The 122,567-nt window shown below is 39.8% G+C and overlaps 4 protein-coding genes across 6 annotated transcripts; 2 read left to right on the top strand and 2 right to left on the bottom strand.

Moving 5' to 3' along the window:
* The first annotated feature begins 31,121 nt into the window (after positions 1 to 31,121).
* WDR26 (WD repeat domain 26) lies at positions 31,122 to 69,161 on the top strand. Of its 2 annotated transcripts, none has more exons than XM_077781911.1 (14): positions 31,122 to 31,490; positions 33,010 to 33,109; positions 33,226 to 33,282; positions 39,822 to 39,958; positions 40,517 to 40,614; positions 41,396 to 41,552; positions 46,127 to 46,265; positions 49,700 to 49,840; positions 51,121 to 51,240; positions 51,978 to 52,123; positions 52,646 to 52,724; positions 53,296 to 53,425; positions 55,848 to 56,033; positions 68,909 to 69,161. In XM_077781911.1, exons 1-14 carry the CDS (start codon positions 31,132 to 31,134, stop codon positions 68,920 to 68,922), a joined length of 1,863 nt encoding a protein of 620 aa, XP_077638037.1. In that variant the 5' UTR covers positions 31,122 to 31,131; the 3' UTR covers positions 68,923 to 69,161. The 2 variants fall into 2 exon arrangements, with proteins under 2 accessions (XP_077638037.1, XP_021398970.1); XM_021543295.3 differs by lacking the exon at positions 68,909 to 69,161 and adding an exon at positions 57,423 to 62,358.
* On the bottom strand, positions 66,215 to 73,675 carry CNIH4 (cornichon family member 4). Its single transcript, XM_021543296.3, has 5 exons — positions 73,557 to 73,675; positions 72,035 to 72,103; positions 71,139 to 71,251; positions 67,003 to 67,143; positions 66,215 to 66,416 (listed from the first exon to the last, which is right to left on the bottom strand). Exons 1-5 carry the CDS (start codon positions 73,623 to 73,625, stop codon positions 66,389 to 66,391), a joined length of 420 nt encoding a protein of 139 aa, XP_021398971.1. The 5' UTR covers positions 73,626 to 73,675; the 3' UTR covers positions 66,215 to 66,388.
* Positions 73,676 to 73,717: 42 nt separating this feature from the next.
* On the top strand, positions 73,718 to 112,062 carry NVL (nuclear VCP like). Its single transcript, XM_031504195.2, has 23 exons — positions 73,718 to 73,804; positions 75,737 to 75,810; positions 76,360 to 76,412; positions 76,503 to 76,599; positions 77,474 to 77,528; positions 78,048 to 78,314; positions 79,485 to 79,608; positions 79,897 to 79,973; positions 80,266 to 80,400; positions 81,840 to 81,941; positions 83,776 to 83,893; positions 84,376 to 84,520; positions 86,831 to 87,089; positions 89,295 to 89,513; positions 90,076 to 90,180; positions 90,936 to 90,998; positions 92,144 to 92,263; positions 92,946 to 93,045; positions 100,804 to 100,910; positions 104,562 to 104,638; positions 106,114 to 106,202; positions 109,952 to 110,022; positions 111,791 to 112,062. The coding sequence occupies exons 1-23, from the start codon at positions 73,748 to 73,750 to the stop codon at positions 111,833 to 111,835; spliced, it is 2,559 nt and encodes an 852-aa protein (XP_031360055.2). The 5' UTR covers positions 73,718 to 73,747; the 3' UTR covers positions 111,836 to 112,062.
* A 4,631-nt stretch (positions 112,063 to 116,693) lies between these two features.
* On the bottom strand, positions 116,694 to 121,897 carry DEGS1 (delta 4-desaturase, sphingolipid 1). Of its 2 annotated transcripts, none has more exons than XM_021552917.3 (3): positions 121,736 to 121,897; positions 120,255 to 120,997; positions 116,694 to 118,512 (listed from the first exon to the last, which is right to left on the bottom strand). In XM_021552917.3, the coding sequence occupies exons 1-3, from the start codon at positions 121,815 to 121,817 to the stop codon at positions 118,366 to 118,368; spliced, it is 972 nt and encodes a 323-aa protein (XP_021408592.1). In that variant the 5' UTR covers positions 121,818 to 121,897; the 3' UTR covers positions 116,694 to 118,365. The 2 variants fall into 2 exon arrangements, with proteins under 2 accessions (XP_021408592.1, XP_021408593.1); XM_021552918.3 differs by lacking the exon at positions 121,736 to 121,897 and adding an exon at positions 121,208 to 121,310.
* Positions 121,898 to 122,567: the final 670 nt, after the last annotated feature.

The following is a 122,567-nucleotide window of genomic DNA, read 5'->3' as shown; positions in this document are numbered from 1 at the left end:
ACTCTCAGGAAATGCAGTAATTCCTGCTCTCTGATGTTCAGCAGCTCATTTTAGCAGCCACAGTCTCAGATTTAGCACCTCATGTTTCACTCTTCCATCTTCAAAATCTCACCAATGCTCCTGCTTCCTCCATGGTATTCCCAAGCCACTTCCAGAAGGGATTGCTGCTCTCTCTCTGTGGCCGACACCTGTAACTCAGGAATGCAAAAGAAAAAATAGTCAGAAAGCTGAACCATGAGATGAATGGCTGAAAGTAGAGAGTCGGTAAGAAATGGAAAGTAAATTTTGTTCAGACTGATTTAAAAAGAGTTTGTATTCTCTCCCCTCATTAACCAGAGACTCTTTCTTTCAAATGATGGGTACACAAGAACTTTCAAGCTTGACAACAGCTCCTAGCACAAGTTTTCACACGAGCTGGCTTTGTCCTACAGTACCCACAAACAGATCATGATGGTACATATGTAAACCCTGTGGAGAAAAAGGTTTTACAAAAAATAGTGAGGGCTCTTGCCTTCCTTGAGCAGATTAAATTTTGGAATGCTAGTTATCCTTCTTTGGATTTGGTGCTTGTAAACAGAAAGAATTTCTCTTTATTTTGCATATTTGTTGAAAAACATGATTGCAGTACAGTCTGATCCCAGTTTCACACATAGTCATCACAAGCAGATAGATGGTAGTGCTGCATTTCTACAAGTAGTACTGAAATGCTGATTTTCAAAACTATCACTCTGCAAATATGACCACAGCTCAAAGCACAAACAGGATCAGGGACTTTTTTACTTGAGGATGGTTTTTTACTTTGTGAGGACCTCTATGAAGGGACCATAAAAATTCAGTCACCAGGTAAATAATAACAGAGAGCATCTGGTGAGCAGCAGACAGCCCTCAAAAACAAACAACGTCCAAATGTGAAAACAGATTGTGAAAACAGATTTAATAGCTTCACGAGTTCAGGATGCCTTACATTAGCAGGTCTCAGAGCGCTTGATTTTGTGTGAAATGACCTTTTGTGCTAGATAATGAAAGAATTCAAAGGTACTTAAAGAAATTTCCAGTGGCTAATTTACAGAATAGCATCGGAGATGAGAAGGGACTGCTAATGAGTCCTTTCAACTCCCAAATAATTACCACAACTGGATAAACCTAAAGGACAAATCTTTATAAGGCTTATAGTCTCTGAAGTGGGAGGCTAAAATCACTGTAAATCCACCCACAAGGTGATACACCACAAGGTGATCAGCCAAAGTAGTTAATAGTTTTAAGATTTATATATTATTACTATATTATTGTTGTTTAACTGTAACATGCTACGGAATGCCTGTTAGAGTAAAAGCCATTATATTAATTATAGTAGAGAACTCTCATTCACAGATTATTTTTTAATAATACATGTGACTCTCTCTTTTGTGAACCTTAAGTAATACTAAATTATTTACAATGCTTATATACAAATTGCCAACATTGGGCTTTACCGCTTATACCCCACAGAGATTAATAGAAGCATTTCATACCCTTGTGCATTATTATTTCAGATTATCTGCAGATTCTAGATGAAATTACTCTGTTATTTCATGGTCAGTTCATTTTCAAAAGGTTACCTTTGCAATAATAAAGGCAAGTGACATTTTGTTAATGAAGTCTCATTTTCAGAAACCAAGAATAAGATAGTTCACAAACCCACTGACAATACTCTCATTTTACTGCCAGCTGTTCCTACCTTTTTTTTTTTTTTTGTAGGACCTGGATGAATAAATTTTAAGTATATTATCAAAGATCACAGGAAAGTTTATGTCAGAAGGGACTTCAGGCCATCTCTAGTCCAACCTCCTGTGCAAAGCAGTGACAAAGGCAAAGTCAGGCTTATTCAAGGCTTCATCTGGACAAGTCTTGAAAGCCTCCATGGACAAGGTCAGTCCAGCTTCTCTGGACAACATGTTCCACTGCCTGCTTCAGCTCATCTTCAGCAGAATTGTCAGGTCCCAGCCTGCTTCATTGCCAAGCCTTATTCCCTGCTTAGTACACAAGTTTACATTTGTCCCTGATGAAGTTTGTAAGGTTCCTCTTAGGCTATAAACTCCATATTATAGAAATCCACTTTTAAAAGCATGGATTAATATGGGGTACAGAAATGTTCCTAAAGAGCAAAGTAAGACTGTTCAGAGCATGACACTAGTTGCTTTGCTTCTACTGCTCCCTTGACAGCCTGTATCAGAATTACACAGAATCCCACTCATGTGGCCATCCCATAATGGCCACTGGCAAAACTGGAGCTTTGGGTTTGCAGCTGAGATCACCCAGCTGAAAACAAAGTGATCTCAGTACTGTTCTGTGCCATGCTCTGATAACCAGCACCACAGAGGCAGGACACACATGCTGATTCTGCACGACACCAGTGATCTACTAGCAAATAGAAGAGTGTCTGTCATCAGGGAATCTGACTTTTCCATTACCTGCAGGGTTAGTGGAGCAACTTTGTGAGCATAGATACCATTCCACCCCTTAATTATTAAGATGCTTTTCTCCTCTATTACTCCAGCCTCCTCTGTCCCTCTACTGCACAGTTCTTTCCCATTAGCCTGTTTTTCCCTTTTCTTGTTAGCTCATAGTCTCAGCCTGGTCCATCTACTGCCTCTCACTTCCATACCTCCTCCAAATCCAGCTTTTATCTCCTGGGAGCTCATCAAGACTGCTTCCTCACCTGTGATGAAATATCTGACAGGATATTAATCCCCTCAAGAAAGACAGAATCTCTGCCCTTGGTTCCAGGACAGAGTAGAAAAAGCAAGTGGAAAAAGCAATTGCAGCGGAGGTCCTGCTTTAAAGTGAAACTGACTGGGGAAAGGATTTGATTAATTACAATACATCTCTAATGTCTGTGTGTGGAATTTTCAGGATTAGAATCGGACAAAAAAACCCATAATTATTCATGGCAACAGTAGAAGTAATCTTCATCATACAAAAATTACCTCCTTCCAGATGTGAAATCCTTCCAACACATGGAAGGTAGGAACCTTCCATAAATTAGTAATGAGATTTTCATTGGCAAAATATCATCGGTGTGTTTTTCCCAAGAAGATTTTTCTGAACTGGTCAAGACCTTTAGTCTGGAGAGGAAGCCAAACATAAAAATGGGAGCCCATGAAGGGAATAGAAAGTAAGATCTTAACATGGAATATCTGAAGCAGTCTTAATTGCCTTTGACATTACCTATTTTGCTTCAAATCAATACATGGGAAGCATACAGAAGTAATTCTTGCTAACATTGCTTAATCCTGCCAAGAAGGAATTTAATTTGTGTCTGTGCTGGGGAGAGAGTGGGTTACAACTTCATCAAGTCTGAATAACTGAATTCCATCAAAGAAATGAAAATGGAATGACAAATTTTCTGAATCAGCTTTCTCATACGAAATCTTTCATTAGTCACTGAAGACCCTGCAGACCTCTAATAAGACAATTTGCATAAGATATGCATTTGTCCAAACACTGAAATAACATTCTGGGCCAGATTCCTCTGATTTTGACAATGTTTCATTTTTTCCCACCCTGTAATACTCTAGTAATCTCCAAGACCTGCTTGTGCTCCCACCCACTGCAGGATGTATCAGATTACACCCCATAGCTCCATCACTCTGGACAGAGATGCCAGAACAAAGTCAAATATGCAATGCCCTTCAAAAATTCTCCTTCTCAGAGGATGATTAAATTATCTCCAATTAAACCAAATGCTCTCTTTGTCTTTCTGTACTGAGACTGATACTGAATGCTCATCCCTGCTGTCCCAAAAATATCAATCTGTTGCAGAAAACCTAGACCTGGTGTCTTTGCTATAATTTAGGAAAAAAATCAGTATTCCACCAAACTGACATATGTGTTCTCAGTGAATTAATGGTCTTAGTCATTTTTAACTTGCACGCATAAATGAATAGCTACAATATGGTCTGCAAAACTAACAGTGTTGACTAATGAATATATAAACATTAAATTATGGCTTTATTAATTCAGAAGAGTTGTTTTTGATGCAGCTTTATGAGAAGTGGGCTCATCTATAGTACAAAAGGAAGGAGAAGCCACACAGGTGTACAGCAGCATGTGCTGCAGTAACAGTAGGAATTATCTGGTTGCCATCAGCTCAGTACCCCTATAGCCCTCTTTCCTTGTCCTCTAACTCATTAAATTAGTATCAGGTTTGTCTGTTCTCTATTTAAAGGGAATAAATAAATCAGTTGCCAAAAAAATATTACTTGTATTATTAGCACATCAGCAATGCAACTCTTTATCAAACACTGAATTTAAACCTTCTCCAAACTGATCCCCTAAGCTTTTGTAACTTTGAAACATATTCCTCATGTTAAACCAGAGAAAATAGAAAACACGTAAATAGGAATATTTTTAACTGTAGGAGTAAAACTAATGATTATAGCACTCTGCATCACTTAGAATTTCTAGTCACTTCAGCTAAAATCCCTTATAAAAACTATTTTAGCATTTGACAACAAGTACCGAAGAATTCATATTGTAAATTGGAAAAATACCAGAAGAAAAGGTTGGAGGTGGCAATGGAGGAGTTGGGAATGTGTTTAGCAAGAAATCTCATGAGAACGCTGTGCTGAAAGATCATTTTTATTCTAAATATAAATCTTTAATACATTAGCAATCCTGGCTTTAACATCCTAATATATTTTTATTGCCAGTCTGAAGAAGAACAAGCAAGACAAGGTGATTCTCTGCAATTTACTTATCTCTTACAAAGAAGAGAAGGTTTGAAATCTCCTGTTTAAAGGTTCCAGTGCATTTTGCATTGCAAGTATTTCAGCTTCTGTTCTGCCTTCTATGGTGCCAAGCAATAGGACAAGAGGCAAGAGGCAGAAGCTGGAACACAGGAAGGCTCCCCTGCAAATGAGGAAGAACTTCCTTACTGTGCAAGTGACAGAGCACTGGAACAGGTCACCCTGGGAAGTTGTGAAGTCTACTTCTCTGAAAATATTCAAAAGCCATCTGGACAGAATCCACCTGCTCTAGGATGACCCTAGGGAGGTTGACCCACTGCGGTCCTTTCCACAGTGATTCTTTCCTGTAATGCTTTTATTTTAAGTTACCTTGAAATGTCTAGATAAACTTCCCTAAACCACAAGATAAGTTTGTGTCTAGATCTTTAATTTATTCCATATGCCCTCTGAAATACTTATTTTAACTGTAGCAATAGTTAGGAGAAAAAGAGTTTATGATGTCATAAGTAAAAAACCTGCCCTTGTGCCTATTTTTATTCTGTGTCATTCAAAGTCACCTTTTCCCCAATCCTGTATGCTTTGTACCTACATTAAACACATAGTACAAGCTTTCTTTTGTTATACTAATTATCATTTTACTGTGACAGAAGTGGCTGAGCAGTGACAAGTTCCAGCTCTAGTCATCTATGCTCCCCAAATGGAAGGATCTATGTTGTTTCCTAAAGCTTTCACATGTCACTCAGAGCTCTGAAGCAGCTGTTCACTGGAAAATGAATGAAACACAGGTCTCAGAGATTACTAGAGAAATGGAAGAGCTAAATGGGATCTTAACTAGTCATTACCTGGGAAGAGAACTATGACTCACATCAACTTCAGAAAGTTAAACAGCCTTTTAGAAACTATCATGACTCACAAGCACTGCACACACACGCACTCATACACACAGTCTTCTTCTCTGTTCAAGGCATTTAGTTCTTCTACAGAGAAATTCAGCTCTCATCTCCTTGAACTTACAACAGCCTTATATCAATGTAATTACCTTGACATCAGCCAGCTCTCTGATTCAGAGAAGTAGATGCTATATGTGTGTTTCTTGCTGACTTGCTACATAAATTGTTGACCTATAAACTTTTCTGAACAACACATAACAGAAATTGACTTTCTTTTTTTCCTTCCCAAAGAGATTTTTTAAGAGTTTGCTTTGGATTGCAAGTAAAGCAACTCTCAAAACCTAATGAACTCCAGCTAGGTTTTCTTTGAGGACATAGTGTTCTAAAAGAAAAAAAATATTTTTCAGCAATTATTCCATTGAGTGGTTATTTTGGCTTCTGAAGCATTCATTTTAGTGACAATAATTCTGTGCCCATGGAAGCAATTAACATAACCAAAGCTATTGAGTTAAGCCAAGCTAGCCAAGTGGGGGGACTCAGGCTTGAAATGGGAGCAAATATGACATTTTAGCTGTAAAGGTGTTTCCAATCCATCAGTTACTGCTGTAATTTACAAGCATGCTGCCTTCTGAGAGGTACTTTGAACTTTCAGGGAACTGAAAATCAGAAAGCACTTTTGCTAATTTGAACTGCAAAAGGGTTTTCCACTGTGATGCTCTCAGTATGACCCATGTGCACTCAGTGGAGATCATCCTGTAGAAAAAGGTAACACACTAGACAACCTTCTGAATTTCTACACATATTTGTTCTGGCCTGGATGGAGAAGCTAATTTGTGATAATTAGGGTGTAGATTTCCAAGCACTGCAGCTTAGCTGCCCTAGTTCCCACTAAGGCCACTTTGTCTTGCTGGGAGAAAGCAATCTGGCTTTGAAAGTACTATAAGCTATTTTTCCTTTAACACTGAGTGTCCCCAGCAAGAATAGTGTGAATTAGTGAAAGGGAAATTCACACCCAATGTGAGTTTCTATTAACTTCCTTCTATTAAAATGCCCATAAATAGAGCAGGTGGCTGGAGCAGACTGACAGGGTAATAGATGCCCAGAAAGGAAAAAAAAAATATATCACAAAAGTAGCATAAGTCACTAGGAAAATGAATTAAGGTGAGCTATGCCCACAAGTGGTGTTACTGAACTCATTTCACCTTGAAGAGGAGGAAGTAGTGCATCCCAAAGAAGGAAGGCAGAATTACTGCAAATGACCTTAAGTAGCTGAGCAAACAGTTTGGTGTGCCTGCTAACTAACTACCCACCCCAGAGCCAAGAGAGCTGAGCATGGCAAGGTGTGCCCTCACTGCTGCCAGCCAACACAGCAGCTGGGAGAAGCTCTCCTCTGATGCTTGCTCACCAGACTGACTGAAACGAGCAAATTCAATTCTTATCAGAAAAGTGTCCGCCTTGCAAAACTCAGAAGCATCAGATTCCCCAGCTAATCATCTTGGTGCAAGAGAAGAGGAACAAAAAACTTAATTATCCTTGTACCTGCACACTAAAATCCAGAGATTACACTAGGGACTGTCTATGCCTTTGCCCATTCCAGAATTATCCTACGTGGGTTATTTCATCCTGCAGGGCTGCCAGGCCTGAATTGAACCCAAACACATTAGACTGTTTGCAGTTCTTTGATTTTATTTATCAGTATTCTTTGTTGTCAGGTGTAGAACTTTATTTTAAATCAATAAGAATATGCTCTTAACTACAAAGGCACATGGAAACTGCATGAAATCTTCCATTGTTCCCCACTATATGGCCAGGGTCTTCTTTAAAAAGATAACTTTGAATTTAGAAATCCCAGTTGTAGGAACACTAATTTAACAGTGCTGCAAGGCAAAGATACATTCAGCTTGTTTGAATTCTTAGGCAAGGTATGAAACCAAACTGGGGGGAGTCTCCAGATAAACCAAGAGCAATTCCCTCTTTCGTTAACTTATTTAGTATCTTCTGTCTCTGAACACCATACATGAATTCCAAACCCTGCAAATCTGAGGTATCTGAATTTACTGTCATATTATGTTGTGAACGTGGATTGCCATACAACTTCATATCTGAATATTTCTCAAATTCACAAGTGCAGCAGATATTCTCCCTTCTCTCCATACAACTTCTTCAATGAAATTCTGCTTCAATCTGCGAGTTTTATGGCATCTCTATACACTGTGGAAATGTGCTTCTCCACAAAAAGTAACATATTACTATCTTTGACAGTAATAAAAATGTTTCTTACATACTATAGAACATTTTGAGGCAGTCTGAGATATGCATGAAATGTCCCTCCAGGAAAGCGAGTTCTGTAAGGAGACTGGCACACATTTCCAGTTTGGTTTATATTGCAGAAGTTGCTGTAATCTCAAAATGACTACATATTTGAGAAATCCTGAAAGACAGATTAGGTTCCAAAAGACTAGTAAAGACAAAAAACTTAAGAAAAAGGAATAGCCTTGGAACAGTCAACATTTTGGCATATTTAATTGTTTATTCCATTCTTTTTCTCTTGATTTAAATTAAGCAAGTATCCAGAAGAGAGCAATAAAAAAATAGCAAGGACCAATGATTAATCAAAGGAAAACTATATGAAACTAAATTAAAATTCTTTCTATAACAAAGTAATAGGTTTTGGGAAGAAGAATGAACAATTAAAGCCATATATGCTAGCTCTACAATCTGTTTCACAGTGCTGTCGGATTGTTCCCACTCTTACTATTGTATATTTAATTATTCCTCCCTAAATGAAGTAGCTCTCATTTTAATTTGTTGAGTTTTGCATACTTTTGACACTGCTTTCTTGAACTCTCATGATGATTCTCAATTTACATCCTACCCTTTCAAGGGCAGTTAAGGGATCCTCTGCAGCTGATGGCTGGATGCTATTTTAATAATCCTCTCTACCTTGTTATCCAAAATATTAGTGGAAGTTTTGAATAGTGCTAGACCTGAGGTACGATCCTGCAAATCCCATGTGCAGCATCCTTTCATTTTGATGATAAATCATGGTTAGCAAAACCAGCTGCATTTTCCCCAGTACTCAGAAAAATAGATGCACGTTTTATCACAAATGGAACAAACTGAATTATATCAATCCAGAATGAAAACAGAAAACATATTTGAAATAATTCAGGAGATAATAGAGCTATTTGCCTTGGACATAAAGCAGAAAGAACTGAGCTCATTCCACGAAAAGAAAACTCTGCAGACACACATGAAAACATAAATGTAAAGTGGTAGTAAGTATGGAAATACAATTCTCTATCCACCACACACAGGGTAAAATATAATGGTCTGAAACTACAAAAAGTGATTTAAATCAGGAGGTAGAAAAACTACAAAGAAATTAAAGTGAGAATACATCACTGAGGTTGCATATTTCCAACATGACATTCATGGTAATGTAAAAATGTCAACCAAACCATGCTTCCATAGCCCATATTCAAAACTGCCATGCACATGGACCCAGGGATATCTTCTGCTTTATCAGGTTGTTCAAAGGCCCATCTAGGCAGACCTTGGACACTTCCAGGGATGCTCATTATTTTAACCTGCTATTGTGAGAAGCCAAAAGTTCAGGGGTGTAGATTTTCTCTAAAGAAATCAATGATAATGTAGAGTCTACCTACACAAGATATTTATGCAATCCCCATTATGGCAGTATTAGTACTCTTCCCAGTATTTCATTTTAATATTCTCTTCACAATAATGCTGTAAGGTCAGCAAATCTGTGAAACCACAATCAAAAATACAAGATTTGGGAACCCAAAGAGAAAATGCTCAGTAAAACAATAATGAAGAGTAATCCAGTAGTATCTCCTTAGAGGAAATCACACTTCTAGCTCCTGCTCTTAACATTTTTGATCTGTCCAAATCACTGAATTCCAACAAATTGGGCAGACTGTACATGCACAGATGAGTTCAGCACAGAGCAGGACAGGGCTGTTAGACACTTACCAAGCTGCTAATATGCACATTATTTGCTCTTACCTGAGTCTTGGTCATATGACAAGGCGTTCTTTTCCTGCTGACTGAAACAATAGCAATTGCCTGTAAGAACATGTTCTGGAAAGCTTAGCAGGTCTGTTGTTTGCCTGTTTTATCCAAGGAGTGATTACATTTAAAGTAGATAAATAAGCCTGGAAATGCTACTTATTTAGGCATGCACCTACCCAGCTGAACTTATAATTCAAATAACCAAATTATTTTATGAATATGACACTAAAATTACTTACCAGAAGCTACAGGATGAGAAGTCATATCTCGGACCTAGGTTCTCTTCTTAGTTGCATGACTTGTTCTCTCTCTTTATGGTCTGATTTTTCAAAGAAGGATTTTAAATTTAGAAGACTAGAAATCCAAGACTGGGCATGCAGGGCAGAAAAAAAAAATAATGTGATGACCATCTCAGGAAGGGTTGAGTGTGTTACATAAGTACACTACTAGTAGCTCACAATTAATAGATTTCTCAAAGTATCTGTCAAACTGCAATGCTATTTTTCTTTGTATGTTATCAAATGAGGATCCAACCCTGAAGCACTTCCAAAATACCAACAATACTTATATGTTATATATATTGGATTTACTTCTTCGAGTGTACCCACAGCTGTCTCATGAGTGTGAACCATTCCGTTCAGGAAGGCTTTTGAATCAGATCCATGCTCACAGATTATGTTTAAATCAATACTCAAAGAAGCATTAGAGAATATATTTTGTGTTTCAGTTTCATTTTGCAGAGGATTTTTTCTTAAAAACCTGGAAGACAGTTGAGTTCCAGTTTCTCCAAAAGTACAAAGGCAGCTACATTGCTTATTCTAGGCTTGAAAATATTTTGCATGGCCATTGAGAACTCCTTTAGATAGTCCAACACTGATTTCAGCACAAAGTCTTTCCACATTGCAAATATCAGGATACTTTGGAGCTTAAAAGCAAAGCCTTCAGTTAATCCATTTCTGCAAATACAAACTGCTTCCTGAATTAAGTATTAGCGAGTGTCTTCCTGGGCATGAACTCTGGAGCCCACAGCACTAAGTAGGGAAGGAACTGGGATGACAACTGGCAGGAGAAAATCTGCTACTGGCCCAAACATATACTTTTGTGGAAATTCAACCCCGACTTCCAGCACTGCAACTCTTGAGAAGCAAGGAGATATCTTAGAAAATATCAGTGTTAAACTGATAATACAGGTGTTAAACTGAAAGTATGCATAATAACTGTTAAACTGAAAGTATGCCTAATAACTTAAATTTTATGAGCATGGACCTAGATGTTGCAATTTTAACAGAATTATGCAGATTTGGTGCCCCCTGCTGTCTTTTACTACCAGAGTGACCCATGAAAAATATGAGTAAGTGATTAAATACACTAAACTGCACAAAACACCCCCAAATGGCAAATTATGGATGCTGTTCAAAAAGGCACATTTAATCTAGAGTGTGAGTTCATAGACTGCTTTGGTGAAGCACTCAGGAGTTGAGGAGAGCTCTATGTTGGGAATGACCACAAAGAGGAAGAACATTGAGTGCACCATGGCCAATAGGAGCCACGCAGGGAGCTGAGCTTCAGCATTGGCACACCTCCATTGCTTCAAACCAGGACCACAGAAAAGACTCAGTTTCTTGTGGGGATAAAACCACATGAAATCCCTGTGGTCTCTCTTTTCTTGCTCAACACTAGCTCTGCTATATTCCTGCCTCTCACCCCCAATGAAGAGAGTTTAAACAGACTCTAAATACTTCCCCATGATGGGAGCATCTCAAAATCTCAAAAAAATTGAGTACCAGTAGTGTACCCAGGTACACACTGGGTGCATCTACACAAGTTTGTGTTATCAACTGAAGTAGAAGACACGCTCCAGGAGCACACCCATTACAGCAAGCTCCTACAGGGACAAGCCCAGAGCTAATCTGGAGTACAACCCCTCCAACACACTCAGCACAGCTGCTGCTGTGGCAGCACAACCTGCTTCTCTCTCCAGAGCAATCCTTCTTGGGCCACACTGCACGCTAAAGGAACTTCAAATGAGACTCACCTGCTGAATCCCACTGCTTCAGAGGTGGTGGTCTCACCTCTCCATCCCCCTAGATCCTTGTTGCCAGTCCACCCATTTCATAAGCCCCGGCAACCTTCTGGCTTCTTGCTTAACTTTCTGACTTAAAAAAGTAATCTCTCCCTCTTTCCTACCCCCCAGGGCTGGTTTTCAGATGGATCAGTTTATTGTAGGGTCATGTGGGTGCTTGGTCTGATGTAAGAGGGGGAGGAATGTCCCTTTGGCAGCAGTACAGTCCCAGATTGGCTTAAGCTAATTGTGAAACTTCTGTCCTAAATCAAATAAGGCCATGAGATGCCAATGGGTGCAATTGCTTGTCCAAACTAACAGAGCACATTTCCAGCACAGCTGGGTTGAATCCTGCTATAATCAATGGCCAAGATATTATATCACTAACTTCTTAAAATTTCTATGTTGGTCTCTTGCCCATTCTTCGCACTCCTACAGGAATACTACACAATGTAAGTGATGATGAAGCAAAGCACAGTGGTCCATCTGAACTTCTGCAAAGCAGCAGACAGGACTTTTCCTTTTAAAAGGGCCTTCATTCAGTAGTCACAAGTAATCAATCAGTCAGTTACTTCCTCCCTTGGCTGTCCGTGCTTGAAGATGGAAAAAGAACCCAAAAAACAACCACAACAACAACAACAAAAACAAACAAACAAAACCACACCAAAACCTAAACAAAAAACTCCACAGAAAAGGGACATTCCAGTCTTGCCACAACAGAAATGTTCAGTGACTTGAGACTGGTGCCTGTGTTCCTGAAATCATGGGTGCTAAAACATCATTATGCTGTACTTCAAGCAGATGTGCAGCAGAGGATGCTTCATCATTTCATATTCTCCTCAGGTTGGAAGGCTTTTAGGACTGATATTGTATCTGTGAGTCACTGACTGCTCTGGAAAGGCTTATTGGTGAATAAGATGAAATTTCTGTCATTTATAGTGTCTGAGAAGGTTTTTCAACTTCAAGAGAAAAGAATTTATTCCGTTTTTCTGACACTTATTTATACACACAAGTTTTAAATGGCCTTTTTCAACTCTTGAACTCCTGTGACTTAGTGAGATGGTATGATCTGTATTACATCTGCTGTAGCACTATTTAAACAAATATCCTTAATAAAATCTTGCTCACTCTCACCATCTAGAAATCCTGTTTTGTTCTTCATACATTTTATTTTCATACCTCACAATTCAAAACACCAGAAGGCAGGAGTTTGGTCTAGTAATTATTAAATTAGTTGCACCCGGATAGAAAATCAACTTGCTTACTACATTCTTTATACTTGTCAGTTTATTCAGTGAACTGGCTGCAGGGACTATCTAAAAATTCACTTCTATCTCCTCTAAATGTTGTTTAAGTCAGTGGTCTGCCCTCTGTTCACCTTTTTTCAGTGTGAAACACAGCCACACAGAGCCATGTCAGGGGTTGTGCAAGAAGAAGATTATGAGGGTGGATCCACTTGTTCTGATCTCCCGACAGAGCACTGTGGCTCACCCTGCTACCACCAGGCTGTGGGGCTGCTCCTGCAGCTCTGGCTCTTTTTCCACTCCTAAGCTCTTTTCTTTGTCCCCTTTTCTTGTTTTTCTCCCTGGAATTATAAATGGATGTGCATGTCTAGCAGCCACCACTCGCAAAGAGTCAGACCTTGATCTTCTTGAGAGTGAGGAGCCAAATTTTAACTGTTGAAATGAACTTGAGTGCTGGAAGAGCTGCGTTGACATAGAGAGGAGGTGTGCAGAGGGACGAGTGTGGAGGTTTAAGTCAGACCTTATTATCACAAGACCTCAGGGCACTGGCTAATCAGCAGGGGTGTAGCTTTATTGGGAAAAGTGTCTTTTATGATATTCATGTCTGTATCTGAAACATTCCATTTCAGTGAGACACCAGAGACACTTCATGAACCACTGGAGTGCTGCATCACAGCAATTAATAATAATTACTGGGAAACTCTCTTCCATGCCAAGACTGGGAAGGGATAAAGCACATCACTACTTGTATCTTTCAAGTATGCTCTTCCCAACGCAGAAACTAAGGTAAATATCAACATACATGTCAGACTTCTTTCTTCTATCAGCATACTCTTTTTCTGTAATCCAAGTTTTGGGACACATTTCCTCCACCTACTACATATCTTTTACCTAAAAATGCAGTTTTGTGCACTGTGAGTTGTAGTTTTCTCCTTATAGGATAAGAATCTACTTTTGGGACAAAGAATCCAGAACAGGGAAGCAAAAAACTCCAAACTCAGTTCACAGTGTAAACAGAAGACTTTGCATTGACTCCACTTTTTGGACATCCTGTCTAGAATAAGATGGCAAATTGCCCTAGGCTTTATTTATGCTGGCTAGCAAAATATGATATAAACAAAGCAGAAGACAAACTGGTTTCTAACATGATTTGCCAAGTCTTTGAGGAATAAAACCAAACTTTTTAACACTAAATCCAACACAATCAACCAGCCAAACTAGTGGAAGGATTGAAATGAGCTATGTATAATTCAACAAACCAAACCAAGAGTAGCATCAATGACCCAGAGCTAGAATTCAAGAATTCAAGTAATTTGAGTATAAAATAAACAGCAGAGGGACACCAAGTAAAACCAAATTTCTGCATATCCATATTTCAGGGTTAGGTTAAAGAGCAAAATATCTCTTCATCACCTCCTTCTGGAGGATTGAGCCGAGTGTATACATGTGTTAGTATATCAGTAAACAACAGCATATATTCTTCTGTTAGAACAGCATTTTATCACATTTGTTCTTATCAGAAGCTGGAAGACAAAAGCACTCTTCATCCTGCAGTTAACAACGGGTGACAGTCTGTTAGCAACAGAGTAAACACTGCACTTTATCAAGCATTACTTCATTTTCACTCTTCTGTTTCCATCTTTTTGTGTCCTTGTAAAGACTGGGCAGCAGGTGTGAAACAAGGACTACTAAACCTTACAGAATTCCAAGTAATAACATCCAAACCCTGTTTTCTCATGATAAACAAGTTTAGTTCCAACATGGGTAGTTGTTTTAAGGTATTTTTATTCTGAATTCAGCATTTAAGATTCTTATGACAATTCCATATTTCATATGATCCTATTAAATATGAAACACTGATGATCATAAAAAAAAAAGTGTGAAATAGATAATATTGATGTTCTTGCAAAGTGATGCTGTAGCACAGCCATTCAGCTTGTGTTTTTGTGTGTGTCTTGATTCTCTTCTCACCATGATATGGCTGGACTTGCCAGTATGTCTCATTTCTCTCCTCTTGGCTGCAGTTTCCCTGCATGAAAACTGGGTAGGGTAGAGATTAATAAAGGGTGGGAATACAGATGTCACCCCAGCTCTGGATGAAGACAAGGCACACACTCAGGGAGCTGAAGCACAGTTCTGAGGCATACAGTACAACCACAGCTAATGCAGCCAAGACAGGGCCTTAGGCAGCAACTGACTTTGCAGCTCTGTCTAATCTCCAGGCTTATAAGGGGATGCCTTCTGACATTGCCCCTTTTGCTGTGTAATTCTTCTTACCTGCAAGAAAAAGCTTCAGCAGTTCCCTGAGACATTCCCAAACAATAGATACAGTAATCTATTCATAATGGGCACCTGCTGCTTGGTCCACTGCACTGATATTCTGAATTTTAACGGCATTCCTTTATTTTAAACATGCCACCCAGAGTAAATATTTAATGGTCAGTGATCCCTAAACAATAGGGTTTAATTTCTCATTTAGCAGGTATATGGGAGTAAATCTGTATTCAGTGCCCTGTAATAAAACACAGCTCATAAAGTAATATTATGCTCTGAAATACAAATATGAGGCATTATACACAGCATGTAACTTAATCATTCTTGACTCTGGCATAAACAGTTGGAGGTGAATGCCACCTAGATTAATACTAATTACACCTTGCACCTTTATGAGCAGACTGAAGCACTTATCAACCATGCACACAAGCAATTTGTTCTATGCCACACACTGAGTCAGTGGCAAACAAAGGAGAAGAAACAAGGTTCCTTTATCTCCCACACTTCTTCTGAGCCAGCTTCTCGCCAACAAGAATTAAAAGCCATTTCATACTTCATAGCTACTTTTTGTCAGTGTTTCACCAAAGTTATAAACTCAGCCTCACCATGTATTAAAAAGCTTTGTACAAGTAAACACATAAATACATTTATGTGGTGTGTGTGTGTGTGTGTATGTTTTAAATATGGCAAAACATAAACCTAATGGATTAAAGCCTCACAACTCCTAAAGTAGCTTAAATTTAGTATCTGAACACCAAAGAAAAGAGTATACTCTAAAAGCACAGATTTACTGTATAAACCTCAGTATTTTGTGCAGCATTTAGGTTCACTCCAATCCTACTGTACTACATTTTATACTTCTTTAAATAACCACTGGGTGTCACAGTTATCAACAGAAAATGCTTGGGGGACTTTTCCAGGTTCATTTCAATTGGGATTCATATCATCAGAGGTAATACCAATTCCTACACCTGTAATGTTAATACCCACTCCCATTCCAAGATGAGAAAATGCCTTCCTCAATTAAAAAAAAAAAAAAATCAGAGTTCACAATACAAACTGTGTTCTTTTAGAAAGTGTAGCAAAATGGGGATTTCTCTTCCAAATTTAGCCTACAGGTAAGATTTTGTCATACTGCACATTTGTGAAGTCCACTACTGGAGTGGAATGAGGCAATGCTAGACTTCATGAACTTGAGGAAAAATTTCCATAGGCTTTTTCTTTCAAGAATTAAGTGACATGAGAAATAATTATTTCCTCTCCACTTCATAAGAATCTCATTTGCTCTAAATATTTTGGCATTATAAATAGCATTATAGCCTTATGCTTCCAGTCCCACCTCTCAGAATCACACAACTAGCAAAAGAATGTGAATTTTCTTAACTTAAAAGTAAGTTTATGGTCTTCATCACAGAAAAGAAAATGTGACCCCAGTGACTATTTGGGTTTGCAAAAAACAGCTTTAAATCATGCAAACTGCTCTGTGTCTTCATTCAGCTGTCAGCACCAAAGGAACAAAGCACTGTTCACCCCACAAAATCCCCATGAGATGAGGATTTCACCCACCCACCTGTGTGCCTCACACCTGGAGAACTGGAGAGCTGCCCCGTAAACCCAAAGCATAGGCAGCACCGAGTAAACCAAGCACCATGTGAACTTGCAGTTTTAGAGACTGTATCACCATATAGGTGACCCAAATGATCCATGAGGAAAGGCTGGCATGGCTGGGACACTTGGGAGGAGACAGAGTGGACAGCCAAAGGATTGGTGCTCCTAAGTGTCTAGGAATGTCTGCCTAGAATATTTGGGAAGCCTCTGTCGTACCCAAGCTAAGGGATACTGGTCTGGAGCAGATGCTGAGAGCAGTCAGGGATTCATGTTTGGGATAATTCTGAACAACAATTTTGGGGATCTTTACCAGGACCTGCAAGATGTGAAGAAAGACGGGGGAAGGTATTTCATGGATATCTCCTGTATCTTGGAGTATGACTTTGAAGGGATGAATTAATGAGTGTGGGTCAGTTACCAGCTGACACATTTCTCATTCCCTACTTTTTGTTACCCATCTCTGAGTTCAAAAATGGAGACAACTAAAAATGGAAGCAGAGAACTAACCTAATCCCTCAAAATCAGGCTCCACATTAGCACCTACAGTTCTTGGCCACAGTTCAGGTGACGGGTGAGAGATGCAGGCTGAGACACGGGCAGGTAAGACAGAAATGCCAAACAGGCACTGTCATGAGAGATGTGCAACACATGGCAGGCACCAGCCTCTCTCTCTTGTGCACATGTTTAGGGCCTCAGACTGCCTTAAGCAAATCACCCTGCCCTGCCCAGCATTTTCTAACTCCTCCATTTCAGCCACTTGCTGCCTGAGCAACTAAAATGACTGTCTCAGCCAGAAATGTGATTTTTTTCCTTTTTTTTTCCCCTTCAATCTATATTCATCCAAGTCCAGCTGCACAGAAAAAGGCACATGCAGGAGAATGCAAGCATTATCTAATACATAAAAGATGGATGCAGAGAGGAAGAGAATTAAGCTGTTCTTCATGCCCAGCATGGCACGATAAGAAGTAATGGGTGTGAACTCCAGGTGGGAGTTTTAGACTAGACATTAGAAATGGCTTCTTTTACCAGTAGGCATAATAAGGACTTGAATAGATTGCTTGAGGAGGCTGCAAAAGACTTCAAAAACAGGTTAGACAAATATTTATCAGGAATCATATTGGTATGATTCATGTTTGCAGACTGGAGCAAGGAATGGATTGTTTAAAGTTCTGTTTTCCTCTGATTTTTCGATCCAAAGATGCCAAATGACCTATTTTTTTTCCTAGGGATTGGTCTTAAACAAATCTCACAATCTTAAAAACCTGCCAGCAAAATAAAAAGGACTTCTTTAAAAATAAACATTATTCCAATTCCTTCTCTTAGTCAAAAAGCCCTCCCACTCTGCAACACATTCAACCACAAAGCTGAATACAGTCAGTAAAATACTGAAAGCATTAGCAGCACTGCTAACACTGTGGCAACAGCACAGCAAGCGATCTGAAATCCCCATTTCTTTTGACCAACTTCTTGCCACTTGTATCTTTCTGTCCTTCTTGGCACCCCAAAACAATACATAATTTTCTAAATTACTTGAGCTTTTCTGCACACTTTCATTAACGTAGCAGGTGCAGTTATTTAGACCATTAATGTCCTAGCAGTAGTGGAAGTTGGGAGTGACCCCACTGCAAATAAATAGTTCAGACACAAGAGGTGAATGGTGCTTTAAAATACAGCTGGAAATCTTCCACTGTACCCAAACAGGACTTGGTCCAAGGTCCTTGTCCAAAAGCTGCCCTCTTAACACAAGTCACTTGAGTTGGAGGAGAAAAGCATTACACATTCTGGTTTGTGGGGAAAAGAGGCTCTTTTCTTCCAGCTGAAGTTAAAAGCTGCCAGCAAACATCAGCGACCTATTTGGAAATTTTGGACTGACTCCTCATGTGATTTGACCATGGACTTTTTCTCCACTTTCTATTGTATTATTTCTATGAAGTCAGTCACCAAAAGCTTCTCTGAGTCAAATTCACTCTTTCTGCTCTTTCTCTTCACACTACTGTGCTATTTGTCTTTCCTTTCCCATTCTCATCACTTCTCAGCAATAAGTTCCCTTCAAATAGTCTGAAAGACTGATGCCAATATTAAGAATAAACCTACAGGGGGAGGGAAATCCCCTCTACTCAACCTGTTCTGTCCATGTTACCTATCCATTTTGTCTCCTCTTTCAAAACTGTAAGCTTGCAGGGGCATGGACAGACTTAAATTCAAACTAAATAGCTACAAAAGTAGGACTCACTTTGCCTGAGCCTGTTGGGATCACTGGTACAGGGACGTTAAAGACATTGCATTTATGTGCTGTAAATAATGCAATGGAATGTAATGTCAGATTGTGGCTACTATGCATGCCTCAGGAAACAGAGGAAATAATCGAGGAATTCTTGAAATATTACAAAAAATAATGAAAAAAAGGAGATGCAAAAAAAGGACAGTGTGATAAATCATATTGAGAATGTGCTGGTCACATGTCAAACCCCACTGACAATTACTGAATACAGAACTGGCCACAGAGAGGGGTCCCACAACATGTATTTGGTAATTGCATCACCTGTGCTACATATTCTGAATAACTCTGGTTGAACTACCTGACTTATTACTCGTGTAACCCTATAGTTAAATGCAGGATATGGCTGCACAGCTCAACACAGCACTCCTACCAACTCCAAAACAAGATGCTGCAGAGGTGTGTCACCGGGGCGCTCCACCCCGGATAAGGAGCACAGCAGTCAGCTGGGAAGGAGAGCTGAGGTGGGAGACCTGCATCTTCCAGAGCCCCAGCCCACAGCCCAGTGTCCCTCTGGGAATGGGTATGAGGAACAGGACAATTGTTAGATCCATCTCAATTCAAAGACTATAAGACACATCCTTCTGATGTCTATATAGCACATATGGATGTAAAGATAAGATCTGCTTCTCTTTTAACTGAGAGATCTCTCTAAGTCTCCAGTCCTTCTTGTTCATAACCACCCAAACTGCTCCTCTTCTGCAGAGCTAAAATGATGGCAGTGTGATCAGAAGTCACAGCAAATTGAGTGCTACATTGTTGTGGATTAACTACATAATTAAACACATTCTATTTTGTTTCAGTGGACCTTATGTGACCCCACACAGGTAAGAATCACAAAAAATATGCACTGAAGCCAACAGATCTTACACACGGGTGTAAGCCAGTCTTAAAACAATGTAAATCTCATTTAGGTAAACAAACAACAGGCCCAATATATTATCTACCTGAATTCATTAATCTATATCAAATATTACTTGGGCTAATCACCACGAGTCATACACAGTGAACCTCATTTTGATATTCCTTGTTCTTCTTCACATAAAACTTTGGCAGTGTAAAGAGGGGAGGATTAGGCCAAACAATTCCATGAGCTCATCAGCTTCACACCACAAACACAAATCAGACACGCGTAAGAATAAAGAGCCAGTTTGGCAAGATACTATGATGCCAAGTCAGGTCAGTCAGGTTATAATAATTTTTAATTAACACTCTTCCAAGTTTCAGTGTTATTTATTTGCATGCCAGTGTCACTCAGAACAATCCTCTCTCCTCCCTATGAAAACCTTGGAGAAAACTGAAAGAAAAATTTTCAGCCTGATCTGGACAAAGAGAAATCCAATGTAATGACAAATAAAAATGATAGGTGAACTTGAAAACCCTTGATGAAAACATCTTTAGAAATGAGAAGATTGATCTCAGTCTGATATCCACTGATAAAGAAGCAAAGAGCATAAATCAGTACAGGTTGAACACCACAGAAGACATGATTTCTACTATTCTATTTTTGATTATGTTTATCCAAGCAGCAAAAATTCCCTATCTCAGAGGTTTTATATTGCCTTGCCCCTGAAAATGCTCCCTTTTGAAACATCACCAGTGTTATTCCCTAAGGAATACAAAGGTCCAATGTAAAATTCAGCAGGCTGAGCTGAGGTTTCATTAAAAAAAATTACTATTTTAATTATCTTTTGAAAATGCTTGATAGTGCAATAACTATGCAGTATTATTCATCAAGGCTTGTTTCAAAAGCCAAGTCATGGATGCAATTGTTAACAATCCAAATCTGCCTCAATTTGCTGTCTTGTAGTCAAAAACATCCAGACTGAATATCCACAGGGTTTGTTCCATACGTTAAATAATTTTAATTTTAAATTAATGTTTATAGGCATTTGTGTTATAAAGGTAAAATGATAAAAGCCATTAAAGGTGTTGAAAGGCATAACTAAAATTGCTATTCCTATGACAAACTTTAGGGCATATGTGAAGTAGCATAGTCTTATTATTCACATAATATTTGCAATGTATTTCATCATCATTTTGTTGACAATAGTGACAAAACACAAAGATTTAATATGATGTAGAGTAATGTATTAGTTCTTTGCAGAAGACAGATCAAGGATGCTTTAGTATCAAATAACTCGTAAGATTTCAGGGAAGTCATAATATGTTTATACAAGATATTTTAGGATATCTGCATGGTAAAACTTTTTTAACAATGAAGTAGATGATCCTAAGTCTTTTCTCAGTGTTGAAATATTGCTATCAAAATACTGTTGAAAACGGCATGCAAGTATGTGTTATGGGATAATTGACCTTATAAAATAGAAAAATTAATATGAAAAATGAACAGGCTTAGCGAACAAAAGTGCCTATTTTATAGTTTTGTTGAAAAGGCTTTACTTTCAAGATGGATTACTTGTATTTCTTTATTTTTACAAAGAATGAGAGATGGTGGGAAGAGAAACTGCTGGCAGTTCTATATACACAAAATGCTTACTGCACTTTATCAGGAAAGGTTTTTAAACTTTCACGTTGCTTTTTGTTCCTCTGATAATATTTCCATAATAATTTTAATAGTGTGCATATTTTTAGAGTAACAAAACTAATTAAGCATCAGTGACTACCATTTACCACCTAACAAACTGTACACAGGCTCCACTTAGGCCCAAGAGCTACAAGACACACACCCTGAAGAATCAAGAGGATGGAAAGCTCTGGGAACAGTTTCAAGATAAGATGTGGTAGGCCTAGACCCTCAGAGATCCCCAAAGGTCATCCTGGATCCTTCCTGCTAACGTCCTTGGAGACCTTCTGCTTCTTCAGGTGACCCGTCAATACTGGCCTGAGCATCCCTGTCTGGCTGGTTTCTTCCCACAGCTGGGTCTTAGGAGCCATTATGACTTTGAGGACAGATGATGAGAGATCACCAAGGGATGTGATGGCACAGTTTCACAATGCACAAGCCACAGGCTGGCCTCCCACTAACATGGGAGTAAGTGCTCCACTGCCACAGCTGTTAGTGGCACATTGGCATCTCTCAGCCAATGTGACACTGTTTGAATTTCCAAATTTACAATCACAGTGGTAGAATGTAGGCCAGAATTCACCTCTTTTAACTCTACTCACCTACGAGTCAGTGATATGCTCTAAGGTCGCTGGGCTAGGCTCCCGCAGTGTCACTGCAAGACACCAGAAAGCGACACATACCATCCTCTGATAAGGATCTGGGATGAATCACCTTTGTGGCTGCCTCCACCTCTCCAGAGAAAGCCTATGAAAATAGCTATGCCAACTGCTTAACTTAGAGATGTACAAAGTCAGGCTAGATTAATGCCATGAACTATGTTTTTTTTAAAAAAAAAAGTTCTATCAAGGTTTTCCTGTTTTCCTGCTAACACTGTTGTTACAACAACAGCAAAGCAGATTTATCAAGCTACCTACTTTGCATTTGTGTCAATGCTCCTGGCAAAATGAAATTAGTTCTGTTCAGCTGTGTCTTTGGCACTACACATCCTTGGCAGGGGACTCCTAACAACACATGGGTATTCTTTTAGCTTCAGGGAGAGGAGTCTTTGTCTTTTAGGAGAGAAGGCTTGAGCTCATTTCAGGATGCATTTGTGAGGTTTTGAAAGGCCATGGTGTGCAATATAATTAGTTACTCTGAGGTGACAGATTTATTATAATCCATAAAACCAGATTCCAACTGTGAAAACGCAGTAAACAGTACTGCCCACAGAAGTATGTCTATGCATGCACTGAAATATTTAAAACACCCAGTCTTTGATGCTAATTTTACAAAACTCCCCTTTCCTCCTTCCGGCTGGAACTACTTCCCACCATACCTCCCAGCACTGCCAGTATCCAGCAGGACACTCCTCTCTCAGATGTGGCACTGTGAAAAATGCTATTAAATCGGAGTTACTGACAAAGAAGGTGTTGGTATTTATAGAAAATGAGGAACTACCTCAGAAATTCTACAGATGTAATTGTGTCTATTGTATCAACATGTCCTGCTGGATAAAAATAGGAATGACAATATCTAGGGTGTCCTGCCCATTAGTCCAACTGGTGATGAGTAATGCAGCCAAATGCACATCAGTAAATCCTACCCAGTAAATCCTACCTACCACACCATGCTTCAGAAACCCTCTTGGCACTCTTCTTTAAGAGAGAAGCCACAAAAGCATAAAGGTCTAATCTGCATGTATTCAAAATCATGATGAGGCAAAGATTCAAATAAAGTATATTAGTTGCTCCAAATATGTCTCAGTAAAAAACTATCTCTGCCTACATTTCAAAGATTGTACCCTCTTCAAAAAAAAACAACAAAAAACCCAAGTGTTATAGAATATTTGGTGACTGTTACACTTTCAATTGGAGAAATCAGACTGGTTTAGTACAAAAGACCCAAATACATTAGTCAAAGACAAAAAAAAATGAACTCTCTAGTACTAAGAGCCTTTGGAAAAGCATCTTAAGAAACTCTTCTGGAAATCAAAATGTAACATTTAAAAGTTATTAGATCACATGGATTTAGCATATTACTGCCTGGTGTTAGCCTCAGATAGAACTTGTGTCTTGTATGAGGGTCGTCCTGAAAGCCTGAGGGATCAGTTTTCAGTACCATGCAATGCTCTTGTCCACTCCTGCATCTCAGGCCAGTCTAGTTCTGGAACAACACCCTCTTTCAAGCATGCAGAAGTATTTTTGTGCTGGACTAGTGCTGGTGCTTTGGGTTCTTTATCAGAATAGGTATTTGAAATTTCCTGAGGTCTTAAGTCTGAGATTAAGTGCCAGAGCTGATGTACCAAAAAACATTAGATTAAGTGGGGAAAACTTTTTACTACATAAATGTATGGAGCCACACAAAGGAATCTTTTCTTTAATTTTGTGGCTCTTTATTTCTGATGGAAGGAAGGAGAAGCTTGTACAGGAAGTTGTATTTTAAGTAAAGGTACAGTTACAAGAAATATTAATGATTTCTCCTCAAATAAGAGGCATTTAAATAGTGCAATGACATTCTTGTGACACTAGCCTTTAATCTCTTGCCCAAAGTAAGGAGGGTCTGGTTCACTTGCTTTTTTAAACACAGACTTGGAACACCATATATTTCTGATTAAGAAGGGGAAAAAATTAGCAAGTAATCCCAGAGCTCCAAGGAGCTATTCACAAGCCTAATGTTAAGATGTAATCTAGTGATTACGTAATAGTTTCCCCTCTGCCGATTCCAGAGTGGATATGAGATACTAGAGTCTACATGCCTGGTCTTGAATGTTTAGTTCCAGGTGTGAGAGCTCATTGCAGTTGCCTAGAGAAAGGCCAAGTGTACGTGTCATTGTGGGAGAGACAGGTCCTATTTCCAAGGATAAGCAATAGAAGATGGTGAGCTACCCCACTCAGGGTTAGGTTCTTGGAGCTATGTGGGAGTTGGCAGACACAATTAACAAGCCTGAAATAACAATTGCCTTGAGAGCCAGCACAAAATAAAAGGCCGGGAGCAGCCCTCCTGTAGGAAAAGTAAAATAACTGCAACAATAGCAGGACAAATCTAATCTCACATAAAAACACCAATAACCCATCTGAGACCTGGACATGAAATCGACACGCTGATATTAAGGAACACAGACCACAAGAAAAAACAAGCTCGGAATCCTCCATGGAATAAAATCAGTGATTCGCTTTTCTGTGGAGTATCTGCCAGCTCCTGCTGCACAGAGTGGTCAGAAGGAGATTTCATAAGTGTTAGAGTGAACATTTACACCTATCAAGATGTGGAGAAAAAAAGAGAAAAATCCAAGCATGCTGTTTTTCTGTCCAGTGCAATCCATTGAAGCACTGACATGGTGGCCTACTGTCTTTCCAAATCCTGGCCACATGTGACTTCTAAATATATCTGAAAATGCCTGATACATCACAGGATACATAGACAGATTTTGCAAGGTGATATCTAGGATAGTCCCAGACAGATAAATCCTGCATGCAAAGCAAGTCTGACATGTCAGATTCACAGCAAATGCAATATTGTCTTGCTCATAGAAGTTGCACAGTAAGTACCAATCTGGCAGCACACCCCTTGCACATGCACATTTTATCTGTCCTTACAGGGAAGTCTGAGCTCTCCCCATACATCCTGCACATCCAGAAGGACACCTATGGCAACAGAAATGCAGAGGAAACCATGCCATGTATGCTTTTCCTATGAGAAATTGCACTGACTGTGTAATGATATGACACACCCTGTATTCAACAGGGCATTCTGTACCACATGGGATCCCTGGCACTTTCTGACATTTATTTTTGTGACCACACCATGCTGTGCTTACCCAGGAGAGTGCAGAGGTCAACATCAGAGTATGCACATGAATTTGGTGGACAGAAGACACTGTGTGATTACCTAATATTTAATTAGGTTGCAACAATAGCACTGCTGCCCTTATCCTCACTATGCAAGCTCAGCTACAAAGCAACATGATGGCTGTACTGAAGCTTTGGGATGTAATATCAGCAATCTCTGAGACATGACCATTATCAAGTACCAATACTGTTCCCCCCCTAACACAAGGATAGCCTTGTAGAAAGTGTATTTATAATCACAGCAAAATTAAAGTTGGGCAAGATATTTTGAATGTCACTGGTTCAACCTCCTGCTCCCTCTACAGCTGTCTTCAAAGATAAACTAGTCAAAGACTTGCTCAAAGTCTTTTCCTGTCTAGTTTTTTTTCCAAGGATGAAAATCCACAGCCACTCAGGGAAACGTTCTGCTACTTGACCACTCTCTCTTTCAACTTTTGTTTTTTCACACACAATTGGAATATCTCTGGGTGCAGCTTCTCACTTTTGTCTCTCATCCTGTTGGTGACCATCTCAGAGAGAAGGCTTGTGCAATCTTCCCTGTAATTCTCTCTGGGAAGGTGCACATTGTAATTAGATCTTGCTGTGGCCAAACCCACTTCCTCACACAGCATGAGCTTCAGCCCCTACCACCTCAGCAGGCTCTGCTGAACTGGCTGCTCCCAGGCTGGACAGTGTGTATCCAGTGTGGCCTCGCCAGTGCAGCAGCACGCAAAGCTAGTACCTGCTGGGTATATGGATAGTGCAGCCCTGCAGCTGTTGAAATCCCATGAGGAACTTCTTTTGTCCACCAGTTTGGCCAGGCCCTTTTCTTCTGGGCTACTTCCAAGCCAGCCAGTTCTCAGCCTGTAGCATCCTATAGTCTGTCCCACATTCAGGACTTTGCCCTTGTTTCTGCTGACCAACACGAGGTTCTTACTGGCTCACTCCTGCAGCTTGGCAAGCCTGCTCTGACTGGTGGCCTCCTGTGTATCAGGTGATCTCTCCAGCTTGGCAAGGGGACCAGCTGGAAACTTGCTGAGGGGGCACTCTGTACCACCCCCTGCATGGTGACCTTGCCAAACAAGACTTGCTCCACTATTGATCCCTGACCTCTCCTAACAAGGCATCAGTCAAGACTTCAAACCAATGACACACAACCTTCAAGCCTGGGGGTACTGCCAGTTTTTCACACACAAAGTCTGCCCACCTCACCCACATCTCCCCAGTTACAAGGTTATTGAGGAAGTCCACCATAAAGACAAGCTTAAATTACATCCTCTGCTTTCCCCGTGCCCACTAAGCCTAAAGTCAGTGGCACTGGGTCAAACACAACTGAACTTAATTGCATTAGCCTTTCTTCAGTCATCTGCAGTCTTTAAATGCCATGGACTTTCCAATGTTACAAGGTGTGAGAACAAAATAAAACTGGCCAGCTCCCTCAACACTCAAATGAGTGTCATGTTGTCCAGTGGACTTGTGTGGATATTCTCAGTTCAGTCAGAGAGAAAAATAGAAAGATTTTCCCCAGGCTTAGCCTGACAGAAATTTGGCCCAGTTTGACAATGGACTTTCTGTGGGGAGTTTCCCTCCTCTCCCAAACACTGCTACCAGCCACAACAGCTTGGGAGATGGGAAAGGGTTTTTTCCCAGCAAAGTCTAAAATGAAGAAGGTCTCTTCTTTTTCCTTTACCTTTATGGCTAGTTTAATCACCCAGATCTGCAGCAGCCCATATACACTCTTGTCTTCCTTTTGCTGCCAATCACATGTAAAAGCTCTTTATGTTATCCTTCATGTCCTTCAGTTGCAACTCCAGTCAGATTTTGGCTTTCCATACTCCACTCCTTTAAAATACTAAAATACTGACTATCCTCCTGTGCATGAAGTGATGCAATCTCCCACCAGTGTAATTTGTTCACTATCTGGTGAATGATTTCTAAAAATGCTGTTTAAGGAAGGTGCTTATCTTTCATCCTCATCTCTTTTTTTGAAAGTGGCAAGCATATCCACGTACCTGTTCAAGCATTTATTTAGCTGGTACTGTGGAAAATGTGATTGTTCTAAATTACTCTTTCTTCCTTTGTTCATTGTTGTTAGTTGATTTGTTTCCAGTAACCTCAAATTTGATGCAGAACAAAAGGGAAAGTATACACACCTGATAGGGAATCAAACAATTAATTACCTTCAGCATTCAGCTTTGACTGCTAATCCATCTCTCAAGGATTTTCTCTAATATTTTGTAGTATTACAGCTCTGCTGAAGCAGCCTCACATGGTTACTATCAAATAACCCAGGCCCTTAATGAGAGTTCCTTCCTATTATTCAGATCTGGACTATGTGCTCCATCCTCCTCTAAAACAAAATGGTGAGGAAAAAAAAGTAAAAAACCCAACCAACCAAAAAAAAAAAAAAAAAAAAAAAACAAACCCAAAAACCACCCAAATTAGCCAAAGTTTATTAGTTCTAGCCAGCTTGTAAACAATAAATTCAAGGGCTGTTTTATTCTTTTTTTGCTTTCCAGATCTAGAAAATGGAAGTGTTCCTTGCTTTTCAAGTATCTGTATTTAGTCTAGAATGTCCCAGGACAGGTTTCTTACACTTAGGAGTAACACTAGTTCAAAATATTCTACATTGGTAATTTCATTGGTTGTTTTTGATAGGGAGTGATTGGTCCCTTTGGTTTTCTAAGCTATCGCAATAAACAAGAAGCATTTCTGCAACATTTTTTCTATTAAAGATGTGGATCTATACAATAGGAAGCTTTCTGAATTACAATATAGTCAGAATTGTACATATTCTTCACAGTTATATAATGTAACTCTGCTTCAGTAACATGGCCGGTACTACAATTGTACTTAAGGTTGCCAAAATTCCTCTTTAAAATTCCTCTTCTGGGTGTTTATAAGTTTGTCATTTTTTACAGCTGAATTGTTGCATTAATTCTCTACTTTTGGGAAAGTTTGAAAATGCCTGAATATGATGAACTCATACTTCTCTTATTGTAATAGAGTCATCTATCACAAGTGAGACATGTTTTGTATTTACCCGTTGATCCTCTAGTTGCTCAAAAAGCTGCACACTTATTTGGATTATTAAATTTGCCCACTCTCATCTGGCTGCAGAATAGAATCAGATCCAAATCAGGGCTTAGTTGAAAAATTGACAAAGCATGGTGCCATTACCCCTGTCACAATTCTCTTTTTCCTGTGACTGTGCCAGCCCCAGACCTGTCTTCCAAGATCCCCTCCTGGTGACTAGAGAAAGTCTAGAAGTATAAACCACCTCTACGACTAAGGAAGGCATAGGTGACAAAGAATAACAGGAGCAGACAGTGGGAACGGGTTTTTACCATCCCCTTCCCCTGGACACTGAGGCAGAGAGAAGGAAAGAATGATAAGCAACTTTACCTTTCTTAAAACCTAGTCTTAATCTTTACAGTTCACTTTTAGGCGCCTTCAGAGGGTCTATGCTGCTCTCTGTAACTGCTCCTGTCATCTTTACCCAAGTCTTTGAATTACGGATCCAGTGATGGCATCTGGGGAAGACCAAGAAAGAACTCAAGAATGCTGAAAACATAGAACAATGGAAATGAGAGCATATACAGCAGTGAAGTGGCTAAACCACAAGATTTGTGTTCTCCAGCAATGGCTGGTGAGCTAAAAACACAAAATCAACATTCCCTTCTCTGGAAGACCGATGTTAAATTTAACCTTACAGCTTTATCAGGGATAAAGCTCTTTCCAGCTTCAGATGTTATCAGCCAAATATCTTCTGCAGCCTCTAAATAAGGCCAAGGTATCTACTTCAGCTGGTCAGGCCCCCATGAGGTCTCATTTCCTTCTCTGGTTTCAATCCTTTCATGCATTTTGTCCCTCCAAGGAGTTCTCCAGTGGTCTTGGGCTTGTGGTTTTCCCCAGCTGGACTTTTTCAAAGTTTCGCTCAAGACAAAGCATTGTTGTTCAAACTTGCTAGTTTAACCTAAGGCAGTACTCCTGAAACCTCAGCTTCTGAAGGGGAAGGTATTTAGATATTAACATCAGCTTTTAATAAGGAAAAAAGAGTCCTTTTACTTCCCTTTGGGTTTTGGAGAAAAGTTTGAGCATACCAAAGATAAAAATTCTAGGCTCTAAACCAAATAACATAAAATGTATTATTTCAAGATGCTATTTTTAAAGATTAAGATTTCACTCATCTCATAACTTTTGACCAGAGGCTTGGCTCAGGATTTGAGTTTGCCTTCCACCTCACAGGAAAGTCAGCAGACAGAGACCACAGGGCAGAGATTAGGACCCTTAAAATTCCCACTCTCTTCTGACAGCCTGTCATGACAAATGTGCCCCAACCCTCAACATTCCTGTAAGATCTACAGCAAAACTGCCATTTCCCCCCTTTTTCCGTGCCAACGTATGCAGTGACTACAAGAAACAAGATCGCCAGCAGGCCTGAAACCTTCCAGGAACCAACCTGTGCAACACCAGGATGCGACTTCATTAAGTATTTTCCTTTCTTAAAAACGCCCAAATGCAGAATCAGGGGATCAGGGTTGGAAGGGACCTTCAAGACCATCGTGTTCCAAAGAACCCTGCCATGGGCTGGGACACCTTCCACTAGACGGGCTCGCTCAAAGCCCAATCCAGCCTGGCTTTGACCACCACCAGGGCTGGGGCATCCAAACCTCCCTGGGCAACCTGTCCCAGTGTCCCATCACTCCCACGTGAAAGAACTTCTTCCACGCACCCAACCTAACCTTCGCCTCTTTCTGTTTGCACCGATTTCTCCCTGTCCAGATTGCATCAGGAAACCACCTGAGGGTGGAAATTACCGGGTCACCTCCACGGTGCCACAGGGACGGCCGGTCCCACCGGGACACGCCGGGGCAGCGGGCGCCCGGCGCACCTCGTGGCGAGCCCCCCGCCCCTCTGCCAGGCGCGGGCACACACCGGGCACACACCGGGACCCCCGGGAGCCCCCCGGGCACGGCGCCCCCGGCTCCCGCCGGCACCGCGGGACCCCGCGCGGGCGGCGGCCACCCGGGCGGTGCCGTTGCGGCGTCCCCGTCCCCGTCCCCGCCGGGGGCCGCCCCGCCGCCGCCCCCCGGCAGCCGTGGGGCCGTGCCCACCGCGGCCCCGGGCGGCGGAAGTGTGTGTAGGGGGCAGTGCAGGAATTTCCTGTGACGTCCCGGCCCGGACTCCATTAGGTGCAGCTGGGCTGAGAGGAGACAAACCCGGCGGGCAGCGAGCGGAGCGGGCCGGGCGCCTGGGGCTGCCGGGCGGGGGCTCAGGGCAGCGGCGGCCGCCATCGCCAGAGGGAGCCCCGAGCGGGCGGCGGCGCTGCCTCCGGGACCCCCGGCGGGCGCAGGGCCCCGCTCCGCCTCCCCTCGCCCCCGCCGCCTCCCCCTCCTCGCCCCCCCGGCTTCCCACCACGGCCGCTCTCGGCGAGGAAACTCTGGCCTCCGCTTCCTCCTCCTCCGACTCGGACACCGGCGGAGCCTCCCCGCCCCCGCGGAAGAAAGCCCGGGCCTCCCCGGCGGCGGCGGAGGGAGCAGGAGAGCCCGGGGCTTCCGCGGGCAGAGCAGGCCTCACCTCGTCCCAGTCCCCCTCGGTGCCCGCCGGGCTCGCCCCCGCCGCCGCCCCGCTCAGAGGCAGCAGCAGCAGCAGCGGCGGCATCGCCGGCAGCGCCATGCAGGCCAACGGGGCGGGAGGGGGCCAGCAGCAGCAGCAGCCGCCGCCGCAGGGCCCGGAGCTGGGCTGCCTGGGCGCCCAGAACGGCGAGGCCTCGGCGGGCACGGCCGCCGGGGAGCAGCTGGCCCACGCCAACGGGCTGCTGCCCTCGGCCAACAGCGGCGGCCCCGGCGGCGGCAGCCCCGGCGGGCTCGGCGTCAACAACGGGGTGCCCGCCGCCGGGGGGCCCGGCCCGGCCGCCGCCGAGCTGGGGGGCGGCGGCGGCGGCAGCGCCCTGAAGAAGAAGAAGCGGCTCTCGCAGTCCGACGAGGACGTGATCCGGCTGATCGGGCAGCACCTCCACGGGCTGGGGCTCAAGTAAGTGGCCGCGGTGGGCGAGGGGCAGCGCGGCCGGGGCGGGGGGCAGGCTCCTTCCTTCCTTTCCTGCGGCGCCCTGACCGGAGGGTCCCCCCGGGGCCGGGGCAGCCCCGCCGTCCGCGGGGAGGGTCGGTGCGGGGCCTCGGGGAGGATGGGCAGCCCCAAGCGGGGAGGAGGGCAGAGGAAGGGACCCCCGGCGCGGGGGGGCTTGGTGGCCAAAACTGCCCCGTCGCAGCCCGGTGGTCTCCGGCCAGGGGAGAGCAGTGCCCGGCTGCTAGGGAGAGCGGTGGGGCAGGCCCGCTCCCGGGAAAATGGGAGCCGGAGCTGTGTTTTTGCAAGCCCGTGCCCGTGTGTAGCGAAGGGACAGGACAGGAGCTTCCCCTGCCAGGGATGGCAATATGGAAGTCGAGTTGCACACCGATAAGGGTAGATCGATACCGATGTGTTAGTGGGGGAGAAGTTATCTGGTAAACATAATGGAGCCCGCAGCTGGGCGTGGGGGGGCGGCTTTTCGCTGATGAGCTCCAAGATTTGGCTTGTCAGCTCGGAGGAAACGACACAAAGTAAACTGCCACTTAAGAAGGCCGATTGGTTTCACTCTGGAAACCTTTGGCCCTCTAAGTGGTGAAGGCCTCTCTAGATTTGTGCTGGACATGTGTTTGTGCTAATAATCTTGCTTGTAAACAATAAATGAGAATGTTGGCCCTTTCTTAAAATCAGAATAGAGACAATAATTTCCCAGTGGAATAGGGGAAGTCTAAAGTATTTAATCATAACACTTTGTGAGTAAAGCTAAGTGACTAGCCAGTGTAACTAGCCAATATGTCATCATTTTGGAAGGAGGGTAGAGAAGTCCTGCAAAGTGCTTATGTAGCCACAAAAGAAGTCTTCAAAACACTGCAGAATGGGTCAGCTATAAAGAACATATTCCATAAAATAAATTGCCTCTGACACAAGAGGCAAGTTTACAGCAGCAGACAACTCGTGACTATTCATAGATGACACCACAGTAAATAAGCTATTTTTAGTATAAAAGGGGGAGGGCTACAGGTTCCTGAGTTTGTTTATTTTTTTTTAAGGAGCCAGTCTTTTAAGAAGTGATGAAGAAGAAAAAATTAGGCCTCTACCAGATGTTTTAGCTCTCCTTGTTAATTTAGGGGGGGAGGTAGGGAGGGGGCAGGGGATGGCAGCCAGTAGCTAACAGCTTTCTAGACTGTATCTTCCTTCATGAAGTTTATCTTCTGTGCAGGGCTGGCTGTTTGTGGTGGCTGGTAAGTCACGTACTTTATGGTACTTCAGCAAAGCTTTCAAGTTCCTTGACAACTTCCTTTAGGTAGAGGTAGCTTTTTACATGTTTTAGGCAACTGAGATCATCTGCTTGAACAAGCATCTGAATCTGGTCGTCATATTCTTGTTTTATTAAAGTTACTTTAAAATATGATAAACTGTTAATCGTAGCAGGCGGTGTATTTGTGAGGGTGCAACTGGTCGGGTTTTTTACACTGTATCTCTCCTGCAGCCAGACTGTTGATCTTCTCATGCAAGAGTCAGGATGTCGTTTAGAACATCCTTCAGCTACCAAATTCCGCAATCATGTCATGGAAGGAGAATGGGATAAGGTAACGTAGGGCTTATAGGACTGTATTAACCACTGCTGAAATTTATAGTATCTATGAGAGAATTCAAAATTCATCCTCCTTATATACTTTTTTTTCTCTTATGCCAATTTCTGCAGGCTGAGAACGACCTGAATGAACTTAAGGCCTTAGTGCATTCTCCGCATGCAATTGTGGTAAGAGGCACACTTGAACTCTTTCAGAGCTGTGTAGTTGGACTAATTGTAGTGGTGTAATCTTTCACTATGGAGTTGGTGTCCATAGTTCTTGTTTTCTCTTTTTTGTTTACTTTAAGCTGCTTGCATGCTGTCTCAAACGTCATACTAATCTTTTTTTTCAGAACTTTTTGTAGAATAGAATATGAGATAGGCAGCCCAAAAGTATTGAGGCTAAGATTTGGTGTACTGAATGTTAAAATTCTATTAAACATACCTAAATGATAAAATATAAATCCTGTCGCAATCCTAAAATAGGTCAGTTTCTGTAGAAACTGCCTATGTTGAATGCTAATTTCAACCTTGAAATACTTCTCACAATCTCTGTGTTTATAGGAGTTAGGTTTTCTTGAGGGAAGAGAAGTTTAGAAATGCACTAATACTAATGTGGAGTTGGCATTGTAATAGGACATTACAAGAATATAGAGGCTACTATACACCATGAACAATACTGTTGCTTTTCCAGATGGCTTTTAAAGAGCAAATGCATTTGTATTGCTGTTTGGGATTTTATTTAGAGCTTTTTCTCTTTGTGTGGCTTTTTTTAAAAAAAAAAAAAAAAAAAAAAAAAGATAAACCTAGAAATAGAAGGTTGGTAGATCCTGTGACTCGACAATTACAATATGTGTTATGATTTCAGTTGCTTTGAGTAAAGTGTTTCTTGTTTTGATTTTTGGATCTCAAGATGCAAATCATCGCTTGGCTCTTCAAGGAGCTTGCTCTCTTGTGTTTAAACGTTTATTTTAATGAGATGAAGTTACAACAGTTATGGTCACTTAGGAAGCCAACAGTATCAAGGCTTTTTGAAGTATCTGTGACTGTAAACAATGAGGAATCAGCTGATGGCTGCTTAGTTCCACTTCTAGCTGATTCATTTGTTGTCAAGACAATTTCCTGTCTGGTGGGGGAGGGAGAAAAAAAGAGAACAGGAAATGAAGTAGGAAAAACAGATGTTTAACAAAACATCAGAGGGTACTTGACAGAAATTTACATTTGATTGTATTAATTTAGTGAAAGCTTAGCACCTCTTAATTAGACCAGTGGTTCACTTTCTCTTTTGTCAAAGACCTGAAGGAGTTGAGGATACTGCATGCAGCTTTCAACAGTTTGTGCAGCCTGAAAGTATGGAACTGCTATATGGGAATATGAATGGTCATTTGAAACAAATTTTCTCATGTTTTTATCTTCTGAAGTTAGAAAGTTTGTCTGTGGTATTAAAATGTTTTGCATGTTAGTGAGTCAAGAGGTTTAACTGAACTATCAACATTGTACTTCTTGGAGAACTCAATTTGAGAAAAAAGAATGTTTTCCTTCTGTTGTTCTGAAGGGCTCCAAGAGCATTATTAATATTGATACCTTAACTGGTTCCATAAAGCTTGGTGCAGTAAAAACACTTGGTTTAGACTGAACTTTACCAGTATTAACTGTTTTATTTTTAAAGTTGATCTCCTTTATATTAACTTCATATAATTTAAAACGGGTGACAGTTTTGAATATCTTACATGTGTAAGCATTCTTTGCAAGGATAAGTTGAGCTTGTGTGTGTTCCATTGCGTGCACAGAGTCTCCTCCTCCCTCACTGTCCAGCTTCTGTGCTCATGGTTGAAGCTCTGGGTGGGTATTAGTGCTGTCAGCAGCTGGGAAGGTAGAGAAAGATCATTACAGGTAAGGAGGGATGCTTTGTGCTCTGTAGGAATTCCCCACTGCAGTAAAGTCAGACCTAATGAAGGGGATAAATGTCTTGATCAGGAAAAGTCCAAACAGGATGCTGCTGCAGGTAGCTCTTTAAAAATAGAAAACTGGCTTTTGAGTTTCCTGACTTGTGACTCACACTGTATGACTAGATGTTTTAAAAATGTGCGCGTACAAGAAGAATGGGTACCTAAAAATTTAGATGACACAGGGAGTATTTAACTAAGTAGGGTGTGTGTTTTGTGGTTTGTTTTTGGTTTGTGGTTTGGGTGGGTTTGTTTTTTTTCTTTTTTTTTTTTCCTCACAGTTAATATGACCTGGACAAAATAACCAGGATACATAGTTGCTTTTGAAATGTCTGGTCAGTAAAGGGAGATGCATATGTATTTAAAAAATCCTACTAGTGTTTAATTTCCTGATTTCTGCTAAGTGCTTTAAGTTCTACAGATGAAAACACTAAATTTGAAGTGCCCGATGTCAATTTTTAAAGCTTCGATGCAGTGTGTTGATACTGGGGGGGAGGGTGTGGTGGCACACAGGACAGTTTGCTATTTCTGTTAGTGTTAACACAACTGAGTGCTGTGCAGTGTATGAGTAGTCATGTTTACTTTTCCAGCATATAAGATACAGCTGCCTTACAAAATCTATAGGAAAACTTTATAATTGAATCAAGCATGATGTTTTTCCTTCAGTAACAGTTAAAAAACACCAACTTCAAGCCAGCCTGAGGTTTTGCTTACTTTGGGGCTACTCAAGCATGTGATGGCATATGTCTTGGGTACTTAATTGCACCTAGGAGGAAACTTTGGGGTTATTCCTCTCCAATCATCCAAAAAATACCTTAAAATTGTTCTCTTTACTTATTCCAGAGGTATACAGCCTGCAGCAGGCAATACCATCTAAAAAGTGAGCTAAATATTATCATTTGATTAAAGTGCTCCACCTGCCTGCGTGGTGTCCCTCTTGCTGCCAGCATTAAGGGCAGTTCCCTACTGGGGTTAATTGCTCCCTGTGTGGCAGGACTCGGTATGGTTGAAGCCTTATTAAATTCCTTGCTGAATTCTGTAGAGCACAATGTTTTCTGCCCTTTACATATCAGGGCGTTTTAAGTTTTGGATTGTTTTTTTTAGTGCTACCATCAATGTTTTACAAAACTCTCACAGTAAAAAACTACAGCATAAAGAAAACTGAGGTCTTAGTTCTGCAGGCTGTAAGTAGTAGCTACTGTGTTGAGTTTGTTTTGAAACATCTGCTGATAATTTCACCATGTGTTTTAGCTACCTATTTAATTTCAAAGAGCACTTGTTTCAGCAATGTTTACTTATTTTAGACTCCTAGTACATTAATAAAACTGTTGTGGAGCTTGCTAAGATACACAGGTGGAAAATAACACCAAAATCTAGACCTAAAGTTAGTTTTCATTTTGTTCATCAAACTTCTGAAGATTCACTGCTGGTTACAGTTAATGATCAGAATGGCCCAATTTCTTGCCTGTGTGCAGTATGTTTGTCCTGCTCCTTTCGCAGCTTTGTTTGCTGAGGTTTTCATCTTTTTCACTGCTTTGTTTGCTGAGGTTTTCATCTTTGGTTATGCAGTGATGGTGAGTTACGTACATGCCAGACTTCCTAGAATTTAGGATTCTGGCTTTCCTAATAACAGTTAGGGCAAGGAAGGAGAACAGTACTAAGCATTTGTGTTAGTAATCCAAGGCTGTAGTTTGAAGAAAGAAAAATGCTAATAGTGCATACATTGAAGCAAGCAAACAAAACCCTGTAAATCTGTTAACTCTTAGTTTTGCCCCAGGGTAATCAAAGTTCAATTTACACTTAAATAATAGCTTGTAGAAACAACAAAGTAATGCACTTTATCCTCATCCTCTGTGTAGAGGTGAAAGACAGGATGAGATAGTAATAACTGAATAAAACCAGACAGACTGCAGTGCTGGCACTTGGATTGGACTTTTCCAGGGGTCCATCAGGGTTAGGAATCTTGGCTATAAGCTAAGCAAAGGTGGTGTATGAATTTTAAATTGTTCAGCAGTAATGAGTGTAATGATGTTGAATTTCCGTTGCAAACACTGAGATGATAATAAATCCCAGGCACTTGTGTTACTTTGTTATGGTTTTAATTATGGTCATTTTGAATTCCCCTCTCTGTAAGGCAACTAAGGAGAAAGAATAAGCTACTTAATCAGTGGAGTTTGTGCTTTTGATTTACAGTTGTCAGTATTTTCAACAGTTCTCTTTCCTTCCAGAAGAGGTTGTTTGGGCTGTGAAAGAGATGATGTACCCAAAATGGTCTTGAATTTTGTACAGGGTGGTGTTGGAAGAAATTAGGAGTAGTATTAGGAGGGTGTAAAGGAGTTGAGAAAAATCTGTTTGTCAGCAAAGACACTAATTGCACAAAAATGAGAAGTAGGAGGCCATGAGTGTCCCAGTGTTGAAAAATTACTTGCAGTGTGATGTTACTGGAGTATGACTCTTGCCTTAAGGAAATTCATGCCATTGTTTGAGTATGCTGTAGGGCAAGTTTTGGAGCAGTTACCAGAACAGCTTAGCAATTCAATTTCCCCCATGAAGACTTTAGTCCCTGCCCTCTGTTATCAATAAGTTGCTTATCTCTTATTCTAATTCTCCATTATGGGAATGCTAGATTGCTGCATGAAATGTATAATATTTTGTTTTTCTGGAGGCCTTTATGTTCCTAATATGCCTAATTCACACATGGCACTGATGAGCTCTTTTTTTAAGAAATACTTTCTAGCCTAGAACTGAAATTACACCTCTTTGGCAACAGCATTTTTAATGGTAATATTCCTGTAATGCTTTCATGGAATTCCTGAGACTGCTGTTATAAAACCCATGTTACAGGGTTTTTCTACTCTTTTTAGATTTTCCTCTAACAAAATTAAATTAATGTGCCAAGTCCTGAAAGTAAGGAGGGAGAAAAGGTAGGAAATATGTTATAAATTAAATGTCACACGCAGTGGATGGAGAGGGATGATAGGGGAGGGATTACAGTTCTTATTCCAAACTGGAAATATCAGTCTGTTTCTGATCTGGTGGTGATCATCAGTGTGAGGTGACCAAAAGCAGTGAAATATAGTGTGTGTCTGCTACCTGGGCATTTCCATGTATCCTGGAAAGCATGTGCACAGCTGGTGGGGGAAGTTCTTGCCTCTCCTGCTGCTGGTATATAAGCAAACAGTGTGGGGTCTGCTGGCCTGCTGTATGGAGCCAATGGCCTGCTGTATGGAGCCAACCACTGGGCTAGTAAATAATTGGAATATCTTTAATTTGGTTTTTCATATGTCAGAACATCAAAAAAAGTTGTCTCACCTGGATGAACTGTACAGTAATGGTCTAATAATTCCAAATACAGATAAACTAAAGAGCTGGATTGGGAGTGTAATACAGGTTTGCCTATCAGATACAGGACAGCAGAGCACTACAGACAAGTTTGAACATAAATCATCTTTACTGTGTCATGTTTTATGCTTCACAAAGCTGTGTGGTAAATTAATAGCACTGTATGTGGAATCTTCATTCTTTTGAAGAACTGAATGTCTCTGGAAATGAAAATGCATTATGTTTTAACTCTGAATTTAACATCTAGTGAGCCTTAAACTTTGATGTGAGCTTTAATAGGACAGGAACATCTTAAACTTCCTGATTATCCCTCTACTTAAGGAGGCTGGCAGTGTGTTTGTAACTAAGTAAACATTGACCAAATATGAGCATGAAAATAGTGAGGTGCCTGAGGTCTGATGAAAGCAGAGGAAACTGGTGGTGTATTCATTAGAAAAGCAAATGTAGTTTGCTACACTTTATCTCCAGTCTATGTCTTAACAGTTTGTCTAAGCATGAACATTTTCCTAATTTTCCTCTTCAACCTGATGAGTTTTTGGACTAAACCTGGCATTTCTGGTAGCAGTAAAGAATATGTGCAAACACAAGATACTTGCTTTTATCCAGAAACAACCAAAGTGTGTTCGTACTAAATTACTATTAAAAATTTTAACATAGTAACTTAATGCCTAATTTATTTTTTTACTCACAGATATTTGTTAGCAGAGTGGACTTTTCTTTTTTTTTTTTAAAGAAAACAACTAAAAACTGTAAAAGTGAAAGGAATGCTATGAAGTTACAGCACTTAATTCAGAGTGTTGAAGTGACTCCTAAATATAGGAAACTGGTTTTTTTTCTGTAATACTGAAAACAACACCCAAGGAAAACAAGTAAACGTGGAACTACAAAAAAAAAAAAACCAAAAAAAACCAACCAAAAAAAAACCAAAAAACACCACCCCAAAACTTAGGCCGTGTCAGTTTGTTACTATTACATTTTATACAGCTATGCAAACAATCTGTGTCAACACCTATGTAAGCAGTGTGAGAACTTGATGAGTTGCCCTGTGTTCTGTGCTGTCATGCAGTCTTAAATATGTGAGTAGCTGATTTGGGGTCCTTTTGTTGATGGAATGTTTTGCCAGAAAACCTGAATAATGCAGGGTTTAAAGAATGATGACTAAAGAGAAAGCCGGTGAAAATGGGAACAATTGCAGGAGAGATCTGAGGAATGATAGGAACATACTTGGAGCCCCATCAGGCAGGGAAGAAATTCATGGATAGCTTAATAGCTGCACTGTTGTTGAAAAGCCAACAAAAGAAATTGAGTAATGAAACATTACTTAGAGCTGTCTTTCTGAAGGGCATAGTAGAATGGTTTCTACTGTTCTGTTTAGGCTCAAACGTTTTCTGAAACTTCAGTCAACCTTTTTCCCCTGACTGCTGCTTTCTGTCATGTCAGAGGATGAAGTTTTTGCTGCTGCAGCAGAAGTACCTGGAGTACCTGGAGGATGGCAAGGTCCTGGAGGCACTTCAGGTTCTACGCTGTGAACTGACGCCTCTGAAATATAATACAGAACGCATTCATGTCCTCAGTGGGTAAGTGTTTGGATTTTGAGAGCACTTGCAGAGAAGTTTTTTAAGGAAGTCTATGGCTTTTGATAGCTGATGTTGTGAAGACTCAAGCTACTATCCTGGTGAATAATAAGCTGTACTGAGATGTGGTAGAATGCTAAGTAAAGAATGCTGTTCAATAGACAGTATTTTGTTTCAGATGTTTGAAAACAACCAGATGATGATATATTTTAATACTACTAGAACCCAAATTAATTTGTATGTATATATGTATGGTCGGTTGATCTTGAGAATTATTAGCCAGTTTCCTTAAAATTTAATTGAGTTTAATCTGGTTTGTTCTTAGATGAAAATAAGACATTTCTAGCATCCTAAAATTGTGTTTGGTTTTCTTTTTTGTATGGGCAGTTTGCAGATGTGTGTTTGTGTGCAATAGTTTCCTGCCTTATTCCATGTTGGTCTCAAGCTTAACTTACCTGTTCACAGTTCGTTAAAAATGTTATGATATGTATCATGCTTAAAAGTGAAAAGAATGATTCCAAAAAGACTTGGTCTGTTGGTGTATGTGCACTTTTGAAACAGGTACCTGATGTGTAGCCATGCAGAGGACTTGCGTGCAAAAGCAGAGTGGGAAGGGAAAGGAACAGCTTCCAGATCTAAACTTTTGGACAAACTCCAGAGTAAGATGTTCTAGTGTTTAGAATTTCTTCTCACCTCTCTTAAATCCAGTGTAATTTACACATCCCAGGGAATTGACTGTGTTTGCTGGCTGGTTGGTTTTTTGTATTTCTTGGTTCATGGGGATACCTTTAGGTGTCTTTACCCTTTGATCTTTTGTACCTAACCTTTTGCTTTCTCTGATAAACTGTAGTAAGAACTGTTACTTCTTGGCTCTGTTACATTCAGTAATGATATAACTTGGTGATCAAATGTGTGGTTTAGGGAGGGGTAAGTGTGTGTTATAAAGGCCAGCCACAGTGAGTGGTGGAAACCAAGTGTGGTCTATAACCAGTAGTTATACAGGTACTGGTTGATAGTGGTCTCATACTTTGCTCTGAATTATGATTTCTCCTCTCTTGTGGCTGTTGCAATACTCTGATAAAACCCATGGTGTTCATTTTCATAGTGCTGATAGAGAATTCCTTAAAGGAACACAGCTGGTGGTGGTGTTATGCAGCTTTATAGATTTTATTAAATACTGAGTTTTGAGTTAGCTTTTGTAAATGGCCTGTTGGCCAGGACAGCATACTCTATAATAACAAATACCTTGCATACAGCTCTGCTTTCCAGAAGTTCATGCTTCTAATTCCAGGTGTATAGCTGTAAATTCAACAAGCTGTGTGCTATTATTTACTAAGGTCTCTTCTAAAACCACTCAAATCAAGGTATGCTCTTACTTGTAACTTGCTTTTGATAAGTCTTTTTTTCTTCATTTGTTTTTCCTTCCTAACTCCTCTGAAGCCTACCTGCCCCCGTCAGTGATGCTTCCTCCGAGGCGTTTACAGAACCTGCTCCGCCAGGCTGTGGAACTCCAACGGGACCGGTGCCTATATCACAACACCAAACTAGACAGCAACCTAGATTCTGTCTCGCTGCTAATAGATCACGTTTGTAGTAGGTAAGAAACCTTCCTGACTTTGGAGATGGGCAATCTTTTCTTGGTCTTTTAAAATAATCTGATTGTTAGCAGAAACATGAAAATTCTTGTGAGCTGGTTTAACAGGATTTTGCTGGGGAAAAGCAGTTTTAGCTAAATGGGGGAGTAAAGAAGGTGTGTAGAGGAGATTTTGGTAGCTGGATGTGGGGTAATGGGATCAGACTGAAACTTAAAAATTTTAATCAGATTGAAATAAAAAGAAGATACTGCTATGCTAATCCATAGCCACTTGTTTCTTGTCATTTTGGATAGCCAGTCTATTCATCAACACAGGCTTGCTGTGTTTTTCTCTGGAGAATCAGTAATGTGTTGCTTATCCAGACTGTCTTCAGGGTTACTGGAATGCTGAAGCATGCTTCTATGATCTCAACTTTCAGCTGTAACTGTAAGAGTGGACACAGGTGCTTTTAGACACAAAGGTTAAAACAGAGGAGGAATGTGCAGTTGAGTTTTCTGAGTTACATAATACATAACATTCATAATATAAAGAACTATTTTCTCAGATTTGTAAGGTACTAAGAATTGGGTGTCCCTTACACCTTTATATTGGCTCTTTAGACAGACTGGATAACTTTTTTTGTGACAAAATGGAAGGCTGCTTCTGAACCTTCAAAATTCAATACTCTTAATAGACATGAAACAGAAAGGTGTTTGTTTTTAACAGAAGGCTTATTTGAGCAGTTTTTCCTCATCTAGGAAAACCTGGCTAAGGACTTAAAGACTCAGTGTAGCTTTTATGGAAAACTGTGCTGTACATGGTGCATTAAGGGAATAAGGGCTGTATTGGATATCCTTATATACTTGTCCAGGTAGCAGGCTAACACTTGGGCTTTCAGGGGAATTAAAAGGTTAGCTCATCTGAGGAAGGTAATCAAGAACTGATAAACTTGCTCATAGAGTTTTCTGAACTCAGCTGCTTTGACTTGCATTCTTGGGTTACTTGGAATCAGTTTTTAAAAATGCAGACTTCCATAGTACTTTGCTGTAGCCATCTTAAGGTTTGAAAATTACTGTCTTTGGCACTTTATATATTCAAGTAGCCTTTTAGCTTACAATTTTGCTGCATTGCATTGTTTCAGCAGTTGTATATGTGTGTGCAGACATTTGAATGTTGCCCATTTTAAGAGCTGTTGACATTATCATGTACTGGTATTGTGGCTTCCCTCCTTTAGAAGCAAGTCTTAAAATCAGACTGCCTAGAAGAGATTTAACCTTTAAGCAAGTCCATGAGTAATACTGGCTGTTGTGCAACAGGTTTGATATAACTAATCAAATCACAAGGAGCCTTCCAGATCACTGTGAAGAGTTTGATTTACTGAAGCCAGGCTACAGAGAGCCAGATAGAAAAGATAATATATGCAACAAACCTGGGTTTGAATTTCTCCCACTGGAATCTATTTGCTGACATAAAAGTTTGGCCATAGTTTGGGTTTTTGTTTTGTTGATTCCTTTTTTTTTTCACTAAAGTAGCACTTCCTAAACTTGCATATTTGCTATGTATATACATACATAGATACTCATGGCTATTGTACTTAAAAAATCCAGCAACAACAAGAACCCCAACTAAAAAAGTACTCAAAAATCTTCCATTCTGTCTGCATCCTGTCGTAGGGGTCTGCCTGTTGCAGTTTGTGGTGTGCTGTATGTGCTGCCATGCTTAGGCATAGTGAGGTGAGTTAGATAGTGGAAGCCAAATTTTGATGGAAGTGACAAGAAGTAATAGTAGTCTAATAGCTTAGACAGTTTGTCCTGTGCTAATTGATTGATATAATGCTGAGAAGTTGCCCCTATTTAGTTCAAACAAATCCCTTTTGGACTTATATTTGGCAATATTTTGGTTAAGCATGCTTGAATTGCACTAACAGGCAAAATGATTTTTAACTGTAAAATTCACTTTATAAGAGTGGGAGAGATGAGTGAGGCACTACGGGGAGTGAAGGTGAAGAATTTCATGTTATTGTGCCAGGGATTTTTTTAGTAGAGAATTGATGCTCTTGGGGATGATGATTTTTGGTTTTGAGAACCTTCAGCCTAGTTGGGTATGTTGCAATTTTTTTGTTCATTTGCTTTTTTGTTTTCTTTGTTGAGGAATAAATTTTTCATTGTATGTACAGGGAATAAAATGGTATCTATTTAGTGTCTTATTTTATAATTTTGAACTTGTGTAAATACAACAACGATAAACTTTATTAGATGCTTTATCTCAGTAAGTGAATGACATAATTCAGGTGTTTTGTGCTGAACAGAACAATTTCTAATGAAACACTTAAAAAAAAAGAAGAAAAATCTTTAAGCTTCACTAATATCTAATTACCAAAACCAGAAGCTGTTAAGACTACTGGTTCTGGTTTCTTGTTTCAAGACTACTGCTATTTCCTTCCACAGCCAGGTTATTTAATGTGGCTTTGCTATCTGTGAAGTCAAGCTTGCTGAGTTCTGTTTCACTAGTTAAGTGAAGAGGACTTTCTGTGGGAACCCTCTGGTCCAGCTGGGTTGTGAACAGCCATAATTCAGTATTGGGATGTGTCTGCTGCAGCCCTAATAACTGTGTCACCCCTTTTAGGAACCTAAAGGTTTCTTACTAGGAAAATGGTGTGCTTCAGCATTATCCTGCTTGCTTTACATGCCTACAAAACCTTGGCTGCTTTTCTTATGCTTTAAGATGGAAGGGCTGTTGTTCCATAGAGTATTATTTTTAAAAGAAATGTGCTGAAAAGACTTTCCTGGGACACAGCATACCCCTTGTACTTGGTGTGAATTATGGATGCAGCCTCACCTACTAGGGCAAGTTGCTGCTCAGAGCAAAAACATTCTTTTATAACAGTATGGCTAAATAATAATGAAACACTGCTCCTGTGGGTGCACATCTGTGTAAGGGCTTGCCTGCTTCCCTCTGGACTTCAGGGAAAACAAAATCTTCTTTCATGGGTGGGGCTTTTTTTACCTTGGATTTAGTGTTCTTCCAGGGGCAATCAGGCAGTTCCTGGTCAGCTGAAAGCAGGAGCAGAACACACTTGTGTTTCTCTAGAAACAAGTAAGTATAGACATATCCAAGGAAGCCAAATATATATATATATATATGTACATTTTATCCTTCTCTACCATAAGACAGGAAATGAGACTGTATGGTTGTTCCGTGCTGCTTGATAGTCTTGAAGCACAGACTAGGAAGCCTCTTCTAATAAAAGAAAATGGACTGAGAGGGTAGAGACACTATGTGCAGCAGAACTTTTTCTAGCTTCAGGGAAGAAGTAGATTTTTAGGTATCTGTCAGCCTGGCTGCTACCAAACTGTATTTGTAAACATGAATGTGAAGGAAGTAAGTTTTCTGCTTAAATTAATGGGGAGGTTGTTTGACTTCTTTCATTTTTATTTTATTTCCTTTGGTGAGTGGGTTGTGATGTGGTTTTGTTGTTTTTTGGTTGGTTTTCTTGAGCCAGTTTATCTCCAGTGATAAATACAACTGTGTATTCACGGGCACCGTCATTCCCTTAGTGTCACTGTGTCCCATCAGAGTTGTGTTGCCCTGTTGCACTGGGTGTTGTAAAAACTCAGCTTAAGACTAAACCACTTCAGGATCCCTGCAGTTGAAGAAAACGTGCCTGTGGTTAGCTTAGTGTATCTGAACAATGAACTTGTACTTCTTGAAGTATTACTTCAAATTAAAGACATCTGCTATCAAAGGCTATATTTATTTTATCTTAGATCTGAAATTGTTATTTGAAAGCTCATAGGCAAGATTTAAATAAAATAAAGCTTGTCTCCAGTTCTCACCTAACTTAATTTGACTGTTAGCTTTTTTGGTGTATAGCTAGAATACTAAATATTGACTCTAGAGGAATGTTTGAATCTTCTTCAGTAGTTTATCATGTAATATTTTGTTTGATAAACACAGCATTTTATGAAGTAGTTTTGATTTTGTAAAAGAGAACTGTTCAAGTTGAAAGCTCAATGGTATCTTGCTAGTTATGCTTAAATATTGTATGTGGTACTCTGCAAAGGTGAAAAATGACAAAATAAAGGCAAAGAAGCATCTGGTTTACTGCAAGGTCACATTCAGGAAAAAGGAAGTTCTATGTAAGAATCATTTCTTAGCAAGATATAGCTAAGTGAATTAAATACCTACAAAAACCTCATGAGTAAAAACATTGCACGTTGCACCTATAATTCAAAGATCCCTATAGTATAGTATTTTCTATACAATAGAAAATTATATTGTAATAAACTGTTATACTCATGATGAAGTCAGTTTAATTCCAAGTTACATGAGAAAATAACAAATTATGCAGGTGAAATAAGAACAGTTCTATGTTCTTATGGTTAATTATGATGACTTAATGATGTGAGCTTGTTGCCAGATAAGAAACTTCATTCTGTACTTACTTGAAGCAGCTGTTAATAGAGGGGTTTTCTAAGTTGTCTGGCCTTGCATTTAAATAAGGTTTCTGTTTGACTGGTTTTTTTTTAATAGCTTGACTTTAAAAAATCTTACGGCTTTCTTATTAATCTGTGAATGCATCCCTTTGTTTTCTCAGGAAACAGTTCCCATGCTATACCCAGCAGATCCTAACAGAGCACTGTAATGAAGTGTGGTTCTGTAAATTCTCCAACGACGGCACTAAATTAGCAACAGGATCTAAGGACACAACTGTTATTATATGGCAGGTTGATCCAGTAAGTGTTCAAAGTGTGAAAATGTATATGACTTGTCTTTCCCTTTCCTTTCAGCTTTCTCCTGCTAGGATGGTGTGATTTTAGTAGGACAGGCTGACATGTACTGTAGCTCTGTTATATCCCATTCCCTGGGATGTAAAAGTTTTGTAAATCTCATAGCAGTAGGATATTTCGTACATCTTTCTTACACATATCTACTGGTATATAAATAAAGAGGCTGATTAATGAATCTAAGCCTCTTTTGACTCGTAGAGGTGATTATGAAAGTATGTCCATATATTTCATAATAATTGAAGACTGGGAATAAATTTGATCATACACAGCATTTGAAATTGCTAATGCTTGTGAAACACCATCTAAAATAAGATCCTTAAGGTTCTTTTACCACACTGCTGCAGCCTGGTATGTGAGGTAGAAAATGAAAGGTTTCTGTGTTCCATACTGGTATTCAATAGGATTTGAATCTGAGTTTTTCTTTCAGTTTAGGTTAGGAAGCCATGTAATCCGAGTCCTTTTTGCTATTAAAATGATGGGAGGACTTTAACGCCCTGTTTCATGTGCATAAATGTTGTGTAGCCCCAGAACTAACAGCAGGCACCGTGGCTTTTTCAGGCATTAGACTGCTGTGGTTTGTGTCTTATTGGGGCCAGTGTGCTCTGGGCCAAGTGCTGCATAGCAGCAAAGTTGAGTCCTGTTATTTAATTTGGAAGTTATCTGTGTTTTGTTTGTTGGTTTGTTTTTTGTTTGGTGTTTTTTTTAACGGAGTAATTTAGGTGAATTAATGATAAAACATTTTTTGGTGTTAACTTGTTATTTGGCTGTAGATGCACATCTTCCTTCTATATTGATGGGTTTTAATACTATACATCTTGATTAGCACATCTTAAAGTGAATTGTTAGCTAATAGCTGCTTAGTAAAACCACATAAATGTTTTGTGAGTGTTTAGACTAAGCCTTTTGACCAAGGGTTGCTAAAGAATAAAATTATCTAAAAAATAGTTAGTGGGAAAGTGATTTTGTAGAGTTTTATCGGTTTGTCTCCTTTTTTGAGACAAAAAAATGCAACGCTTTCAAGCAGGTGGGTGCTTAAATAGCATTAGGCCACATCAAGTGATTCACTTTCATACTTGCCAGAACATGGTTCTCACATTTCCTGTAACACTTGACAAGGTCTTTTGACCCATAAATTTAATTTGATTTTCAAGGCTTTAGGTATACAGAATTATTCTAATTTGTTTGCATAAACTACATGGAAACAAACATCCAGCAATATCTGAACAAGTGGTGGGAGAGCCCTGTTTTAAATGAACAGTGTTTGATTTTTACCCACACACTTCACACATGTGTGAATCCTTCATTTCTCCCTTTCTTTATTGCCCCTCTTGAAGTGTAAGGATATTGATCCAATGTGTTTTCTTACTTTTATACCTTGAATTTCTTATTCTTTTCTAAGACCCAGCCACATGTCTAGACTGTCTTAATCTATGTTTCTGCTGTCATTTCTGTGTGCTAATTTCAAAGTTCTGAGGAAGAGTCAGCAGCATTAAATAGTGTCTTGAGTTGACTAGGTTTGTGTGGGATGCATTATTTGACTGTCAGGAAGTGTGGCAGAATCTCTGTGGAGCACAAAGGATAAGCACCCTGTGTATCACCTTGTCTAAAATGCATCTTCTTAAGAGTTCTCCTTTAACTGGCTCATTACAAAAATCCCTTCTGCAATTTCTGAAAATTGTTGACAGGTTTTTGGTGTTTCAGCCAAGGAGCTCAGCTACTGCAGACTTGATGCCTGAATAGCTGCTTGTCATACACAACAAAAATTTGGGAAGCTGTATTTAAGGGCTAGAAGTGCTGGGATTTCTTTTGGTGGTGGGAGGTAGGTTGACTACATTTGGGGATGTTTGCCTGAAATACTACTGTTTTAGAGCATAGTATAGCAGCTTTATGGTATTTGAAGGGAAGTATGAGAGCAGTATGGAAGATAGCAACAGGCACAGAGTGCTATCATCAGAAGAGGAATATCCTTTGTATCTTGTTCCTCATGAGTTTCGAATGTGCTGAAGTGACAGGCTACTTTAATCCTGTTGTTAAAAAGAAAAAAAATTATCTGTTCCAGACAAGCTCCAGGATGTGAGATATCATCAGACATGACTCAGTTTCCTTGAAAATCACTTTAGCTATAGACACAGCAGTGTCTAATGCAGCCCAGGAATAATGATTAGAATGAAAAAGGGGTCTTGAGGAGGTCCATTCATTTGCCTCTCTTTCTCTGCTACCCTGAAGATTATTCTCGGCTCGCTTTCTTTTGAGGAATTTACTTTTTCTAGCCAGCAGAACTTCCAGTGCTGTAGGCTGGCTGAGAGTCACCAAATCCCTCACAGCTGATCCCAGGAAACAATCCTGTGTGTCACTCTTCCTCTGGTTTTTCTCTTTAGAATCAAGAAGTGCTCTGTTGATTAATACTGAAAAAAGAGAGAAGGGACAATTAGAGAAATTGAGCTAGATTTTCAAATTAGTCATGCTTTTTGAAAAAAAGGTGGAGATGTAAGCATCTGCCATGCATGGAAAAAAATGGGGGAGGGTGGGTAGGGGGAGGACAATTTGATTGCCGTTTCCAAGAGGCTTTAGAATAATTATTGTCAGCGTTTTAACAAGCTCTATTCTAATTGTGTACATGCTGTTGCCAAGAATTGGTGCTAATACTGTACTGAAACATGTTTCTGTATTTAGGAAGCCAGTGTGTGGTTGTTTCACAGTATCTAGCTGTACTATTTATTTTTACAAGCTTCTTGAAAAGTCAAGTTCCTCCGACAAAGCAGTAATAAACCAGTTGTAATATAGAGATGATACAAGATGCTGCATGTGCCAAGTATGCTTCATTCACTAAATCTGGCAAAAAACGGCTTGCTGTAGGCAACGCTTCTGAAATAACACCTCACAAGGAAGCTTTTAAAAGATCTTTCTGTAAATCTTCTTCCTTGAGCAGCACACACAAGATACATGCAAGCTGATAAAAATATTGGCACTTCAAGGTTTTTCCTTGTCAGCAGCTGTGAGGGTTTTGATTCTGTATTTAACCAGAACAGGTTTCCAACATGTCTTTCCTTTTAAGAAAGTAACTTAATTCTGTAAAATACAGATGATAATACTTTCATTAGAAATTGTAGAAAAACTTGACACTACAGAAATCTTCTGTACTAAGGCAAGTGTAATGTAAAACTTGGTACACAGTGGTCTTTCTTCAGTTTTATGTTGAGAATCACAGAATACTGGAACAAAAATACCTATGAGTGTTTTTGTTTTGAAGGTTAAAGTTAGGGCTTTCATTTTCTGACCCTGTAAACTGTCAAACCTCCCATGCTGTAGATGGTTGCTCTGGAAGTGTGAAATGTGGTGGGAGTTCATTTGCACTGTCTCAAGAACCTCTCTTGTTCCAGGACACTCACCAGCTAAAACTACTTAAGACATTAGAAGGTCATGCGTACGGGGTCTCCTACATTGCCTGGAGTCCAGATGACAACTACCTTGTTGCCTGTGGCCCGGATGATTGTTCTGAGCTTTGGCTCTGGAATGTACAAGTAAGTGGTGGCTAAGAGTGAAAAAGAAAATTTTGTGGTCAGCCTGCTGCTTTTGTTTCAATATCTAAACACTGCAGGGATGAAAAAAGCAGTTGCTGGTAACTCCTGCCAAGGTGGGAATGTAAAGAAGAAATGCTGATCTCGCTGTCCTCCTCTCAATTTGAAAAAAATAATTTGTAGTCTGAAAATGCTCTTTGGAGGACAGACCTGAAATTGAACTCCAAGTCTTAAGTGTCTGGGATTGTGCAGCAATTCTTGTGTGTGTGGTTACTATCCTTTCTGAGAAGCGATGGCATAAATGCATAGTGTGTCAGAGAGTTCCTGAAGAGGAGGACAGCAAATCAATCAAGAGAAGCAGAGGGCAGAAGTATCATTGAAGGGGGAAGCAGATGCTCATCGATGATTGTAACAAGTAGCAAAAGTAAAAGATGCAAACTATTTTACTTCATGTAATCCTCCCAGTGAAGTTAGTGAAAGAGGTTTCAATTTATGATTTTTCCATCAGGCACTTGGGCATTTTGCCATTCCCTCCATGAATTTGAAAGTCACTTTCTGCTGTTGAATTTTATGGGCACTTGAGTTGATACAAAAGCTTCCCTTGCCTTGGTTTAGAGCTGCATAGACTTCCTTGTGCTGTCTTGGACTCTGAACTAATGTAGTTTCCTAAAACAAAAACGTTCCCTTTCTTCACCCTTGGAACACTTTTCGTCTGTTTAATTAACTAAATTGGCTCAGTGAAGAGCACTGCTGACAATGCCACTCATTGGTGTTCTGGAAACCGTAGCTTTATATGCTAGGCATGAAAGCTAAATTTTGACATGGAGAGCTTCAGCTCAAGGAAAAAAATATTCTAACTATTGTGATATTCCTAACTTCTTACTAAAATGTATTTTGTCACATCTTTTCTTGTAGTCCCTACCTGCCTCCTTTCTTTCAGTGTTTTGGTTTCTTTTCATTTGATAGTGCTTGTCACTCTCTTGGCTTGTTTGTATAATTTGTTTTTGTTCACTCAAAATCTTTTAGTTGTCTGACACACCAACTATTCTATCTCTCTTGATTTTAGAGACAAAAGAAATTGACCCAAATCAAGTCCAGATTCATTGGATATACTAAAGTAGTTCTGCCTTTTCATTACATTATTCATAAATATGTGTTGCTTTTTAATAAGCCTGTTGAAATATATGCACCTCCAAACTCTGTTCATGTCAGATAAAATTACTAGTACCTCTTTGGGAAAGGGTTCTGGTATAAGGCCCCCGCTGCCTTCGTTTATTTTCCAGACTGGGGAGCTGAGGACAAAGATGAGCCAGTCTCATGAAGACAGTTTAACAAGTGTGGCCTGGAATCCTGATGGGAAGCGTTTTGTAACGGGAGGGCAGCGTGGACAGTTCTATCAGTGTGTAAGTTCTCCCCATCTGTCCCTTTGAAAGCAAAGCAAGAAATTAAAGTTTGGTTGATGCTTTTTCAGGTTTTGTGTGTGTGTACACTAAAGCTTCTAATCCTTTGTAATTCAAAGAAGCAATACATTAATGCAGGTATTTCAACAGCACTTTTGTATGGGGCAGTTTGAAGATTTTCAAAAATTTTTGCCTGCCTCGAGGATTTGTGGTCTGGAATTTTCTTAGCTGCTTCAGAAAAAAACATTAACAAAAAGCAGTAGCTTTGTCCACAAGTGTTATTATTCCATGGAATTTTGACTACGTCTTTCTTAGTTTTTGCATGCTGTCTTTGCTTAATGAAAACAAATGTGAGACCCTCATTACTTGACTAATGTTGGTTTGGGGTGGTAGTCCACAGTTTCACCATATTCTTGATTATTTTTTTCAACTGGTTCCCACAATAATAATGTAGTATGCAGACCACACTATGAAGGTCAGCTCAGTGATGGGGTGCAGGTGGCATGAGAAAATAAGTGACAGGAGGGATTCTCTGCTCTCCAGGGCAGATTCCTATAAAAGCCCTTGGTTAAATCAACCAACTCCTAATTCATTAAGACCTCCCTTATAAAGGGTAAGATTGCTTTCTGTAGCAATTGCCTGAATACAAAGTGGAAAATATTTTTATTTGTGTCACTGCTCGCTCCTCAGAAACCTAAGACTAATAGTTGAATGTCTGTTGTTTTTTTTCTTCTGCTCAGGATTTAGATGGTAATCTCCTTGACTCCTGGGAAGGGGTGAGAGTACAATGCCTTTGGTGCTTGAGTGATGGGAAAACTGTTCTAGCGTCGGACACACACCAGCGAATTCGGGGTTATAACTTCGAGGATCTCACAGACAGGAACATGTAAATGCCTCTTTATTTGGTTCTGAATTCCTGCTTCTTAGTGTCAGAAGAAAATTGAGGAAGGATGTGGGGGACAGGATGAGAAACAAGTTATTAAATGTTAAAATATGGGACAAAGATTAGTGAGTAAGTTTCAACAAGCAGCATTAGCTCAAGTATTAGAAATAACTTCTAATGCTAATATTAGAACTAATAAGTTCTAATAACTTCTAAGCACTAGAGTAGGTTTCTGGTTTTGGCATTTCTGTCATCACTAGTACTTGTAGTGTTCTCAATTCCTGGCATATTTTAGTAGATTCTGCCTTGAATTTAGGAGTTGAGGTCCAAAGTCCCTTTTGGTCTTGGTGTTTGGCCTAAATATAAACAAGTGTTGCAAACCTGGCTTGTACTGGTTTATAGTCATACAGTATTTCAGATTTGGAACTGTTGTTCCCTGATCATACTGCAGAGACAGGACATGCCTGTTGTCTTGATGCCGCATCATTGTCTGGTTATCTTGACTCTCATGTCTTATCATTTCAGAGTACAAGAGGATCATCCTATTATGTCGTTTACTATTTCAAAAAATGGCCGTTTAGCTTTGTTAAATGTAGCAACTCAGGTGAGTTGGGGATGTTGAAAGGAAATGGAAATAAATCTGCTTGCAACTGCTACCTGTTTTTAAATATTTAGATGTGAGTTGGAATGTTTGATATTAACGGTTATATATTGTGTAATGTGAAGGCCTTAATATTCATAAATACAGCATGGAATTAATTCTCTGACAAGAAGGTAATCTTATTCTTGTGACCTGATTTTTTTTTTTTTTTGACTGATTCATAGTCAAGAGTTTCATATTGGGAAATATGTACTATTAAATGTTATTGTCTGGCTGTTGCATTGAGAAGCCAGGTGTAGCAAGAACTGTGGCACTTTACATGTCTAGGGGCTCAGATTCCATATATCTATTTCTGATTTTGAAACCTTGGGTAAGAATAAAGCTTTCAGTGTGGAAGCGACCTACTGTGAAAGTTTAGTTTAGTAATTTGAAACATCTTTACTCTTTTCACTTAATAACAGTACTGAAGTTGGCTCTAAAGTAGTGCCGTGTCTAATTTTTTTTCATTGATCAGAAGAATGCCATTAATAATACTTAATGATAAAATAACTTTCTTTAAATTTCTTATTTCCAGGGAGTTCACTTATGGGACTTACAAGACAGAGTTTTAGTGAGAAAGTATCAAGGTGTTACACAAGGATTTTACACAATTCACTCGTGTTTTGGAGGTCATAATGAAGATTTCATTGCGAGTGGCAGTGAAGGTAACACCATTCTCCTTTGTGCAGAAAATTGGAATACTGTATCCTTCCTATACCTTCATCTTATAGATGACAGTTGCAAACAAAAACATTAGAAAAGCAAACCAACTGGCTCATGAAATAAATTTGAGGCATGCTGAGATTGTGGCATACTTCAAGAAGTAATTGTGGGCTGGCAGACAGAATCTTCTGAGAGGATGGCAGAGGTAGAACACATTAATGTCTCTTTTGTGTTCCTCCTCTAAAGCAAAAGCATCTGCACAGTTTTAATTAGAAGTGGGTGGGGTGTTCTTGATGGGGTTTTTTTGTGGTATGATATTTAGACTTCTGGTTTGAATTAAATGTACTTATGGGGAATAGCAGCTTCATTTGCCTGTTGAAGATACAGGTGTGGTGAGCTTATTTTAATTTCCATAGAATCACTTTAATTACAGACAGAGTAGCCTCAAATTAGGCAGTTGTTGACGTAGTCTGGTAGAGTTTCTTGGTGATTAAAGGCTTTGTAGTATGTTTTTATTCAGCTGTCTGTGGCAAGAGTAGAAATTTGTCAAAAGCTTATGTGTTGAATTGGTTCAGTTTTGTCACTGGGGTGGTGCCATCATCTGCCATGGAGGTCACTTAAAATTCAAGCTTATGCAAGGCTAAGAATTACATTTGTAATATGTAAACAAATTACTGCAAGTAATGTGTAGCACATAGTTCTTAGGAAACAAGGTTGGCCAAGGCATTTCCTACTCTCTGTTTTTGGAAAATATGAAATATATCTAAAAGAAAACCAAGTTTCACACTCTGACTATATCCAGTCGAATATGACTGAAAGACAGCACCTGCAGTCCTCCAATCCAGTGTGAACCTTTTTCCATGGCTGGACAAATGTCTTTGAGACCTGAGTGCTTGAAAGTTCAGAATTTAGCTATAGTTATGTGCAGGTGTAGCTACTGTAGTGTACCAGTCTTTTTGACTGGTTTGACTACCAGTTTGACTTCCATTGTTTAAAAACTACTGTAGTTGAAACTGGCAGTAAGGAACTGATGGTTTCTTAGATTTGAACTGTCTGAAGCTGTTGCCTTTGTGCAAATGTTTCTACTGAAACTATTTTTTAAAAACAAGCAAGCAATAATTACAGGTCATATTCTCATAGTTGGCTTTAAAAAGTAGTTGATCACATTGTCATAACCTCTTAAAACATCTTGTCAGCTAGGTAGGGGTTTTCCTGGCAATTGCATCCATAGGAAGAAAATAGAAGTCTGTCTCAGAGGGGAATTGACTGCTGCCTTAAAGTAGCTATCTTGTTTTTCCCGAACAAAAGTACTGCTTTGTCTTTAGGCATTGGTTATCTGACAGAGCAGAGGCTTGTGTGTCTAGTGTGTGAATTGTGTTGTTTGGTGAATGGCATGGATATGCAGTCCCCATGAAATCCTAAATGGAATGGAAGCACAGCCAGAGCATTGGCATCAGCCCAAGCACATGTGAAGGTGATGCCTCAGATGAGTTAATTCAGCACAGGACAAGAGTTACCACATGGGAAAAAGCCATGAGGCTGTTCTAGCAGGAAGGTCAGAGAGCAAGTATGTTTTACAAGGGGCTGGGAGGAGGAATAGAGGAAGACTGGTGTTTGCTGAGCCTTCAGTGGCATCTATGTGAAAGCCTTTTAAATAGATCAAAATACATTCATTTGGTTGGTAGACCCCAATACTAGGCTTTATGTAATACTAGCAATAGAAGTCATTAAAAGCTTCCCATCACAGACTAGGATGTGCAGAGTTTATTTGCATCTACTTCAATACGTACAAATTGATACCTTTAAATACCACACAGTAGTTGGTTGTTGAAGACAGCAATAGTTCACAGTTTGAGCCATTAAGCTTTAGCCCTCCCTCATTTGCTTTGTTTGCACTTTCACTGGAGTGTTACAGGCTTTTAGTGTTAAAATGTTTTTCATAAACTATAGAACTGTGATCTTACCTGGTACTCATCAACAGGAGGTGGTTATAGTTATTCTTAGTACTCATGACTTTATATTGCATTTACTAATTTGCAAATACAATTAATTTGAGGGGGGGAAAATCTGCAAGTCTTCCTTTTGAATAAGATTACAACTCCATACATGTAATTAAAGAGTAGTTTAGTTTCTATTTTTGCCCCTGTATTGACTTAATTGCATTACAGTCAAATGTTTTTCTTCAAACACCAAGTGTAGGAGATTTGCAGGTGTTAAAAAAGAATGTGTCTCTTAATGGAAGAGCTTTGCTTGTGCTCTTTTGATGACTTTTAAAAGAAAAATTTTGTTAGTGCCATTCCACACTGGAGACTCGAGTTTTTGGCATGGGTTTTAATGAGAGCAGTTGTGAAAACGCTGTTGGCCCCACAGGTGGGTCTGTACAGAGCAGCGCTGCTCAGGCTGCTTTCCATGTGTTTGGTTCAGATCACAAAGTGTACATCTGGCACAAGCGCAGCGAGCTGCCCATCGCGGAGCTGACGGGGCACACGCGCACGGTGAACTGCGTGAGCTGGAACCCGCAGGTCCCGGCCATGATGGCCAGCGCCTCCGACGACGGCACCGTTAGGATATGGGGACCAGCGCCTTTCGTAGACAACCAGGATATTGAAGGTAAAAAAATGTCGGACTGAAAAAGCACTTACTGCTTTGTTTTGGTTTTTCTAGTGTATGACTGGTGGTTTTTATCCGAGTTACTCAATTTGTGGTATAAAAGAAGACAAAACTGATTATTTCCAACATTATTCTGACATGGCCCTATAGAAAACTGTGGTGTCACTAAGACCTTAGGATTATATTAACTTATTTATGCAGACTACATAAAAACCTTTCTTTTGATGCTTAGGTTTACTAATGTACGATGTTATTAAAATTTAAACCACACTGCAAATTGAGTAATGGTATTGTAATGGTTACAAAAGGAATTTCCAGTGTCTAGAGAGAGTGTAAAGTTTTACCCTAGAGAACCTGTACAAGTTTGTATCTTTACTAACCATCAGTAACCACATGTGTCCAGGGGAGAGAGAGATAATGCTAATTTTTTTCCTGCCAAAATGCGCCCAGCTGTTCTCAGCCCTTCTTGCCTCCCCCAGATTAAAAAGATGACTGCTGAGGAGTTGTTGAGCACTTTATATGCTTCTGTCATTATGTATTCAGCCTTGCAGTGAGAATTTACAGGAGACATTAAAATGATATATAGTATATCCTATTGCCACAGAACCTCATGGATGAGACTTCAAGGGGAACCTGGGCAAAGTAATCAAAGAGAAATCATTAAGTGTTGGTAGATAAGTAAACACCTCTAGTTCAGAATATCCCTTAGATAAAAATGGCTAAAAGTTGGAAGGATGTTAGGAGGAAGAATTAACTCTTCTGCCTGCTCCAGTGCTTTGATACATGTACTTCTAGTCTTGGACTAGGTGGACCAGCCTGGCTAATCTGTAACACCTGGAATGGCCCCATAAGGAGTCAGAGCCTGTCCTCCAGCTGGTTTTACTCATGGCTTTGTTGTTTGGTTTTCTCCGGTGAGCTGCTTGCTCGCTCTTTCTTAGTTCCTCCAGAAAATTAACCAGTAAGTGCCATGAAAACCAAACCAACCACAAATGGATTTCTCATAGCAGTGCTTTCACAAGAGGCGTAGGTGCACAGAATATCTAACCACTTAGGAATCCTAAATGGGTGACAAGACAGCTCTGTCATTAGCACACTCCCCATGAACTTGTATGTAAATGTGTGTGACGTCTTTTTGCACCAGATGCTTTTTGAGTACCCACACGTAACATGCTAAAATAATTCCTAGATTGTTTTGAATAATTTTATGTAAAATAAGTAATTTTAAGCATGGAATTTAGCTACAGTAGAAGATCCATTAGCTAGTGCATGTTTGGTTAAAATTTATGTAAATACACTGTATTAATTACCTTATGATAGAAATATGAACTGTTGCTAAGACCTTCAAGCTGCGATTTCTTTCTTTCTCTCTATGTTTTTGTTTTTGCTCAGAGGAATGCAGTAGCATGGATAGTTGATGGCGAATTTGGAGCAGACGACTTCAGTTTAACTTAATTAGTCGTATTTTAAATGGCTTGGGATTTGGTGCAAACAAACATGATTGATAGCTGGACAGACATGCTCGTCATGAAAAAGAACCATTTCTGAAGCCCGGTTGGGGCCAAACATTTACCACCTTTGCTTCATAGTAACCAGTCGAGATGAAGCACGTCTTTAGAACTTTGTTGGACACCGTGTTGAAATTACCCCCCCATCGGTTGTGAAGAACTGTGCTACATTCAGGCTAACCATTGAACTCAGTATATATATTTTTCCCTCCTGCCTTTTTGTCTGGCAGGCTACTGTTCTTGTTGCTCTTCTGTGTAATGAAGTTTAAATGCTTGTTTGGAACACTTTATTTAACAGTTTAGAAGGCTTGATAGAAAGAGTGCTTTAGTCTGAAGAGTATACATTGGATAGGAAAGTATTTCCTTCTCTTGTTTCTCAAGTCTCTCTCCGCCTTACTTAGCTTGAGATCTTTGCAGCTTGGTTCATGGATTCTAGCCTTGCCCGTTGCGCAGTATATCTAACAATTGAGAGGATAAACCAATGAACTATGTCAAAAGCACTCTCAGTATCACATTTGACAAAAAGTTTTGTACTTTTCACATAGCTCGTTGCCCTGCAAAGGGGTTAACAGCACAATTTTTTAAAAATAAATTATTTATAGGATTAAAATGACTTCATTTGTATACATTTGGAATTTAAACAATGCAAGAAGTGTTGTGAAACACGGTATCACTGATGCTTTTCTGGAGTGTCCTGACCCAATCAAAAGCAGTGGCTGGAAGGAGATTTATGTAGGCAGTAAAGCTTGTTTCAGATGGAGGAGTTCACTGTCCATCTTAGTAGTTAAACTGTATTAGTTAGGAGGAAAAAAAAGCATTCAGACTGCACCTACCAGTGTAAGAGCTGAAATAAGAAGAGGTATTTTGTTTTTTTTCATTACATAAACATATGCAACAATGCTGGTGTAAAAGGTAGACTACACTTTGGGGGAAGAATGTGTTGAAAGAGTCCTTTCTTCACAAAGTCAACACTTTGTATAAGTAATTTACGTACAAATCATAATTAAACACTTGTATTATGATGGAAATTTTTTCTTTATTTGATAAACAGGGTGGACAGATTTTGTTGTTGAGACTATACTTTTAAGTTTGCAGATTTAAATGCCTCTCCCAGACTTCGTTGCAAGCTGGTGCCATGAACATCTTGACACATCTAGGATTAGTTCCACTAATGTCCCATATTAAGAAAAACCAAGCACTTATAGTTTAAATATTTATTCTTTTTGACATAAACAGATGGCCTGGCATCTCTGTGCTTCTGCACTCCATACAGATCCATTATGGGATGGCACTGGATTCCCTTTTGCCACCTTGGAAAGGTAGTGTTGGTACTGCTGTGAAGTAAAGAAGGAGCAGGGAAGGGCAAGCCACCAGAGTCATATCTGAGCAGGAGTGTGGACTTCATCCTTTCACGAGATAATGATTTAGTGTCCTTATTAGTCATGTGTGGAAGAAGGGTGGGGGAAGGTTTGCTGGAATTCCTGGGAAGAGAGGTGTAGCCACCTTGATGAGGGGAGTGTGGCGTTTCCCAGAAGAACAAAGGTTAGGAGGTTAGATTTTTTTTTTCTTTTAGATTCCAGCCATCCAATGGTGTTTGTCTTGCCTTGTGTGCAAACTTAAGCATGAGTTGATATTCTGATACTGTGGTTGAAACCAGCCCCAAATCTGACATATGAGTCTTCTAATACCTCCAAAACCAGGTAGGAACTTAATGTTTGGCCTTAAAACTAAGGTGAATGCTTTGATAGCAATTACTGTCTCACAGCACTGAGAATACATGTATAAATTTAAGATTATACATCAGTTCCTTCTTCCTTTAATCAGTTCTGGAGGAAATTCTTTATTTCCCTTCCTAGTTCAGAAAGTGCAAGATGAGTTAGGCCTGTGGCCTTAATGTTGCAGGAAAACACACAAGTTCCCATGATCAAATTTGAGTAAGCTAAACCTTGGGGTTTAAGGAAAAATTAATTACCTAAACTGTAAACAGTAAGTTGTAGAAGTGTTTTAAATGTTCAAACCATGGTATAATTCCTAAGCAATGCCAGCATGTGAATCCTTGGAAGTTACTCTTAGTATTTTCTTACTCTGGAACTTACGTTTTCAAACCAAATATTGTTTAGGGAGAGTAAGGAGAATAATGGTTTTGATGTCTCTTAGCGTCTCATGCAGTGGTCTGTCACTATGTACTCGTGGAAATAAAGTGGGAACTTTAGGCAGGATCAAATCAAATGCTGAAGGCTGGATCAAATCTCAAGTGCAGATTTAAAGTTTTATATGCACTTCAGGCATTTTTAATGTGGTGGCCATAACTAACCAGAGTGAGACTCCTTCCCTGGTACAGCTGCGGGGGGTGTGTGGGCTGATGCCTGCTTTGCACAGCAGTGCAATTAGGAATTTAAATGTAGGACCTCTGCCAAAACACTGCCCCTCTCTTCTGGACTTGGTTTGTCCCTCTGAGGTATTTAGAAGCTGAGTTAGGGCGAAGCACATGTGGGACCTCTCTCCCTTGGTGTCCTGGTGCAGCCATGCCATGTAATGGCAAGCTCCAAGCAGGTGGCACTGCTTCCAGAGTGTCTCAGTGCCAGCCTGTTTGCATCTCAGGGCTATGAGCAGGCAGGACAGAAAGGTGAGATTAAGCTTCATTTTGCCACACTACTCAGTCCCACAGCAGCTGCCATTAGAGATGTAGCAGTGAGTAGCACCCCAACCTGGAGATGAAAGACCAACCTAAATTATTTCCAACACACTGCATATTCACACTATGTGGATTGAAAAGTACCAATACTTTTTGTGCACAGACAATAAAATGAGACTAGGGCGGGGTGGAGGGAAAACCCAAATTAGTTTGCTCATTTGCAACACATTGATTTCCATGTGCTTAAAAATGTTCATAGACTGGAGTGTAAGGCTGGAACAAGTACACACCCACAATAAATTACTGTATTTCCAGTCAGCAGTCCCATGGTTTTAGAGAAGAAAATACTGTAAGTGTGTACTCATTTTGTAACTTTCTCTGGTCACCTGTTGGCTTCAAATATTCACAGTAGCCCCAGGTTATTATCAAGGCAGATCTCAAAAAACAAAATGCTGAAGCATTTTATTATGAATGTTCTTTAGCTGTTCAGGTAAGTAATTTTCAAGGCACAATTGAACACAAAAGGGAAAATGGTAGCTCTGTTCATGTTTTGGACGGGAGGGAAGTGGGGGAAATGACACCTTTGTTTGTAAATTCCCTCTGTCTTTTCTAAAGTTCTCCAACTTTAAAGTTAACTTCTCTTTATGATTGGAGCAAAGATGCAAGCTAGAAATCTGCCCAGATCTTGCCAGTTACTTCTCAACTTGGCTTCAACCAGGTAATGTTTAATAAAATTATCTGCTGTTGGGAGTTTGTGTCTAGTTGTGTATTTTTACACTGCCAAGTGATACTCCCACCCAAAATTAGTTGTAAAGGCTTCCTTAGCAGGAAGCCTGGACTCGTACAATTAGCTGTAGCTCGAGGGGATATGTTGTAGATCCAAATGGGGAGGGAGGTAGAGAAAAAATAATGGACATAAAAAGCAGGATTTACTGACCAACAAACTACTGTAACTCAAGGGGGAGGAGGAAAAATGCACTTTCAATAGTTTGTCCATATTTTTAGCTACAAAATACACTTGTATCTAAGTTCTTTTTGAGACAACTATTAAGAGGAGCACCCATCCCACAAATGGCCAATCCTCCTTTTGCCCTCCTCCTGTCTTTTCCACATTGGCTTGAGTCCGTTTTCAGCTGCCATACTTGATTTTTGAAAACTGCTACTTTTAACGATGTCTAGAAAGCAAAATCATTAACTATGACACTTTTTTTAAACAGGGTGGACTTAATTGAAGTGTGCAGTGTTGAACTACTGCTGCAGTAGCTGCCTCTAGTTGAAATAAACTGTAGCCAAGTTTTCTATCTATTCATCCAGATAATCTGGATTCAGTTAAACATGTGTGAGAGTGTTCCTCCCATCTGGTATGAGTGTGTGTGTGCATGTGTTCCATGAACAGACAGAGAACCAAATGTTCTAGGTACTTGTCATGTTTTATTGCATACTTTTAAGTCATGTGTATGTGAAGTGTCCTTTGACCAGAAGGTTTTGGTTAATATCAGTATATTTTTATAAATTTGAAATTCATTGTGCCCCATCTTTTTTCATAAACATTTTTCATTCTTAGGGTATATGTGCTAGATTTGGAACTTAACATTTTTAGGCACAGATGGAAAAAGTTATTGGCTCCTTGAAAACATATGGGACAAAATGGATCCTCAAAGCATGTATGTACTTACAAACCAAGCTGTAGAGATCAAGAAAAGAACTTTATTGTTGATCTCAAGATTTCTAAATTGTCAAGATTTATATGGAGTTGTGGTGGAACTAGTTAACACTTAGAGCTTTTGGTATGTAATGACTATTTGCTATGGACTGATATTAAATGTTTCAAAGGATTGCGTTCTTAAACTTTCTGGATTTTTGTTACTCTCTTCAAATATTATTAAGTAGTTAAAAATTTCTTTTGCTATATTACATTAAAAACATAAGAACTTTGGGTCTCGTATTTATTTTCACTTGTTTTACTAATTATTTACAGAACACCATTTTAACTTTTTTATTTTATAAATGTGTAGTATTTTAAACATATCTTTAAAAATTGTTCAATTGGAACTACATTAACTTCTGATTTGTTTTTATTAGGATTTTTAAAAAAAAATACACTTTTTCCATGTTGGTGCACAGCACTTAACAGAAATGTTTGTATTCCCTTTCTTTCAATTCAATAAACAATAAATAACTGGAATGAATAGTTCTTAGTTTCCCTAACTTCACTTATATGACTGACTTGGATGTTGATTTCTTGATCATTAATTATAGATTTCTTCTATAGTATTTCACTTCCTCGCTAGGAAAATTAATTTGTGGCAGTTTAGCTGCAGTTCAGTCACTCGGTGCTGTGCTCGGGCTCTCCAGGCTCTACTGTGTGCCTCTAACCCACCTCACCCTTGTGTTTGTGCTGTACTTTAGCACTTGACTTGCCATGTCCCAGGCTGTGCTTATCTCACTTGCTCAACATCTGCTCCCTTGAGGCTCCGTGAAATCCATCATTTCTCAATGCTTCAGCTTGCTCCAATACCACACTCTGGTTGCTGTAGGTGATTTTTGAGTTTTATGGGGTTTTTTCATACTTCATAGTAAGAAGGTGTCCTCGTGTCTCCTGCCTTGTTGTTCCCTCCAACTTGACCCCACGTTCTTGTCCCTCCTCCCTGTGCCTTAAACCAGAACCTCATCTTTGTCCTGCATTTTTATTCAGCTCTAGCTTATGTTGTGTTAAAAAGCTGTACCTGAATTTCCACTCTTTGTAGCTTTTCCAAACTCAAATCTTCTGCTGATGTGCATTGAATTTTTGAATTATTTTAACTGATGCATTGATCAGAAGTCTTTGCTCTCTCTAGTAGCACGTTTGTATTAACAGTGTTCACTCCCTTACAGCTTAGGCAGCACATAGATAATTATGGCTTAAATGCAGCTGCAAGAGAAGGGATGGCCTTATTCCTCTGCATGTCCTTTGTGCCACTTCTCTTGGCTGCTGGTATATGCAGGAGGGTTCTTGGGTTGCAAACCTACTTCAGCCATAAATTATTTACACAGCAGATGAAGGAAGTTACTAACAAACCCAGCCAAAAGAGCTGTGCTTCATCTGCCTTTAATGGGCTAGGAGAGTGCAAGAGAAACAGATATATGAATTCTATGGGCCTGTGACTTCTCAGCATTTGTGACATTTAAGTCCTGTGGGTTTGGGGTTTGTTTGGGGTTCTTTTTCCTAATGTATTGTTTGTTTGTTTGTTTGGTTAAATAATTCAGGTTATTTCAAAGAAATTCCACAAGGAACCTGAGAGTAGATGTGTGTTTCTTAATCAGCTTAAATCCAAACTCTGCTCAAGGAGAGCCCTCCCTTACACCTTGTCCCTGCTCTCTGTGCTGCCTGGTCACCTCCCTGCATGTCTCACAGGTGCCAGGGCTGTGATCCCAGAAGTGGCAGTGCCAGTTGTCTCCTCACTTTAAAAGACCTGTAGTGCTCTGAAAGGTAACCACTGAGGCTTGTGTGCCACTGTTCCTGCCAAAGCTGAGGTGGTGAATGTACTGATAACTGCATGGTGGTTTATCATATGTAGCCCAGCTTTTCCTACTGCTACCTCCGATGTCTATCACACCCTAAACTTAAAGGCATAAATGGTCTTTTGTCACTTGTACAACAAAATCATAGAGAGCTTCTTATGAGAAGAAAGAATTAGAATAAAGCTCTGACATTCCTGAACAGATAAAGATTTGCCTTTTTGGGCTTATCAGGGTTTCTGGTTGATTGTTAACCTGCATGTAGAATTACTACTGGTCAGACCACTGATTTACCATGTTCCAGAATACAGAACCATTTTAGAAAATCAAACCAGTAATTTACTAGACTGAGGAGGCAAGTATATTCTTGAAAAACAAATTCAATAACCAACAGTCTGTAACTAATGATTAATTAGGGGGAAACATGCAATTCTACACATTTTAATTAGCCCCCCAAATGTAGAATTCTTAACTGTTACATAATCTCTCTGAAAACTGATGCAAGATTATCATTTTTGCAAGCTGGCTGGGCTGTGGATTGTGGGTGAGGAAAAAAGGCTCAGTAGCATCAGTTAAAAGTTGGAATCCCTGCAGGACTTTGATTTATGTTCACTGATTAGGAGTTTTCTATCAGCCATAGATAATGGTGCCTCACGAAGTTATACCCGAGTACCTCAAGTCCAAAGAGAAATAGTCTGAGTGAATAGGAAGGAATCTGTCTTTGATCTCATACCAATTTACGATGATAGCCAGATGAATTTTTTTTTTAAAAATCGATCTCAAAATTTCTTATTGTCTTGAATTCTGTATTTAAGTTTGGGTTTAAATTACTCTGTTCTCTGCTGAAAAATAGAGAGTTTTTTTTTTTTTCTTACCACCATAAAAATCTTTATGCTCTGTGGGTCTCCCAGGAATGACATAACTGCAATATCCCTATTTCTAGCTAATTAATCATGTTTTTAGCTATTACAAATATATTTTTTCTGTAGCTGACACTGACCTCTGAAGATCTCTGTTGAAGCAGGCACTGATCCTGTACAGTAAGAAGGCTTTAACATTACCAGTGTAATTATTCAGCAGCATTGTAGTCTCTGAGACCTGCTGCTAAGGTTTTTTCAAGTCTTATAATCAGTTTTTGGACAGTCTACTGTCAGCAATACAGCAAGGATCTGACTTAGGCCCTTTATTCCAACACCCAAAATATGTCAAGTAGGTTTTTTTCACACACAAAATAATTTAATTGCCTACCATAATCTGCTAAGAAGTTACTGACTTTCTGCTCTTTTGAGTAGAAAACTCTCCTTTCTCCAGACCTACCTCGTGTCAGATTTGGCTTTAGAGAGCAATACTTTCTGTAGATTGATGTTGTCCTGCCAGGTAGTCAGTGGCATCCAGCTGGGGTAGCTGTTTCCTTAGTTTTTTTTTAACGAGCACAATTTTCAGCATTCATCTTAAACACTGCTTAACTTGGACTCCATCAAAAATTTAAAGCCAAACTCCTCTTATAACAAACACTGATCACAAGGTTATCTACAACTATAAAGCATCAGTGTTGCCTTTTCATGGCTAGCCCTGAAAACAATTGTTGACGCCAGCTGTAGACTGAAACCCCAAGTACTTAAAAAAAGCTCATAAATTTTCAGATGTAATTACAGAAATGTATTTTTTAAAGTGTTTTAATTGATGTGTTTGTTCCAAGAGACCTGTTTGCAAGCACATATAAAAAACTTAAAAGACAGTTATTGGACAGTGAGGGTACAAACTCAGGTTTATACACTTATCACTGATCAAGAGCTGCACAAAGAGAACTTGCTGGTGTCGCTGAAGCAGAGTCACATCAGAATTGGAGTAAGTGGAGTTATGGGTTACCAGACCATTTCCCTGAGCTAGACAGACTCTTGTTTCACCCTTTTGGCTATGCAAACAGCAGGTTCAGGGAGTAGAACTGCAGATGGTCTTTTGCTCTGTAACCAACTCCACCCCAGTGCAATATGATCGTATCTTTATCTGAATGTCCATGATGCACTTCAATGACAAAATAGGAGTTGAAGGGAAAAAGCAAGTATTAATCACGTTTATCTGGACTATTACACACAACTGTCATATCCACCAAAGGGATCTTAATCCATCCAAATGCAAGACTTCATATAGATTGCTGCAGAAGGGTGGGGAAAGGGAGGAAAATGTAACTTTTATTCCATTGATTTTTGTCTGGAAAGAGTACCAACACAAAGATGCAAGCTGTGTTCCTGTTCCACTTTGAAATCTGTTCCAAGTGCTCCTTTAAATTAAACTCTGATAGGACAGCTTGGCAGCCCGAGTCTCATCCTGACACCTCTCAGCAGGAATCAGATATCATTGCTGCACTTGAATGTGTTCAGGAACAACCATCATTAGCAGCTAATGCTGCTGGAACGAGTTTCCCTTATCACCTTTCAATTGCTATGAGGTCATTTCTGTAAGCAAGGATGTCATCTTACAGAAACAGCAGCTCCAGAAGTTTGGCTTGTAAAGTAACAAAAACAACTGCTACACAGATCCAATGCCTTTTGAAAATATTTTATGTTAAAAATACAGAAAAATATTTCTTGTTCAAAGAGGAAAAATATACTGCATGACGACACTGATCTAGGTGTGTTCAGGAGGTGTCTGTGGCTCCACAACCAGTCACTGGAGTGATGACCCAATTTGGCAGCTAATGGTTCTCTTTCAACTTCTCAATCATTTATCAAAGCCAGAATCATACTGTGACAAAACAGAAAACATGATACCAGTGGATTACTGAAGCTTGTGCAAGCAGGAGCAGCTCTCACTGTCATGGGAGAGCTGCACTGAGAGAACCTGAAATAGAAAGTCAAGGCATTTTCTGCTGTGTGCTTTGCTTAGGAAGACAAGGCTGCAGAATCAATACTGCAGCAGAGGAACAGCAGCTCTGCCTTGGAGTAAGTGGCCTTACTACAGAACACATCTATTTGTAACTCAGCCAGATGATCTTCGTTTTCAAAAAACAACTTGTAAAATAAACTTGATCCTCAAGAGTATTTCCTTTCTAAACAGGCCACTTACTGTAGGTGGTAGAAGCATGCATCTCTTTACATTGCACTTGTGGTTTTGAGGTTAAGGAATAGCCTGAGTTTCCAAACAGTGTTTGATCAGAATGAATAAAATCATATAATGAGCCCAGAGATAGCTGTCAAAATGTATTACTGAGGCTTAGCAGGATGCAAAAATCTAAGACGTGAATACCAGCAATTACACCAGTGGAACAGAGGAGATAAAAATAGCTGGCAGACAATCCCTTTGTTCCTTAGGAGCAACTTTTGAAACTAACCTGTAAAGGTACATGAAGAAACAGAGCAGATGAAAGCCCAGCTTAATCATGGCTTCTTTCATGTGTGATTTCAGTTGTCCTCGATTATGGATCTCTGTGGGATCAAATACTCCCATGTTTCCACTTGGCACCATAATGTACCTGAAAGTTAAAGAATTAAAAAAAAAACAAACCCAAACAAACAAAACAAAACAAAAAAAAGCACACAACAAAACTCAAAAATGTAATCACTGAAACATCAGGGAGTGTCAGGACAAGAGGCAGGGAAAAGCTTGCCAAGACTTTAATCTGAAGAGTTGTTTCACAGTTCAAGGTAAGGGAGTTCTGGATATTGCAGCTATCTCTGCCAGTACAACTCACAAATAATAAGAGAACAAGAAGTACTAAAAGCATCAGCCCAGCTTCCCATGTATAAATTAGAGAGATCCCAGTTAACAGCCAATTCCAGCTCATTTTAATTGCTGTTCACAGTTAGTTGCTGTCATGGAGAAAACACCCACCCACGATGGAAAGATGCATTAGATCAAAGGGACTGGGAAATAACCTAATTTAACTAAGAATCTGTAATTTATTTAGCAAAAGCCCTTACAGAGAAAATCACAAACTCCAGTGGTCACAATGAGATGGCATAAGCCAAAGCAAAGGACCTGTGCTGTTACCCCTGCCTCTGTCACAGCCATGCTGGGACTCCTCAGCACAGACACTGAGGCCAACAGGATGAGTCGGGCAGAACTGAAGATGTCAGGTTCTGCTGTCCAAACCCACATGGGAACAAAAGCTGAGTGGAATGTAAGCCAAGGAAGCATGAAACCAGCAAACCAAATGTTTACATCCTGTGACTATTGAGCCAGCAGCACATTCTCTTGTCAGAAGAATTTCTCACTCCAGCTGAGCTCAGGCTAGAACATCACTCAGATGTTATATAGGCTCTGCCTTTCTGGGATCAGACTCTTTCTATACAGGAATTTAATCTTTTGTCTTAAAGCTGGAGCAGAAATGTGGTCTCAGAACAGCACACTTGTTCAGTTTCCTTAGTATACTCCAGTGGCAACACTTGTAGTCCAAAAGACATTTCTCCACCTCTTACCACATTCATTTCCATAAAGGAGGGGAAGGGAAGGAAAGGAAACAAGCAACAGGGATGTTTTCTAGCAGCAGCAGGACATTAGGAAAGAAAAAGTTCAGCCTACAGCAGTTGTCTATCACAGAGGCACTGAAAAGCACTGCAGCATACTTGACTAATACCAGAGACAGTTGTGTCCCATTAAAAATAGTTCATGTTAAGTAACTCCAGTATGAAATTCCCTTCTAAATTTGAAGTTTTGAATGCTAGTTTTTAGTGTTACCACTAAAAATTATTGTCCATCTCCTGGGAATGTAACACATTTTATTGAAATTAAAGGAGGAACATGTTTCCTGTACCAAATTATCCTAGAAACAGAATGCATGTTTTTCTTCCATGTCTGGGATATGAGTGCCATAAAGACAGCATGCATTAATTCTGATTTTTTTAAAAATGGTGCAACTTAAATGATGTAACTTAGTTATGTAAACTGTGAGGCACTTCTTCCAAGAGGTCCACAAGGCAGGACAGCCTATATTCTATATCCAAGGAGCTGAGTCATGGATACAATGCTGCTCAATGCTGACAAACCCAGCTCAAGCCAGTTGTCATCCTCTACACAGCAAAAACACTTCTGCAGCAAACAAGTAAACTGTCAGCTTTAATAAATATATGCAGCAGTGCCTCCAGGATTTCCATTCAGTGGAAGCTGCTACCACAGCAACAGGATATTTCCCTCTAGATTTCCCAATTTTTAAAGGGATGTAGAAGTTCTGACCAGAATTTTCAGTGAATTGTAAAGATTTTTTTTTTTTTTAATTTTTTTTTTTTTTACTTTTCCAGTTTTATCTTCTTAAAGGCATGGCAAGAATCTCATTACTTGGACCTATTCTCTCAAGGAGATCTATATAACAAAGAAGAAAAATAAAGCTGAATGCTTCCCTCTGAATTTTAAAACAAGGAGAATATAAGACAAAACTGTCTGACTGGAGACACTGCAAAAATAATCAAAAAAAGGTTCACTATCATATGAGTGTGCTGAACAAGAAGGGCCAGTAGGATGTTACAATAAATAAGCTGCAACTTTGGAAGTCTCTCTTGATGCTGTTTTTGAGTAATTTATCCTTCCCAGGATTGTTTCTGATACCCTTCCCACACAAAACCTCTCCTCTCTCACTGAAATCCTTGAGAGAATTACTAAATTAAGCCAGACTGCCCATAGCTGCCATGCAGTCATTGGGATTAAGGAAGTTTTAAAGAAAAGTGAATAAGGGGAAGAGATTATCCTACCTTTCCTTCTATCACTTACACTGCAAAACAGGGGCTTCTTCAATCTCAACAGGATTCTTCTTCTCTTGTATTTCTAACCTAAATTTCCCCTCTTTTACTTTGGACCCTTTATTCCTGATGCTATCACTGCAGTTCCTAATGAGCTGAAATGCTAAACCCCACACTTGCTTTTGCAGGCCTCCAACTCCTTCACTAGAGATGGGATAGTCCAGGCTATTAATGTGGGAGAAACTCCTTGATCCTCAGAAAGAAGGGAGGATTAGTGATACAGGCCTGATATTTTGATTTCTTATTGCCTACACTGCACATCTATCCTGGATTTTAGGATATTCAGAATATTTATGCTATGTAGGACATATATAAAATGAGAGCTGTCAATACAAAACAGCAATCAAAGCTTACTGCCCAACAGTAGAAATAGAAATTTCTCTTTTAAAACTATCTTTAACCAGTTTTAGAAGCAAAAGCAAGAGCCTGCTTTAAAAATTAATATAGGTACACAAAATGAAGCAGCAAAGTGGTAACCAGCACAAGGAATTTTGACAGCTTCAAATAAAATGCATTCTGTCTGTGGTGTCTTAGCCTTGCCTAAATGAAACATCAAACCCTAAACTTGCTAGCAGATCCCAAACCAAATATTGGTCACTACAGGTCACAGCTGTACATAGAGAGGGGCAAACAAAACCATGCCCCGTGTGTGTATTTAGGCAACATTTATTTATTAAGCATAAAGTTACACTGTCTCATGTTTCTCCAGCTTAGACACATTTGAAGGCTTTGCTGGCAGCTCTGTAGGAAACAAGGGTGATACTTATGAAAATTTAGATAGCACAGCTATTTTGCCCAACCAGGTTGTCAGTACAGAGAGCCTCAACTTTATTGTAATGAGAGCTGTGAGACTTCCTGTTTAATTCTACCAGCAACTCAACCCAGCCCTGCAAACAGTTAGTCCTGGCAGGTTCAGGCAAACAAGAATTACAGCCACTTTCCATACCTGTACATTTAACATTTGGGTTCTTGTGTTCCCTCAGTACAGTGACTGGAGATAATTTGTGACAAATTCACACCCAGTTTCCATCAGCCAAACACCTGTGAAGGGTCAGTTCTCCACACACCAAATGATACCAGATAAAAAGAACATGGTTTGAACTGACAGTCCCAGTGATGCCACATGGAAATCCCCACTGGTAACTAAACCATTTCCAAGGGGGGCAGCCCAGTGTACAAAAAGCAGTAAGACACAGCTGTCCTAGGGTGAAAAGGCTGCAAACCTTCCCAAATCCAAACCTGCAGGATGGGGGGGGGGGGCAAAACCAGTGCAGATGAGGGGAAGGCACAAGTCAGTAAATGAAGGAGGATGCAAGGGACAGCACCACAGCCCCATGGTTTCACAACCATCAGCCATGCCAGCCTAAGCACTTTTATGCTGACAGCACCATCAGGAATGGCATGAAAACATAATTAACTCTGTTTTCAGTACTATTTCATAATCAAATTAATCTGCTATCATTTCCTATGAATTTGGAAATTACCCACAAATGGAGATTCCTGGGCACTAAAGAGAATGCAAGTAAAGGCCAGAAGTGTCATGTCCTTTACACTGCTGGATTTCTTGTCATTTTAACGACAAGAAATTATGTTAGTTTGATCAATGAAGACTGTTAGCAGCTTGAGAAAGCAACTGAAACATCTCCCCATGACATATTATTCATTTTTGTACTACACTTAAAGCTAAACCAGAAACAGTGCTACAAAGAAACCCCACAATCCCTTGAGCACTTACCTATATATATTCCATGTGGCCACTGGCAGGTTAAGGAGAAAGATGAACCAGTGCAATGAAATAAGCATTAATACCGTGACAACAGCATGGCCAATCACCTCAGGCACCACCCACTACAAAAAGGGAAAAGAGGAAAGAGTTACATGCACACATGTAAATTCCTTTATGAAAAAGACATCTATTTGGGATTACAATGTGATTATAACCATGCAACAGCAGAGGCAGGGTGTTCCATCACGGTGTGGACAAATTTAATACCTTCAGGCAGATTCCACACAAGTAAGCAGAAATCAAACCCTGAGATATTGTAACAGAGGTGCTTTTTACAAGCATCACAAACATTTCTAGAGAGCAGCTCTCTGAACACAACTATTGTACACAAGCATCCAAGAAAGAGAACTGAGAAAGTAGACAGAGCTCATTTGAAATCACTGCAGAGAAGAGTGGGTTCAGGGATTCAGATAATTAAAACCTCCACAAACAGCCCCAGGCTTGGAAAAGATAAGAAAGGTGGTCAATATAAAAACTGGCATCACAAACTGGGTCAGCCCCTGGCAATTACACGTTCTTGGATTGACAGGATTCTCTGCCTATCTCACATTAAGAAAAAGACACCTTTAAATCAAAGTAAACACACCCATGGGAAGGCCATATTGGTTTAATGCCAAGAGTTTTAAGCAGATTCATTTAAAAAGGTACTTTTGAAATGGAATTTGCTGAAAAATGGACATCCAAAAAAAAAAAAGAAAAGAAAGAAAAAGTAGAAATAAGGGATACATGCAAAATACTGCCAAACAGGGTTCCTCAGATACCCATCACACCCCAGTTATTTGCAATGCTCAGGTGAAGGATGTGGTTTTCTCAAAGCACAGCAAGTGCAAAGAAGAACAATTTACTTTATTGAGCTTGGAGCAGCACGATCTAGCATTGATGTAGTCACATTCCAGATCTGATAGTGTGATTATCTGAAGTTCAGGATAAGGAAACACTGTATGGTAATTCAGAATACACAAAGCTTTACTTTTAGCCAATAAACTGGGGACAACCCTCTGCTCTCAGCATTCACTGCCTTCCTCTACCTTGCTCTGTCAAAGGTGTATTTCGTTACAACTCACTCTTATTTTAGAGAGAAGGTTTGGCTACATTTTATCAGGACAAGTGATTTTATTATATTTTCTCCAGGGCAACTGTTGTACAAGTGCTAAAGTTCAGTTCAGCTCTTAAAACAGACCAAGGAGGCAAACTCAGTACTTTTAGTATCAAATTGTTACTACAACCCTTGAAACCAAAACTTAATGGGCAGGAGGAGCTAATGCACTTTTAAACTCTCCTCACAAAATTGTGCAGTTTTAAGCAGTGAAACTACTTTCCTTTTTTTCTCCCACAACATTTACAATATTGAATTAATTAACACTTTGCCAAGAAAGAATAAGAGTAACATTAATTACTGAATGAGCTTTCAGACAGAAAAGTCCTCTCAAAAATGTCTTAGGATGGACCTAACCATGCACCTCACCATGCTGTCCCCTGCAGAGCTCACGGTTCTTTTCTCTGAGGAAATGAACGCTAAGAGATCTTTTTCATATTCCTAAAAAATGGGAAAAGTCCGTTCATTTGTCAACATACAACTTATCTTCTAGGATGATTCTTTTTTTTTTTTTAGTGGTTTTGCCAGAACTGGGCAGACCCTTAAAAACCCCAATCCCATCAGGACTGAAAGAACAAAAAAAACAAAAAAAACCACCAAAAACTAAGAAAACTGAGAAAACTAAGGAAAAGAAGGCAAATCAGTGCCTTTACACTGCAACAACTCCAGCCAGCCAGCCCAGGCTGCGGACCTGTCCCTGACAAAGCAGATGGAAACGCGCCGGGCTCGCTCGGGGAGCGCCGGGCTCGCACGGGGAGCGCCGGGCTCGCACGGAGAGCGCCGGGCTCGCTCGGAGAGCGCCGGGCTCGCACGGGGAGCGCCGGGCTCGCACGGAGAGCGCCGGGCTCGCACGGGGAGCGCCGGGCTCGCTCGGGGAGCGCCGGGCTCGCACGGAGAGCGCCGGGCTCGCACGGGGAGCGCCGGGCTCGCTCGGGGAGCGCCGGGCTCGCACGGGGAGCGCCGGGCTCGCTCGGGGAGCGCCGGGCTCGCACGGAGAGCGCCGGGCTCGCACGGGGAGCGCCGCCGGCCGCGCCCCGCAGGCCCCGCAGCTCCCCGGCAGCTCCCGAGCCCCGCTCGCTCCCGCAGCCGCGCCCGGTCCCTCGGCCGCGGCCCCGCGGAGCTGCAGCGCCCGGCCCCGCCCCGCGGCCCAGCGCTGCCCTCCGCCCCGCCGCCCTCAGCCCCCCGGCCCCGCCGCCGCCCCAGCGGGCCCGGCCCGCCCCGGTGCCCCTCCCTGCCCGCGCCGCGCCCCCCGCGCCGCAGGAGCAGGATACGAAGTAGACGGAGAGGAAGATGAGGGCGCAGCAGTCGATCAGCGAGAAGATGAAGACCACCGACTCCATCCCGCCGCCGCGCCCGCCGCGCTCGGGCCCTCCCGGCCGCCGTAGGCACCGCCCCGCCCGGGCGGGCCCGCGCAGCGCGGCACGCTGGGAAATGGAGTCCGCGCTCAGGCGGGGTGGCGGCCATGCGGTGCCGGCCCGGCCGCGTCTCCGATCCCCGGCTGAAGCAGCGCATCAAGCAGGTACCGCCCGCCCTCCCCGGCACCCCCGGGACCCCCCGGTACCACCCGGTACCACCGGCAGCAGCAGCCGGCGAGGGGCTCGTGTATCCCGCTGTGGCTGAGGGGCCTTGAGCATCCGGCCCGCACTGTGGCAGGAGAGGACCGAACCACGGCCCTGCCTCTGAGGGTTTTAGAAAGGCCTTAAAAAGGCTTTAGAAAGGTCTATTGGTTTGTTTTATTGATTTTAAATTTCTTTAAAGTTGGGGGTTTTATTCTATCATGCTCCTGCCCTCTTTAGTAGCTCTGGTCTTGAGGCTGGCTGCTGCTGCTTCACATGTGGAATGAATAGGGCAAAAGAGTACTCAAAGTAATTCATATATATATATATATATATATATATATATATATATATATATATATGTACCTATTTTGTGTGTCTATGTGTATATATGCGTATGTATATATATATATATATATTTATATGTGTATATGTATACATGTGGTGTGTATATATACACCTATACATCTGCATGTGTAAATGGTGTGTGTATATGTATATATTTGGACCTTAGGAAGAACTTCACAGAAAGGGTGATCAAACATTGGAATGCGCTGCCCAGGAGGTGGTGGAGTCGCCGTCCCTGGAGGTGTTTAAGGAAGGACTGGACTTGGCACTCAGTGCCGTGGTCTGGTGGACAGGTGGTGATCAGTCAGGGGTTGGACTTGATGGTCCCAGGGGTCTTTTCCAACCTAAATGATCCTGCGGTTCTGTGATACTGGCAAATGCTGTTTGTATTTGGAAATATGCTCGGTGATTTTATTGAACAGCTGAGAAAAGGGCAAAATGGGATTACTTCGCAAATACATGGGACAACAGGGAAAACTGTGATTCCTTCAAGTGCATCTTATCACATCTTATGATGGTTTATAATGACTTTGTAGCTTGAACACCAGGTTTCTGAGCCTCTGTATAAATGCACTCCACTTCTAATTCCTTAAAATGAGACAGTGGCTGCTTGGTTTAATTCGCAAGATCACACTGAGTGTGTCTTGACTATTCCAAAGTGGAAAGCCCAGCTGGGTTTATGGTAGCCTTGATGTTTTGTGCTGAGCAGGAGCTGCCCATAGGTGATCTGAAGTGCAGCAGAATTTTAAAAGCTAAATACGTATTCAGTTTGAGTGTTTTGTATTGAGTTATAAATTTAAATGAGGGTTTGAAATCCTCCTTGCTCTGACATTTGTGATACCGGATCTTTTAGGATGATTCTGGATTTTCTTCCTCTTTTTCAAGAAGGAATCCATCTTTATGGTATCAAAAGTTCTTGCTGCTGATTTGGAGAGTGGGGGAAGAAAGCAAATGGAGTACAGTTGTACATGAAATTTAGTACATTTTCTCACACTTTCATAAATGGGGTTTGAAAATGGGTTGGATTAGCTGCTGTCAGAGCAATAAAAATGTTTGAGAGAGAGAATTCACTTTCTTAACATAGTTCTCTGTAGTGCTCTCTGAAACGTCTTGTAAAGATTAAAGTTGTTCTTATGAGAGTATCCCTGCTGATTCACATAGATGGTTTCATTTTTAGGGCAGGAGATCTAAACCAAAAGGAGGATAACTGAGGGGAACCAGGACAATAAGATGGTGTTGGGTCAGCTCTGTTACTTTTATTTAGCTTTCTTGCTAAATAAAAGTAACAGAGCTGACCCAAGAGAAGTGATCAAATTCCCCAGGTGTAGGATGCTGCCTTTCCCCAGGAAGCAGAGCTGCCCAGTAATCTGTGCTTTAATAAGCATTTCCTATGTCATTGGGGAATACTTTCTGGTGTGTTCCAAGGCGTGAAAAGCTGATTCTGATTTCTAAGGAGGGAAGAATTTAAAATAGGTATATTTGGTAGAGCTGTTCTGGTGAAGTGATTGACAAAGATTTTATTCCCTGCTTAAAATTCTTCATTTCAGTATCTTGCAAGTAGTAAATGTGGGGAGTATGTTGACATTGGAATTCTAGCATCTGATTTGCAGAAAACCTACAGGTGAGCCAAGTTTTGTCTTCTTGTATCCTGTGTTCAAAATGTAGAATATATTAGTCTGATCCATTACATTCATTATGAAAGTTATAATTTTCTTTTATGATACCTTCATTAGCAGTTGTTGAGGTTGATTGAAACAATGAGATTATTTCCCTCTGTTGATATATTAATGACCCATATTTTATTAATGCATTGGCATTATAAGATCTAGCTGTGGTTTGTGTTTTTTATGGGATGATTTTTTTGTTTGTTTTAAATAAAAAGCTGCAGATTAGTTGCAGCATGTTGGGGTTTACCCCAGTAAGTTTAAAATGTGAGAGAAAATGACACCTCAGTGGAGACATGGGGGAGGAATAGAGGATCCAGTAAGACACTAATTAATACCTTGCCTGGTTGCTCAGCAGGATGATCACGTTTTTGCCCAGGTAGTTTTTAATAAGAACCTGGGTGGAAGCTTGAGAATCAACTTCCCATGTACCTTTTCCACTAGGAATGACATTATGTTGAAGGAAAAATCATTTGGTGCAACCTGTTTATTTTGGTTTTTTTCAGTGTAGATTATGGACGAAGAAAAAGAAATGCCTTTAGGATACAAGTTGCAAAAGGTAGATTTGTTAATATTGTGTCCAAGATTCCAAATTCTTTGATTGTGCTTTGGCTGTTAATTCTTAACATGGTTGAACTTTTTCTTGCAGTGTTTGAAATAATCAGTAATGAGAAAGAACGTGAAGATTTGGCAGTTTTAGAATCTGAACATGTGGCAAAAAGAGCAAGACAACAAGAAAAAAATGAGTAAGAAGAATTTTTACCACTAGATTAATAATGTCATTGCTATTACTGTTTCTTTAAAGCTTTCTGGGTTTGGTTTATTATATTTTGATTGCTTCGAGGCTGCAGGTGGATCCCATAGGCTTGTGTTCTTCAGAAGTTACCTATAGTTATTGGAAACTTTTTTGGTGCTGAAGACAAGCAGATATCAAAGCCAATTATGATTTCTCTGCTGTGGGGAACATACAGCCCTGAATTAGTGGACAACCTTATGGCTTCCTTGATAGTTTTCCACATAATGCCCTTTGTTTCAGTTCCTTTGTTTTGTTCTTAATCGTTCTTGGGTGTGAGAGATACCGGCCACGTCTGAGAGATGAGACTGCCAGACAGGCTGTTCAGAGTAAATCACCAGTGGGTGTGAGATTGGAATGATTTCCTGACTCCTAACTCTGTCCATAATCTCACGGAGTGCTGTGTTTTCTCTAACCTGGAATAGATATTAAGGATCTCATGGGAAAGTAGGACACTGTTGTCAGAAGGATTGTTCTGGTTCAGCAGTGATTTGCTCCTATTTCCCTTGGTGAACTGAATCAGAGTGAACTCTACATCACTTATATAGGTCAGTCTTTCAGACAGGTTGGCAAGTTGATCCAACTCATCATACACTTGGAAAATATCTAAGTTTTAACTTTTAATGCTAGAAGATTGAAAGCATGGGAGACAGGAATTTCTCCCAGCATTAGGCTGGAGAGAAATTAGGCATCATATACCATACACCATATACACCATGATTATGGGGAACCACATTGTATAAATCACTTTTGTTTTATTTTACAGGTGTCTCACTTGCATTTCTGCTCTGATAAATTAATAGTTTTTGTCTTCCTTCCCTGTTAAGCACTACTGGAAGTGGCACAGATGACTCTGACTATGATGATTATCCAGAAGATCTAGTAAGTTGTATTTTATTATGATTGTTTGTAGGTGTATAATATATGATTCTATGTTGTGAAATTGCACTTGAAGGGTTTGAAAAGGGAGATAGAGGTAAGGTCTAGTCAGAGTTAGCAATTCCAACTGAGAATCTGTGGAGCTGGAAGAAGGCTTCCTGAAGGAAAAAGAGGAATTTGTGTTGGGGAATCACTTTTGGGAAGGCACACTGAGAACCTGAAGGACTTGGCTATCAAATGGGTGAACTGACATCTCCAACTACTGCCAAAAGAGGTGCCTGCTCATTAACAGGAGTCATTCCAGGGTAGATTGCAAAGGCTGCTGCCCCTTCAGCCAACACATGCAGGTTTATATGCAGTCATTTGGTTTGCAGAGGAGTGGGTTGGAAGATGCATTATCTATTTTCTCCAGCAGGGGATAATGCTAAATTATGTTTATTAAATAGTTTCCATTGACCTCTAAATATAAATAATCCTAGTTAAAACCTTGTGTATTTTCTTTACAAATGTGTAAATCTGCAGTCTGCAAATCACATGAACAGTTCCCTGCTGAGCTTATACAAGAAGGGAAATCCTGATTCTGTTCCATCCACTCCAAAAAATGACCCAGTGGAGACCTCTCCTCGTGTGAGAACAGCACCTCACACGAGCAGCCTCGCACCAGAATCCAGAGGTGAAAGACGAATCTCTGATGGTGGCTGGTACATTGATAAAACTCCTGATGGGAAAGACTTCTTCATTGACCTTTCTGAGGATGGAGAAGGAGAGGAGAAAAAAGAGATTTCTGAGGTACTTTGTGTTTCACAAACCCGAGGTGTTCTAAGTAGATGCATAGAATTGGCCCATGTTGTAAATGTAGGTAAACCTGATGGGAAGAGATGAGGATGTCTAACTCAATCAGAAGGATGAATGATTTCTTTATTATAATTATGTTAAAATACATTAATATACTATATAAAGGAAGATACAAAAAACTATAAACTTACTTGTTCTAACTATATCTCTAACTCACAATTGGTGACCCTCTCGCAGGAGTCCAGACACAGGTGGATTGAATTGGCCATGAGGCCCAAACAATCCACCTTGATCCAATCAAGGAACTATTCCAGGTAAACAATTCTCCAAACACATTCCACATGAGAAAAACAAGGAGCAGAAATACAGATAGTTTTCTTTCAATTCTCTCTGTGCACCTTTATGAAAAATCCTGAGAGAGAGAGAAATGTGCTTGCCACAGGCCCATTTCAAGCATGTTTGTACAGAAGGTAGAAAGTCACCAAGTAATGAATTTCTTCCAGATTTTTTTGAGGAAAATGTAATTGTCAGTATCAAAGAGGCCCAGATTAGTGTCCATACTGAGAGAAAGATGAGCAGAACATAGCTGTTATTTATTGCATTTGCCGGTGACCACTACCTGGGCTGTGGCTTGCTGCAGCCACAGCAAGTGTTTTTCCGTGGCCAATGGTAAAGTTTTAGTGACCCTGGGGAAACTTCTTTTTATTTCTTTTATCCTGTAATAGTACTTATCTTGTATGCATTTAACTTGTGTTAGCACTGAATAACATTTTCTTACACCTCCTTGTGACTTACTAGAAATAAAACTTGTTTCCAGTGGAATAAATACATTTGTATGGTTGCATTCATGCCCAAAGTGGATTCCTCCATGGCATGTAAATAACTAGTGTCTGATTTTGGTTAGTAGTTTTGAGGGGGTTTGTTTGGTTTTTTTGCTCTGTTGTCTTAATGAAAAAAGTGACTGTTGTAATTGACCCATTTAAAAATAAGGCAAATCCTAAGTAAAAGAGTTCCTGCAAAAAGGTGTACGTTCCTGCCTTTCTTGTCTTTATATAATTTGTGTAAGTTAAGCATCATAGACGCCCATTTTGTTAGTTTTAAGTTTTTGCAGAAGTTCACTGACTTGGAAGGTTTTGTGTATATAATTCTGGTTTTATGTCCTAGAAACCAACAGAATTTTCTGTCTTGGAAAGTGAAAGAAAGAAGACAAAGGGCAGGAGAGCAAAAAGGAAAAAAGGAGAATTTCCAGATGTAGATAGAGAAATTGAATCCATGTTACTTAAGAAAGGTGAGAAGCTATTTTTGGTATGTTACTCCAAACAAAGAGATAGTATTAGATCTTGTAATCTGTTACCAGAGAAGTATTTTCTGATGTGCAGAGAAGTGACCCCAGGCAGTTTTTAAGAGAAATTTAGCCTTAATGTTGTACTAAAATAATACTGCAATCCCGTGTCTACTACTATAAAATAATATTACACTGTGTGCTTGGCTATTTGTTTAGGCTGAGTACGTTTTGTTCAGTATTAGCAAATACATTTACGCCATGGCTAAATTTGTGTCTTCTCTTCTTTAACAGCGAGAAATAAGGGGTCAGAGCTTTACCACCCTTCAGTGAAGTTTGAGGATGTAGGAGGCAATGATGAAACATTAAAGGTTAGTTAAAATTCTGTTGGTGGGCTACAGGATGCACTGAATAAAATGTGTCATGAAAAATGACAAGAAATACTGCAGAGTTCTGCAATGGCATGAGTATGCATCTGCATGGCACTGAGTAAAGCTGCTTATACCAACAGGCAAGGTTGTTGGCTTTTCTCTAATTAATCTTTCTGTAAGCAGTCATTGAATTCAGATTGTTCAACAGAACTTGTTTTATTTAGCCCTGTCTATAAGCATAGCAAATACTAATTTCTTCAATTTAAATGGAGATTTCTTTTGTTCTTAACAGGAAATATGCAAGATGCTCCTTCACATCCGTCATCCTGAGGTCTACACCCACTTAGGAGTGGTTCCACCTCGGGGCTTTCTTTTGCATGGGCCACCAGGATGTGGGAAGACACTGCTGGCACAGGCAATTGCTGGGGTGAGATGGCTTCACATTTACAGCTTCTTCCTTTTCTGAGTTACTTTTAGAGGGACAGAGAATAATATTCTGTCAGAAGAGACTAGAGTTTTTCATTTTAACCATCCTATGATAGTCTGAAATGTTAATCTTTACTTCCTTTGTTTGTATTCCGTCTGAATCTTTGCTTGATAGAACCTCATACATAGAGTCACATTGACAAGGTTTTATCTGTAATTTAACTGTTTTGAGACATTCCCAGAACAGAGCAATACAGGCACAGGTGTTTTAAGAAGGGTATAAATGAAAGATAATTTTGGTTAAATTTACCATACTGTTTCTGATCTAGGCTCAACCTTACCACCTTTTATGAGGCATTACATTGATTCTGTTGGTTATTAAACAGCTGATTTATGAACTGGATCTTGCCTTGCCTGTGTCATACTAATGTTTTCAGAGCATATGACACTACTGGTCATAATAGTTTGGGGTGAAATTGAAGCTACTGTGCTACTGTTCTGTTTTGGATATAAATCTAAGGACTTTAAAGGGCTCTCAGTGATAACTGTGGACATTTCTTTTTCTTTAATACAGTTGCTCTTTAAATATTACTGATTATAACCTTAAAGTTAGATGCACATAAATTACTGACTTTTGTAGTGCAGATAAATAAGAGATATTTATTCCTGAAATGCTGGTTACACGCTTCTGACATTGTTTCAGATGTTTTAATTAAGAAGATTTAGATGTTTTCTTTGTAATATTAGAATATCTTTCTTATTGTAAAATAGAGCCCTTTGAATAATTTGATGATATTTAATGCTTCAGTAAGTATCTGTGCGCTGGAAAGGTACTACATTTGAGGAAATAAACATGTCACAAGTGAAAAACTTGGAGATTAAATAAATTTAATGACTGCTTCTTAAATTTTTTTTTTAAATGAGAGATTTTCAGTAGTGCTCTTTTAGGCAAATTACTTTCTTTGGGCACCATAGAGTCCTTGGTAGCCTTGAGTTGCATAACTTAGGGTTCATTTTCTTTTATATATTAAATTAGGGATAGTTTTCTTTTATATGTATTTCCAAGACCTTGGAATAGGCTGCAACAACCTGTAGCACTACTGTGCTACAGTTTATTAAAATTGCAGTTGTGATATAGCAGAAAACTTCGAGTGTGAGGTTTGCAAATATCTTACTGTACAATCCTGCACAGATATTTCTGGAACAGGACTCTGGGAACCAAACCTGCTGGGGAATACCTTCCACACTGCTAAGCAATGCTTTGTTACCCATTTTAAGTTGGAGGATGCTCCTTATCTTTTTTACCAATTCCTAAAGATTTAGTCTTGAGTATGTAATTTGTAGGTTTAAAAGATGTCATACTGAAAAATGTTTGTCCTCAAGGACAGCCAGCGTTTCTAACCTCTGGATATATCATAAAATATTCCTTGTTTCCTCCAGGAGCTGGAGCTCCCAATGCTGAAGGTGGCAGCAACAGAGATTGTGTCTGGAGTGTCAGGGGAATCTGAGCAGAAACTGAGAGAACTGTTCGAGCAGGCTGTGGTAAGACGCCCACTGAAAATAGCTCTGTGAATTGTTTGTCTTTTTCTTTATAAAGATCCATACCATTGCTGTGGTTTGAATTAAATGTGAGTGAATCTTTATCCTGCTACACACATGACTTGTCCCCCCTTCTGTGACCAGAATTCCATTGTACTGTCATCATCTCACAGAACACAAAGCTTACTATTCTGAAGCCTTGACAAAAGATGGTTCATCATAGCAATGTAAAGAGAGCAACATAAATTATTTACATATTTGGATCTGCTCGGCTTGATATGTAAAAAAAAAAAAAATATTAAGAGCCATTCATTGTGCTTTTTTGTGACAACGGGTTTTTACTAGTTTTGTATGGCATGGAATTTGAGTGAATTGAGAGATTTTAGGCTGTGGCAGTCTAGGCAGAAAGCAGGAAATTTGGAACAAACATGATAAGAGCAGGAGAAAAGTTAAAGTTGGAGTCTTGCTTTGGTGTGACTTCTGGATGTAGTAGGAAGCAAAGAGAACAAGACAGGTTGAGATAATTTTAAGAAATGCAGATGTTTCTGGTTTTTAGTATGAGGCTGATGTTTTATTTCATGAGGCCGGTCTTCTGTTCCTGACCTGAGAATGTTCTGGTTTTCTGACTTTATTTCATTTTTCTATTCTCCCCCTAAACTGTTTGTAGGTACTTAAAGTATGCCCCTAAACAGGGCAAAAAGGTTGTTTGCAAAGCTGTTTGTTATGTTTCCTGTTCATACTAAATTTTAATTTTTAGAGAGCCTTATTAAGAAGTTGTTTAAAATAAAATTACATAGGTTATGACAAGGAGTTTTTAGAAATTATGCATGTTTTGTATGTGTAGTGATCAAGGGGAGGTTGCTGTAAATTACTGTTACAGAAATAACATCTTTTGCATAAAATACGTAATAAAATACATAAAATCTCTTGCCTTTCTGATAGTCTCCTACATTCCCTTAGGTAGTTTCCGCAGCAGTTTTTGTGCAGGGGGAAAGCCGGTAATAAAGATTACTCATGATTTGTGTGCCGTGGGATGTGCCCGGCCTTTCCCCTCGGTCCCAGCGGAAGGGGATGACCACGAGATGGCGCAGCCGGAGCTGGGAGCACCCAGTGCTGCTGGGGAGCCGCCGGCTTTTTACCTGGGGCTTCTTTGGAGCAAGACTCCGCTGTTTTCCTTAAGTATCCCTTTGCACAACTTGTGCTTTTCGGGAATATTGATGATCTTACATCAGCTAAGCACCGTTATATTAGTTACACTAATTATTGATCCGTATTATTATTGGATTTTAATGAAGTTCATGGAAGTTTAGAACACTTTTGTGAGTTTCTTACTGCTCATTTTTACTCTTTGAATGTGGTCGGGCTCTGTAGTAGTCTTGAAGTTCCATGACCACCTACTGCTCCTTTTGTTTCATTCTGTGTGGCAATAATTCTACTCTTGAAATTCCACAGCTCTAATGTCACTAACAAAACAAACAATAAACCTAACCAGACCTTTCTTGTGTGCTTGTCGTTTATGGACTTCAGCAGGCAGTCACAATGAAATATTTAGAGAAAACATAAGGCAACACAGAGGTATATTTAAATTTAGACACTGTTTGGAGACTGTCTAAAATTTAATATCTCATGCCTTAATCATTCCATAGCTTCAGATCAGTGAAGTTTCATAGTCTGTTTGCTCTCCAGATTGTCAGCAAGAACAGCAGAATTATTCCAGGACTTGATTGTACAGCAGATTTACAGTAAGAGTTAGAGATCAGAAAACCTGAAACATCTCTTTCTTGTAATACACTCTGTCAGTGTGATTTTGTAATTATGAATCTTCCCTGTTCCTTAGTCCAGTGCTCCCTGTGTCCTTTTCATTGACGAGATCGATGCGATCACCCCAAAGAGAGAAGTCGCATCCAAGGACATGGAGCGGAGGATTGTAGCTCAGTTCCTCACTTGTATGGATGGTGAGTTTCAGGAACAGCTGTGCTAAAAACAGATTATAATTATCAGGCTCACTGTCTGCTTCCTTTCAGTAGTGGCTTGTACTTACTTTAGAGGAGATAGTGGCAATAATTTTTCTTATTTTGACTCAGTTTGCCTGGGCAATGGTGGGAAGACCATAATAAATTTGAAGGGGTGTTACTACAATATTTTGACAGTGGTCTGTACAGCATTATATAAGCCTGTCTGTTGTAGAAACAGAAATAATGGGGAATCTGTTAAATTTATTAATAATTAATTAATCTGTTAATTTTAAAATTTTTGCTTGATTGTGCAAAATTCAAGTTTTAGGTAGTAGAGACAGAGACGAACAGCAGTTCAGTCGGACTGAGTAGTTTATCTCTGCTGACTACTATAATGTGCTGCAGAAACAGAGTCCCACAGATATGGGAACAAAGTTTGGACAGTGAATATGTGTACTGACTTCCTTCCTTATTTCCCGTAGACCTGAATAATGTGGCTGCCACTACCCAGGTCCTTGTTATTGGAGCGACAAACAGACCTGACTCCCTGGACCCTGCACTGAGGAGAGCTGGGAGATTTGACAGAGAAATTTGTTTAGGGATCCCAGATGAAGGGGCAAGAGAGAAGTATGTGTTGTGAAGTTAAACTTTCTTTTTGATACATTGACAAATAAGAAAATAATGTGCAAGTTGACTTACAAATTAAGGAAAAGTACTTTGGTGTGCTTAGTTCTGTTTGTACATGTACACACCTGTGGGTCAGCACACACTGAAAAGTTGCAGAAGACATTAAGTGAGCACCTATCTTGGTAGCTCTGCCTACATGTGGAGTAATTTCCATTCTTATGTGCAGATCTCCTTTTAACGTTATGTTAATAACTTTCCTAGTGCCTTAACAGTACAGATGATGTAATTTTTTTATTAATTTTTTTATTATTTAAGACATAACGTGTCTTTCCTCATGTTCAGGAAGTTAACATTCTGTCTTTGGTGCTTCCAATGTAGTTATTAAATTAGGAATGTAAATTACGTAAAGCCTGTTTGTACCGTAAGCAGCAGGCCTGGATTCTTCCATTCCTTTCCTCATGGAAATACACCAGTCCAGGCATTAAGCTGAGATGCAGTCATCCTATGTTGTGTAACTGTCCTTTTTTACTCCAAAGATCTATGACTATCAGACTAAGTTAAAAGAAATAAATCCATTTTTGCATCTTTAATTAAAAAGGAACTGCTACACATTTTCTCAACAGCAAAAAACACAGGAAGGGAAGTCTGAAAAATTTACAGCTTATCTTGTTATGGAAAGGAAAGAAAGGTTAAAGGATAAGTTTCTTGGTTTCAAATAATAATATTTTCAGGTTGAAGAGGCAAACACAGTGGCCTGCAGTATTGCCCACTTTGTGTTGTCAGCACTCAGGCCTTTATTCCCACTGGGTTATTTTTTTTTTTTTTTTTTCTCTTCCCTTTCTTTTTCCTCCAGATTTACTGCCCTGTACTAACTGCGTTCCTCTTGGCTGTGGGCAAGACATGCAGGTGGTTAGAGGCAGAACTAATGGGTATCTGAGGAGATTGTGATTCTCTGATAGTTCCTAGGAGCATGGTAAAATGCTGATATTCCCAAAAATAGCATGGAGAGGAGTTGTGGATGGCAGAGCCATCGTGGTGTGTAGAGATCATTCACAGGTTTGAGTGGAGTCACAGGCATTCATGGTGTTGTTTGTTTGTATTTTTGTTCCTGGAGGTGTAGGTTTCCAGGGACTGATGATTTTCTTTTTAAATTCTTCCCTCCTCCTGCTTTCTGTTTTGTTTTTTTTTGGAGAGCATGGTGGTGTTGATTTGTTCCTTTATTTTAAAATGAAAGGGTTGCATAGATCTTATAAGTCCTCAAAGTGTGCTGATTTACAGGGTGAGTCTTGCTGAAGGCAAGATTTGAACTGCTGATTTGTGGTTCTGCAGCCTTAAGGGGTGGAGTGAGATAAGAAAGTGTACCTGGAGATCTTGCTTTACCTGTAAAGTATTTTCTTGTGCAAATTCAGAATGAGCCATGTGTAGTCCTGAACTGTTTACACTTCAACTCAATCGATTAACTGCAGCTCTTGTCAGACAGGTTAAAAAATCTTGAGAAACAGGCTGTTATCCCTAATAAAGATTGAAAAGAGATGACAGAACTTGCTAGTGGGGAGGGAAAAAGATGAAATATATACAACTTTAGAGTTTTGAAGAGTTTAATCACTTGGGTTTTTCATAACTTTTCTATAGTTACGTTATTTGAGCTAGAAATAATTTGAACTAGTTTTTATAGGAATTAGGAATATGTTACTGATCTGGACTTCTTTGGTTTGTGCTGCCTTTTAAAAATGTTTTCCCAATGAAGTTATATTTTGCTGTTGTATTCTTGTATTCTTCTTTCTGTGGTCAGGTAAAGATACTGAAGATTAAACCAGAGCTTCTCACACAGTCTGATTTCATTTGCTTCTTGCAGAACAGCTTGTTGTAAATATTCTTCAATAAATAAATTTCTAAAAAGTGGCATGGAACAGATATTGCAGCCTTAGGTTGTTAGGAGTACAAGGTTAAATTTATCAGAGGATAACTTGTGTGCATCTCCGTGGTACACTGAGATTTACCCTGTCAGATTTTAATATTGGAGTGGAAAGGTGACCTGTAATTCTTAAGTCGTCAAAACTACTGATTAGCAATGCCTGGTTGGGGCTGTTGGGTTTTGTTTAAGAAGTGACAGGAAGTTTATAGCACAGTTCTGTGGGTTTCAGTGGTGGTTACTTCCTACTTGAGCAAAAATTTCCCACTGTGCTATTTCAGTTCATGTGGACTGAAAGAGACATTAAATGCTGTTTGTTTTCATGTGAAGAAAAAAAAACGAACAGCTTTTTCTCCAGTTTATATTTTCTTTTTTTTTTTCTTCCCGTACTTGATTAGAATTCTTCAGACTTTGTGTCGCAAACTGAAGCTCCCGGAGTCGTTTGAGTTCCGTCATTTGGCACGGCTGACTCCGGGCTATGTGGGGGCTGATCTGATGGCCCTGTGCCGTGAGGCAGCCATGGGCACAGTCAACAGGGTCCTGATAACATCTGGGGAGCACCACACACCTGGGGGGAGCACAGCTGAAGGAAGCCCAGGGGTAGGAGCAGACATCCTGGAGGAAGAGGGCACCAACCAACCACAACTTCCACCTAAGGTATGTGTTCCTTGAAGCGTGTGTTTTTAACATCTGAAGAGTTGAGCCACTTTGCAGTTAGGAAAGTCATTACTCATAAATTATCAAACATCCATAGCCAACCTAATATTAAATTTAGATGTAGAAATGGCAGCTTGTAAGGCAGGAGCATAACTGCTAATGATCCATATAGTGGGCCTGGAAAAGTAGATCCCAAACCCCAGTCCTCCTAAAAATTATGTTCATGTTTTTATACAAGGTGTGTTTTTTCCCTGGGATTTTTTGTTTTGTGTTGTGTTGTTTTGTCTTCTAACAGAGCAGAGTTTCAAAGAGTGGCTGTACCTCTCGTCAAAAGTGTATTGACTGTAACAGAATTTTATAAGTATCAGACTTGAACTGAGTATTTTGCACCACCTGTTTGCTGTGCCCTCAGTGATATGTCTGTGATGATGCCTAGGGCTCTTCCCTGACCTGGTAGAGTTACAGTAAACCAGTCTAGAAGTATTTATGCAGCCTTTGTTTGCCTTCCAGCTATGTGATGACTTCAAGTAAATCACATGTGTCTAGTACCTGTAGCAGGTTTGAGTAAGAGAGGAGCTGTGAAAATGCAGCACGAGCGGATCTTTGTTGCAGAAATTAGTATTTCAAGTGCCAGAATTACTCTGGTCTAAGTAACATGAAGGTTAGTGAAGCAGAACAACTTTATATAGAAATCCTTGGTCCTACTTCTCAAAATTCAGAGTCTGTATATGCCTTCATTATGTGCAGGCCTCCTAAAGATTTGTCTGGAGATAAGCAGGCCTAAATGCACATTGTGCTCGGGTTCTGTTTTCAGGAGGGCTGTCAAAGAGCAGTGTTGCTGTGATGACAAGAATCAGTATAAAAAGCTGTAGTAAGCCTTTGTATTAGTGTAACATAAGCATAGTGCTTATACCTCCCAGTGCTTCCTGGGGCCTGCTGTAGCCAGAAAAAAGTGGGGAGGGGCAGGTAGTTGCAGCTTTTATCAACATCACCATGATCAAAGGGGTCATTGAGAATGAGGAAGTCTAATCCTAACAAAGCCATGTTTTGATAGCTGGCAGGAGGTTGACATAGTCTAATACAGGGTATTGTCATTAAAACCCTTGTATTATGTTTATAATGGGAAAATAAACATACAAAACCTTTAAAAATCATTCACACAATTAGAGTAAACAAACCCAGTGGTCCTGGCTATTTCAGAGGTTCTCTCAATGGCTCTGTTAAGAGGAGGAGGGAGGACCTAAAAGGAATATCAGGCATTCAAAGCACTTGTATTTCTTTGGATCAGCTGTAGAACTATCCTGTATGAATTTGATAGGAATTGATACTTTTTCTTTCTACGCCTGTAGGAAAAACATTGAAACTTAACAGAGTTTTTACTTTATTTTCCCCTCTATTTTATAATGAAAATCCTGATACAGTTTTACTTGTAGTGCAGTACCAGTTTGCTTTGCTGCTGCCTTTTGTATTAGAATGGGAATGCATTTATGTTGTGAAGATCTAAAGTTCTTTGGTGGAATGTGTTCTCAGTTCCCAGTATGGAACTGATTGGAGAAATTGGAATGTACCTCCCTTGGTCGCTGTGGTCTGCAACATGGGGCAGTGCAGAAAAGCATTACCCGGCATCTCTGTCCTGTTTGCCCAAATTTTTGCAGGGCCTGATTGCAGAACCCAGGTCTAACCAGGCTGAGGAAATGAGTTGTCTTGAAATTAGATAGGTGTTAAATCAAAGTGAATGTTCTAGAAGTGTGTTCAGAGTTTTAACAGTTTATACAGAACTGAATACTCTGTAAATTGTTGGAATTATGCTGTCCAGCAGTTTTCACTTATTCCTGAAAGCAGTTGCTTGTTAAAAGTAGAATTAATACATATAAATAATACATATTTTGGAAATCTCATCATGGAAATAACTTTTCCTAGTCAATGTGGGAGAAGCAGTAGGAAGAATTGGAAGGCAAAATACATGTGCTAGCTCATTTTCTGTAGCATCTTTTAGGCTCAGCTCAGTGCCTTCAGACCTGTTAAATGTATACAGAGCTTCCCGGAAACATTTTTATCATTTATAGTAATTTGCATATTTTATGTGCATTATATATAATAATGTGATTGATAGTTGAAGTATGGCTTTGAAAAAGCCCTAAAAATGGTTCTGGAAATCTAACCCAGTTGCATAATCTTTTTCCCTCCCTTTCCATGTACGTTAAGGATGAATTGCAGAGACTTTTGGATTTGCTGAAGGAGCAAGCCCCCTTGCCTGAGGAGCAGCTGCAGAAGCTGTGCATTGAGATGAATGATTTTATTGTTGCACTGTCATCAGTGCAGCCCTCTGCCAAGAGAGAAGGCTTTGTCACAATCCCTGATGTGACATGGGCAGACATCGGAGCCCTGGAAGATGTTCGGGAGGAGCTGACCATGGCAATATTGGTATGTCCTAACCTCACTTCCAAAGGGCTTTTGCACTCCCCCCTGTGCAGGAAAAAAACCTGTTGGTTTTCAATATTTATTTAAGGTATAGGGCTATTTTGCAATATCTTTATTTAAAGCAGTCACGCTTGTATAATTTACTTCAGAATTTGTTTGAAGTCTGGTGTTTGTATTTAATATTTTGCTTTTCATATTCATGCTTTCAGTGTGTTTGTATTGCTCAATCTTTAAGTATTCTAGAAGTTGTGTACCAATAACCTTGGTTATGCAACTACCACACGAAGAATTGGGGACTACTTAGCTGGAAGCTTAGCAATCTTGAACATTAACACCTTTAGGTAACTTTGGTAAATAAAATCTTTGCCTCTGAATAAGGATATTTCTCCCATTCAGGGGTAATTATCAGTGCAAGATATTAAGTTGCTGATCAAATTTTTATTCTTTTAGTCTATAAAAAATTGGATAAAGAACTTGCTATGAATGATTTTTCATCCAGTTGTAACTAAAATGAAAAGTTTCTTGTTTTCTTTATTCCAGAAATAACAATGATAATTTTTTTTAGGCACCTGTGCGAAACCCGGAGCAGTTTAAAGCTCTGGGCCTGACTACTCCAGCTGGTGTCCTGCTTGCAGGGCCTCCAGGGTGTGGCAAAACACTGTTAGCTAAGGTAATGCATTTTCTAAACATCATTAAAAATACTGGAGAATCCTCTTGAAATGGATGTTTTTGTAGGATGAGTCTGGATCATAGTGCAAGAAGTTGGCCTTTTGCACCACATTTCATCAGAAATCTAAATTTAGGCCTTTGTGCTGAAGTGATTTGATTTTTCTTGCAGAAAGTTATAACTTTACTTGAATGGAGGGGGAATTCCTGCAAAACCTGAAGGAATGAGCTTGATTAAGGAAGAAATAGCAAAGATGAGAAGAAACTCTGTTTGGAATATTTTACTATAACTAAATTATGTATTTGGGAGTACTCTGCAGCTCTTAGTGAAAATAGTTCTTTCTGTTGTGCTTCTTGAGCATTTCAGTTCTTGCCACATCTCCGTGTAAATGCAGATAATCATGCAAATTTCAGATTGTTTCTCATTTTGTCTTCAGGTGCTCTTAGGGTGTTGAATATATCTTTAAGTCCCATAGTTACTGGATATTCTGCAGCTGGTGTGGGGGGGTTGGGTGTGAATCTGGAGCTCCCTCATCAGGGAGAGAGAATACATTGCTAAATTCCCCACTCCCCTCCCACTCTTAATTACATATAATTATAGTTTGTACTGTTTTCTATATTTTGCAAACAGTTGCTATCTGTATGTTCTTCCCCTTATATTTGTTTATTACTTTTATTACTCCATGGACAGAACCCAAGCAGACATGATAAACGTGTGTTTTATATATCTTCATCTATCTGTCTTTGCCTTTTTTACAGGCCGTGGCAAACGAGTCTGGACTGAACTTCATATCTGTGAAAGGTCCTGAGCTGCTAAATATGGTACGTGCTAATCATGGGGCTTTTGTTATGTATGGAATTCTTGTCCAAAATGTGGGGCAGGCAAAATTCCTGATAATTACACAACTGGTACTGGTGCAGCTGGAGTTGCCTTATTTAACCTCTCCTTAAAGTTTTTAGCAGTGAAGTTGTTCATGTGGGAAGAAAAAAATCACCTGTGTATCTTAAATATTTATTTTAGTTTAAATTATGTGGCATGTAACCCTTCTTGACTCGAAGTAGGATTTGTAAATGACCAGCTACATACATCACTGCTTTTCTGTAGCATGGAGATTTTAAATGTCAACAGATAAAAGTGCTGTAGTTCAAATTTTCGAAGCACTGGACTTAGAGGTGCTGTGATGTAACTTCAGTCCCTTTCAGAGTCAAGAGAATGTGTTGAGCTGAGCAAGGTGGCTGCAGCTCCCATGTAGTGGGGCCATTATCAGTAATGTGGAAGCTGAAACCCACATACTGGATTTTATCTCTTCCCAAACATTTTTTTATATGCCTACTTCAAGTATTGATACAGATAGGAAATAGAACACTTAAGTTAATGAGGAGCCCAACTTCCATGTGAAATACAGAGAAAATGGTTGGCTGTGGTTCAGAGACTGTGTTAACATATAAATTGTATCAAAACATATTTGTTTGGAAAAAACTAAGTTTTTCAATTTACAGCTTCACAGCCCCTGTTCCTACAATTCAACATTCAGAGTGAAATTCTGGCTGACTTTTCAGTTCCCTACCACCAAGCCTGTCTTCAGGCAACAACTCCATGAACTTCAGATGTTCATTGTGTTCATATTGCTCACTGGGTTTGTTTAGGAACAGCTGAACAACAGGGTCCTTAACTAAGACTGTATTTGTTAATTCTCATCACCAAAATTATGGCAAGTTAGAGTTCTTGTCCAGAAAAAAGGAATTCTTTTAAACTCTGAATGTACTGCAAATTGTCAAAAGTCAGCTAGTGACAGTTCCCCTGTAAATCATGATCAGTAAAGAAACAGAGATAAGAGACTTGTCTGAAAAAAAGCAGATTACTGGGTTGGATTTCTTCCTTGCAAAGTGCCTTAAATAGTGTTTAAAACTACTGCAAAACCTTCGTGTCTTACATAGTTTCAATGCTGTGTCTCATATTGTTTCAGTATGTGGGTGAAAGTGAGCGTGCTGTCCGTCAGGTGTTCCAGCGTGCCAGGAATTCTGCCCCCTGTGTTATATTCTTTGATGAAGTTGATGCTTTGTGCCCTCGGAGGTCTGACCGTGAAGTGAGTCTGCCTTGGGATATCTCCACAAATCAATCCTCTCAGTTACAGCTTTTGGGACATTGCAGGCAACAGAATTTCCCAGAAGGATATCTCCCAAGAAAAGCAATTCACTAAACTTTTATTTGAGTGAAATATATTGGTCAAGTTTTATAAAGCTTAATACTTTTTTTGTATGCATATATAAAAAAATATCCAGAGAAATTCAGGTTAAGTTACTAAGTTTGGTTATAGGATGTCACTACTATGGAATTGCTATTTACCTCTCAGTAGCTCACCTGCTTAAAATTTTGTTTCAGAGGTTTCAATATTTAAGAACTCTTTTCCTTCAAAAAACTGAATATTGAGAAATTTTGTCCTGTTGAGGTAGATATCAAAGCAGCTAGTAAAAATATTTGTATGTACTCCTTCAAGTGAGTCCTTTAGTTTTGATGGGCAAGAAAAGGTTTGACACGTGTAAAAATATTTGGGAAGTGTGTAGATAGCATGAATTTGGGATGCAGATATACTAAGAGTATGAGAGAAGGACTTGGCAATGGAGCTACATTGGAAGTGTGAAAAATAAATTTTTTCTTGGAGTAATATTTCAGTGCAGGGAGTTAGTAGATCTTTTGTTTCTTTTACCTTGAAATATTCACATTCCCAGTGTTCCTTTGATTTTGTTGACAAATTTCTCCTTCCAAAGTCAGGAGCCAGTGTGCGGGTAGTGAACCAGCTCCTCACCGAGATGGATGGGCTGGAGAATCGGCAGCAGGTTTTCATTATGGCTGCCACAAACAGGCCAGGTAAGGACCCAGAAGTCAGAAACAAGAAATCAGACGTCCTTGGTTCTCCTTTAACAAAGTAATGTGTTCCTAAATATTTGAATTCTCTAACTAAGCCTGTTCTCTACTTAAAATTACAGTGTCTGCTCAAATCAAAAGCTTTTCTGATCAGTTAATCTGTTCCATGTTCATGTGGTATTGTGAGATAAAGCAGTCTCTTTAAAATGTGTCTCACTTAGCACCTGGTATCATTGCTGTTAAATTGCTTTGAAAGAACTTTGACTGCTGTGGATTATCTCCTTGCAATACAGAAGCAGAAAAGAGACTTAAAATGTGGTTTTTTTCTGCTTAAATTGATTTTCTATCCAAAGCAGCCTTATCGTTTTCTGCTATCTTTTTTTTTTTTTCTTTTTTTTTTGCCTTAAGACATCTGTCTCATGGTAAGTAATTTTTCCATTTGCTTATATTTGCTTCCTGGGCTCTATATTCCACACTAGACTCTGTTTGTAATGGTTACTCTTCTGTTTCTTCATGTTCTATCCAGCTTGGATATTAACAGCTGTCTTTGCTCCCTTGCTGGTTCTTCAGCTTTTGGCAGCTCTTGCAATTCCCACAGCACCTTCTCAATTAGGCAGCTAAACACTGCTTTACAAACATCATGTGTTTTACAGGCAACTTTGTATCTCTGTTTTTGGGTTTGTTTTGGATTATGGACACATCTTGTGTTTTATACATAGGAACAAACTTGTCTTTCCTGAATTTGAATTCCATGTAGAAGCTATGGGTTGTAGATAATGGAATTTGTTGTCAGTTTAGGAAGAAACAAGTGTGAAGGTATTGCACTTCTTTAGTTATGATTATTTTTCTGAATATTGCAAGTGAAATTAAATACAGGGTTACAAGTCTGTCTTGGTAAAGCCTTACTGGTGTGGGTACCAGAATACTGGAAAGAACGTTTGCACCTAGAACAGGTATTTGGTAAATTCCTACTTACAGTGAGACAGTTATTTCTTACCTGCATGTATTGAGTAAGGACAAGATGTAGTTTTGCTGAGAAATGGCTTAATAGGAAAAATAGTAGCATGGCTATTTTGGATATAATTTGGAAGATGGGGAAGTTAAAATACTTTATATTGCTTGTGTTCTATAAATTAAGAAAAAATTGCCTATCTATGATAGGCAACTGTTAGGTGGGGTTTTTTTTCCCAATGGTCAAAAGCTTCAAAGGGTTGGAAGAACATCTTCCTATGTCACAAATTCTTTGCACCATGACAAACCTTCCATGTGGTGAAATATGAGCAGTAGGGGCTTAAATCTCTACCTGCTTGTACAGATTCTTTGACTTAAAGTGGCAGGTTTTCCTGGCATGAGCTTACTAATGCAATGCAGAATAGAAAATAAGTTTATGCTGTGTATAGATGCAATTGGATGTACCAAGAGTGTTGGTGGAAGTGTCATCAAGTTGCCTTAGCAAGGAGATCTCTCCCTAAATTAGTTGTGCTATTGCAAGCATTTGTATCAAGCAGCCCTATTTGGAAGTGTTTCTCAGTAATTCATGTCTAATTACTGACTTGTCATTATCTCTGACTGGTAGCTTGGGCTGGCAATTCCAGCACTTTTGAAGGGAGGACACATCCAGCTGTACTTCCTGCAGTGCCTCCTCAGCCGGTTGGGCAGGGGGCCAATCCTTTTTTGGGCTGCTCTGTGTCACTGGTCTGAGCTAAAGATTCCTCTGGTGGAGGCAACTGAGTGCAAGCACTCCAGCAGCTCCACCAGGGTCAGCCTAGGGTAAATATTGCTCAGATGTTAATTTCAAAATATAAATATTTATGTATGCCAGGTTTGTCCTAATTCCTTGATTTAGAGATGCACTAATTCTGTGCTTACTTACAGGTCTGATTTCCATGCATATGTGAAACAGACACCCGTTCAATTGTTAATTCCCCTCTCTATAAGGCTTTTCTTAATTCCCCTCTCTATAAGCCTTATATGAGGTGAATTTTTACCCTTTTGTGGTTAGAAAGGACCTCTGGAATTACTTGGGGATGTTTGGGGTTTTTTTCCCCTTCAGCTTTAAAAAGTCACTATTGCCTTTTTCAGCTGCAGTGGCAGATCTACTGTTTGACCATACAGGAATAGTTAAAATTACAAAACTTTACCGAATAATGAAGTTTGGGCTTATATTTGTGGGCAGCTGGGAAATATGTAAGGCATGAAATCAGCAGTGTATTATTAGTCAGTGGCATTGGTGAAAAAAGGGGATTTGAGGTAAAAATGCCAAATGTAAAGAAAATGCAAATGCAGGGATATCAAATACAATTAATTTCTATTTATTGAATTTGTAGGTGAATTTATGTCCTTCACTTTGGTGATTTTATCTTGATAAAGATACAAGGAGTTGTTTTACCAACATTAAAAAATTATTTTTTTCAGCTGGAAGGTGCCATTTGGATAGGATGGATGTCTTACTTCAGAAGGACTGTGTATATGAATAACGTTATGGGAAGGCTTAGACCATAAGTTTTTCCTTGCATTTGATACTTGCATTTGTCAGTATGAGGAAATAAAATTTCATCAGAACAATTTCTGCTGAAGTTGTGGTTAAGTTGGGGAAGCTGATCTTTCTCTCCTGTAGTTTAGTCACTGTTCATGGGGCCTAGGAGGAGGCAGTGTTCACCAAGTGAAGTTTGGCTGGTGTGGTCTGGGTAGCTGAAAGGAGCACACTGCAGGTAGAGAGCAGTGAAGTCTGTGCTAGTAAAGCACACTCTTAACCACCTTAAGAATGCAAAGTCCAAGCAGAAACCTGTTGGACAGGCATAGCTTAGACTGGCTACTATACTGAAGTACTTCCCCCAAACAATTAAAGTTGTGGTGCCTGAAAAGGTTTTTAAATCTTTGTAAGGAAGATTTTTCTGTCATAGTTGTGGTGAGTAGAGGTGCTGCTGGGGAGGGGAGTTGTGTAATGTAAATCTAAATAATATATGTGTCCCAGCAGAACTTCTGCAGTCTTCCACTGAGCCAGTGCTGTAAAGTGTGAGATCTCATGATTTTTAATCCATATTAGTATAATTTATTGGGAGTGAAAATGGTTTTTAGAGTGATTGCATATGTGGTAGCTTTGAGAGTTGGTTGCTGGTACTGTTCATGACTGTTGTGTTTGCTGTCAGCATTGTAACCTGAAATTATTGTACAATAGAAAGAGTCTCTCACATAAGCTATTATTACTATTGTTATGATATTGTTATTGCTATTATTGTTATTGTTATTTAGGAGTAGTTGCAGTTAGGGTAGCAGTGGTTCATCCACTTTTGGCATCTTGAGGTATGTTCCTGGCACAGTTGTTTCAGAGAGGTGTTGGCACCTGGGACAAAGTATTCCTGTGAAATGGTGGTGGTTTATACACCATGGCTGAAAATCACCACATTCTCTTTCATATAGCCTTTAAACACTTGGAAGGCTTTAACTCCCATTTTAACAAAAGGGTAGGCACTATAGATTGGTTCCTTTTTTATCATCTGCAATCTTCAAGTGGTAATTCTTATTCTGCCAGTGCTGAAAAAAACTTTTGATGTGCCCTAAAAAGCAGGATATTTGAATGTTTTTTGCACTCAATGACTTTGAATATCCTGTGTAGATATTTCTCCTTCTAAATTAGTAGGGATGCAGTATTCCAAACTCAATCTCTTTCCACCTAAATGCAGAATCAATGTCACACTTTGTCTGAAGAGGATTAAATTTTTAAAGCACTCAGTATCCTTGGAGAGAGAGAGGGAAAAAAACAGAGGCAGAAATGTCTTGTCTTGTCTTGTCTTGTCAGCACCTTTATGAGTCAGAATAATTAAATTCTTTTCCAGTACACTTTCTTACCCAAATTCAAGAGTAAATACTACACAACTGCCAAACACCACTGTTGAATTGAATATGTAATTTCCCATCACTTTCTGGCTACCAGTTTGAATTTCAGGATGGGATACTGCTGCCTTCTGCTCTCCTCTTACTTTCCTGGGCTTTGAACATTTATAAACTTAGAAAAATGCTGACCAAGACATCAGCAGCATTTCCCTTGGGATCTAGGGAACTGTGTGTCATGTGAGGAAACAGACAATACAGTGATTTTAAACTGGTCATGAATTGTGATAATGTCTTGCTTTTATTCATGGCCTCTTTCTCTACTTTTCTAAATTAATTCTTGAAACATTTCTCTTCTGCTGTTACTTTTGAGCACAATCCTAGTTTTAGTGAGTTCTATTTTTGTTGGCAAGTTTATTTTCATTTTTTTAGAGCTATTCACCTGAACCACATGTTTTGAAACACAATAAAAAAAATAATCACCAGTATTTAGCAATAGTTACAGTTTGGGTTTGGGCATTGTTTATGTTTTTACCTGTTTATACATGTTGCTGAATTAAAGGGAAGATAAGATCTAAGAAAAGTACTTAATACATAAGGCATGGAACAATTTCTTTCATAATAGTTCTAATTCACACAAATTATATTTCTGCATTTCAGCAGCCTTTGAGTGTTGTGAATCTTTCACAGGAACTTCAGTTAAGTACAGCATTCACCTGGAATCTCAGAACTTTTAGGGCTTCTGAGCCTGCATTTCAGAACATCACAAATAGGAGGGCCTAGATCCTGTGTATCCAAATATAGTTTTAAAAGCTGGAGTGAGAGCATGGGAGAAGTTTGATGGACTCACACAACAGCTGTCATTGCTAGTATGCACTGAATGTGCTGGGCTTCTGTACAGTTGAGATAAGACATAAATAATCAACTAGAAATTAATGTGGGATTAAGAGATTCTGCTATAGAACAATAGAATGTCACTGTATAGGAATTCATGCACAGATGTTTTCAATGGAATGTAATAATTCTGTAAGAATTTGCAGTAGTTTGAAGAGCAATGTAGCAAACTGAATTGTGACTTCATTCTCTAGAGGTTAGTGCCTGTTTGAACCCTCAAAAACAGAGCAAGGAATGCATATACTGTAAATACCTTCTCATGTAATTTTGTCAGATTATTTGGAAAATTATACTACTGTATTCTAATGACAGTCAACACCATTGACCACCTCAGAAGGGCAGGAAATTATTAACATTTCTCCCAGTAGAAATATATTCTGTCTGTGAGACAGCTGCTTGGAAAAGGGGTGTTGTGTTTCATCACATTTCCATGCTTCACTTTCCTTCCAACTTGAGGGATAATAATAAGCTTTGAAAGAGGTATCTGCAATAACTACCTTAATTTCATTAAAATGGTAAATGTATCTAAAATGAGTTGACTCTCTTCTGTTTAGATAAGTTTTAAGATAATAGATATTGAGAGGGTGTTCTGATTTACCAGGGTGGAATGCTTTGAAATCTCTTAAAGGGGTACCTTGTGGATATGAAGTGCATCTAATGAGTGAGTTTGTCCAATGAGTAAATACTAATTTTCTGGGTTAGGAGACTTGAGTTTTCAAGAAATCCAGGCCCAGGTCTGAACCAGAAGAATGAAATTAGTTGATTCATAAGGAGATGAGGAGTCTGGTCTTCAGACTTAGGTGTGGTCTTGTTGCTGTAAACTACCATTACTGCAGCTTATCTAGTTCTGGCAGTTGTTGTAATATTTTGAATGCAGGCAGTGTGGTAATTTCCATACAAAAAGATAAATACAACTTCAGACCACATTGCTGTCTTCATATTGTTGGACAAATAGCAAGTACCATGTTGTCAGTGTGCAAAATGGAAATAGTATTTTCCATAGCAAGCTTAGTATTTTCAAATATTATTTAATAATTTATTTTTTGGAATGTTAGAATGGAGAAATCAGCAAGTGCCTGGTGTTGTAATTTGGGCCCTCTTGAGAGTATTTGTTTTGGTGTTTGTAACAGATCCTTGGAGTGAACTTTGTCATCTACTAATAATGTGACAAGAAACACAAAAACAGGAAAGTGCACTTGTCAAAAGGAAGACAAAATGTTATCTGTAACAATGCACAGATGTATAAGTAACATTTTTTTTTCTGTGCCTGCCATGGCAGGATTCTGTTTAACCCTTGTTTCATCTGGTCTGGATTAAATTAATACAAGTAGTTCCTTTTTTTTTTTCCCTCACCATTCTCATCACATTAGCATCTGCATTTTTCTTCCATAGATGTTTCTGCCCATGACTGCTGTATTCTAGGGGGGGGAAAAAGCTTTTGTCCAAGAAAAAGATGAGAGTTGTCCTTTAAGCATAACTGAGAGAGCAACTTGAACAATACCATGAACATTTTTAAAAAATGGATCAAGACCATACTGTGGTAGGCTCAGGTAGTTCGAATGTTGACAGAATTAAGCAAACTTTCTTAATTTGCAAAAAAGCAATAGTTTAACTTCCCTGTTGCTCTTTTAGGCCTTGGGTGGTGCCTGTTATTTTTAAAACATCTGTACAGTAAAGATTAGCAGCTTCACTTTCTCCAGTCCTTCACCGTTAATGTACAGGAATGCAGTAGTTTGTCTGTGAGCTCTGTTTTGTCAGGGGGGCAGAGCCAATGCAGGGTGTTGGCAGCTTCATTGGGAGACCTTGATAATTTCCAGCTTTAGACTTAGATGGAACTATCAACTGTTACTTTTAGGAGAGGTTCTTGCAGTAGCTACCTCACACATTCATATAATTTACATACTTTAAAATAGTCTGTTCTAGTAAAAAAGTACAGATTTCTTTATATCTTCTGTGAGTGTTTCTGTGACTTTGCTGCTCATGTTACTGTGGCATGTAGGATATCGGAGAGTCACAGAATCATTTAGGTCGGAAAAGACCTCAAAGATCATGGAGTCCACCTGTTAACCCAGCACAGCCAAGTCCACCACTAAACCATGTCCCCAAGTGCCACATCTACAGGTCTTTTTAGTACCTCCAGGGATGGTGACTCTATAGAATTCCTTAGTGAAACACAGCGATTAATACCATTATTGGGTTTTGGCAGATGGGGAAATAGGGCATCAAGAAGCATTGAAAAACATCAGGCAGGCAGTTTGTGCTGAAATATGGACAGAAATTGAGGCCTTTTCCAGGTTATATGCCATGTCTGTAGCTCTTGTTATACCAATAGTCAGTATTTATATCCTGATGGACTTTGTGTACATTTGGTATCACAGCCTGTGGTGCTAAAAGGCAGCTGCACATTTCTGTTGCACTTAAGCTTTGAATGGTTTCTAGAAACATTTGTGATAATATTTGGTTTCTTCTCCACACATAATAAATTTGGAGTCTGTCGTTCTCCTTGGGAAACAAATTCTGTACTTTGCAGCTATCTTTGGCATTTTCCTGGGTTTCCTGTTTGCCATTCATATAACCATTATGTAGTAGAAATACAAATGACCAATAAAACTCAGTTTGCATATGGATGGTTGTGATTGGCCCTGTGTGCTTCTTTTGCTTGACTTACCATTGTCCCTTTGGGTAGAGTCCCTTCCAGTAGAAGAAACTGCTAAAAATTAGCATGGAATTCCTCAGCAAAAATGTTCTAATTCTGTATTGCCAAATAGAGAGTTGTCTTCTTATCTGAAGAGATGAACGTGGTATTTATGAGCCATCATTAATCAGATGTGGCTTAATTGTATTGAGTATTAGAGACTTGTTGACAAAAATGAAACTTTTTTAATCAGCTCCTTTAATGCTCAGAGCTTCAGTCATGGCACAAATGCTTCTTTGAGTCTTGGTACAAATATGCATGTATTCCTTCTCATGTGCAGATGTTCCCAAGGGTGTATCTCATTTCTGGATTAATTATTTTCTATTTTTCCTCTCCCTAAGATATAATTGACCCAGCTATCCTGCGTCCTGGTAGGCTGGATAAAACACTCTATGTGGGTTTGCCACCACCTGAAGATCGACTTGCTATTTTAAAGACCATCACCAAAGTGAGTATTTGGAAATATATCCTTAATCTTGAAGCTTGGTGGAATGATGTTAGACAAATTAAACATTACAAAGAATTGCAGAATCCTGTCTCATTAAACACTTTCAGCTTTTCCATGAGGTCATAAAAATAATCCCTCAGCCCATCTGCTGTTAAATTTGCTCTGGGACTGCAAGGGGCTGATGAATGTTGAGTAAAGCAAACCTGTTAAACATAGAAGTTGCTGACCTTATAGTCACACTTTGAACAGATTTAATTAAAGATTCTTATCTGAGTGAGTAATGGGCCTAGAAGTGTTTTGTAAGCTTTTTTTGGGGGGTTCCAGACATTCAGCAGAATGATTCACAAGCTCCATCTGTTTTTGCTCAACAGTAGTTGTGACACCTAATTTGCCTTAGGATTAAAAGAAGCTTGTGATGATTGAGGTTGTATGTTAAAGTAAATGTGGAAATGTACAATCTGTGCCTTCGTGGGTCCTCCCTGTGGTGGACAGCACAATCTGCCACTTCAAGGACTTGGATTACAGAATTCTGTGAGTGTTTCTCCAATTATGGCACAGCAAGAGTCAAGGCCTTATAAAAGATCATAAAAAGCATTATGAATAACATGGATATTTCCTTCTTTTTTCCAGTAGATCAACATTGATTGTTATGACCAGGTATTCTATCAGATCTTTCTTTGAGCTGCAAAGGAGACAAAGTCTTTTCTATAGAGAAAAGATAACATTATGAGAAGTCTGGCAGAAATTGTTTAGTGTATCTGTAATAAAACTTGCATAACCTTAAAGTTGTGGTGTATAGGCAATAATTGATTCAGAATTCAGAAAGTGAGGACTTGTTCCAGCCTGTTCTTTCATGCCAAAATGGATGTTCATAGGGTGACCTCTCTTAAAAATTCAGGATGTTAGACTTCCCTTCATTTGTTCTGTGCATTACTTCATGGTTGAAAATAGATTAAGTGTTCCCCCATTTGATATTTGCAGTAGACCATTTTGTTGTCTCTAAGTTTTACAGAAATACTGCAGTTAATACTTTTTAAACCCTGTTCTTAATGTTCTTCATGATATGTTGAGAGAAATTGAGTGTAACATCTGTGAATACTGTAAGGAATCATGATTTTTATTTTACCAGATATATTTTTAAAGGTAATTAGGGGTGTAGGGGAACAGTGTAGCAGAGCTTGGTGCTTTCCTTCCTTCACTGGAGCAAAGGTGGATCAAACAGAGCTGATTTCTCTCACTCTCACTGGTTTCCCTTGCTCACACTCTCACAGCCATATGTAGCCACCAAGATACATGAACCCACCTGGCAAGGGCAGGATCACTCATGGGCAACACTGAGGACAAGGAACTGTAGTGACTCCTCACTTTACCTTTTGGCTTATTCGTGTCTGTCAATGACCAGCTGGTTGTTAGGGAGAACTGTTTGCAGTTTCCCATCAGGAATCAAGTTCAGAATTGCATTTACTGCCATAAATCCTGGGTGAGGTCACTGAAATGCTCCCTTCTCCTGGGAATCTTTGAGCCTACAATCCTATCTTCCTGTTGGGATAACACCAAGAGGAGTGGCAATGGGATGTGGTAACCCTGTTATTATCCCACTGCCAGAATATTTTTGTCTTCTGCTGACATCAGCTTTGATGTGACTCTATCTGCTTATGGGGCTTCTTGACAGCAAGAACACATTGCACAGTGTTTATCAGCTTGGTTTCTGTGGATCCTGTCACTGGTTATCATGTTGTTTATCATGCTTTTTGTATGCAAGATGCTTTCATGCATGCTTAATTCACACTAGTCTGATTATTTTGATTACTAATCCTTGTGGTGAACAAAGAGTTAAATCTTTAAAGATGTGTAGGAGTTGTGTGAAAGAATAACATGGAGTAGGAAGAGAGGAAAATGTGTTAAATGAATTGAAAAACTTTATTGTCAGAATTCATCCATGCGTTCTAGGTGAGGAAGTGTGAAAATTTGCGAACATATTTGCTCAAGGCCAGAGAAAAAATGTTTGGTGCAGATGTGAGTGGCTGCTGAATGATGGTATGCATTCCCAGGAATCTCCAAGGAGTACATGCACAGCATGTGGAAGCAGAATCCTGGCTGAATAAAAACATGGATGCTTAGAAATGCACCCATGAGGGGTAGAAAAAGGACCTGGGGGAGGCACAGATTGTCAGGAAGACAGACAGTCTAAATGTGGGTTGAAGCTTTGTTGTGAAAGACTTATTTCAGTTAAGTTGTACAAATCAGTCATTCCCAATTATGCACATTATGCAAGAGAAGTCTGTCTTTACATGTTTCAGTTACTTTTATACTTAAACATTCCTGGAAGCTGCATCAAGCTCCTCTGCTGAACAGGGCTTGGCACCAGAGCAGGGAGAGTAAAAATGCCCAGTGTATTTGCTGCACAAAGCAATAGGTTAAAACATTTCTTTTTAGGAGAGGAGGTGCCTCTCTGGCTTGCAATTTTCTATAAGAATAAGTAAAGTATCCCATATGAAATTGTATGAAGCTTCCTTGTTTACAGGTTAGTGTCTCTCAGGATGTTTTCAAATCAGGCTGCTCCTTTATCTTTTTGTTGTGGTGCTGTTCTGGATTTTTTTCCCTTTCTAAATGTTAGAGATTCATTCAGGATTGTTTCCTTACTCTGCCTAGTCCTTGACAGTTCCACTCTCTGTTAAGTATTCAAATATTTTAACTTGCAAGGTACTATACATTTTATTTTTTTCTCTTGAAGGTATTGTAGATATGCAGTATATGAGTTCCTCTGAAGGAGTCAGAAAATATTTATTTGAATTTGAGCATTTCTGTCAAATGAGTATCTGGCAGAAATGTATCATTATATCATAAAAGCGTTCTTTCGTGTCAAAACTCAGATATTGTTTGATCAAAAAGACATCTTAAATCTCTGTACTATCATGATAATAGTTTACTGTTGTCTCAGGGTAACAGGAGGATCTCCAAGCTTACAGTGTTTGGAAATTTTGTTGGCTAGTTTCAAATACCATTTATGTCATTTAAGATTTTTGCTGTTGGAGATGCAAAAACAATAACAAAAGAAACCACTTCTAGAATCTTTCTGGCAAAAGCAGTAATAATATGGAAAAGTAGTGTCCAAAAATCTACAGTTTATCTAAACTCCTCTGAAATCTAAATAGAAAACTTCTAAGTTTGAAAATTTATATCCAGAATATAAAAGATATACAATTAATTTAGTCTTAAAGGTGGTAAGACTAAACTGACATGCCTATTACTTAGCTGTTTGATTTCAACACACAGTAACACTAGAGGAAGTTCAGCTAAACAAGCTGCTGAAGCAACCAACTATTATTGAAAATAAGCCCACATATGGAATAGTGTTGGTGTTACAATGCCCTGGGGCAGGCTGGCCATCATTTCCTTAGAGAAAATCTAATCTGTGGGTGGCAAGTTAAAATTTACCATTGCTTAACATTTTCTAATTAAATGGTTTTAAGGCTGATTATCCTTCTTGCCAGTTTGAGATTAAAAATGTTTATATTTGTTGATATTGCAGGAAACTTGTCAGGCCCCTATATGATTCCTGATTAAAGAAACTTCATCACTTCAGGGATGGCAGATGTTAAAAAAAAATGTTTTCTTACCTTCTCTTTTTCCTTACCTCAACTCCTTTAGGATGGCACCCGGCCTCCCCTAGATAGTGATGTGAGCCTGGAGGAAATTGCTTACAGTCAGCACTGTGATTGCTACACGTGAGTATCTTCTGGTTTTGCCTTTCATACTTCATGCACAGTGCCAGCAGTCTTTGATGCATGATCAGCTGTGTTTTGCTGGTATTATTAAGAGTGTTTCTTAATTTGATAAACCTTTTCCTTTAGGGTATTTTTTTTTGCTTCCCCTTGTGCTTTTTTCCAAGAAGTTGATAGGATATATGGATGCTAAAATCTTCTTCATTTGAAATAGTCCTTACATTGCAAATACAGAACAGTGGAGGCATGTTTGTTTTCTTTGGTTTTATTTTATAATTCTTGCATCATCTGAGGAACAAAGAGCCCTCTTTATGTTGAGTCCATACACAAAGGTGATGAAAGCAAATTGGCTAAACAGCCATAGCCAACTTGTTCTGTCACAGAGTTGAGAGCCATCTGTTTGACAAAGTCATAAAGGCCCATTTCAGCTTGTGCTTTGGGAATAGCAAGGTGTGGCTTCAGGGAAAGCTTGATGACCATAATCTGTCAGAATCATTTGCAGTTATGGTCCATAAAACTTAAAAAGCTTTAAGCTAGTTAATAGTTTAGTAATACTCCATGTTTTTATGGAGTTTGTGAAAGATAAAGTTTATGACAGGCTGCTTGCCTCAATATTACTTGGGAAAGAGTATTTTCATTCTTTCTACACCTTTCTACACCTTTCACTCACTGCTTTATAGTCCAGTGGTTTTTTTTTGTTCAGTGTGCAGGGGTTTTGGTTTGGTTTGTTGTTGTGGGGTATTTGTGGGTTTTTAGTTTGAGATTTTGTTGTTTGGTTGTGGGTTTTTTGATGCTTTTGTTTACCTGTATTTTGAGTTTGGGGGCTTTGTGTGTGTTTGGGTTTTTGTTGTGGGTTTTGATGTCTTTGGTTTTGGTTTATTTGGGGTTTTTGTTTTATCTGGTTGGGGTTTTGATTTTTAAGTACTTTATGCCTAGTACCCCCAAATGAAGCATGGGGAGTTGATTTTGAATTTTTTTTTGATTCAATGACTTTCACCAGCTAAAAGACATGTGAAAAGTTCCAGCTGTTCCAGTTCCAGGAAAACTGGAAAGAAATTCTTAAACTGGTCTGACCATATTTTGTGGATACTATTATTTTAAGAGCATGTTAACTTTACTATTGATGCAGCTTTGAGCAACTCTTTTTTGTAGTGGTGAGGGATTTAATTTGTATCTTTCATAAAATTTATAAAAAAAGAAGTTATGTTCCCAAGAAGTGGCACAGTATTAATCAACCCTTTGTCTCTTCCCTTGTTTCTCATTAATTTGATCTTAAATTGTGGCTAAAATCTGAAGGGCATTACTCTATAATGAAGGCTGCAGACTGCATAATCATCAGGCCTCTTCCTAGTGTTCTTAAGATGAAACTTTGTGACAGCACAACCAAATTTTTATGCCATTTTTACTGTCTTATCTGTCTATATGCCATCAGCATAACTGAAATTTATCCCCAAATAACCTGTTGTTTGTATCCCTAGAGGGGCAGACCTTTCAGCTCTCGTGCGTGAAGCTTCCATTTGTGCCTTGAGACAGGAAATGGTCCTGCAGAATACTCAAAGCAAGAAGGGTAAGAAATATTTAAAAATAAAATCTTAACTGAAAATGCAAAGATAAATGGAATAGAAAGTATTTTAAACAGTTGGAGACAAGCATAATTCTGTGAAAGCTGTACATCATTGGTTGATTGACTTCCGAGCCATACAAAAATTAAGTCGCATAAGGGAAGGTAAGGGAAGGTACAGGAAAAATGGTTATGCTAGAAGTCAGCGTAATTCTTATTTTTAAAGAAGTGAAGGTTGCAACCTTAAAGAAAAGTTTCTGTTAAATGGTTATATAAACTGATTATTTTCTAGACTAAGTACTCCTTTGCCAATTTTCCCTGTTACTACCAAAGACTAATTATGCTCATGTAATTGGAGGAGGGTATTTGGAGGAGGGTTGTAAACTGCACATTCCCTGATTTCCTACCTTTGGCACCCAGCTGTGTTGTGTAACTGAACACGTATATCCAGCAGTTGGGAAAATCTGTGCCACTTTTGATCTTTGGTGCTTAGCTCATCAATGCCTCTTGCCAGCACTTTACCAGGGAGTTATAAATTGATTCAAGTACAATCTCTGTCCTTTTATTATCTGTCTGAACTGCTGGTTTAAGTTGTATTTTTGTAGGAATTTTTAAATTATAGATTGAAACTTTTCTATAAAATGCCTGTCTGTTTAGATTTCTTCCCAGTAATTTTGTTTGTTATTTTATCTTTAAGCCAAAATGCAAAGCTAAAATGGAAGTGTGACTTTTCAGATTATGTCCTTGGAAAATATTGTAGGCTTTCCTTATGCCGCTAATTTCTAAGAGCAACACTGGTATTTTAATGGCTTTGAATGAATCTTTTTGATCTAGTACCTATCCAATCTTATCTGGTTTTTAGCAACAGTAAGTTACCAGAGCACAGTGTTTGTATTCCCTGTTTTATGACTTGGTTACCTATTTTGCTTGTTGTAGCTGGCTAAAACTCTTGATGTGAGGTAGTAGTATCTGAGTTTATCCTGGTCATTTTTATAATTGTTCAGAATATAGCAGACTTTATTCAAAGCTGTTCATCTCTTGCATTCAGCCTTCACAGTTAGGATTGCAGCCTAAGCACCAACTGCATGAATGTGTAGGCAGCCAGCAAGTCCATAATATATGTACAGCTTGATTTGCATGTTTATAGCAGCTGCTTGCTTGTCTGTCCATGGGTTTACAAGATGTTAGCCCTGTTTGCTATGAAAACATGTGAGTTGGTTTCTTATTTGAGACCCTCTTCATTTTTATCTTCAAGATAAGACTGGGGATTTTCTTCCTTCATTGTTGAAGACACGCACAGCTGCCTCCCCTCCCATGCTCTGCTTGGCTGTGGATGGGTGCTGAGTGTCCTTTGAGTCTGGGCTGCTCCTTTCTATTCTTGTGAAACTGTTGCAACTTCTTGTTATACCTGATATTTTCCCTCTGGAATAAAATCGGGGTGTGGTTTTTTAACGCTTGGCAGTGGTGCTTGAAGGTACTTTTAGAAAGTGAAATGGAAAGATATCCTTTTTGTGATACTTTGTAGAATTCAGAAATTCTACTGCTAATCTGAACAGGCCTAGGCAACCTGATCATGTTAGTCACTATGATCTGAGAATTGCCAGATACAGAAGTTTGTAGGGGAAATTCCTAAAAACTGGGCAGATTTCCACTTTTATGTAGTACCCCTGGATTTCCTTATCATTGGGCCAGCACTTAATGCCCAGAAAAGTTCACTGTCATTTGCAAACTTGGAGTTTCACTTCTGCCTCCCTTTTCCAAACCACTGAAGGTGGTGCATAAAAGTGGTTTCAGCTCCACTGCCAGAGTAGGACCCACCCTACTGCAGCAGCTCTGCAGTTTCTGTCAGAAACTTTTCCTCAGCAACTTTGGAACAGCATGTGCTCCTGGAGACTTCTTGCCATTGACTTCTTCCCATTCCCATCCTAACTCACCTGTTTAGCTTAATGCTGTGTATTTACTTCAAACAAATCTAGTTACACAGAATTCACAGGGTATGAGAAATAATACTAATTTTTATAAGAGAGAGCCAGTGGTCCCACATCACCTGCAGTCTGTAAGGCTGATCCTAAGCACAGAATATATGAGGCTTTTTGTTAAAGCAGTTAAGAGCAAGTGTGGTTTAACAGGTGGGAATAAAGTTTTGCATCTTTGCAATTGAATTTGTAAAGCAAGATCTGGGCCTTGTTTGATAAGAACCATGTAAATAGGAAAACTCCAAATTAATATTTAGAGTTTTAAGTACATTGTCTTATTTTTAAAAGATTGTACCTGTTGATAGACTTCATTATTTTAATTTAACAATAGAAATGGTTTTAAACAATAAAAGTATTTGTACTTACTTATTCAGACTAACTGGTTTTGTCATTAGAAATTGAGACAGAGTGTGTTGAAGCAAGTAGCCAAGGTCTAGATTATTCACAGCTACATTTTCTACATGATCAAGCTTTGGACAAGCTTTTATCACATAATAAACGTGGAGGAGTTTAGCTTACTTGCAGTGAGAGGTCTGCTACTTAGCAGGAGATTTTCTCTCTCCCTGTAGCATTGTCGCAGTTTGATTAAAAATTACATGCTTAAAAACAAAAGTGAAAGCAAAATTAAATTCTCATAGCTTTATTTTATTGTTTCATGGAGTTTTAATGACTCAGTCTAAGTTATCTGTCTTCTGGGGAAGTCCCAGTTTGAACCTTTGAACCTTTTTCTTACTGTAAATAGCATTTCCTTGGGGAAATATGTTAGATTCCTGATATTTTAAACTTGCATCTTCAAATTTTCCAGGTATAACTTTATGTAGTAATAGGAATGTTAACCATGAGCTCCAGAGAAGTGAGATGACAGAGCAGTGAGGTTTTATGTTTAGTTCAGTGAAATTTAACCTTCATGTTTACCTTTAACCCAGGTAATAATAACTATAGGCTATTTGCTGTTCTGCTTAATACCTTAGACAATGTCTATTTCATTTTTTATTTAGTATCTTCCATTTGCTTTTTAGTCTTTTACTATATCAGGAGAAGATTTTTGTTCAACTCAGACTCAAAATATATTAATGTTAAGGAGTTTTTTCATGTTGGCACATCCCACTTCATGTGGCAGAGGTGGAAATAAAAGCAATAATCAACCTAATGAAAGAGATGAAAATAATGCACCAAAGAAAACTACAGTTTGTGTTTCTGACATATCTGGTACCTGTGCATAGTGGTAGCTGGTAATTAATCTTTATGTAGTGACATTTTAGGATTTTTAAATCCAGATTAAACAAGGTACTTCCTTGTGAGAGCAGAGGAATCCATTACTTATTTGATGTATGCTTATGTTTTAACATACTAAGAAAACCTGTTCAAAAGGTTATTATTAGGAATAATTACTGTGGATACCTGCATTAAGGTCAAAAAGGTAATTTGCATAAACTTAAACACAGGCAGTTGTAGCAGTGAAAGCTTTCATCACTTCTGTGTAATGCCAGAGAACACAATGAAATGAAGCCAATTACTTAGAAAATGAGTGGAATTGGAATGACAGCAAAATGTCTTCTAAGTACTTCTTAAATAACAGGGAAGTTTAATACTGACTTTATGTTAAAAAAAAAAAAAAGCCCAGAAGTGGAAGCAGCAGAATTTGAGGGATTCACTTCCAGAAAGGTTATGGAATTCAGTTAGTTAGGTTTCATGAATGCTGCCTTGAAATACATGCAACAGTCACTTGCTTGTCACTTGTCTGCAATTTTAGTAATTTATTATGTTTTGTTCTTTAAGGAGAAATCAAGATTTCTCATAAACACTTTGAAGAAGCTTTCAGGAAAGTGAAGTCTTCAGTGTCCAAACAGGTAAGGCAATATTCCAGTATGCAAAGCTCATTGCTCCCTTAGGAAGGACACTCTTCTGATGCTGGAGACTGGTGGGAATGGTTAAGGTTGCAGCATCCTTAGGTGGATTTCAAACTGATACTACCTGTTTCTACATTAAACAAATCTGATGTTTGTGTTAAGGCCAGAAATCAAAGCCTCCCTTTTCAGCTGCAGATGATGCACTCTATGTAGATGGCTTACCAAGATACCAAGGTTACTTTTTAGTGTGGTGCCTTGGACTTCATTGACATTCCAGATTGATTATTAACCTGGCCCTAAGCTCTTATGTCTGCTGAGCTTTCAGTGTAGAAGTCAAGTCCTTTAGAGTGCACCACATCCTGCCACAATTTTTCCTCCTCTGTGATGATGACACACAGAGATGCTCAGTCTTTTCTGTTGATGTGCAAGAGATGTAAATTTGAGATGGGACATAAAACACACTTTATGATCTTAGCTATTCCTTATCACTGTTTTCATTATTTGTATTTGTTAAGGAAGTTTGTTGTAAATGTTTCTTTATGCCCTTTTCCTTTTAATGACTGAAAGGAAAGCTGTTCAGTCATCTTAATTACTATAATTTTGAAGTTAATATATAGGAATTGCTACTATTGCAGAACCTATGTCTAGGTCTCCATGTGTGGCCAAGAGTGTACTGTACTGCAGCCAGAATACATTAATGTATTCACATGTAGAACTAGACAGAAGTTAGTAAACTATTTCCTTTCATTTTTATTGTTTTTGGTGGTCAGTGACCTTTCATAAAATTAAAAGTAATCTTTGGCTCCAAGAACCTTTAAGGATGATGTTGGCTGTTGTTTTCCCTTTGCTAATCACTAAGCAAACAGCCACAAAAATTTAGAACATCTCCTCTAACCTAGCAATGATTGTTAAGTATTAGAACATATTCCTTCTGGTTAACCAAAAATGTTATTCTGCATCTCAAAGGCAGCTTAGATATCCACATATCTGAGAGTCCTGTATTTCACTTATATTAATCTGAAGACATGTCAGTTAGGTATTTTGAAATATCTGTTGCAGTACAAGATACTTACCTCCCCTTTCCAGCTGCCAGTTCCTATCTGCTAGGCAAAATCAGTCTGAGAAAAACTACAGACCATGCTATGATACTGGAAAATTTAAAAAGGCTAAAAAAGCTGCATCTTACTGATCTAGTGCATCTACCTCTTCTATCCCATACACATCTCTGTGTTTGGTTTAATTGGTTGACTCAAGATAAACAGAAAGAATTCTTTAAGCTGTGAAGACATTACCTTCTGAAGCCAGGCATTTCAGTGGAAGTACTCTGTTCCTCAAAATTCATTTTGAGTGACTAGCAAAAAGGGTTAAGGAACAGTTAAGTTAAACTTGTAAAGGATGATCTTGTCTGTTCATTGTGCAGAACTAGATGGGGGAGGAAAGTGTCAATTCAGCAGCTCCTATGGTGAAGAGGGCAGTGCCTTCTCAGTGAAGCTGCCATCAAACCTAGCATGGCAACAGGAACTGCAAGAACTTTGCCTGAGGCCTCTAGGAATTGCATACCATTAGTGACTCTACCTCATTTATGAGCCAGGGTAGTGGGGGTTTGCCTTATTTAAGTTTTTTGTTTGTAAATATTTTTAAATGCAGCTAGTGACTCACAGAGCTGGTTTGTTTCACTTGCTTAAATAATACACAAAGTCACTTTTAAATATTGTGTATTTTTTTACCACTGTCTGAGGTCCTTTTCCTCTTCTCTTGGCACTGTTAGGATCAAATAATGTATGAACAACTGCATCGGTCGCTGTGCAGGTGATACATTTGGACAATTCCCAAAAGAGACTCACTCTGCACTGATGAAGATTTTTGTAGTTCTGTGCCTGTTTTCAAGATGCAGGCTGGAAAGAAGCTGTACTAAATCCATCCCTCAACTTTTTATACTGCACCTATAAAAAAGGTAATCATAACCTACTGCTCTAAAGCACCCTTAAATTAACTGTTTCCAGAATAAAAGATACAATACATGCTTCCTTTTTATAACCATTTACATTTTCCAAATGAATGCTTTTAGTGTTAAAAAGCTAACACCATTCTGATCTATTTGGTGCCCTGAATCAGAAATCCCTGAGGCACAGGCTAACCCTTCCAAGTGTTTACACTGCTCAAATAGCTGTTTTCAACCATCAGAGAAGATTGCTGTGTTTTCCAGAACAAGGACACTGAAAGAAGCACTGGGAGGACAGAGCTGTGAAAGTAGGCTGGGAAAGTGCTGCCCTGGATGTTATTACACCATTAATCATGCATTTTCCGAGTACACTGACACATTGTGCCAGCACAGGCTCTCCGAGCTGCTAACAGCTTCCTTCCACCTCACAAAATAAACTGCTCACAGATGGCAGGCTGGGAGAGTTATCTGGGAGAGTAAAGTTTGGAAATTGGAAGTGCTATGACACTATGATTCAACCTAAGAAACGTTTGAGTTAAGAGGTACTTAAGCTGGGTCTTAATTATTTTTCTTAAATAGATAAATTTTCAAAACTGAGAAGTATCCGAGTTAAGACAAAACACTGAAAAGTGACAGATTATGAAACCCACAAGCCTTCAGGGGAAAAACCCCAATGAAATAGTTTTAGTAAGCAACATTTAATCTGTAAGCATCCCCCCTACTTATTTAAACACTTAAGAGGGAGTTCATTTAATCTCCTAATTGAATTAATTTTAATAAATACCCTGAACAACCAGATCTAACTTTAAGACTGACCTTGATATAGTACATCTTAAATTCTTCCAGATCTGCCAGCTAACAAGAAATCTTGCTGCACCTTTTTACCCAAAGATCACGTAACTCGCATTTTAAAAATACTGAAGCTCTTGGCAGCTCATTCTTACCAGTGGGATTTCTGCTCAACATGGGATGACATTCCCTCCTCTCCTAGGGAAGCTGGCGCCTCAGTGACTCAAATTCTGACTCATAAGACTGACAAATTAAGTCCCTGGATAAAATACAGATTATGATGATGTGTCTGCTTCTAATTGTAAATCAGACTTGAAACTTCAGCTATGATTCCCAGAAATCCAAGATGAAGCATCATCACTTTCAATCAATACTAGGCTGGAAGGAAACCTCAATGATCATCTGGTTCAACCTTTCTTGGCAAAAAGCAGTCTAGACATGATGGCCCAGCACCCTGCCCAGCTAGATCTTACAAGTGTCTGACACTGGGGAATCCACCACTTCCCTGGGGAGATTTTTCACAATGAGAACCATCAACTAGTAGAATAGTTTTTTCTCATTTCCAATTGGAAGCACCCCTTACCCCTCATCTTTTCCAGGTCACTCTTGTAAAAAGGGAATCTCCCTCCATCTTCTTTGTAACCACCCCTGGAACATGGTGCTAAGTTCTCTCCCTAAACTTTATTTTCTCAAGGCTGCACAAACACAGTCCTCTCAGTCTTAGCTCATAATACCACAAAAGCATAATAATAATGATACACTCAATTCACTTGAGTGGCTGAGTGGACCAGTGAAAAGAATAAGTGATTTTTCCTTCATGGATATACAGAGAATATTCCTGCTACCATACTTGAAGATAGCTGCAGATTATGACCTTAAGCAGAAGCGGAGCCCTCAAGTTCTGGCATATCCACCTGAGAATTTTCCTTTCCTTTTATGATAAGATTCCTGTGTATATATGGAGCAAGAAAGCAAAGTAGGACTTGCAAGGCAAGATAATGGAGAAAATGCTATCAAGGAGTAGTAATAGCACTACAGTCTTATCAAGAGTGCCAGCACAAACCAGGTTTATAATACAAGGTGTCTCATGATTATTCTTCATAACAGGTGATAGAGGCAGTAGGGTGCAGTAGGGTTTGAATGCACAAGAAAATCTGAAGTTAAAGTGAAAGGCAGAAAAAGCCAGGTCAGTCAAGTCTCCTTATCCTGTCTGCTTACCTTGTCTGGGCTCCATGTGCAGCAACAAGCAGGCATGGGTAGGCAGCTGAATTCCATTTGCCTGCTCACACACTCGTGTTGCACCCACACTGCTTCTTGTGGGAAATACTGCTTAGGCTATAGTATGTATCACTAAATGATCCTTTGTACACAGAAAATGGGAACTGCTTTAAGGAAGGAGCCTTTTCACCCAATAGACACAAATATTTTGTTCTGCATATGCTAGCTACCACCCCTCCTAGCAGACATGCCTCAAGGTTTTGCCTCCAGTCATCTTGTTTCTGTTGTAACAAGATCAAGAAATTGTTCGTCATGCCATTCTCCTCTCCCTTCTCCTGCGGCTAACAACATATCAAAACCACAAGAATGAGCCTGTCCCAAAGCACAGTAGACGCTAATGTAGGCATGGATAGGGGGGAGAGGCAGTGCAGAGGACTGTCATTCTTGGCTCAATAGGAAGCTTTTCCCACATCGTTATCCTGACTAAAGTCTAGTATCCCACTTCAGGTTTGATTGTGAAATAGAAGACTTGCTAGAGAACAGACAGTTGCGTGGAGTTGCAGGTTGCTGTGCCAAAAGCAGATGCACATGATTCAGACCCACCTGTTTATCAGATTGTTTTCCTAGGACCTTGCAGAAGCAATGCTGGCAGACTCAAAAGTGGCTCCTGTGCCTTGCAATATGCAAGCTAAACAGCAGAACTTGCTTTGCTGTAAGTCTTTGAGACTTCCAAATTACAGAGAGTAGTTTCCAAAAGCTGTGCCAAGCTACTTACACAAGGTTGCTGCTTCAAAGTCACTTTCCTCCTCTTAGTCCAACAGGAGTAGAGCAGCCTGCAGCATTGATGTTAACACCTGTTGAACCTCATCATTAAATCAGGAAGAGTTTTAAGCTCTGCTGTGGCATACCACTGCATCTGTCAGAATAAATGTCAGGGAGGCAGAGGTGAGCCACTGACCTCAGCATCTGACAGTGGTCACTTGCCCTGAACAGATCCATGTCTCAACACCTGGAGGCCTTTGTCTTACGTGCTCACTTAAGGAGTTCACCAGAGGCCTTCCAAAACACACAGCTCGAAGTCTCAACTGTTTCAACTGACCTCTGGTTCCAGGGAGGAAGCCCTGCCCCGAGTCTAAAACATGGAACTCTGAAATGAGACACAGATGCACCCATTTAGCACGTTCGTGTTGGAAGCAGACAGGTTCAACAGCAAATCAGGAATGCCAGAGGGAAGGGTTGTTCTGAAAGAGGAGTTATACCCACGCCTGTCCTGTGGGAAAACTAATGCTTAGCACAATCAGATTCCAGGATGCATTACTTACTCCACTTAAGCAGCTCCAGATAATTGGGGGTAGGGAGCATTAAAAGCCATGCAAGGACATTTATTCTGAGTAGTACAGGTTATTCTATAAGCCCTGAAGATTCAGAGCTCTGCACAATTTAACTGCAACTAAAATACTTGGGTGACAGTTAAAATTCCTGACTGATTTCACATAAAGGAGGTTTTCCAGACTGACAAACTGAATGGAACAAACCCTAATAAACATGTAAAAACACCAAAGTTAACTCATTCTGTCTGAATAGATTTAGGAAAAAACAACTGGGTTAACTGTCACGGTTCTTGATGCTCTTTAGGTTTAATTTGTTCTTCACCAGTAAGTTGAAGTTCCCTCCAACTTTCAGATAAAATGTTTCAAAAATGATACTAATAGCTTTCTGCCAGGTATGTTTTCATTGTATTAATGAAAACTATTTAAGTCCTTAAAACAATAACTAGATGGTTTATATGTGTTTTCTAAAAAAAATGTTAGTGTTTCATATTTCTGTATCATGCCTTTGCAGTACGCACCATGCCATAAAACTTAAATTCATTGTTCATTTAGAATACATCAAACAAGTTAACTAGGGCCAGCTGGTCCTAATTACTTTCACCAGTGGTTCAGAAATGCTTGTTTTTTAGGGATGAAACTATGCTGGTTACCTTTAAAGTTATCTGCTTTTGGCAGTTTTTACTACTGAAGTTGGCTGCTAAAGCTTCTTATGTATTACACAGGAATGCTATGATTAAGGGTAGCTACCAATGCTTGCAAGAATCAGACCATTGTTTAGATCCAAACTTAAATCTCACTGGCTCAGATTAGCCTAATACAGTAAATTGTTCTCCAGCACATAGGCAGCAGCAGATGTTTCAGAAAGATTATGGCAAGCACAGGTATCTCCCTCAGAATTCTCCACCATTCAGTACACAACAATTGCAATTTTAAACAAGAAAAGAGGGCAACTTCAGCCCTGCTTAAGAGCAGGAATTCCATGAAGTAGGTAATGAAGACTAACTACAAAATTTTTACTCTGAACTCTGCTTATCTTAAATATTCATGTAGGATAACTGAACTTCTTAACTTTAGCTCTTAGCCATAAAACTTTGTAGACACTTTCCATCCTTCATCCAGATATGACTAAATCATCAACATCAAAGATAATTTAAAAAAACAAAGGGATATAAAGTGGCTTAAAAAGAAATTTAAAAGGTTTGCAACTTCTTAAGCCTTTACAAGTATTTCAACCCAAGTTTTCCTCTGTGTAGGGAGGAAAGACAATTATTCTTTACAGGTCATCTATATCACCACTCAATAGAAAGGTCTCAAATCTACTTTAGAAATACCAGATTTCTCTAACGCTTAAGTCCTTCAGCATAAGAGGACCAATCAAAAATTCACCAGTATTATTTCAATCTTTGCTTTTTAATTACATGTAAAAATACTGGACAAAGTCTATTTTGACATTACACTCCACTCTGAACAACACACTGGCTACCTCCCAGGTTGTGGGCATAATGAAGTCACTCTAAGTGGCTGGCACACTTTCATACCACTTCTCTTGCCTAGCCACAGATAAGGGCCCAGGCTTAAACTAAACACACATTAAAACAAGCACCGCAGTCAATATCGAGTTAAGAGGTACCAGTACAATCTTTTCAAGCACTCACCTTTTCAAAACAAGCGAAAAACAAATGAACAACAAACACCCCAAAATACAGGAGTTGAAGGCGTCTAAAATTGAGTTACAGCAGCTACAACTTCCACCTTCCTCGGACTCCATCTTTCAGATAAATGAAGAACATACCACAGAGCCACCATCTGAGATTTAAGGGTGATTTGTAGCCACGTTTGACTGCTTAGAGCCATCATCAATGCATTAGAGGGTATAAGGCAAACCTACTGTGGTGAGGTAGGGAAAGGTTCTTCACTGTCCAGCAAGTCTATCTGTTCCCAATGAAAAACTTCCTAGGTAGGAAGTTTGATAACACAACCTCTTACCACATTTTAATATGTAAGAAAGTATTTATGGAGGGTACTGTAGGTTTAGGGGGAAAAAACCAAACAAGATTATTTAACAACCTTTCTGTGTACAAAAATGACTAATGTGCTAATAGGTAGTATTGACAGTGGTTGTAGCTAGACTTGTTTGCTAAAATAGTATCTGTTCAATCCATTCACACTTCCATAAAAGCCAAATTTCCAAGCAAGTGTAAATAATTATATTTCAAGCCATAGTAACATGGTAATAACTTTTCTTCGAAGATCAAAAAACCCACAAACTCTCTAAACAAGATTTTTCCAACATGAAACCCCATATCAGGTATATTAAGTTACCTAAATGCCACCTGCTCACACTACATGCCAACAGAAGCAGCTCACGCAGTAGGTGGGACCCTTGGAGTTTGGCAATACCTTTGAATTCCCCACCTTTTTTTTTTTTTTTTTTTTTTTTTTTCCTATGAAGAAGTCACAGAAGCAATCTCAAAGTTATCAGTTTCATTCTGATAGATTGCTCCTTTAAGGTACTCTCAGTAAAAAAGGTGGAACTTTAAAGCATTGCTTCAAATGACACATATTTAAACAAAAGCAGACTGAACGTTTCTGTGCAAATTTAGTTCTTCCAACCATCAGTTCGGAAACATTTTCAACAGAATGTTTAAGTTAACAAATCATGTTAGTTTAGAATTAACAGTTTAAGTACAGCATTTTAAAATTAGTCATCTAAATAGCATGTTGAGGGCAGTATAATACATTGAGAACTTTTAAACTGTTATGAGTCAGACAGACATTTTATATAGATTTAACACCTACCAAAGTAATTTCTGTAACAAAGTGATTTTGCATTATGCATATAACACTGATCCTTAGGCAAACAGAGACACATTAAACCAACAAATCTGAGGACTGTGAGGAATGTTATAGCTGTTTGGAGTCTGCTACAAAATCCTTAAGGATGCATTGCTGTGTTGCTGTACATCTTAATTCAGGACACAGGTGAACAGCTTTAGCAGGAAACTTTTATACCAGCCACTTTAAAGCAAGCAGACATTTCAAAGTTTTTTGGTTGCCAGAAGTTTAATCTTGCTTCACTTCACCCTTTAATTGCCTTTTCATGCGTGAATATGGGCTGATTGTGTCATCCATCACGAAGTCATACAGTACTTTTATCCAAGAGTTATATTGGGGCAGGTTGTCATAGTATTCAGCTGCTATTTTCTTCACCTGGAGGAAAGATATGAGGTTTATTTACTGGTTATATTAACATCAGTTGTGACAACTTTACAACCCTCAATGTGTAACGTAGTAATGTGTAACAGCACAGGAAGTCTCATTCCAGAAGTTAGATCCTATAGGAAAGGCCACTTATGCCACAATGTGAATGTTCCTTGAAGGAAAAAGCAATTCCCTGGTTATTAAGTAAATCTGGTGTGAAGTTTTTGGAGCTGCCAGAACAAACTCGGCTAACTCTCCGAAGTCCCTTCGCCGTGTTGCCTACAGGAGGATGGAGCAAGTGGTTTGGTTGCTATTGAAAGTGTGCGACTCAGTTCAGTGCTGACTCCTAGATATACAAATAACAGTAAAAATGATGTTTTAAGTTCTAGGAGGAGCTGTTTAACACAGCTATTTTACATGTAGTTTCAAATCTCAGTACTCAGAAGAAAAAAAGGCATTTCTGAGGAATATTTTGTTTCTGAAGACAAACTTGAAAGAATTAATATAAGCTGCTTCCAAAGACTGTTCTCAGTTGCGCATGTTAACTAGACCACTGTCTAAACTGAGAGCAGCAGGTTCATACTTTTTAGGGCCAACCACTTAGAGCCTTGAACATAAAGGCTTTTTCACAAAATTCCATTGCTTTAGTCCAAAGAATAGTATCAATCTGTATAAGCAAACAAACACAAAATATAAATAAACCCAAGGTATGGGTTTGTTTATACCTTTACACGGCTGGTTTGAAGGCAAAGCTTGTTTTGACCCATAGCACACCTACAGAATAGTGCAACCAGGCAATGTACTTTTACTCAACACTAATAACTCCTCAGCTCACCAGTTCTGAGGAATCAAGTGTTCAGTACTTGGGGATCTTTAGCACACAGCAGAGTCAAATCCAATCAAATTAACTTCACTGTTCCAAAAGAAGGGTTTTTTTTTCTTATCAGAGCTATGGATTATGAGTCCTGCAGCAGAACTGGGTATTTACTCCTAGAATTAAATACTTGGAAAAATTAATGGCCTACCATGCTTCACTGGGGAAGCACGGATACAGTGAGAAAGAAACTCCTGCCTGTAAGAAGCAAAGGTTGAAGTAAGAGAAACTTCACCTCTGCTACTCATGCAGGCATGACAGGTCTAAGTCCTGGCCTCGAACTCTTCATTCTGCCTGTCCTACACTGCCAACATACAGCTGATACTTATTTAGGGTTCAAAGGTTCTTGCTAGAGGAAACTGAAGTGCTGCAGACTAGTGCAGTTATTAAATATTTGTCAACAGTACAACAAACATTAACAGTACCTCAAACCCTCTCTTCTCCCCCACCAGAGGATGTCCCTGATAGAAGAGACTGAAGCATAAGCACATGTTACAGTACTGTCCTTAACATTTCAGTAACAAATAACAGATCTCCAGAGTTACCTGCGACCTTTTACTAGCTTTCTGCATACTTACAAACAAGAATTCAGAAGATAGGCTGTAATTACAGAAAGCTAAAGTTAGCACAAAGCTTAAGACATGCGTTCCCTCCCCTCTCCTTTTATGGAAGAGGATTGAGCAGCAGCAAAGTGGAAGCTTGTTCAGGCTATCACTAAAATGCTAAATTACCTTCTTTATCAATCGGTTTAAACTGTGGGGTTTTTTTTTTTGTTTTTAACCTCCCAGTTTCCATTCTTCTGTTCGTGTTTGACCTTATTTTCATTTAAAGAGGGCCTTAATTTAAGAAAAAGTCATAACCTTAGAAGTTAACTTACCAGTGGAAGACTCTTGCCAGGAATATTGGGGAAGTCATGATGTTCATTGTGATAGCCAACATTAAAAGTGAGCAAATTAAGTGGCCCATAGTAGGAATAGGTCTCATGTCCTTTTAAAAACATGTAATGTTCAGCTATGAAGTGTCCTGAAATCGGGTGCAATCCAAGACCAAGTACTGAACCAGCAAGCATGTAAAAAATTGATTTGACTCCCCATAAATAATATATTGCCACATCAAAGGTGAGCTGAGCCAATAAATTGATTATTTCAAGTCGAGTAATGGGTTTAGGATTGATGCAGAGAGGTCTAATAGCATAGAAAAAAGGCTGAAGAACAATCCATATGAACTTCCTAAAAGGGGTGCAGAAAAACCAGCCTTCGAAGTTGGTAGGAATATCCACATCGATGCCGTCACCACCTAAGTAACGATGATGATCCATATGGTATCTCTTGAAGGATATGGAGTAGGGGAGGCCAAGAGGGAGGTTGGCAAATATTCCAAACCATCGATTCCACATGGCTTTGCTGTTGCCAAAGGCACTGTTGTGGGAGATCTCATGAATAGCCAGAGTCATGGAGTGACTAATACAGCTTCCAAAAACGTAAGCCCAGAAAACCACCCATTTCCAATCCAAGTCTTTAACCAGATAGAATGCAGTCAACTGCGCCAGAACCATCAGCACAACCACCCAGATCAGGTTGTAGTCTGGCTTCATCAATGCTTTTATCTCTGGATGTTTAGCTAGATGGGAAAAAATTAAATGAAAAAAGTTATTTCAAAGCTCTCCTCACAGCCAACCACCCCAATTAGATTACAGCTTTTTCCTCCCTTTGTCCCAATTAGGAGCTGTCTGCAAAGGTTAACGAAAACGCATAACCTTTCCACTAGTGATATTTGCTGCTATAATGAATCATTTTAGCACTTTACGTTGCTCGGCAACTAGACACGTACATGGCAAGCAGCAGCAGCACATCAGCCTCCTCAGGAAGGAAATGGCTCTGAGCCGACAGCCCACCCGTAATTCCGAAGGGCGCACGAAGGCTCAGCCCCGATGTCAGCGCCGCGCTCGCCCGCGCTATCGGCCGCCCCCGGCCGCGGTGCCCTCTGCGGCCCCGCCACCGCCGTACCGCCGGCAGGGCAGGGCAGGGCAGGGCAGGGCGGGGAGCGGCCCGGGGACCCGGCTCCCGTTCTCCGCTCGGGACGGCAGCCGAGGCCGCCGCCGCCCCGCGCCTCGGGCTCGGCCCCCGCGGGCGGCCGCCCTCCCCCTCCTTCCCCCGCTCCTTCCCTTCCCCTCCCCCGCCAGCGCCGCCAAGGCGGCGGCTCCCGCCTCCGCGGGCCCGGCCCGACTCGGGCCCCCGCCGGAGGCTCCGGGGCCCGGCGCCCCCGACAAGGGCGGCCATCTTGTGGGGTGCCCGTGCGCGGCCCCCCGGCTCCGCCGCGCAGCCGGCGGCACCGCGCGGCGGCACCGCGGCTCCTCACCCAGGATCTCCTTGCGGCGGTCGGCGTGCGGCTGGTCCGTGTAGACCCACTCGAAATCCTCTCTAGCCACAGTGTTCCCCATGGCGGCAGCGCCAAACCTCCCCGCCAGCTGCGCGCCCGCTGCGCGGATCGCCGCTACCGCGCTTTATACGCGGCGGAGGCGGCCCGCGGCCACGCCCCCGACCCGCCCTCGCCGCCTATTGGCCGCCGCGGCTGCTGGGCACGCTCCCGCTGCGGCGGCGCCCCCTGCCGGCGGGGCGGGAGGGGCGCGCCCTGAGGGGCTCGCGGGGAGGGACAGGAGCAGCCCCCAGAGAGGGACAGGAGACACCCCCAGAGAGGGACAGGAGACACCCCCAGAGAGGGACAGGAGCAGCCCCCAGAGAGGGACAGGAGGAGCCCTCAGAGAGGGACCGGAGACACCCCCAGAGAGGGACAGGAGACACCCCCAGAGAGGGACAGGAGACACCCCCAGAGAGGGACAGGAGCAGCCCCCAGAGAGGGACAGGAGGAACCCCCAGAGAGGGACAGGAGACACCCCCAGAGAGGGACAGGAGACACCCCCAGAGAGGGACAGGAGCTGCCCCCAGAGAGGGACAGGAGCAGCCCCCAGAGAGGGACAGGAGACACCCCCAGAGAGGGACAGGAGACACCCCCAAAGAGGGACAGGAGACACCCCCAGAGAGGGACAGGAGACACCCCCAGAGAGGGACAGGAGGAGCCCTCAGAGAGGGACAGGAGACACCCCCAGAGAGGGACAGGAGCAGCCCCCAGAGAGGGACAGGAGCTGCCATCAGAGAGGGACAGGAGCAGCCCCCAGAGAGGGACAGGAGAC

Source organism: Lonchura striata, chromosome 3, assembly GCF_046129695.1.
Source record: "Lonchura striata isolate bLonStr1 chromosome 3, bLonStr1.mat, whole genome shotgun sequence".
Lineage (NCBI taxonomy): Eukaryota > Metazoa > Chordata > Aves > Passeriformes > Estrildidae > Lonchura > Lonchura striata.
Note: the sequence above shows the minus strand (reverse complement) of the source record. Positions and strands in the feature narration are given on the sequence as shown.

Excerpts from the sequence above, each read along its gene's own strand:
- WDR26 (XM_021543295.3), top strand. The coding sequence starts at position 31,132 with ATGCAGGCCAACGGGGCGGGAGGGGGCCAGCAGCAGCAGCAGCCGCCG. Across the intron at positions 33,283-39,821 it reads ATTCTCCGCATGCAATTGTG|AGGATGAAGTTTTTGCTGCT; the intron begins GTAAGAGGCACA and ends CTGTCATGTCAG. Across the intron at positions 53,426-55,847 it reads CATTGCGAGTGGCAGTGAAG|ATCACAAAGTGTACATCTGG; the intron begins GTAACACCATTC and ends TGTTTGGTTCAG.
- CNIH4 (XM_021543296.3), bottom strand. The coding sequence starts at position 73,625 with ATGGAGTCGGTGGTCTTCATCTTCTCGCTGATCGACTGCTGCGCCCTC. Across the intron at positions 67,144-71,138 it reads GCCACATGGAATATATATAG|GTACATTATGGTGCCAAGTG; the intron begins GTAAGTGCTCAA and ends TTTAACTTTCAG. Across the intron at positions 66,417-67,002 it reads TTCTTCATGTACCTTTACAG|TATGATTCTGGCTTTGATAA; the intron begins GTTAGTTTCAAA and ends GTTTTGTCACAG.
- NVL (XM_031504195.2), top strand. The coding sequence starts at position 73,748 with ATGCGGTGCCGGCCCGGCCGCGTCTCCGATCCCCGGCTGAAGCAGCGC. Across the intron at positions 77,529-78,047 it reads ATGATTATCCAGAAGATCTA|TCTGCAAATCACATGAACAG; the intron begins GTAAGTTGTATT and ends GTAAATCTGCAG. Across the intron at positions 104,639-106,113 it reads CAGCACTGTGATTGCTACAC|AGGGGCAGACCTTTCAGCTC; the intron begins GTGAGTATCTTC and ends TTGTATCCCTAG.
- DEGS1 (XM_021552917.3), bottom strand. The coding sequence starts at position 121,817 with ATGGGGAACACTGTGGCTAGAGAGGATTTCGAGTGGGTCTACACGGAC. Across the intron at positions 120,998-121,735 it reads CCGCCGCAAGGAGATCCTGG|CTAAACATCCAGAGATAAAA; the intron begins GTGAGGAGCCGC and ends TTTCCCATCTAG. Across the intron at positions 118,513-120,254 it reads CTGGCAAGAGTCTTCCACTG|GTGAAGAAAATAGCAGCTGA; the intron begins GTAAGTTAACTT and ends TCTTTCCTCCAG.